Here is a 144,179-nt window from a genome sequence, read left to right as displayed (position 1 = left end):
GTGCTATCAAAATCTCTGCAGACTTTCCTTGGTCTTACTCTAGCCAACTATGTCCCGGTGTCATTTGAAGAGGAAAAATTAAATTGAATTTTGAACTACGATGGAATAAAAGTAGGTTTTAAATTCATGGGGACGAGTCCGACTTGCACTTCAGTGTACCTATTTAGTTTAAGAAAATTTTAGAGCGCATCGCCAACAAACTGTTTCACAATTTGGCGAACATTAGATTAAGGTACTTATGAATTTGTAATTCTTGTTAAATTTTCAATATAAAAAAAAACGTCGGTTTTGAGCTCTAATCAGATTTTTGTAGTTATTATAGTTCGTAAATTGTTTATTTCTATTATTTCAATTTAATTTCAATTTATTTATTTTGCTAATATACACAGATACAATATTGGTCATGTCAGTGTGGTACAAATTCATTAGTGCATATTACGCCACAATAGGCATGCAAAATATTAATCTTACACTAAAATTATAATTAGCCTATCTTCTTAGCTAACTAATAGGTATACATTTAAACTTATTACAAATCACAAATTAATATATTATATATTATACATTAATAATCGACACATTGTGAAACATATAAATAATAAAAAGTTCAAAATTACAATTAAAATAAATGAAACAGCCATGACGATCAATTATTATATTCATTCGTATATTTTTTCGAAAAATTCCGTTAAGGAATAGAAAGGTCTACTGATTAAAAATGATTTTAAATTCTGTTTAAATTTATCTAAATTACTGCATTCTGTGATGTCGTTATTTAAAGCATTGTATATTTTTATTCCATTATATTCTGGGCTTCTCTTAAAGTGTACGTAATTATTACATTTTGGTAACTCATTATATAGGTACTAGCAATTGTACCGTTTCACTCATATTCAGTAGGAAACCTGTGAACATTTCCATATTGTTTACGGGCAGTTAGGAATAAGCAATTTAGGAAACCCTCTCTAATCGAATCCTAACTTTTCCAATCAGAATTTACCGCCTATTAGCTCCAAGCTGCTGTTAGGTTCATTTGGGTAATACCTAGATTAAATTTAGGCTTTAAAAAAAACCGGCCAAGTGCGAGTCGGACTCGCACACCGGGGGTTCCGTACTTTTTAATATTTGTTGTTATAGCGGCAACAGTAATACATCATCTGTGAAAATTTCAACGGTTCGTGAGATACAGCCTGGTGACAGACGGACAGACAGACAGACAGCGGAGTCTTAGTAATAGAGGGTCCCGTTTTTACCCTTTGGGTACGGAACCCTAAAAATGGGGTCTCCTTGTACTGTCTTTTCTATTTAAGTAACTTGTGAATACATTATAATAGTTTTTACGTTGCTGAATTCGTCAATCTATGCGTCCAAAGTTAAAACGGCCGTTTTTGTTTTGAGTTCATAGAGAAACTAGTGTGATACATTCAAAAGGTACTTAAATACAAAATACAGTAGATAGCGGCCCCCTTTTTTAAATATATATCGTTAAATTTAAATAATCACAATTATTTAGCAGTAGCGCTAGTGAGCAGGTTGATGGGCTCTTTCAGTATAATAAATAAATAATTATAGGGACATTCTTACACAAATTGATTAAGTCCCACGGTAAGCTCAAGAAGGCTTGTGTTGTGGGTACTTAGACAACGATATATATAATACTTAAACAAATACTTAAATACATAGAAAACATCTATGACTCAGGAACAAATATATGTGCTCATCACACAAATAAATGCCCTTACCGGGATTCGATCCCAGGACCATCGGCTTCTCAGGCAGGGTCACTACCCACTAGTCCAGACCGGTCATCAGAGATAACAAAATCACCCTCGTTGTACGAAACACTGTATTACACTAAGCATGACCCGATATGCATCTGGCCGGTTAAAAAGTTAAAAAAAAAACCGGCCAAGCGCGAGTCGGACTCGTGCACCGAGGGTTCCGTACTTTTTAGTATTTGTAGTTATAGCGGCAACAGAAATACATAATCTGTGAAAATTTACTGTCTAGCTATCACGGTTCATGAGATACAGCCTGGTGACAGGCAGACAGACGGACTATGACACTGGGTATCACTAATTAAGACACCTGAACACTTTAAAACAAACAATCGTTTATTTTTATCAACAGTACAATGTGAATCTAATGTTAATCATCAAAACAATTCTAACAATCTATCTCTCTCCGTTCTGTCACTGTCACATCAAAATACCGCCAAAAGGAACTGACTTTTGACAGCTTAAACGTCAGATCAATGACAGTTGTTTCTTTTTAGGTCCAAATCAAACTGTCATATCTTTACAACAAAATTAGTCAGGTTAATATGAATTCTAATCGGTTAAAACAAACATACATTTTAAATAATTCTTTCGATCTTGGGATAGAACCTTACACTCGTCCATCCTGACGCGTGTGATGTCCTCACACACGCCACCTTACACTTGGCTAAAGGTACAAGTACAAAAATTTCAGGTTACAGTTTTCCTTTTTCAACAATTTTAAATGTATGCCGCAGTATCCGCAGCGCTATTATACCGCAGTATCCGCGCAGCTAACATGCCGCAGTGTCCGCAGCGTTAGCATGCCGCAGTTTCCGCAGCACTAACATGCCGCAGGATCCGCAGCTTGAAGTGTTTCACAATGTTTATAACTCAATCATGCCGCAGTATCCGCAGCCTAAATATACATACGCTGCAGTATCCGCAGCCTTAATATATATGCGCTGCAGTATCCGCAGCCCAAATATACATACGCTGCAGTATCCGCAGCTTAAACATGCCACAGTATCCGTAGCATAAACATATAGCCTATTTGTACCATCTGTTGACTTCTGCTTGTTATTACTAACTATTATTTTAAACCATTTATCACAATAACAGCTATTATTTTACTTTTAACGATATTCAACTTTAAAAGATCAGTCTCATATATTATGCAAAGAGGCCCTCAGGGAAGGACTCTTTCAGTCTTATTATCTCAAACATATTATCAACTTATAACATATAATCGCAACTTTAATATGCCTTTTTTTTGTGCAATCAAGTAACAAGTAATTTATAATATAACAAATTATATTTCTCCTAAATATTATTCAAGCAAAAAGTTTCTTAAATATCAACAATACTCTTCTTGACTCATATATTATTATTACTCCTTATGCAAGTCTAATGCAGCCAGATGTATCCATGGCTGCATTCTATCAGCGGAAATAGTAGTTTTATATTTTCTTTTATTCTTCCTTTTAAAACCCTCTATGTCAGATACTTGGTAACGATCATTTCCTAACACTCTTATAACTTTAAATGGTCCTATGTACTTATCTACCAACTTTTTACTCTTACCATCATTGTCATAACTAACTTTAGTTATCTTTACCAGGTCGCCTTCACTGTAAGAAGTTGCCGGTTTTCGACTACTATCATAATACTTCTTTTGTCGTAATTGACTGTTTTCAATATTTTCAGCAGCCTTTTCGCGAATCTCATCAACATTATCATTCGATTGAGTCACATCTAAAATAGAGTCGAATTGACTGCTTATCTCACAATTCATTGTAGTTCCAAACAAAACCTCAGCTGGAGTCTTGCCAATTGATTTCTGCAAGGTATTATTCATACCCCATTGGATTATTCCAACCGAGGAATCCCAAGTCCTTTCGTCTAATCCGTGGTTTTGAGTACTTAACGCCTTGAGAACCGTCCTGTTATAGCGTTCCGCCTGACCGTTGGACCTCGGACAAGCTACTGCATTATAGACGACCTTTATTTGTTTGCTTTGGCAAAACTCTTTGAAACCGTTCGATGTAAAACTACTGCCTCTATCGCATATTATTCGATTTGGGATCCGAAATGTATAAAATATGTCATCGAGGATTTTAATTGCATTCCGGGTTTTTGTATCTCTGACCGGTTTTACGAACGCATATTTAGTAAATGCATCGACAATGACCAAAAGATACGCGTTGCCACTTTTGCTTCTTACGAATGGACCAAGGTGGTCGATATGCAACGTGTGAAAGGGTTTTGTGACCTTTTCTATTGGATTTAAATATCCCTCTTTAGCATGGGCATTGTCATTATGGTATGCACAGTTTAGGCAAGCTTTTACATATTTTTTTATGAAATGCCTCATGTGTGGGAACCAGTAAGTTTTTTTAATACGATCGAATGTCTTATCGAAAGCGAAATGCCCTATGTCATCATGGTTTAGTTTGCATATCTGCCACCTTGCTCCCTTAGGTACTACCCAGCGCAACTCCTTCTTATCGTCATCAACATACCTATAGAGCTGATTATTTTTAATAACGTAATTACTTTTAATTGACTTTATTTCTTCTTCGCTGTCTTTCGTATTTAAAATCCTTCTAATGCGACACAACTCTTCGTCACCCAGCTGTAACGTCAGTAACCAGTTATCTACTTCTATGTGCATTACATTTGGAAAAAACTCATTACGTGAAGCACTATCTTCCACTGACAAAGGAGCGCCTATATTGCGACTCAGAGCATCTACGTGGTTCATCTGGGTACCAGGTCGGTACTCGATCTCATATTGAAACTCTTGCAGCTGTAACCACCACCGGGCAATTCTCGGAATAAGATCGCGTTTAACAAGCGTTGTTCTTAAAGCCCGACAGTCCGTAACAATTTTGAAAGGAGTTCCAAGGACATACACACGAAATTTCTTTAGGGACTCTACTACTGCTAAAGTTTCTAACTCGTATGCATGGAAATTTTTTTCTTCAGGTGCAGTCTGGCGACTGTAATATGCGACTACACGCAAGGGTTCTGAATCGTCTTTTTTTTGCATCAAAATTCCAGCAAGGCCATGCTTACTCGCGTCAGTGTGCACTTCTGTGAATTTTGCGTTAGGGTCATAAATTGTCAATATTGGTCTGTCACTTAATCTGTCCTTTAAAATAGTAAAAGCTTCCGCTTGCTTTTCTGTCCAAGCAAATGGGGTGTTTTTCTTTAGCAATAATGTAATAGGGTGAGCTATGCTTGCGAAGTTCTTTATAAATTTGCGGAAATAACTTACAAGCCCATAAAATTGCCGAACTTGGTGCTGGTTCTTCGGCTGGGGAAAATCTATTACCGATTGAATCTTCTTTTGGCCTGGACGTACACCCTGGGATGAGATCTCATACCCTAGATAATCTATTTTATCGGATAAGAATAGACACTTCTCTAAGTTAAGAGTTAACCCTGCATTCTTAAATATCTCTAGTATGTTGCTCAGTTTATCAAGGCCTTCATCAATGGTAGTTGATGCAATGAGTACGTCGTCCATGTAAGTGATGGCATCACTAAACCTGACAGGTCCCAACACACGATTAATCATTCGCTGGAATACCGCGGGAGCATTAGCCAGCCCGAACGGCATGCGAGTAAATTCATACTGACCGTCCGGGGTAACAAACGCACTAAGATGACGGCAATCTAGTGATATTGGGATCTGATAATACCCGCTTGCAAGATCCAAGGCTGTAAAATATTTCTTATCGGTAAGTCTACTAATTTGGTCCTCTATGATTGGCATTGGATAGCGCTCCTTAATGGTCTTATTATTCAAAGCCCTGTAATCTACACATAATCTATATTTTCCATTCTTCTTTTTTACTAATAGAACTGGGCTCGCATAGTCGGATACAGATTCTTGAACAATGCCTGCTTCAACCAACTCACCAACCATATCTCTTACCACTTGCCTTTCGGTGTGTGATAGTCGATATGGTGCATAAACTACTGGTCTTTTATCGCTTAGTTCAATTTTCATCTCTGTATCCTTGACACAACCCAGTTCAAGCAAATTCATAGCAAAACAATCCCTATATGTATTGAGGAGCGTTACTAGGCGACTCTTATGTTCTTCATCTAAAGTAGTTTCAATTTTAATATCATTAGTATTCAGAGGGATTACTGTATTACTTTGTGTAAGTCGCATGCAACTTCGCGCCTCTACATACTGTTTCGCTCGAGCTACCACAGTACCCTGTTCTAAATAACTTGGAATACTACCTCCCTGCAGCACTGGTAAACAACCTCCACCCTCATTGTCGAATGAGTAAATGCCCTCTTGTATAATAATTTCACTACCTATACTACCAATAGCCGCAGATGAAATGTACAGGTTACCCACATATTTTGGTTCGGTAAACACCTTAAGTAAACATTGACCAATTATCTTTTTATCTTCGCTTGCCTTTAACCGTATATTGTAGTCAGTGTTTTCACTACTTAGAGCAGGTAATACATTGTTAATTGAATAAAAGTTTAGTTGTTTATTATTTTTCACAATAATTATATGATTTTGCTCAGTAAAATCCTGCCCAACCAATATCGGCGCATTTGTGTACTTGTCTTCAACAACTAATGCTTCAACACTGCCCACAACATCATCAATTGAAATTTCCACCACCAGTGCACCTGCAACGGGAACTGTTGAGTATCCATAAGCATTGATCGCCTTAGTAGGGGTTGGCACCGGATTCCCTAATAATATTGCATCACTCAACCTAATTATGGTAACAGCGCTTCCAAGATCAACAAAAGCATTATAATTCTTATTATTAACCTTGATTTCTTTATAATACTTTTTATCACTACCCCCGTCACATATTACATTAACAGAATTAGGTTTTTCCTGTGCAACCTTAGTATAACAGTTTTCTGTTTTGTGCCCCACCCTGTTACACTTTGTACATTTTATGATAGGTTTGGGGCAGTTAGAAGAAATATGGCCCCTTTCACGGCAGTTAAAACACATTTGAGATGTTTTTGTTAAAGTGTCACTATTCAGCTTTGTCTTTAAATCACTTATTTTTACTGGGTTGGCATAAAAGTCTTTACTACTTGCTAAAAATTCTAATAGCTGATCTGGGTCTTTGCAGCGTAAAGACTGGGCTGCAGTTCTCAAAGTTCTATCTGTTAAGCCATATATAATGCAGTCAACTGCGTTTTTACCAGATATCTGACATTGATTGAGAAGAGAAACTTTTTCATAAAAGTAGTTTTCAACTGATTCTCCTAGCCTATATTTCCGCCTTAACATATCATCTAATAATTTACCATAATTTTGCTCAAATGGAAAAGCTGAAAGTAGTTTTTCCTGCCATTCACTCCATGTCGACAACATTGCTGGAAGGCTGTCATACCAGGTTTTCGCATTGCCTGCTAACTTTTGTAGAGAAAAGTGAATTGTTTGTAAATTGTCCCAACCATAGATAGATGCACACTGATTTACTTTACTTATCCACAGATCAATACGATGACCTGGTAGTGACGGGTCAAAAGTTGGTACAACATTGTTTTGAAAAGTTGGCTTTTTAGATGACCCAATAGTCTTAATAATTTCATGCAAATCTTTACTAGTATAAAAAGTTTCACATGACCTTGTTACAGCTGATTGTCCTGGCAGCGGCTCCGGCTGCGGAGAACTTGCCGCTCTCTGTGGCTCTGGACTGCGTTGCCTATGATTAGTTTTACCACCTCGATGTCTCTCCCTACTGCGCCGCTGCTCCTGATGTAGACTGTCATCTCGTTGCGGCTCTCTGCTACGCCGCCTCTCATACACTGGACTACTATTGCGACGCGGGTCCCTGCTGTGCCGCTTTTGGTCGTATAAGCTAACATCTTGCCGCGTTTCCCTGCTACTACTCCGCCTGTGCTCCGAGCTGTCATCTCGTCGTGACTGCCTCATGCGCCGCCGTTGGCCTTCATTATCTCGCCGTGGTTCTCTACTACGCGCGCGGTGGAGTGTCGGGGTGCCCTCGCTACTAAGCGACGCTTGCCGACGTTTCTTTCTCGCTTCATATGTTCGAACCGGTGATTGTGAAAGACTCTGCCTACTTTCTCTGTGTTTCCGATTGCCGTGCTTTGATCGACTACGAGTGTGGTCACGTCTCTTTGGCGTAGCTAGCCTCTTCGTAGGAGATCGTTTGCAATTATCAGCACCTACTCGTACCGCACGTGTTCCATTCTTGTTTGTACGGCGGTGGCTCCGTTTGCTTTTATGTTTACGTTTCACTTTCTTTGAAGAGGATGGTGAGCGTGAACGAAAAGGCGGCATTGCGTTCAAAAACAAGTCCCACTTACTGAATTATGACACTGGGTATCACTAATTAAGACACCTGAACACTTTAAAACAAACAATCGTTTATTTTTATCAACAGTACAATGTGAATCTAATGTTAATCATCAAAACAATTCTAACAATCTATCTCTCTCCGTTCTGTCACTGTCACATCAAAATACCGCCAAAAGGAACTGACTTTTGACAGCTTAAACGTCAGATCAATGACAGTTGTTTCTTTTTAGGTCCAAATCAAACTGTCATATCTTTACAACAAAATTAGTCAGGTTAATATGAATTCTAATCGGTTAAAACAAACATACATTTTAAATAATTCTTTCGATCTTGGGATAGAACCTTACAGGACAGCGGAGTCTTAGTAATAGGGTCCCGTTTTTACCCTTTGGGTACGGAATCTAATAGTGTTTGTTACCAAGTATTGTTTAGTATACAAACAAATGTGTATTTACTCGTACCAATTTGACCGAATAACTTTTTCAATCATGTTCTGTTTGTGTTCGTAATATTTTGCATTTCAGGTTCGGTCGATCGTTTTAACCGAAGTTTTACCAAATGTTCCAAATAAAAACCGACCAAGTGCGAGACGGACTCGCGCACGACGGGTTCCGTACCATTACGCAAAAAACGGCAAAAAATCACATTTGTATCGGAGCCCCACTTAATTATTCATTTTATTCTGTTTTTAGTATCTCTTGTTATAGCGGCAACAGAAATACATCATCTGTGAAAATTTCCTCTGTCTAGCTATCACGGTTCATGAGATACAGCCTGGTGACTGACAGACGAACAGACGGACAGCAGAGTCTTAGTAACAGGGTCCCGTTTTTACCCTTTGGGTACGGAACCCTAAAAATCGCGCTTCACGCTTAAACCGCTGAACCGATCTAGTTGAAATTTGGTATATATATATATAGTTTGAGCCCCAGGGAAGGACATAAGATGCTTTTTATCCCAGAACTCAGCCCTCCTGGGGTGAAAAGAGGGGTGGAAAGTTGTATGGGGAATCAATAACCGCTGAACCGATTTAGATGAAACTTGGTATGGGGATAGTTTGAGCTATTTATCAGTACGGTTTTTACTCACTATTATTTTTAGTCGCTTTTGGCGAAATGTTTCGGATTCTTTGGGAATCCATCCTCAGGCACGAGTGTCCGCGGCGGTTGTACGTCGTGCACTGCCCCCGCCCCCGCCCCATCAGCGCGTGCGCAACGAGCGACGAGGCGGGCGGCGACTTACAGTTTAAAACCAATTCACTTACATGCTAGGAGTACAGATATGAGTAGGAACATGGAAACTAATTAAAACTAACCTCAACATAAATACTTATAAAAACATGCGCATAAAAATGTCAAAACAAATTCTAATTTCCAATTTACTTACACGCTAGGAAACAAAAAAAAATCGGGTATAATATTAAACAATGTCAATAAAATATACAACATATAAAATAAAATGTCATGACAGTCAATTAAAATTATAAAAAATCAAAAATTGCCTAGCAGTTCTGCACAAATGTGCTAAACGATCGGCGAACATGTCAGCGTCTACATACTGAGTGAGCATTAAATGGGGCAATGATAAAGCACGCGTGGTAGGTGCGTGCCTCGCGTAACACGTGCGAGCGGCCGGCCGCAGCAACACACACGGCCGGCGACGCGGTGCGACCGCCCCGTCTACATCCCGCGGTACCCTCCTAGGCACTAACAACCCTATCCTCTCTAACACCTCTGGGCTATCAACTTGGTGATGAACGATTGAGAGATAGTGCACCAGGAGCAACAACTTCCGCCTTAATTCGAGCGTGTCTAGCCCAACCATCCCCGAGACAAACCATACATATGTGTCTATTGTATTTATAGTGTGTAATGTGTATGTATGTTTGTATTTATATAATATATGTAGTTTATAAGTATAATAGTTTGCTTTTCTAAACGAAATTCATTGTTTTTTTTTTTCTTTTTCTCCTTGCACCAATTATATAGGTACCTATAAATGTTTCTGTTTGGCCCTATGGTTGACTGGTAGAGAATGCCATTTGGCATTAAGTCCGCCATTTGTACATTGTTGTTAATATTTTATGCAATAAAGTTTAAATAAATAATACGGATAAGTGTCTGGGGGCTAAGTGTGACTGGGGACTAAGTGTGACTGGGGGCTAAGTGTGGCTGGGGACTAAGTGTGACTGGGGGCTAAGTGTGGCTGGCCTTCACTTATGGGCATGTTTACACATTGATTAGTCTTTACTGCTAGTTCAAAAATTTGCCACTAAACGCCAATTCCAATATTTTGAAATAAAACAATGAAAACGGAATATATCGCGTATATTGAATTTATAATACATCCCGACGTTTCGAACTCTTTACAGCGTTCGTGGTCAACAGGTGACTAAGGAAATATATATTTTTTTATCTTCAATATTTTATCTCCAGGCATCGTAAACTGCGAGCGAAATCCATTGAAGTACTAGGGTTGTTACGTAGTCAAGTCAAGTCAAAGTACGTCATTTCAATGGATTTCGCTCGAAGTTTACGATGCCTGTTTATCTCCTAGTGGGGGCCCCACTGGGGGGTGATCTGTGAAACAGATTTAGTACAAGTCTTTGTTATTTTAGCGTGCGTGGGCACACTTAAGAGGTCTGTAGGATTTAATCTAAGATGAGTGGTATTAAGCTGTCTGAAACCCTAGACGTACTAAGTAATTAAATTTAGTAGGTACATTACATTAGGTAGTACAAATAGAAACCGGGAAAGTACGCACGCATTAATTATAGTAGAAATATTATATTACTAATTATCAGATCAGTATCCTACGCATCTAGTTGGTAAATCTTATGTGGGGATCCTGTTTAGCATCTAATTTGTGTTGTGTGTTTCTCAAAGTATTGTCCAATGTTTATGATGTTAAATAAATATATTTTCTTTCTTTCTGTCTTTCATTCTTTCTTTCTTTCTTTCTTTATTTCTTTCTTTCTTACTTTCTTCTTTAATGCCCCAAAGTCCTCACGACACAGGCTCGACCTAGTGTGAAGTGGTTTGCTCTAATAAGCTGTTGTATTTACATATTCTATAGTTAATTTCAGTTTTATTACTAAGGTTTCATGTCATGACAATTTGGAAAATAAATATATTGTATTTATATATGTTCAAATTTAAAATGAAGAATAACTTAAACGTTTAATGCACGGCATTGGTAAAGCGACATGCGCGTGTTGGCCTAAGCCAGCAATGTTATATAAAAAATCATAAAAATACTTTTTTTTTTCGCGTTCTATTTTCACGAACATAATAATATGACACATTAAACTTTCGCGTTAATTTAATCACGTTAGACCCGGTAATGACATTAATTATGTTAATAATAAAATAATATCCCTAAGGCGTATATGAAGAATATGGTGGAAATATCGTTGACATCAGTTAGGTCTAGGTAGCTCAGTTGACAGGCGAGTATCCTAATAAAACATCCCGCTTGGTGCGCTGCTCAAAATCCTATACAAAAATAGACACGCAAACGCGAACGCTCGTCACGCTATCGAATTTAGGGGCTCTGATGAAATGTTCTATAATTTACGTGACATATTTACGTCATATGACCGCTGAATTGAATTAGAAGAATCAATAAAAGAAATCAAGTACAATGTAATAGGTATATCGGAAGTGAGAAGAGGCGGAATGTCAATAGAAGAACACAAAAATTTCATACACAAGACCGAACTATTTGGGCGTCTTTGGAGGAGGCCTTCACCCAACCTGGGGTTCTTGCAGAAGATTAAAAAAATAACAACAAATAAATAAACTTAATAATCTTAATATGAAATTATAAATACTAAAAATACTAACATTCTAGAAATTAAGATAGGTAAAAAAAACACAAAATATGTAAAAAACTAACTACTAACAACCAACTCCTTACACTTATAAACAACATTATTGTTCTCTTTTTTGTATGCAAGAAATAAAAAGGCTTTTTATTTTATTTTATTTTATTTATTATTTACGACGGAAATAACCAATTTACTGTAGGGCCATTAAGGTTATAATGACTTCAGGGTTTCGCATTAATTAAAAACTGGACAAGCTCGAGCAGGACTCATTAAGCGAGAGTTCAAGGTTAATTTGAAATCATTTGTGACAATTCCAACCAAAAGGTACCACGTTGTCGCTTGTCGATAAGGTTGATTTCTAATTGAAGATATATGGAAATAGCGCCTTACTAACAAGCGACAATAAGTACCCTTTTGGTTGAAAATGGCACATTCATTTCATGTAACTGTACATTGTACATACATTTGACCACGAACGCTGTAAAGGGTTCGAAACGTCGGGATGTATTATAAATTCAATATACTTACGCGATATAATCCGTTTTCCAAATTTTGTAAATAAAAAACAGTGTAAGTACAATGTGTTTTAAGGTTGCGTTCGCATTGCGACCGCAGCTGCATTAAGGTTCTTTTTACATTTAGACTGCACCAGCATTACTATAAATAAAAAAAATAAATAAAATTCGTTTATTTTCAGACAACTCATAGGTCCATAGCATTGTTAGTAAGTTCTTAACTAAAAATTAAAACTAAAATTGTTAATACTAAATACTAAAAAACTAAGATACTACAACTAAAATGAGTTAGTATTACTTAATAATATTTTAATTTGGACAATTCTAAAATTCAAAATTAAAATTAGCATTGCAAAATTAGGTACGTCAGACATAGGTAAAAATAAAATCAGTTAATAGAATCATGGATTAAAATAATAAAAATAGAAGTAAAAAACAATAATAATAAAACATGTCAATCCCAAATTAAATTTAAAGTTTACCAATTAAAATTTAAATTTACCAATTAAAATTTACAAACGTCGAGTGAAGTCCGATCCATCGTTTTTGCATGGGTGAATCCCACCTATCGGCAAACACCTTTAGAAGGCTGCTAGGGCTCCCGCGCATCCTTTCTAACAATGAGGCGCAGCGCTTCCTCATGATCGCATGAAAGCCATCAATTCCCGCCTCCGTAAACATGCCCGAAGCACTGCACCTCGGATGCAGCCCCAGCAACGCTCTAAATGCGTTATTATATTGCACACGGAGTGCGCTGTACGTCCTCTGGGCATAATTGACCCAGAGATTGCAGGTGTAAAAGCACTGGCAGTATGCCCTAAATAGCGTTAGCTTTACTTCTCTAGTACACTTTGCAAATCTCCGAGCCAACATGTTGCAGCGAACGGACAACGCCCTCCTCTCCCTCTCTATGTCCATATTGTCCGAGAGGTCCTCAGTGACCCAGTGGCCCAGATACTTAAAATGCTTCACTCGGTTCAAATGAGTGCCACATAGAGCAATTGGTGGCACAACCTCGTACGTCTTAGCACCTGCCTTAAAGATTAGGAATTCACTCTTCTTAGCATTGTATCTGAGCCCATGGTCCACTGCATACCTCTCACAGACACCGAGCAAGTTTTGCAATGCGCCGAGAGATGGCGTGAGCAGCACCATGTCGTCTGCATAGCTGATGTTGTTAAAACAAACTCCATCAACCGAACAGCCGACATTGGTGCCGCCCAACTCCTCTATCAGACCATTGATGTACAGGTTGAAAAGCCGGGGAGACGTACTGAGACGTACGTTACTGAGAATAAAGAATAAATAACCGGCCAAGTGCGAGTCGGACTCGCCCACCGAGGGTTCCGTACTTGTCAGTATTTGTTTTTATAGCGGCAACAGATATACATCATCTGTGAAAATTTCAACTGTCTAGCTATCACGGTTGATGAGATACAGCCTGGTGACAGACAGACGGACAGACGGACAGAAGGACAGTCGGACAGTCGGACAGACGGACAGAGGGCCAGAGGAGTCTTTGTAATATGGTCCCGTTTTTACCCTTTGGGTACGGAACCCTAAAAACCGGCCAAGTGCGAGTCAGACTCGCGCACGAAGGGTTCCGTACCATTACGCAAAAAACGGCAAAAAATCACGTTTGTTGTATGGGAGCCCCACTTAAATATTTAATTCTGTTTTTAGTATTTTGTTGTTATAGCGGCAACTGAAATACATCATCTGTAAAAATTTCAATTGTCTAGCTATCACGGTTCATGAGATACAGCCTGGTGACAGACGGACAGACAACGACAAGACAACCCGTTTTTGACAGTTCTAAAAAAGAAGCCTCTAAAGAAGAAGAAAGTAGCCTACTGACGCGCGCGAATTCCGTGCACGGCTGAGGAATGTTAGGAATGTTGGGCGTCATAAAGAATAAGAATAAGGAATAAAGATCATTTATTCATTTATTTACAGACATTCCAGGGGTCTCCGCACAAGGCAGTGCCTGTATCGCGGGGAACCAATTACAATTTAAATATCAGACTTTGTTACAATTAAAAACTATCATTTAGTAAGAAAATAAATACCAACTAAGGCTTAATCTAGACACAATATTGAAACAAAATTTTGTTAAATATGGCTTCTGTCTCGGCATAATTTTGTGAGTGCAGCACCGACCATGTGGTCATGACCTAGTAGTGTCATTTTGTACGTACGGGCGCACACCCTCCCACTTCCTCGACCTCCGAATGCACGGAATTGGCGCGCGGACAGTATTTGGTTTTGTGATATCATTGTACTGTAAATATCCACAACTGTGCTTGCTCTTAGTGAACTAACAACAGCAATAAGCAAATACGGCCGGTTCGTTATTAAAATGCACATTGTTTATGGCTGTGAAAACCACAGGGGACAGCGGGGAGGATAGGCTGAACAGTATGAAAAAAAAACGATCGTTTTTAGGGTCCCCTACTCAAAGGGTAAAAACGGGACCCTATTATTAGTAATATAATAGTAGTACCTATAGACAGCGGAGTCTTGGGATTACGCTGTCTGTCTGTCTGTCTGTCTGTCTGTCTGTCACCAGATTGTATAGCACGAACCGTGATAGCTAGAGTTGAAATGTTCACAGGTCATGTATTTTTGTTTCCTCTATAACAAATACTAAAATAGAATAAAATTTATATTTAAGTGGGGCTCCCATACAACAAACGTGATTTTGTGTCGTTTTATTGCGTAATGGTACGGAACCCTTCGTGCGCGAGCCCGACTCGCACTTCGCCGGTTTCTGAAGATTTTTTTATACAGTTTTATTGTAATTTACATTATTTTTTGCTCTGGAAGCCATAGGGGACAGCGGGGAGGATGGCGTAAGCAATATGAAAAAACGAGCTAATTTTAATAAAATGATTTGTTTTTGGCCTTGTTGAATAGGACCCAATTGTTGTTTATAGCCATGGTAACGAGCAGTTTAGAGAAAAAAAAAATGGCAACGCAGCGTACTATGTAGGCGGACAACACGCGAACGCGAAGCGAAGCGATGCGGTGCGTGATGAATCAATCCTTTCATACCTATAGCAGTGTCCTACGTGAGCGATCTCGTTGCGAACGCGAACGCCGTGGGCCCGCCGCACTGCGCCGCGCCGCTTCGCTTCGCGTTCGCGAGTTGTTCGCTTACGTAAGACGCAGCGTAACGCACTAAAAAGTAGTTTAAATTTTTCATCTTTTGGGATCGAAAGAGCTTATGATTCTGATTTGAAAAAATAAAAAATAGGTGTGTAACTGCAAATAAAATGGTACATATGCCGCGAGGTTTCTTTTTGGAGCGTTTCGAGGCCGAAGCGTCAGTGTCATAACCATTCAATGCAAAAATACACCAAATGACCAATCTAATATTATATTGTATATATATATTTACTATGAAACGCAGTACATACTTAATTAATGCAGAGGCTGATCGGCATCGAGCGTTCCGAGGTCTTTATGTAGAGGCTTCTAATGTGTAATGAAGAGGCTGACCTCTCTGCTGGCTGGACGCCAAGCGCGAACATTCCCCGTCTAGACGCAGATGCTTCAATAAACTGTTATTATATTAATCATAATGCAAGGTTTTTGCGTTTCTGATGATTTCATTATTGATGGATATGATTACAATAATTTTAAAGGGGTTACGCACGTATTTATCTTCCTCGCGTTTGTCCCGGCTCGGGAGAGTGATATCCGCTCGGCAGCTAATCCCAATTGGCGTAGGCACTATTTTACGAGAGCGACTACTGTAATATCTGTGGTAATAGTATCCGAAACAAATGTATCAGTATAGAACGTTTCACTATTGGACTTCCGAGTTTATAACACACACAATCACTTAAAACACACACGTACATATGTTGTGCAAGCCATATCTAGTTTGTATAGAATGCTCTTTTACTCCCTTCTTTTTTTTGTGTTTCCACTTAGTTATTGCATGTTAATTTTACTTTTGTGGACATCTGTTATTGGCTATATTTCTGTTCACTATGATTTGTATTAATTTTTGTATTGCTGTTGATGACCCAAATAAATAAAATAAAATAAAATAATGTGGAAATTATGGCTAACTGAACTGACTAAAACCTAACTAAAACTATTCGCAAAACTATCAAATCAGTATTAAATACGTTCCTGAACTTTTAAGGTCACATCGGCAATAGGTATTTAAACTATTCTTGTTTGAGATTGGTAGAAATAAAATAAATAAATAAATATTATAGGACATTCTTACACAGATTGACTAAGTCCCACGGTAAGCCCAAGGAGGCTTGTGTTATGGGTACTCAGACAACGATATACATAATATATAAATACTTAAATAAATAGAAAACACCCATGACTCTACGGCTGTGGAATGAGCTTCCTGCCGAGGTTTTCCCGAGGGGCTACAGTATGGGGTTCTTCAAAAAAGGAGTGTACAGGTTTTTAAAGGGTCGGCAACGCGAGTGTAATATCTCTGGTGTTGCAGGCGTCCATAGGCTACGGTAACTGCTTACCATCAGGCAGGCCGTATGCTTGATTGCCACCGACGTGGTATAAAAAAAAACTCAAAAGTCTTGTAGAAAAGTCCTAGAATTATATTTTAGAGAATATTTGAAGTGTTTCTTCAAGCGTTTAAGTCCCAGGCAAGCTCGGCTGAATTTCACCTTCCTTCGAACGGGGTTTCGTTCTCATTTTAAAACTACGTGTTGGATTGTAATGAAACTTTGCACATACAATAACATGAGGTATATCTAGGTCTGTAATTAGTTTATATAGCTCTAATATATAAAACAAACGAGATAAAGCAAAAACAAGTTTTGTATGACAATCTTAAATTAGCTGTTTTTTTTACTATTGTATCTGAAGCTACATAAACTAATTACAGACCTAGATATACCTTATCCGGGTCTCTATTATCAAAGATAGATATAACTCCGTAATAGATGGATACAGTCTAAGGAAAAAACGTGCCTCGAAAATCACGAAAATTTGATTCTCGATCAGAGGGCGCCACTAGTTTTGGCCTACACTCGTATAGAGGGCGTTAACGGTTTCGTTTGTTATTTATAATTTTAACGCACATCAGTGAAAGAACATGGGTCAAAATCATAAAAATAATTAATGCAAATAAAAAAAATCATTTATCCATATTTAAATACATTTTATCGTATTTTTATAAATATTTATTTTTAGTTTTAAAGTGTGTCGACAGATGGCAGTGAATTTACTGGGGTTACAAAATTTACTATGACAGTACCGCTCTAGTATAAGTTACTCTATGCTATTATTTGACATAATTATTGAAAGTCATAATGTAACGATTGTCATATTATCATATTGTCATATTGTAATAATTGAACCATAATTTACTTTCTGTTCATAGTGTTCGTTTGTCTATCTTGATCTGTTTATTGTTTCATTCTCAATTGCTCAAAGGTTGACTGGAAGAGATCCCTTATAGGGATAAGTCCGCCTTTGTACATTGTATATATTTATGTTCTTTTATTGTGTTTGTAATCTGTCTTATGTACAATAAAGTGTTTACATACATACATACATACATCATTAGTCATAATTTGGTTTTTCTCAGAAACGCGTAACTTTTCAGGATTGCCATAAAACAAACCTAACCTAACCTATCTATAGAATAACCCGAGGAAAATCCTGAAAAGTTAACGGTTTCAGAATTATGACTAATGATAATATGACAATCATTACATTATGACTTTCAATAATTATGTCAAATAAAGGGACCTCACCTTAATCCTATTGTAAGTAGGTACAAAGTTTCAGAGTAATATAAATAGCTAGTCCTTTTAAAATGAGAGCGTAACTACGTTTGTATAGAGAACCGAGCTTGCCGGGGACTCATTAGACATTTCTGAGTTCTGACTATTATAAATACGTAGTTAAGGGATGAGAGAATCTCTTTGAAATATGAATACAGCTCTATTTCATATTAAATGTAACGAAATTAGTTTCGCTCTATTTCTTGAAACTATATTATGATGAAATAGTAGATTGTTAAAAAAGGGATGAAAGGTACTCACTTCTGCAGAGGTATTTTTAGCTCGAGGCTAAAATGATGCCTTTCACCCGAGTTAAACACTACTTTTCATTTCGAATACGAGGAAAGTAAAATGAATGTGTTTTTTTAAAAACACTAAGAATACATTTTTATAGTATTTCTTGAGGGTATTTTCAATTAAAAATTTAGGCAAAAGTATCGTTATTTATGGAATGGAGAGTCAAATATCAGAATGAAAATTGTATAATAAATCCATTTAAACCCAAATTTCAATTACTTATAGTAAAAAATTAAAAAAAATCTTACTTGGAACGTAAAATGCGGAAACGAATCTTTTTCTGCACACCTTTTAGAACAACAATGACCCTCTTTCAGAGCATGAGAAATGAAAAGGTATAATTATGTTGTGGGAAATGTATAAGCACTAACATAAACCCTAGTGTTAATTTCATTCGATATCGTGACGTGACATACGCGTCATAAGTGTCATTTTGTATAGGATTTTGAGTTTCCAAAACGTTCCGCTTGGTGGCGCGTTGTTGGAAATCTCATACAAAAATAGACGTAACGTTTACGCAAACGCCGTCACAGTATCGAATAAAATGTACACTATAGGTACTGATGATATTACTTCTCAAGTATCTATACCAGTGGCACAGAATAAGTTATAGTATTATCATACAGAACGGCCACGCACTGCCCCGCCCCGAGTCGAATTACCTCGCCCCGCGACAGCAGATTGACGGCCGTTTGCCGGCCGCTCAGTACTATTTTTAAGCAACTTACACTATGACGCATGACGCGTGTACAGACGTGCCGTTCACACATAGAAACGCAAGTGATTTTTGATGTATAACGTGTCCGCCCTGTGACGTAACTGCATGGCGACCCACTTGCAGAACTTTAATTGAACTCGACTTTCCCCTTGCGTTTGTCGCATTCGTTATGTCAACGTTGCTTTTGTATTCCACTTGTAGTCAAAATGTTTATATATGTAAAGTCAAATATGCTAAATAAACAACAAAATCAACTCAGCGAGGAAATGCTGAAATAGAAACAGATTTTTAGTTTTTAATTAGTTTAAGTTTGTATTGTACTTATATTTACACTTTATTCATTTATTTCTTCTCTTCTTCTTTCTTTCTTTTTTATAGGACATTCTTACACAGATGGACTAAGTCCCACGGAAAGCCCAAGGAGGCTTGTGTTATGGGTACTCAGACAACGATATATATAATATATAAATACTTAAATACACCCATGGCTCAGGAACAAATACCTGTGCTCATCATACAAATAAAGGCCCTTACCGGGATTCGAACCCAGGACCATCGGCTTCACAGGCAGGGTCACTACCCACTAGGCCAGACCGGTCGTCATATTATATGCATTCTGTTCCAATAAAGACAAAGATAGCCAATAAAGAAAATATATCCCATGCAAGTCCAGAGAGAGTTAAATAACTTCTCAGCCATTTATCTTTAAATTATAAAAAAATATTCGCCATTCTCACCATGATAACTTGATAACTCTCTCTCATTCTCAGTCTCATTTACAGAAGTATGAGTGATCCTTTTCGAGTGTTTTCTTTTGAGTAACCCTAAAAAATAATAGCTGTACCAATTTTTCTCCATTGTTCGCTCTAAAAGAAAACGAAAGTAACCAAGAGAGAAAAATTTGATAATTTCCTTTGATGTTTTCAACTCGGTATTTTTATGAATCCCAAGTGAAATAAAAATTAATTACGATCCCTCACATTTACCAGTTTTTTCCGGGAAAAAGTAAATGTGCAAATTTCAGAGTTGTCAGACCTTAAATGTTTGAATTAAGTTAATTATATTATGTTATGTGAAAAATGTAATTTTCGGCAAACGGGGTTTTATATTTTATTACGTAATTAAGTGCTATAAGTATTTTGATTTCAACAAAAGTACATTAAGTTTTCTCGCCTAATTTATAAGTTTTGCTACTTGAACTATGCGTTATAATAGGTAAAAAACCTCTCCCTCTTCCATTCCTTCCATATTACGTACAGTTTACAAAATCTTATTAAATAAATTAGGTATATGTGGTATTTTTTATAAAAAGGGACCTTATTGTCGATGGCGCTTATATATAATTATATATCTTATACTAAAGAAAACGTCCCTCCAGGGACGGAAAGTCGCATGAACTAGAGACGCCAGTTTGGATCCGTCCTCCACTGAAAGGATTGGTCAGTTTTTCTTTAAAAAGTCTAAGCATAATATGGCATCTATTTTAGTTTATAATTTACTTAAAAACTAAAATCTGAATATACATTATTTCTTGAGCAATAAAGATTAAATAAAGAAAAAGTGGAAAAATTACTTTATTAAACATGATGTTAAATATTTTCATTAAGGAAACTGTAAGTCTAGCTTTAAGAAAATATCCAGTGCTATGTATAACTATAAAAGACTGTTTGTTTCTTAAATAAATAAATAAAATAAATAAATAAAATCACTGTCGAACTTGGGAGTACGAGTCTCGCCCGTGACAATATTTTTTAAACTTTTTCTTTATTTAAATGTTAATATATTTTTCCTTTTTTATTGTGGGACGTACGACATTATTACAATCTATAAATTGTATATACAGATGTCAATCACAATGAAAAAATCAACGATGATCAACTCTGGTCAACGTGGGACTCGAACCCACATCCTTGGATTGCCGGTCCAATGCGTTACCAAATTAAGTCCCGTCGTTGTGAATAATAATGTGTAAAAATCGGAAAAGTTTAAATCAGTGTTATTCTTTATTTCCAAGCATTAGAGCATTTAGGAAGTTTTAACCCACAATAAACTTCACCACTCTTGATTGTTCAACAACAGCTGATGAGAAAATTGCATTTTATCCACATGTGGGGCAAAGTAATCATATGCAAATTTTGAGTTGTACCATTGTGTTGGCTGGTAGAATTGTCTTTTAAATGATGATTCTGAATGATAAATATTTAATATCATTCATTTTGAATTGATTTGCTTTGATTTTGTTTGATATTTTACAGTTAGTATTTTCCTTGTGTTGGTGTGGTGAAAATGTTCACACGGTAGCAACATTTGTTAAACCCTCATGCCTTCAAACTCTCGCAACGCTCAAGATTCCATTATTCCATTAATATTAGCACGAGAGATTAAGCAACAACTTTGCCCCTTGTAAAACAAATAACTATTTTGAGCCAGTGAAAGTATTTTAACTATAAAACTCCCGTGAGACTTAAGCATATTTAATTATTTTCCCCTTACTAGCTCGGAAAGCCGTCTTTTATCCTTTAAAACAAGCGGGACAAAACGCATTTTATCCACTAGTGGGGCAAGTAATTTGACCTTGGATGGAACGTGTTTAAGTAGCTTGACAGATAACAAAACGTAAAACGCTCATAATAATGGTTCGTTCGATATTAATTATCATTAGATAAATGATTTGAAAATCTAATAAAAAATACCAGATTTAGCTTTATTTAATGATCTTAAGTCATAAACCTTAAAATTCCATAATAAACGTTTGTTTTTTAATAATTATGTTAAATATAATTCTGAACGCACAAGTTGAGTCGATGCAATTTCAAAACGCATCATTGACATTTCATACGTCAGAAATGTCAACATTGACAACAAAAATTTTGCTTTAAAACTTCTCACGTAAAAGTACAGAATTTCGAGAGTTTTTTGTTATAATATCGTAAAAAAATGAGTGATTCCAGTTGATGAAGATGATCTAACGCCTGTGGATGTTGCACTTTCCTCGCTATATTGAGGGGAAAAGTTTTGTGTTACACACGGGTGCAAATGTATTTTACTTCTCGTGTGTTAAAATACAATTTTGCACCCTTGTATAACAAATAACTATTTAAATTGGATCGAAACATGTCAAGCTATTTGACTTAATAATACGTGAGTGAGCCGCTTTAAAATAATTTAATATCAGTGAGAGTATATTTGTCTTTAAATTAAATTGAGATATTTAAATTCTTCGTCTTAACTCAGTCGGAGAGAATTCGAATGAGATAAATCCTTGGAGCAACGCCGCCTTTCGACATGTCGGAAGGGAGGAGCCCAAGCAATATTTTACCGTTCAAATCGTTCTACAATTTTTTCAGGGGAAACCGTGCACACAGGCGCACTTCTCACACTACATACAAAATGCAATCTGTAATAACGACGCAAATACATAGAAAATGACACATGTCAAGGACAAATCTTGCACAACTCAATCTATTTTTGTGTACGGACGAGTCACAACACGCATAGCTCTATAGCTATGCGTGTCACCAAATAATGCATGTTTACCCTATGGCCCTACTCGCATTATTTGGTGACATGCCTAATTCGGTGATGTACGCCAGCCATGATGTACGGTACCGAGTGCTGGGCCGTCAAAAAGCAGCACGAACAAAATATGCACACGACTGAAATGAAAATGCTACGGTGGGCAGCCGGAGTAACAAGATTGGACAGAGTGCGGAATGAATATATCCGAGGCTCTTTTAAAGTTGCTCCCATCGTGGATAAGATGGTGGAAAGTCGTATGCGATGGTACGGCCATGTAATGCGACGGGACGAGAACAACGCTGTAAAGAAGGCCCTAGCTATCCCGGATAAAAGAAGAGGTAGAGGACGACCGTGCGCCACGTGGTGGACAACCGTTGCTAACGATCTAGAACGAGCTCAACTAGACAAGCAGACAACCCAAGACCGACTGACTTGGCGCCGTAAAACGAGGAGGGCCGACCCCAAATAAAGGGATAAGGCACGGCAGAAGAAGAAGAAGAAGATGCCTAATTCGGTGATACAAGTTTTGAAGCATGACACCCAGGAAAGCTAGTGCATTAGGGCCTGTACAATGGGCTGTGCTCTGAAGAATTGTTTGACATGATGCCAACGGCCGCTTTCCATCACCACACCCTAGCACCTAAATTATCGCGTACTGTGCGGTTTAAGAGGAGTTTCCTCCCGCGGACGCTTCGGCTGTGGAATGAGCTCCCTGCCGAGGTTTTCCCGAGGGGCTACAGTATGGGGTTCTTCAAAAAAGAAGTGTACAGGTTTTTAAAGGGTCGGCAACGCGCATGTAATATCTCTGGTGTTGCAGGCGTCCATAGGCTACGGTGACTGTTTACCATCAGGCGGGCCGTATGCTTGTTTGCCACCGTCGTGGTATAAAAAAAATGGGACCTCACGGCTTCGGCGGCTTTGCCGTGAGGCCCATTTAAAAGGCCCTAATTCACTAGCTTTCCTGGGTGTCATGCTTCAAAACTTGTATCACTGAATTAGGCGTGTCACCAAATAATGCAAGTTAACCCTGGGTACAGTTGTAGCTATGCTTGGGCAGAGGGGAAATAGTACGGATGCCGTCTCCCAAGGATAAATCCGATTATAGGTTGACGTGAAATTTTAGGTACGAGCGATTTGGCACAGACAAACTAAAACAAATAGTAGTTTGTTTATTAAGGGGACCCCATGACCCAATGACCTTCGATCGGAAAGCCCTTAGTTTTCTAATGTTTTTTGTAGCTTATCATAATAATAGCAATCGCTTTAAGCAATATAGTATCCCATATTTAGTTCAAAGTTGATTGTTTTCGAGATATTTGGCATCAAAGTAGAACAATTTTAGGCCAAAAAACTGGTTTTCTGGCCATAACTTTTGGGTTAATTAGTTTAAAATTAAAACCTTAGACACATTTTTAGAGACGTCATAGACGAACCCAAATATGTAGATTTCGTATAAGTAAGATCCTTCACAGCAATCGAGATACGAAACAAGTGTTTTTTTAGACAATGTTTAAAAGAATCATAAATAAATAAGTATTAATTTCTTTCAAAATCCGGTAGACAAAAATTGAGATAAAAGATTGAAGAAACGATAGCCGTTTGTCTTATAATTCTATATGTAGTACAAAAGTAAGAGATACGATTCAAAGCTTGTCAAAAATCGAGTAAAACCTCGGGTAGCCCCTTAAACTAGTCTGTGAGCTGTATCTTATCTGTATCGACATTTGTCATCACAGAAATAAATCCCGGTAAGGGCATTTATTTCTGTAATGAGCACAAATATTTGTTCCTGAGTCATGGGTGCTTTCTATGTAGGTATATAAGTAAGTAAGTAAGTAAATATTCTTTATTGCACCAAAATTATACATTTTACATACATGTAAAACTACAAAGAAATATTTAAAGAAAAAATAGAACCAGGTAACAACAGGCGGTCTTATCGCTAAAAAGCGATCTCTTCCAGACAACCTTTGGGTAGCAGGAAAAGTAGAACTTATACAAAAGTCAACAGGTAGTGCAAAGAGCTAAATATGGAGACTATTAAACACAAACACACATACTACAATTACTAATTACTTATTTATATAAGTATGTAAATAACTTTCAACAACTCGCCTGTTCTGTCAAATTAATTTTTTCACATCACCTATTCGAAAAAGCGCTTTTTCTTCCCCGCTAGGAGGTATCAAAGTGGCACTTTTCTTCACTGCTAGGAGGAGTCAAAGTGGCACTTTTCTGTTCTAGAACACGATTTTTTTTTAATAAATATTTATTTTTTGCATTCTCTTCGTTCAGGATTCAATGTACGCCCTCGCCGTAAATATGTCATTTTGCTCCCTTGTGACACAATCTAATCGAGTTACAGAGGTAAAAATTGTACTGGATAACCGTGAAGAGAATTAATGACGTATCAATGAGGTTAAACATTTCGAGTTATTTAGGTTTTTGGCTTTGACGGGAAGGGTATGGCATTTTATTTCGTGTTAAGGATTTCGCCTTAACGAGGTACGAGTTATCGAGTTTCCACTGTATATCAAGATTACAAAAGGCAAGTTTCAAGTAAACAAAATTGTCTTTGAACTATTTGACTCTCGACGCAAAATTTAATAACATTTTCGTTTGAAGTATAATTATTGTGCTATCCTATTTCTGTTATTAATTTGATAGAAAGTTGGATAAATAGGCTCTCGTGGTCGAGTTAAATACTTATAAGCTTTTCAAGGTCAACGAGTAAAAAGTCTGCAGAAATCGCGAAGCGTCTGATTGACGTAACTGGTGACCGAAGAGCTGGCGGCTTCCTCGCACAACGTATCAGCATTGCGATACAGCGAGGAAATGCCGCCAGCATCCTTGGTACAATGCCTCAAGGGCCTATTTTAGATTTAAGCTAGTTTTTAATTTTGTTTACGTAGTACCACTGTATATATCTTGTACGTAAATAAATGGATTTTCAATTAAAAGTGGAAAAAATACTGTCTCGGGCGAAACTCGAAATCACGAGACTAGCCCATGCTCTGAATATGCGTAAAGGATGACTCACGTTAGACCGGGCCGTGTCCGGGCCGGAGGTTCCGGCGCTTACTTTTCTATGACATGACAGGTGATCATGATGCTTTCCATAAAAAACGAAGCGCCGGAAGCTCCGGCCCGGACACGGCCCGGTCTAACGTGAGTCATCCTTAATATTACCTAAATCAAAAACGTTTGTGGGTATAATAACTGACGCCATTTTCTCTAGTCAACTCGGTCTATTTAAAACACAATTAAAAATATTTAACACAATAATATCAATGTTTCCTTGTTGGTTAAGAATTTAAGATCGGATCTAAGGAGACATGTTTCTAACGTTATTAGCTTACTCTGAAATTTTGTACTTACAATAGCATAAAGGTATATCTATGTCTGTAATTAGTTTATGTAGCTTCAGATAACATAGTGTAAAAAAATACAGCGAATTTAAGTTTTTCATACAAAACTTGTTTTGCTCTATTTCGTTTGTTTTATAAACTGGAACTATATAAACTAATTACAGACCTAGATATACCTGTTGTGCAAAGTTTCATTACAATCCAACCATTAGTATTAAAATGAGAACGAAACTTCGTTTGTATGGGAAGGTGAAATTTGGCCGAGCTTGCCGGGGACTCTTAAGGCGTGGTTAGATCTGTTGAAATATTCACAGATGATGTATTTCTGTTGCCGCTATAACAACAAATACTAAAAACCGGCCAAGTGCGAGTCGGACTCGCACACCGAGGATTCCACACTTTTTAGAACCCATTACAAACAGAAATATCACGTTTTGTAACATCAAAGCCGAGTTGTCTCGGTTTTTTCTCAAAGACCATGTTTTCCCTAAACCGGAAATACCCTCGAATTCCCAAAGGCTTAAAACTTAAAGATGCTCAAAATATTTCGAATGCGAAAATTCCGGTAATTTTTCAATGAAAGAAATATTTGTTAAGCTCGGAAATCGCGCCTGACGAATTCTGTAAAGAGTATTTTTATTTTAAAGTAGGCGTTATTGGAACTGACAGCTTTAATATATATCGACAAAGTAAATAATAGTTATTAATCTTACAAGGGGGAAGAGTTGTTGTTTAACACATTCAGTGCCAGTGACTCGCCAGGGAGTTCTCTGTTCGTAGGCGCTTTTCGCTACATACGATTTTTATAGGCTACGCTCGTAGCGCGTAGCTTGGGCTGACACTGAATGTGTTAACCTCTCGTGCTAATATTTGGTTAACGCCGTAAGGCCTTGAAACCCTCGCAACGCTCAAGATTCCATTTTTCGAACCACTCGCTACGCTCATGTTTAAATTTTGGAATCTTTCGCTTGCTCGGGTATCAAGGCCTTACGGCGTTAACCAAATTTTGCCACCGAGTGAAACAAAAAAAATAGTTTTTTTTTTAATTGGTTGTCACTGTATATTATAAATTTCTTAACCGTGAGAGTACCTAACATCATATCAAATCAGTAATATAAATCCGAACACCGCTTACATTCAGTCCAAAAACAAAAACCGACCAAGTGCGAGTCGGACTCGCGCACGAAGGGTTCCGTACCATTACGCAAGAAACGGCTAAAAGTATGTTGTATGGGAGCCCCACTTAAATATTTATTTTATTCTGTTTTTAGTATTTATTGTTATAGCGGCAACAGAAATACATCATCTGTGAACTGTCTAGCTATCACGGTTCATGAGATACCTGGTGACAGACAGACGGACATCGGAGTCTTAGTAATAAGGTCCCGTTTTTACCCTTTGGGTACGGAACCCTAATAAAACGCGTTAAAACTCACGTCTAAAACGTTCATACCTACAAATAACCCGTCTAAAACTGTAATGGGCCCTTACGCGGAGTGCCCAGCAAGTGCCAAGTGCCAAGTGCCAACCGAGTGTCAAGTGATTTTAAAAGCTTTACGTTTCACATTTTTACTTTGATGTGTGTTGCGGGCAAAACGGGCTAATGGGTCATGCTTTAATAAAGAGAGAAATAATAATACAATACAATACAATACAATACCTATACCTGCTCTTTATTGCACACAGCATCATCATCATCTTAGCCGAAAGACGTCCACTGCTTGAAACAGGCCTCCTCCAAGAATCTCCACAACGAACGTGTATTAACGGACACCTCACATCCATACTAATATTATAAATGCGAAAGTCTGTCTGTCTGTCTGTGTGTTCCCTCTTCACGCTTAAACCGCTGAATGGATTTTGATGAAATTTGGCATAGAGATAGGTTGAGTCCCTGAGAAGGACATAGGATAGTTTTTATCCCGAAAATCATCCCTTAAGAAAGTAAAAAGCGCGGTGGAATTGAGATAATTAATGAAGTGCCTGCTAATTTGTGTGCATAATATGCTCAAATTGAATGATTGCTATGAGAATTTTTCAAGGCGCTACACTTACTTTAGCTGCTGTTACTAAGTCCACGCAGACGAAGTCGCGGGCAAAAGCTAGTAGTTTATAATAAACGTGCTAACGAATATGTTTATACGAAATAAAGAAGTTTTCATATATCGTCTTTTTATTTCTTTGTTAATTTAAACAACCTGTAGCTCGTAAAGTATTGATCGTAGAGTAAAAATGAATATGACCTAATTTGTAGAAAATTTTATGTAGAATCTTTTGGCCGAAGAAATTATAATGCTATTCGAGATATGAGCACAACCCGAGGACTTTTAGTACGTTCATCTGGACACCACAAGGTATAACTGTACTAATTTCCAAAACTACACGAATTATGATTGCCCATGTTCAGTTAAATTTGACGTTTGATTATTATCCTCGAGTTGTGCGAGAAGCGTTTGAAATCAAGAAGCACCCCAGAAATTTTAATAGGGAAGATGGTTTTAACTTATCGGCAACTTGGGGACCAGTGATCCAGAAGTTAAAGCCAAGGGATCTATCTTCGGATGTGTGCGCGGATGTTGTGAGTGTTGTGTGTCGGACTATTGACAATAATTAACTTTTATGTGTAGTGGGTGGTTTGAAAATGTGATGTCTACCTCGAACTTTAAATGCACTTTTCGTGGGGTAGTCACACAAATCTCTGTTTTGACATTTTGCTAGGACGTCAGTTAGCCGCGACCACGACCAGTGAAACCTGTGTCGAAACGTCGGTAAATAAAGGTAACAAAATAAATTCGCGATAGACCCGTTTCTAAATGTGATTTAATATGTGTTTAAACCGCGAAAGTTTTAAATGTTATAAATTTGACGTGGTTATATATAGACGGATTAAGAACTTGCATGCAATATTCCCCATATTTATATATTTTATTATATTGTATTATTGTTAAGAGTCCCCGGCAAGCTATTTGTTACTTTATGTCCATGGGCAGCGATGACTGCTTCCCATCAGGCGGATCGTCTACTCGTTTGCTTCCTATTACATAAAAAAAAGCTCGAATTGCACCTTTTCATACAAGCGTAGTTCCGCTCTCATTTTAAAACTACGTGTTGGATTGTAATGAAACTTTGCACATACAATAATATGAGGTATATCTAGGTCTGTAATTAGTTTATATAGCTCCAATTTATAAAACAAACGAAATAGAGCAAAAACAAGTTTTGTATGTAAAACTTAAATTCGCTGTATTTTTTTAACTATGGTATCTGAAGCTACAGACATATACCTTATCCTATTGTAAGTACAAAGTTTCAGAACAATCCAGCTAGTCGTTTTAAAATGAGAGCGGAACTACGTTTGTATGAAGAACCAAGCTTGCCGGGGATTAATTGAGCTTATTTAGTCCAAAGAAGTTATTCAAATAATCATTATTAAGTTGCAGGCACTTCGCAGGGCAATTATGAAAGTTTCCTGGCAAGCTATTTTCACGAAGCACAAAAATAAACATAAATTTAAACTCGTGACCAACTTGCACTGCTGCAAATTGGACATTTTGCATAATTTCCAGTATTCATTTCAAAAGCGAGATGCTTTTGTGATTCATTTAGCTTTTAATGCAACGTTGCAAGGAAAATAATTTATATTTTTTACTTTAGCTTGAAAATATGTCAGAAATCCTGTTTTGATTACTTTCGATAGGTAGGTACGTAGAGTCTGGTAACTAAAGATGACAACATACTGTATAAAATGTGACTACTTTGCTCCAAATTTGCTTCAAAATTCGAAATTTTATTACAGACGGACAGACTGACGGACAAACAGACAGACGGACAGTGGACGAGACCCTATTATTAAGACTCCTCTGTCAGTCTGTCCGTCTGACTGTCTGTCACCAGGCTGTATCTCATGAACCGTGATAGATGATGTATTTCTGTTGCCGCTGCGGCTGTAACAACAAATAATAAAAAGTATGGATCCCTCGGTGGGCGAGTCCGACTCGCACTTGTCCGGTATTTTTGTTTAGCTTGTTTGACTGAAAGATAATTTTAGGCATTAAGTCCGACATTTATACTTTTTTGATATAAAGTTTAAATAAACAAATCATTAATAATAGTTTTCTTTGTTTCAGATTTTAGATTGGATTGCTACAAAAAATCAACCAACAGTGAATCGTGAAAGGTGTTTAAATAATTTCAATTATTTAAAAGTGAAATTACATAAATTTATAAAAACTGTATCTACCATCTTCGTAAAAGAGTGAATAATTTTCAACCAATTTAAAGTGAAACAAAGTGTAAGTGTAAACATAAATATCCGCATTAAAAAAAATAACCAATAAAAATAGTGAAACTATAAAAGTACAAGTGTGAAAAATGTGTGAAAGAAATAAAATTCAAGTGTAAAGATAGTGACAGAAGTAGATGTGGCGCGCGTGGGGCTGTAGAGGCCCACGGGTCAATGGTACCACTGGCGGTGTTTCTGGCACTTGGTGAGTAATCGGCACTTTGGTTACAAAAGTGTTAAAATAGTGATAGAAGTAGATGTGGTACGTGTCGCAGCGGCCCACGGGTCAATGATACCACTCGCGGTGTTCCTGGCACTTGGTGAGTAATCGGCACTTTGGTTACAAAAGTTTTAAAATAGTGATAGAAGTAGATATGGTACGTGTCGCAGCGGCCCACGGGTCAATGATACCACTCGCGGTTTTCCTGGCACTTGGTGAGTAATCGGCACTTTGGTTACAAAAGTGTTAAAATAGTGATAGAAGTAGATGTGGTACGTGTGTGGCCGCAGCGGCCCACGGGTCAATCATACCACTCGCGGTGTTTCTGGCACTCGGTGCGTAATCGGCACTTTGGCACTTAAATAATGAGCCTAATAATATTAATAAAAAAATATATTTTTAAAATTACTACAAATGACATTTGCGATGGCCGGGTTGAGTTTTCCGTTTCTGGAAATATCAGAACATCGTTAAGAATACTTGAAATAAAATACTTTGTTTCGATATGCCAAAAAAATACATAATATGTTACATAATATTTTTACACTTAAATGCAACTAAATATGTCGATTGTGGAAGTAGATTTATTTTGATTGTAATAAGATACGGGAGCTGAGATTTAAATAAAAAAATATTTTAGGCGAATAGGTATATCCGTCTCGCTAACGGATATGGCTCCTAAAACTAGTGTGATAAGGACAAACGCCAGGTTAGGCGAGAAATCCTGCGTAAAAATCTCAAAAACCGAGGTTTCGTACTCGACTGTTTTCTCCTACCCTACCAAATTGATATAAAGAATCCTAAATGCAACATAATTGGTTATCTCTGTGGGAGGCGGAGTTTAGTTCGCTCGTAAGGATCGAAGCGAAGGACGTCGGTTAAAAATTCTTGTAAAGGCGTGGTATAAATATGTAGTGCAAAATTATACTGATTTAAACTAACACGATTTTGCACTCATAATTTTAAAACTACCACGGGACTTAATCGCGTACAAACTTACGTTTATTTATGGCCTGACGTTTCGAACGTGACGTTACGTTCGTGGTCACAGGCAGACTGGCGAGGAATTGTATCAACATCTTGCCGCGCGGATTTTGCGAACTACCCGCACTTGATCTTGATTATTAACTTGTACGTACTTAAACATAAGTTTGTACGCGATTAAGTCCCGTGTTCGTTTTAAAATTATGGTGCAAAATTGTTTTGAAACTCGTGTAATACAAGCACAGGTCCTATCAAAGTGCGTGTAACCACCGCAGCGGGAGTCAGTATGGCGACGGATACAAACGATCCCGGAGACGTGTCGCCATGATGATGGATGCAGTGTGACGTGTGACACAGTGGAGTACGACACAGAGCGCCTACCTCGAACCACATTCGACATGTGCCTATGTCACACTTACGTACGAATTTACAAGTGCGGCAGCCGGGGGACGTCGTGGTAGAACGTTTGCGACCCCATGGCGCCCCCATAAACGACAGTGCGGAGAATCAACGCAGGGGATGTTAGTGGGTATTCTCCTCCCCTCCCTCTGACTAACAGAGGGAGCAGGAGGAGCGAGTCCCACATACCACCCCCCCCCCCTTATGGGCTTCCCTTGCCCGGGGGTGAGATGCGTAAAGGCATTTACCCCAGCGACAACAAAAAATTGCGATATTGAGGCAACACGTCAAACGTGGTTCGCGGTAGGCCCTCAGGACAGCTTAGTTAACCTCATGAGGCCTTATGTCATAAATATAGTTGACTATTACTTTACAAATTACTTTTGAAAAAAAAACCGGCCAAGTGCGAGTCGGACTCGCGCACGAAGGGTTCCGTACCATTACGAAAAAAATACAGCAAAAAAAGTCACGTTTGGTGTATGGGAGCCCCATTTAAATATTTATATTATTCTGTTTTTAGTATTTGTTGTTATAGCGGCAACAGAAATACATCATCTGTGAAAATTTCAACTGTCTAGCTATCACGGTTCATGAGATACAGCCTGGTGACAGACGGACAGACAGACAGACGGACGGACAGACGGACAGCGGAGTCTTAGTAATAGGGTCCCGTTTTTACCCTTTGGGTACGGAACCCTAAAAAGTACTCATTCGGCAAACTTTATATTCCGCAAATACATCGCTTCGTAAATAGTCACTAGACAAAATAAAACGATTCGCAAATGTTTTAATTTGTATATGATTACAATTTTAAAATATTAAAAGGGTTTTTAAAATGTCGGCAACGCGCATGGAGCTGCAGGCGTCCATAGGCTACGGTGACTGCTCACCATCAGGCGGGCCGTATGCTTGTTTGCCACCGATGTGGTATTTAAAAAAAATATTTTAAAAAATGTTATGTTCGTTTAAATAATTTTAGAATATCGCCAAATAAAAGTGTAAGTCAGTAAGACATTCGATTGATAAGCATAAGTTTGAGTGGCGGTTCGAACTTGACTTAATTCCCAGGTAGCATTTATACGTCGTTATGACGTCCATTACGTCATTATGACGTATAATTGACGTCATTATGACGTCGCTGACGTCATTTTGCTACCTGGGTTTACTTTCATTGGAGCAGTTAGATTTCTTTTCTTTTTTACAAAAAATCTAGTTAGCACTTCATTTCATTGGCAGTCTTAACCTAACCTACTTTTCTGGCAGTATGTCTTTGTAAGGGTCCTAGTTCTAACCTAATCTAACCTACGATACAAATTTATGGAAAAAATGTACTCATATGACATAGCTGACCTACTGACCACCTTACTATTGTGTTCTTTAATGATACTAAATATTTTATGTTACTCTCATCGGAAGCTTAAAGAAATATTCCAAGGGATTACTTAGGTTAGTTTGTAAACTAGCAAAATAACTATAGTAGCTCATTCATAGTTTATTCTGAGGTTGTGCAATAAAGAGGATTTCTATTGTATTGTATTGTTTATTGTGCTGTAATAAATTTAAATCTCCACAGTAAACTAACATAACTTCGTAAAAAAAAACTTATTATTTTTTTACATTTGTTTTTCACTCACTTAATCATACTTAATGTACGAAATTCACCTAAACGTTCCTCGCTTAAACCTAAAAGAATCAAACCTATCTTTAATTCCTTTCAGAGTCAGACTTTCCTTTCAAAGTGTAACAGACTTTATAATACCTACTCGTAAATTCTGTTCAAGTACCCGGCACACCCAAGTGTACCCCAGCGCCGACCGTCTGCGGCACGCCCACTGCCGATTTATGTTGCCTACCGTACGCTGCGTCCGCGGTTTTTTGGTGGGGAAAAACAAAAGCCTTTTGTTTTTTCCCACCTCTTAGTGCCTACCGCGAACCTCGTTCGACGTGTTGCCTCCCTGTCACACTTACGAACGAATTTACAAGTGCGACTGAGAGAAAACACGTCGAACGTACCAGCCTACCGGTATAGATGTGGGTTTATATAGATGCGGTATTTATTGAGAAGAAATATCATTGTTATATTTGTAAAAATGCCGCCTTTAATTTTCCAGGTTTTCTTTATGTGTGATTTTCTTGTCTTCTTAGTATTTCTTGAGAAAAGCAATAGGTAGGTAGGTAATCATAATTTCACCCGGATCAAGGATTACCTGCCTCATGTTACTAAACAGAGTAGCTCATGTTCGTCCGCCTTATTTTATTAAAAAAACTTCACAAATTTCTTGAGAAATACAATAGTTACAATACAGTATTTCGACCGGATCAAAGATTGCCTACCTCTATTAGACTACCTCGGACTTTAAATCCAACTTTACTCGGTTATTTATTATGTAATACTATAAACAAAAAAATAAGAAAAAACAATCTTAACATAAATAGTAATTTCATAGCTTTAGAATTTCGATATTGTAAGGTAACGTTTTTAAAATAAATAAAAACCGACAAAATTCGATCAAAATTGACACTTGGCGCGTATGTTCTTTCCCGTTCTTTCTTGCGAGATGTGACAAAGACAGTGGCAAACCGATGGAACGGCCTTAAACGGTCTCGCTTACTCGTCCACCTAAATCAGACCTTTAAGGTGGGTTCCCACGGTCCGTGTTATTACAGGTCAGGCACGCCTGTGGATGCCTGTGCGGCTATCCGTCGGGAGTGGGTGACGACAGGCGACCACAGGCCTCATTGGATGCGACCGTTCCCACGATCTGAGGCGCGGTCTGATCTGTAAAACAACGGGCCGCGGGAACCCACCTTTACGCTATTTATTTCTGGAAAAAGATTAGGTGGTAATCTCTTTAACTCCTTTCTGTAAGTCTTAATAATGTCTGTTCAAGTACCCAGCGCACAGAAGTGTACCCCAGCGCCGGCAATTTATGTTACCTACCGTACGCTAAATCCTTTAAACTTTAAGGTTTATTTTTCCTATTTATTATTAGGTATGTGTGATTTTCTTTTCTTAGTATTTCTTTAGAAAAGTACTAGGTAGGTAATCATAATTTCATTTCATTTATTGCACCCGGATCAAGGATTACCTGCCTCATGTTACTAAACAGTCTAGCTTATGTTCGTCCGCCTGGTTAAAAAAGACTGGCTAGTTTCTCTTATTGTGTGCAATCTTCGCAGATTTCTTGCGAAAAACAATATATTATTTCGGCCGGATCAAGGATTGCCTACCTCTAATTATTAAATGATCTCGCTTACTCGTTCACCGAAACCACACCTTTACGTATTTATCTCTTGAAAAGGTGGTAATTTCTTTAACTCCTTCCTGTAAAAGTCTTAATAATTTCTGTTCAAGTACCCGGCGCACACAAGTATACCCCAGCGCCGGCCGCCTGCGGCACGCCCACTGCCGATTTATGTTGCTTCCTGTACGCTGCGTTCGCGGTTTTTTCTCACCTCCTCACCTCTGGTTTAGATGAAATTATAATTAGATGCGGTATTTTACTCGAACATGCGCGGACATATCATTGTTATGGTAGTATAAATGGAAAGTGTAACAATTTGGTTTGAGAAAAGACACCGGTAATGGATTTTTAGGGTTCCGTACCCAAAGCGTAAAAACGGGACCCTATTACTAAGTCTCCATTCTCCGTCTGTCCGTCTGTCTGCCACCCACAAGGCTGTATCTCATGAAACGTGATAGTTAGTTAAAATTTTCACGTTGCCGCTATAACAACAAATACTAAAAAGTACGGAACCCTCGGCTTCTAACCTTTAATTAATTCAAATAAACAATTGTAGAGTTGCTCGCTCCGCAAATGCTATTACGGTTCCAAATTTAACCTCTTGCGTCCACAAAAATCCCTAACTATATATAGTAGATATACCAGAAACTCAATTTTGAACCTTCGTGTCTTTGAAATAGAGTAGAATATTTAATAATTATTTACTGTCGGTTATGACGTTATTATTGTAACAAGTCGGACCCTTTGATGTTCTCTAAATAGCTTGAAATGTTTCTTTAGGGTTTTGCGTATTTAAACAGCCTCAAAACAATGTATTTTGAAGCTTTTGTTTCCGTAATGTCTAAGATTAATTTTTGCCTGAGTTCCACGGTCTTTTATATAAAAGTTGCAATATTTTGATTTGTGATGTTGATTTTTTGTTTAATTTAATCAAATTTTAAAGATTTCTACGTGTAGCTAGTATAAGTATCGGCAAGCATATCGGCAGCAATCGATGCGAAAGTAATTCTGTCTATCTGTTACCTGAGCTTTTTTTTGCCATTTTTATTTATGTGAACTTTTTTGCAACTTTTGTGTTATTTCTACTCAGAATCACGAGCTCTTTCCGATCCTAATGGGATATAAAAATGTGCCAAGGTTTTTTCTATTGTGTTACAATTTCCCTATATACTTTGTATGGCGGTAATAAAAAGGAAAGTTTGAAAAATGTATGGAAATTTTGGAACACTTTTTTTCTCCTATGAGGATAAAAAGGGCTCGTCATCCTGACTAGAAACACAAAAGTGGCAAAAAAGGTCACATAAATAAAAATGGCAAAAAAATAGAGAAACGCTCACCTATTCACGATACCAATGAACCGATTTTTAATGTGGTATGGTGATATAGTTTGGGACCCGGGGAAGGACATAGAATAGTTTTTAATTATCAATTATCATCATTGTAGTGTGTGTACGGAACCCTCCATTTATACGTGGTTTAACACGCACTTAGCCGTTTTTTTTTTTTGTTCCATAAATACTAGTATTTTTAAAGTTTATTAGGAAATTGTGTATGATTTAGGGACTCTTATTTTTATTGTATATTTACTTGTTTCTTAGGGTTCTGTACCCAAAGGGTAAAATGGGACCCTATTACTAAGACTCCGCTCTGTCTGTCTGTCTGTCTGTCTGTCTGTCTGTCCGTCTGTCCGTCTGTCACCAGGCTGTATCTCATGAACCGTGATAGCTAGACAGTTGAAATTTTCACAGATGATGTATTTCTTTTGCCGCTATAACAACAAATACTAAAAACAGAATAATATAAATATTTAAGTATTTTGCGTAATGGTACGGAACCCTTCATGCGCGAGTCCGACTCGTACTTGGCCGGTTTTTTAAATATATATACCGCCAGACAACATAGTGAAATAGTATTCACAAAAGAATGGCGGTTAAGGCGCTAACAAAAGCCAGGGTTGTATTTTATTTGTGTTAGCGGGTACCTCATTCATATGGTTTAATATCGTTCCCACTCGAGACTAGCAATATACTGAAACGCTACACCAGGTGCTGCCCCCTACCATAGAAATCTCTAAATAAAACAAAGTTCATGAAATAAAACTATGAAAACGGATTATATCGCGTATATTGAATAATACATCCCGACGTTTCGAACCCTTTACAGCGTTCGTGGTCAACGGGTGACTGAGGAAAAACTACAAACTTTAGTTAGTTACTATCATAAACTATAAACTTTAATAAGATGAAGATAAGACATAAGATAACACAGACAACATACACACATACAGTACCGGCCAATAATATATCACCTTTGAGTGTTTTTGTATGAGCTTGTATAGAGTAAACAATATAGGTTATAATTCTGTTTTTTTATTCCATAGACTAAAATGACATTTCATGTGGTACTATGAAATGTCATGTCTTAGATTGTAGATTGCATATTTTACTAGTCATTTTATACAAAGATATGATGAATATTGCAATGAAATAATGTGAATTACAGTAGGATACTCAGCATATTACTAAAAAACCTCTAGTAAAAAAATTAAGGTAACAATACATTTTTAAAAACCCTCTATGAAAAAACCATTGCATGAGACCAATTTTTCTCATCGGCCGTACAAAGGAATACTATTAGACTACCTAAAACAGTGAGGTGGAAGTTACTCACAAATATAAAAAAAGTTATACAGTAAAAACATGGAGGTGATATATTATTGGCCGGTACTGTACATACATAGGATAAGTTCGCCTTTGTATACATTTACTGTATTCTTTCTGTGTTATGTACTTGTTTTGTGCAATAAAGTGTTTACTACTACTACTACTACTACTACTACTATTACTGCAATTACCACCTATACGCAGATGACGTCCAACTTTACTGCTCAGCCCGACCAAGTGAGTTTGACGAAGCAATAGTTAAAATAAGTGAAGACCTGGAAAATATCTCCACTTGGGCAGATAATAACGGGCTACTATTGAATCCACTCAAATCAAAGTTTATGATATTGGGATCCAAGGTGCACATATCTAGGATTTTAAATAATGAGCCAAAGATCAGCATAAGGGGATCACTGATCGAACGCGTAGATGAGGCAAGAAACCTGGGGTTAGTGATGGACAGCCAGCTAAGGTTTGAGAAGCATATAGGAGAATTGGTGAAGTCGTGTTTTTATCGCTTGAAGGTTTTGTACCAAATTCGAAACCTTCTAAGCGAGGAAATACGTAAGTTGCTGTGCGAATCGCTGGTTCTCTCCAAGTTAAACTACGCAGATATTGTGTATGGGCCACGACTGCTGGAAAAAACTCGCCGTCTTATCCAAAGAGTCCAAAATGCTTGTTTCCGTTTTTGTTGTTCAATCTCGCCGAGAAGTCATATCACACCTTACTTAAACAAAGCGTCCATATTAAACATGTCCTCTCGTACCTACATCTTGCGAGTCTGCTATTTGGCGTTTTGAATGACAAAAAGCCCGAATACCTGTTTACCAAAATTCGTATATCCTCTTTCCATAAACGACACGGTACTCGTTCCACCAGACGATGTCTCCTAGAAGCACATCCTCACAAAACCGTTGCTTTTACAGGCTGCTTTCGGTATCTCGCAACCAGGTGTTGGAACAATATTCCTCCACCTATTCGTGTTATGAAAACTAAGCGTAGTTTCAAATTTCATTTCAAAAAATTCCTTTTAGAGAAGCAAAGTTTGGGAATTCCTCACGGTTACCTGGTTGCTGATTACCGAATTTAGTCTTAGTAATCCTGCTTAAAAATAAAAATAAAGATTTTCTCTAAATCACATTTGACACTACATACATGCTAACCACACTGACACTTCTATGTCACTGTTGAAGATGTGTAAACATGATCACAGTTTCCGAACGAACAATTACTTTACTTATATTGCCACTTGGTGTCGCTACTGTCAATGCGAAATTAAAAATTGCACTTATCATTGTTGTTAACTTCTATCTTACATTAAAACTGTTAATTAGCTATTCTATTCGGCGTATTATTTCCTCAGGTTATGGGCATAAACGCAATATAGAACTGAGGTTAATTATTTTAATCGTAGTAAAGTCAGTACAACAAGTAATTCGCGAAATAATTTGACCCGGGAACAATGGCTACGTCGTCGTCTAACCTGCAAATTGAAAAATTAGCCGGTCGCGAAAACTACTCGACGTGGAGGTTCGCAGTCAAATCGTATTTGGAGCACGAAGATTTATGGGAATGTGTTGATCCGGGAGTAGAAGTGGATGCTAAGAAAGACATTAAGGCCAAGTCCAAGATTATTTTGTTAGTAGAACCAATCAACTACGTTCATATTGAAAACGCAAAAACATCACGAGATGTGTGGTTAAATCTACAAAATGCATTTGAGGACTCCGGGTTGTCAAGAAAAGTGGGATTGTTACGTGATTTAATCAACACTTCGCTCGATAATTGCTCAAATATAGAAGATTATGTGAATAAAATTATGAGCTCTGCATACAAGTTAAGGAATATAGGCTTCGAAGTGGGAGATGAGTGGCTAGGCACACTCATGCTGGCGGGCCTACCAGAGAATTACAAACCAATGATCATGGGTCTCGAGAGTTCCGGCGTCAAGATATCATCAGATTTTATAAAGACTAAACTGTTACAAGAAGTGAAAAGTTCAGAGTCGTCTGCGTTCTTGACTAAAGGGAAGAGTACTTTTCACCAAAATACAAAGCCCAAAGGAAAAGGTCCACGTTGCTTCGGTTGCAATCGATATGGACATTTCAAGACTCAGTGTCCAGCGAAGAAAACTAGTAATGTTCAACATAGTTTTTCAGCAGTTTTTTCAGCATGCAATTCGTTAATAGATAAAGATGCTTGGTATGTAGACTCAGGTGCGACAATGCATATGACAAGATGTCCAGAATGGATGTACGATTTACAACCACCTCCGGTCCAGAAGATAATGGTGGCAAATAAAGCTTATGTCAAGGTTGAGAATATGGGTAAAGTAAATATTCAAACAGACACATGTAAAGATGGTTGTCCTATCCAGGTGAGAAAAGTTTTATTTATTCCTGAATTGGGTGCAAACTTGTTATCGGTCAGTCAATTAACAAAGAATGACTGCACAGTGGAGTTCACAAAACAAGGCTGTTATATTTTTGATGCCAACAAGAATCTCATAGCAACTGGACAAGCAATCAATGACTTGTATAAGCTTAATACTGTAACTGGCAGTGCATGTGCTGTCTTTTGTGCAAGTAAGGCAGATCTTGCCACCTGGCATAAACGGATGGCTCATCTGAATATGGCTGATGTGAAGAAGTTACAGGAGTGTGCTGAAGGCATAAATATTACTAATAAGCAGATTGATACTGTATGCAAACCCTGTTGTGAAGCAAAACAAACACGATTACCATTTCCGCATTCCGGTTCTAGAGCTACTGCATTGCTAGAAATAGTGCATTCAGATCTATGTGGTCCGATGGAGGTACCATCAGCCGGTGGTGCCAGATACTTCATAACTTTCATAGATGACTATTCCCGCAAAGTATATGTATATTTTCTAAAGAACAAAATGGATATTACAACGGTTTTCAAGACATTTAAAGAAGAGGTGGAAAATGAGTTAGAAAGAAAGATAAAAGTATTTAGGAGCGACAGAGGGACAGAATACTGTAACAAAGATTTTTCTGGATTTCTAGCAGCTTCCGGCATCAGACACCAGACCAGTGCTCCGTACACGCACGAGCAGAACGGATTGGCAGAGAGGATGATGAGAAGTCTGGTAGAGCGTGCAAGGTGCATGCTTTTTGATGCAAAGCTGAAGAAAAATCTATGGGCTGAAGCAGTTGCCTGTGCTGCTTATATCATCAACAGATCACCGTCACGAGTTTTGGATGAGGTAACACCATACGAGAAATGGACAGGTAAGAAACCTAACATTTCACACCTTAAGATATTTGGAACTAAGGCTATGGTACACATTCCAAAAGAAAAACGCCTAAAATGGGACCGTAAATCACAAGAATTAATTTTTGTAGGCTATTGTGATAATACAAAGGGCTACAGGTTGTTAAATCCTATTAATGGAAATATGGTGATTAGCAGGGATGTTATATTTATTGAGGATGGTAAAAGCACTGAAAATATGACACAGAAACCCATTTCAGGGCCACAGTTGACCACAGTCTCTCTTAGTTCCGATGAACAGACACAGGAGAGTGAAGATATAACAAATACTGATGATAGTACAGAGACAATACAGAATGAAACTACATCATCAGATTCTGAAACATCCTTTGACAGCTGTGTAATGAATACTAATGATGAGACATATTACCCCAGTGGTAGTGACAGCAATGAAAGTCTTGAAAGACAAATCACTTTGAGATCCCATCAGAAACATTTTGCTCCAGGTAATAATTTCATGTGTGTTCAGATTTCAGATCCGCTGACTGTAGAAGAAGCTTTGTCGAGTTCTAACGCTCAACACTGGAAAGATGCTATGGAAGAGGAGTATCGGTCCTTAATGGAGAATAATACATGGGAAATTACTACTCTACCACCGGGCAAGCGTCCAATACCATGTAAGTGGGTCTTCAAAACCAAGACAAATGAAAATGGAGCAATAGTGAAGTACAAGGCACGGCTCGTTGTCAAAGGATGTTCTCAAAAACCAGGCATAGACTACACTGAAGTATACTCACCAGTTGTCAGGTACGCTTCTTTAAGATATTTATTTGCCTTAGCGGTTAAATATGACCTAGATATATGTCAGATGGATGCCGTGTCAGCTTTTCTTCAAGGCGACATTGAGGAGGAGATCTACATGAAGCAACCGCCTATGTATGGCAACAACGGTGAGCAAGTATGCCGGTTAAATAAATCACTGTACGGTTTGAAACAGGCCAGCCGGCAGTGGAACAAGAAGATTGATATGACATTGAGAGAAATGGGACTCTCACGTTCAAAGTTAGATCCTTGTATCTATTATAAAATAGTAGATAGTAGCAACATGTTTTTTCTGGCCATTTATGTTGATGACCTTGTGTTTTTCACCAATAATCAGGAGACAAAACACTACTTTAAAGAAGAGTTACATAAAAAATTTAAAATTAAAGATTTAGGAGACATTAATTATTGTCTTGGCATACATGTAGAGAGAGATAGGACCAAAGGTATCTTGTATTTGGACCAAAGAAAATATATACAAGAAGTATTAAACAAATTTGGCATGTCTGATTGCAAAAGTGTACAAACACCAATGGATTTGAATAATAAGCTAATTGGAACTACTGAAAATGCCGAGATTTTAGATAATGTTCCTTATCAGGAAATAATTGGTTGTTTGTTGTACATCTCACAAGTTACTAGACCGGACATAAGTTTTGTCATAAATATGTTGAGCAAATATAACAAAAAACCAGAGATGCAGCACTGGGTTGCGCTGAAGCGTGTTATGCGCTATTTAAAAGGCACTCTTGATTACAGGCTGAGCTATAAGCAAGACTGTCAGGAAACCATGGCTCATGGATACTGCGATGCAGACTGGGCAAGTTCAGGAGATGACAGGCGTTCCTGTACTGGCTATACATTTCAGTTCCAGGGAGGAACAATCAGCTGGAACTCTAGACGTCAGCCTACCGTCGCGCTTTCTACAACAGAAGCGGAATATATGTCTCTATCGTCGTGCGTACAAGAGGCTTTGTGGCTTAAACAATTTCAAGAAAATTTGTGGCCACAACTGAAGAATGAAGCCTTAGTAATTTACAGCGATAATCAGAGCTCTATAAAACTTTCAGGTTCTGACGGATATCATTCCAGGACGAAGCACATCGATGTGAGGCACCATTTTGTCCGTGATAAGGTACTTGAAGGAGCCATTGAGGTGCGCTATGTACAGACAGACAAGATGATTGCAGACTCTCTTACTAAAGCAACGTCGCACACGAAATTAGCATATTGTTCTTCCAAGATGGGATTATGTTTAAGGGAGGATGTTGAAGATGTGTAAACATGATCACAGTTTCCGAACGAACAATTACTTTACTTATATTGCCACTTGGTGTCGCTACTGTCAATGCGAAATTAAAAATTGCACTTATCATTGTTGTTAACTTCTATCTTACATTAAAACTGTTAATTAGCTATTCTATTCGGCGTATTATTTCCTCAGTCACAACTATGTGCAAGCATTAAATGTCTCCATAGTTTAAACTGTGTCACTAGTTATTTATTAATAATTAATTAGGTAAGTACTAACTTTCGACTATTTCATTATTTTCCACTGTTTTTTGTTGACGTGATCAGGTCCTGGCAGAAAATCAGTGCTTTTCCTAATGGGTGAAGCGTAATACTGAGCCAGAACCTTTTTGTTTTGCTGCGACGCACACAGGATTTTTATTTGTATAAAACAGTATTTTTATGTATTTTTTTCCTTTTCCTCTACATATTATGTAAAAATCGGTGTGACTTATTTGTTGTTGTAATTTTTATTTATTTTCTGGATTGTTCTGTGTACCTATGTCATTTCTGTATTTGAATATTTTGTGTGTATTGTGGCAAACAAATAAACAGTTTATCTATCTATCTATCTATCTATCTATTACTACTACTACTATTACTACTACTACTACTACTACTACTACTACTACTACTACTACTACTACTACTACTACTACTACTACTACTACTACTACTACTACTGCTACTACTACTATTACTACTACTACTACTACTACTACTACTACTACTACTACTACTACTACTACTACTACTACTACTATTACTACTACTATTACTACTACTACTACTACTACTTTAAGGCTGGTTGTAGATGCAAAAATCGGTTCATAAGGCTAGTTGTACAATGCAACTATTTTCAAGTATAGATATAGTTGCCGGACCCATATTGGGATACCCTCCTACAATTTAGGAGGGAATTAAATCTTCTCGGGTCGGAGGTGTAGGGTTGGAGTAGCTTTATCGCGTATATATATATCGCGGAAGTTGCGCTCTCGTTTTTAAATCGACATTCTAAAATAACATAAAATTCGCCATGATTTATCTTACATTGGGCCAACTTTAACCTTTTGATTAGAATTTGCCCTTGCAAATTTACGTGACTCCATGTATCTCATGTACATTTATTTTTTTACATAAATAGGTACGTCGCAATCAAAAATGATTTTTGTAACCTGCTGTCTGTTTACTTTTCCTGGATTTTTATGGCATTTACTTTATCAAAAGCGATTTAAGGATGACTCACGTTAGACCGGGCCGTGTCCGGGCCGGTGCTTTCGGCGCTTAGTTTTCTATGACAAGACAGGTGATCACGTGATGCTTTCCATAGAAAACGAAGCGCCGAAAGCTAAGGCCCGGACAAGGCCTGGTCTAACGTGTATATAGGTATATTTGTTTCATTTAAAAAATTAACTTTTTTTTTATAAAATATTTTTTTTTTCACCTCAAATCTTTATATCTCAAAAGTGAATTCCAATAGTAACGCCGAGAGAAAGGAAATAGGAAACGCTCTATCCTTTGCGCTGACTTATAGCGGTTCACAGCCGTAGAACACCGCAGTTGCTCTGATAATTAGGTTGGGACTACTTGGGACCATCTTTACTCTCGGAACCGTTGCAATCTATACAGGATTTAATTCAATTAAATTCATTTTCCCCTCACTAGCTCGGAAAGCCGTCTATTATCCTTTAAAACAAGCGGGGAAAAACGCATTTTATCCACTAGTGGGGAAAGCAATTTGACCTTGGATGGAGCGTGTTTAAGTAGCTTGACAGATAACAAAACGTAAAACGCTCATAATAATGGTTCGTTCGATATTAATTATCATTAAATAAATGGTTTGAGAATCTAATAAAAAATACCAGATTTAGCTTTATTTAATGATTTTAAGTCATAAACCTTAAAATTCCATAAGAAACGTTTGATTTTTTATAATGATGTTAAATATAATCCTGATCGCACAAGTTGAGTCGATGCAATTTCAAAACGCATCGTTGACATTTCATACGTCAGAACAGAAATGTCAACATTGTCAACAAAATTTTTACTGTTCTTCTCACCGACTCACGTGAAAATCAGAATTTCTGGTGTTTTCTGTTATAATATCGTAAAAAAATTAGTGATTCCAGTGATGAAGATGATCTAACGCCTGTGGATGTTGCACTTTCCTCGCTATAGTGAGGGGAAAAGTTTTGTGTTACACACGGGTGCAAATGTATTTTACTTCTCGTGTGTTGAAACACTCGCTGCGCTCAGGATTCTTTTTTATATTACTATAGAATCCTTTCGCTTGCTCATGTTTCAATTCCACACTCGCGGGTAAAATACAATTTTGCACCCTTGTATAACAAATAACTATTATTTGTCGAAAAGCAGGTAGGTGTTACTTAACACTGATTAAAACTTTCACGATTTTTACTCATTATTATTCACAACGACGGGACTTAATCGCGTAAAGTAAGTAAATTTACCTTCCGACTTTAAACTTATTTTACACGATTAAGTCCCGTCGTTGTGAATAATAAGGTGTTATTCACATTACATATAATTAAGTGTTCCATTTTTGGCCATATGAAGCCATATATTTAACGTGGCGGTGTAGCTCATGAGATACAAATTAATGTTAAAATTCTAATTGTTAAATGTCAAATTAAAGCATATACCTAAATTATATAATTTAGAGAACATATCACATATTATACAATATATACATGCATCAAAACAGTTCGCTGTCATCTGTGCCATTTTCAATCAAAAGCGCATGTCAGTAATGCGCTATTTCCATATAGCTTCAATTAGAAATCAACCTTATTAAACAAGCGACAATGTGGTACCTTTTAGTTAATAACGTCACATTTACTTATTCGTATACAGGGTGGCTAAAAATAAGTAAATCGTTGCTAGGGAGGTTTTGGGATACTGAGCAACTTTTACTATGGGACCAACCACAAAATCGCGAAATTTTTTTTGAGAGGTATGTCAGGACGTAGCAAGTGGAAATCCGTGGTCTCTGCCTACCCCTCCGGGAAATAAAGTGATTATATGTATGTATGTATGTATGTATATAATATATGTTAATTTTAACTACTCGTAGTAATTCTTCTTCTCCTTGTCCTTTTCCCATTATTTGGGGTCGGCTCTCCTAGTTATATTTCGCCAGGCTTCTCGGTCCTGGGTCGTCTCAGGCGGGATTCGGGCTTCTTCCATATCCCTCTTTACTTTTGCCAGCCATGTCAGTCGGGGTCTTCCTCGTCGCGATTGTGTGGGGAACATATCTAGCACCTTGCGTGTCATGTGTTCGGGTTCTTGGCGCATGACGTGCCCAAACCATCGAAGTCTCCCTTCGGTTATTTTTTCTGGTAAAGGTCTCACTTTAAAACTACCACGGATGTAGGTGTTACGGATGCGGTCTAGTAAGGTGACACCACCGGCCCAGCGCAGCATTTTCATTTCGGCGGCGTGAAGTTTATCCTCTAGCTGTTTTTTGAGGGGCCAGCACTCGGCGCCGTACGCCATGGCCGGACGGACTGCCGCTTTGTAAACTTTTCCCTTAATGGTTACCGGCATTCTCTTGTCACATAAGACACCAGTTAGGTCTTTCCACTTCATCCAACCAGTGTTTATTCTGTGGGAGACATCGGCATTAATGGTACCATCGCTGGAAATGACCGAGCCTAGGTATTTAAAGCTGTTAACCTGATTTAATGGCGTTCCTTCCAAGGTGATGATATGGAGGTTTCGGTTACCGCTTCAGTTAATTGATATAAATAAAATATTAAAGTATATAAACTGTAGATAAAATCGTGGTTGCCCACGTAAAGTGCGAGATTACGAAGAAATGATGGCTTTAGACAGCGAGACAGAATATTTACCTCAAATCTAAGATTCACTAATTCTCTCCATTATAACTCGGACCATAAGTCTGGCATAAGAACCCTTTACCCGTACTTCCTTGACATATTAGGGTTGCTATTAATAGGCCCTTTATAATAACGACCCTATATTCAAAACTTTATTGAACCCTTCGAAGGGCTACGAACTTATATTAGTTGACCTATTGTTTAAGTCCTGCCCTTTTTTTTAGAAACTAAATATGATTTTCAATTGAAATAGATATATTTTACCTATATACAGGCAATTATTTTATTTGTTGATTTTTTTTCGTCATATTTTGATACAATTTGGTAAGTTTAAAGAACAAACAAGAAATCCCAAATCGGGACAGCAAAATTTATGTAGTTTTCTGGCGGCCTAGACTTTTACGATCGCTTGGGCTCGCCATCGAATCGCTTTGTGTCTCTCTATCACTCTTCCATATAAGTGCGACAGTGACAGTTGTGTTTTGTTCACTACGGAGCGTTAGCGATTGGTATGTTATTTATTTATTATTTTAAACTTTATTGCACAATATAACAAATAAAGTACAAATGGCGGACTTAATGCCTAAAGGCATTCTCTACCAGTCAACCACCAGGCTAAACAGAAACAGTGATAGGTGCAGGCATTGAACAAAAAAAAAAGCAGAATAGGTAACTTAAAACAAAAAATATAGCGATAAATAATACACACTACCGAAAATAAACTTACATATACATACTATACATACTATAATTAATATGTTGTCTATGTCTACACTCTACGGGGCCTGTTTACTTACGAAAATGCCATACGATTTCGTAACTGAGAAGATTTTGAACAACAAACGGTGATATTGGGCTCAATTCTCACTTAATATTAAAGTAAATTAAAAACTGTAATAGATGTCATATATTAAAGAAAAAGTGACGAAGCCTTCCAGTGGTGAAGGCCGGATTCGAACACAACGATTCGATTACAACGTAAATCCGTAAGGAGTTCGTTTAGGAGGTGCAAGCGCGCACTGCTTGCCCTTAGAGCTGGTCAAAGACGCCTAGTCTTACTAAGATGACATATAGTCGAGAAATTCGGACGGGCACCGCCGTGGCGGGGTGGCCTAGGGGTTCATGGCGTTAGCCGCGATAGCTAAAGACGCCGGTTCGAATCCGGCCTTCACCACTGGAAGGCTTCGTCACTTTTTCTTTAATATATGACATCTATTACAGTTTTTAATTTATATATAGTAGTGTGACTACTTAAAAAACACAAATCAAAATATTTAATAAAATAATTTGATTTGTTCCCAAACTTGTTCATAGATGGCAGCACCAGTCTCTCTCGCTACAACGTAAATCCGTAAGGAGTTCGTTTAGGAGGTGCAAGCGCGCACTGCTTGCCCTTAGAGCTGGTCAAAGACGCCTAGTCTTACTAAGATGACATATAGTCGAGAAATTCGGACGGGCACCGCCGTGGCGGGGTGGCCTAGGGGTTCATGGCGTTAGCCGCGATAGCTAAAGACGCCGGTTCGAATCCGGCCTTCACCACTGGAAGGCTTCGTCACTTTTTCTTTAATATATGACATCTATTACAGTTTTTAATTTATATATAGTAGTGTGACTACTTAAAAAACACAAATCAAAATATTTAATAAAATAATTTGATTTGTTCCCAAACTTGTTCATTAAAGTAAATGTTTACATAAATCCTGACTTATCTATTCTATTGTTAGTAGAAAAAAACGAACAATTGCAAGTCGGACTCGCCCACCGAGGGTTCCGCACTTTTTAGTATTTGTTGTTATAGCGGCAACAAAAATACATCATCTGTGAAAATTTCAACTGTTAATAGCTAACACAGTTCACGAGATACAGCCTGGTGACAGATAGAAAGACGGACAGGCAGATGGACAGTCTTTATAATAGGGTCCCGGTTTTACCCTTTGGGTACGGAACCCTAAAAAGGAAAGCGTGCATTTATGTCTAACATACATTTAATCCATATGCTACATTGGTTATGTGAAAGATCTTTGCGAATAGCCAAGGCCTTAATTAGAGATCGGTCGGCAGATACCACGTAAAAAAGAATTGGTTCCAGATTAGAAAGGGTTCCGCAGTCGAAGCACTGTGTAGAATTTATTGGCCATTAGTATATGGGTGGTTAATTTATTGGAAACTTGGTTGGATTGCTAATTTAGTTGCTAAGACGTTAGTAGAAAAGCTTGTAAGAGCAAAAAAGAAGTTTAAATAAATTTTAGAATCCTAAGTAATTGAAAACTAAGTTTTAATAATGTATAATCTAGATAAAGTCAGAAGAAATCCCTTATAGGGATAAGTCCGCCTTTGTACATTGTATATATTTTTGTTCTTTTATTGTATTTGTAATCTGTCTTATGTACAATAAAGTGTTTACATGCATACATACATACTAACTGTAAAATATGACAAATTATATCCAAATGAATCATCACTTAAAATCGATTCTACCAGCAAGCATGAGGAAACTACTTACTTACTCAAAATTTGCATCAAATTATTTTGCCACTTTTGTGGATAAAATAATATTTTCTCATAATTTTTTTTTTAAATCGTTTATTTCAGATCTGCATTGATCCATAACGGTGTTAGTATAAAAAAAAAACTAAAAACTATGGATCATAAGTACATAAGTTATGGATCATAAGTTATGGATAAGTAGGGATCATAAGTTTATGATCCCTATTTAGAGAGCGTGTACGCAAAAACGGCATAAAAACCACTTTTGTTGTATGGGAGCCCTACTTAAATATTTATTTGATTCTGTTTTTAGTATTTGTTGATAACAACATTTACAGCATTTAAAAATACATCATTTGTGAAAATTTCAACTATCTAGCTATCACGGTTCATGAGATACAGCCTGGTGACAGACGGACAGACAGACAGACAGCGGAGTCTTAGTAATAGGGTCCCGTTTTTACTCTTTGGGTACGGAGCACTAAAAACATTCTAGAACAATTAAATCATTTTACGGTTTAGACTCACTTGTTTTAGTCACTCGCGCGACATGTTTCGGAGAGCCTAGGTCTCCTTTCTCAAGCACTAATAGTGCGAGCAGCGTTCACGACGACCGTGTATTGCGTACACGGTAAATGATTTAATGTTAGTATGGCTCACAACAGTTTAAACTCGATTCTAGAACAAGCTAAAAATGCCAACTTTCACAAAGTTTGCTAAAAAGAAAATTTTGCAAAAAACTTTCGAGCGTGCTGTTAAAAAATACGACAGTGAAACTAGTTTGCACCTTATTATAAATTTAAAAAGTTTGCTTGAATCTGTTTTTTTGTAACTGAGGTTTATTTGTGGCTACGTTTTTCAAGATTTTTTTTATTGTTTACATGAACCGTGATAGCTAGTTGAAATTTTCACAGATGACGTATTTCTGTTGCCGCTATAACGAAGCATTGTGGTATCATTTGCAGACGATTGTATTCTGTGTACTACGCAGGCGAACAAGACGCGAACGCCAAGCGACGCGGCGCGACGCGGCGCGGGGTGAATCCATCCTTTGATACCTATATAAGAATCGAATTGAGAAGGTACAGAGACGCTTTTTAACACATTTAGGATATTCCTCTTCCAAACGCCGTAAACTCACATCATATAGTAAACGAATGAAATTCTTTAGATTTATTTCACTAAGTAACAGGAGAAAAGTGCTAGATTTAATGTTCCTCTACAAATTAGTTAATAGTAAGGGGCTGGATTGCCCAGAATTGTTAAGTAAGATTAAAATAACTATTCCTGCTAGGCTACCTCGTCCTGGTTTGTATAAACTGTTTAGCATTCCATTTGGAAAAACAAATTTAGGTCGTAATTCTGCCCTTTTAAGAATGGCAAAATCATACAATCACGTCCCAGGCTCTGCGGGAGTTGACATATTCAACGACAAACTTGAACAGTTTAAAAGAAAGGTAACGAAATATGTTGGCTCACTGGATGTCCCAAAGTAGTTAGTTAGTCATAGTTTCTTAAAAATTCTAAAGTAATACTTAATAAAATATTAATAAAATATTTTTATAGTAAATATTTTAGTTAATGTAATGTACTAATTTCATATAGCCATAAGTTTACTGCATGTTCACTATTGTTCACAGGTACAAGACACTTATATAAGTTGTGGTTACCTATAATTAGATAAGCATCAGTCATGATTGTTATATAGATTTAAGAGCATGTAAGATGTATTATCTGTTGGTAATCCTAAATAAAGAAAAAAAATATATATATATATCTCGTTGCGAACGCGAACGCCGTGGCGTGGGCCCGCCGCGCCGCGCCGCACCGCACCGCTTCGCTTCGCTTCGCGTTCGCGATTGACACTGACCTGACACTGACATGCTAGAGTTTGCGTTACTTACTTTCTGTGCATCTCGCCCGTACTCGCATATTAGTGCGAGCGAGATGTATAGAAAGTATGTTGCGCACACGTTAGCGAATATGTCAGTGCCAAACTCGTGGTAAGGCTACTGAAGAGCAAAATCGTTCATCGCACGTTTGTAATTCGGAATTTAAAGACTCCTTTTAATATGCATCGGGGTGATTTCGAAAACGTAGTTCAATAACCGCAAATGTTTACGTAACGAACCACAAGAGCAAAATCCCTCTTTCATTAAGAACGTAGCAAATTGAAACGAGATCAAATGTGTATTTGTTTTAAGCAGTGTGGAAAATCTTCTAGCTAACGCAAAGGCTAGCTTTTGCAGCTAGTTCATCAGAATGTATACGGAGACCGATTGTTTTAATAACTTGATATGGTTTTGATACGTCTTTACCGCGTCTGTGTCCTTGGTCGTGAGCACCAATCATCGTTAGGTTAGAAGCTCACGACGATTGGTGCTACTAATAATAGTAGTAGTAGTAGTAGTAGTAGTAGTAGTAGTAGTAGTAGTAGTAGTAGTAGTAGTAATAGTAGTAGTAGTAGTAGTAGTAGTAGTAGTAATAATAGTTTAGTAGTGTGCAAATAAATGATTGATTGATTGATTGAGTTCAAAGATTGCTGCTGATGAAATGCAATCAGGAGTCTCAAAAATTCTCTCTCACTTAAGTGTCCCACTGACAATCGAACTAATAGTGAATAGTGTCATGCTTCAAAACTTGTATCATCGAATTAGGCATTTCACAAAATAATACGAGGTTACCCAGGTTACCCTACGTAGGCCTTCGACATGTTTATTGACGGTAACATCAAAATAGTCAATGAAAATAGTCCGTGTTTAATATTTTGCGTCTCCTCGCCACTAATGGGATAGGTAGCACGGTCGCATTTTTATCGCTTGTCACCATGCCTGTCACGTTCTAACAAGTAAGTGTGAAAGCGACGGGCATAGTGATAGGCTATAACAATGGAACCATGCTGCCCCCGCTGGATCAGGACACTGAGAAATGAAGATAAATAATGCAGTAGGTACGGAGTGAATATTATCCAAGTTTTCAAAATGAGATTTAAAGTATTTAAAACCCTATCAAATTGTTAAAACAGAATCATCCCCACAGGCATTTTGCAAGATAACACCCGGATTAAAACTCAAAGTATTTAAATGGAGATTCTTAAAGCTATTGTTGAACCAAACTTTACACACAAGCCGCTAAAAGGTCCTATTTTATTTTATTTCTCTAAGGTAGAAACGCTTTTTAATTTTCTATTTTTCTCATTGGTATCGTTTTATTTTGCTCTTGTTTATAAGTTAGACACAATTTTATCTCGGAATTTATTCCCTTAGGGCTCTTTCCCAATGAACATCCCGTTTTGCGGATACGGTTTTCTGCAGGATCCCGTTTAAGTAACCGTTCGGGACCAGCTACGAATCGAACGACTATAACTTTCACACGAGCATTCTGTTTGCACGCATACTACTAAAAAACCGGCCAAGTGCTCGTCGCGGGCACAAAGGATTCCGTACCATTATCTATAAAAACGGCAAAAAAATCACAGTTGTTGTATGGGAGCCCCCCTAAAAATGTATTTTATTATTTTTTTTGTATTTGTCGTTATAGCGGCAACAGAAATACATCATCTGTGAAAATTTGCAACTGTAGCTATCACGATTCACGGGCATGTGATGCGGAGGGATGAAAGTCATGTGACAAGAAAGGTATTAAGAATGAATGTGGAGGGAAGTACGAGGAGAGGAAAACCGAGGAAAAGGTGGATGGACTGTGTGAAAGATGATATGAAACTAACGCAAGTGAATGATGAGATGACGGGTGACAGAGATGTATGGAAGAAAAAGACATGCTGCGCCGACCCCAAGTGAATGGGACAAGGGCAAGCGAATGATGAGCTATCACGATTCATGAGATACAGCCTGGTGACAGACGGACAGACAGACGGACGGGCAGCGGAGTCTTAGTAATAGGGTCCCGTTTTTACCCTTTGGGTACCAGCGATTGATAATAAACATAGATGACTATAAAGAAAATATCAGCTTATAAAAGGCTACAAAATTAAAATACGCATGCTCACCAACGAACCAACTGCAAAATCAAAGTTTAGGTATGGGTTTTCTTCGACCAAGATTATGATTAGTCAATTTCACCGACCCGAAATACTATTGGTCTATTTTAAAATTAGTCGCTCTGATTGGCCGTAATCATGCCGTAACACTGTCACTTGAAAATGCATCAAAACTGTCTCTTAGTAGACGGTTTCATTTCATGCATAGACATAGTATACAAGTAGTTATAGACGGAATACGGAATCCTAAAAATGCTTATATCTCGGATACAAAGTGAAGCTAATAGAAGTGTGTTACAAAGGTACATAACTCCAATTTGTTATATTTCATAAACGTTGCCGCCATTTGCGTATTTCTGTATTACCCTCATATTCGGAATTTCGGCACAATGCGGCTGCTCGTAAATTCACTGCTCGGCCGAACGAAAGACTGTAACTAAAGTTGTACCGTTCTCGAGAATGTTCTCAGTTTTGTATGGAGAATGTTCTCGTTCTAGAATATTTCCCTTAGTAAACGGAGAACGTTCTCAAGAACGGCACAACTGTAACTGTAACTCTGGAAATATATTAAGAGCTCGGCCGAATTTCACCTCATACAAACGGAGTTTCGTTCTCATTTTAAAACTACGTGTTTGATTGTAATGAAACTTTACACATACAATGACATGTGTTATCTAGGTCTGTAATTAGTTTATATAGCTCCAGTTGCAAAACAAACGGAATAGAGCAAAAGCAAGCTTTGTTTGAAAAATTTAAATTCGCTGTATTTTTTTTACTATGGTATCTGAAGCTACATAGACTAATTACAGACATAGATATACCTCATCCTATTGTAAGTACAAAGTTTCAGAGCAAACTAACTGAGCTTGCCAGGGACCCTTATTCACCGCAACCTTACTCACCGGCAGGAACACAATACTATGAGTAGGGTCTAGTGTTATTTGGCTGCGGTTTTCTGTAAGGTGAAGGTACTTCCCCAGTCGGGCTCTGCTCTTTAGTAGTAGTATTTTCAATGAGCAAAAGTAAAAACATACATTAGTAAACTTTAATAATAAACATCACTTAAGTATTCGTGTCCCGAATAAGCACTAGAACTTGATTTAGATTTTAACTTATGGTCCAGAAGTGTCTCTTGATCCTTAACCATTTGGGGCATTTTCTATGAAAACGGACCATATTGTCGATGGCGCTTACGCCGCACAGCGTCGCGCGGCATTGTATTTATAGCTGGTCAAGTAAAGCTTGTCAGTACAAAAGGCGGCAAATTAAAAAAAATTAGGCGCGAAGGCATATCGTCCCATAGAAAATTTGAATTTCACGCCTTTTTCTACTGACAAGATTTGCTTGACCAGCTATATATCGCAGCATCGTTAATAATGGCGTAAGCGCCATCGACAATAAGGTCCCTTTTTATAGAAAATACCACATTTTATAACCGGCGGACGCTGCAGGACACCACCGCTAACGCGGACTTCTGCGGCGGTAGCACGGTCGCATTTTTATCGCTTATCACCATGCCTGTTACGTTCTAACAAGTATGTGAGTGCGAAAGTGACGGGCATAGTGACAGGCGATAAAAATGGAACCATGCTACGCCCGCTGGCCAAAGAGTGTGGTGTTTCGGCGGTTCCGGGGCAAATTACCGAATCCTACACCAAATCAGACGACATAACGGACGCTGTTATGTCGTCGCCCAAATCTACTTAAATTGTATTTTATTATTTGTGTTTTTTCGTATCTTTGTATTTTTATTTGTAGTTCGCAGTGCCTTAGTAGTAATATTGTAATGCTGTGTAACTAATTTGAATAATAAAAAAACAAAAAAAACAAGAAAATTAACTCTTAGGGCCACCCCACACTAGTCATTTGAGCGACGGCGTCTAATCAGCGCTATGGAAAATGGCGTCACTGCGCAGTTGCGCCAACGTTGCGTCGAGCAGCAGACAGTTGACTAGCCAACGCTCGGAAGACGCTATAGTGTGGGGTGTGTCTCTTAATTAGGCTAGTAGGTTAGGTACTGATTTCTCACTTCAGCCGTTTTTCTTTGATTGCTAGTATACAACGTTTACCATAGCATTTTGATTGTTATACAAACGAGTTCTACAAATTATTTATTATAAATATTATAATGCACCCCACTAAACTTATACGCTGCCACAGAATAAGTAATAGTATTATCATACAGAACGGCCACGCACCGCCCCGCCCCGACTCGTATTACCTCGCCCCGCGACAGACATCTAGCGGACTTCTGGCGTACTCTCAGTACTATTTTTAAGCAACTTATTGACGCATGACGCGTGTACAGATGAGCCGTTCACACATGGAAACTCAAGTGATTTTTGATAGATTAAATTAGATTAGATATGTTTATTTCACAACATATGATTACAGTACAAATATATATAGCGTGTCCGCCCTGTGACGCTGCTACGAAATTGCACTGTCACAATAATCTAAATAGCGAAATAAAAATCCTATAAAAAATCACAAAGATTGGCAAAACAGAATTACCTACTTTTGGCTTTGTGCCGCCGCGCACAATAGAATATAGGTAGTGTAATATATTGTGTTAAGTATTAGGTACTAAAAGCTGTTTGGAACTTAGGCTGTACATTAGTTGAAAGTGTCGATACATTTAGATTATTTGGGAACGGCGTAATATTATGCAAATCCGATGGTAATACCAAAGATAGATATAACTCCGTAATAGATGGATACAGTCTAAGGAAAAAACGTGCCTCGAAAATCACGAAAATTTGATTCTCGATCAGGTGGCGCTACTAGCTTTGGCCTACTGGCGTATAGATGGCGTTGACGGTTTCGTTTGTTATTTAACAATTTTAACGCATATCAGTGAAAGAAAATGGGTCAAAATCATAAAAATAATTAATGCAAATAAAAAAAATCAGTTATCTATATTTAAATACATTCTAATCGTATTTTTATAAATCTTCATTTTTAGTTCTAAAGTGTGTCGACAGATGGCAGTGAATTTACTGGGGTTACAAAATTTACTATGACAGTACCGCTCTAGTATAAGTTACTCTATGTTAATACTTAACACCTGCGAGGCTACGAGGCCTGTTGCGGATATTATCATTATTGGTATTTTTGGGACGAAGCATGACGCTGATTTGCATTTGTAGCAAAGAGGATATAATAAGATAGCGGTACTGTCATAGTAGATTTTGTAACCACAGTAAATTCACTGCCATCTATCGACACACTTTAAAACTAAAAATGAAGATTTATAAAAATACGATAAAAGTATTTAAATATGGATAAATGTTTTTTTTATTTGCATTAATTATTTTTATGATTTTGACCCATGCTCTTTCACTGATATGCGTTAAAATTGTTAGATAACAAACGAAACCATCAACGCCATCTATACGACAGTAGGCCAAAGCTAGTAACGCCCTCTGATCGAGAATCAAATTTTCTTGATTTTCGAGGCACGTTTTTTCCTTAGACTGTATCCATGTATTACGGAGTTATATCTATATTTGTTTGTAGCCACCAGACGAAGCCTGCGTTGCGGATTACGTACATCCGCGTACATGTAACTAGATTATTTTCTAAGATTTTCTCAATGAGGGCTATCGTTTTTTTGCTCACCAGTTGGCGCCTCTGTTGACGGTGGTCCAAAAGACTAAAGAACAGCTGTCAGTCATTGAAGTGACAAGTGACATTTGACATTTCGAACTATGGAAAGACCACCATCTACACTAGCGCCCCTAGCGGCGAATTCATACGCGTTAGCCCTCATTTTTGTATACTTAATACCATATTGCTTTTGATTTAATAGGAAGGTTTACGATTTTAGCAGTAACTGTATAATACCTACTATAATGTAGTAATACTTAATACCACATGTAATTATCATCTTCCTCACGTTATCCCGCCATTTTGCTAGGGCTCATGGGAGCCTGGGGTCTTGACAACTAATCCTAAGAACTGACGTAGGCACTACTTTTTACAAAAGCGACTGCCATCTGATCTTTCAACCCAGAGGGAGAACTAGGCTGTTAGGATTAGTCCGGTTTCCTCACGATGTTTTCCTCGAAAAGCGACAGGTAAGTATCAAATGATATTTCGTACATAAGTTCCGAAAAACTCATTGATACGAGCCGGGGTAAAACCCGCGACCTCCGGATTGAAAGTCGCACGCTCTTACCGCTAGGACACCAGCGCTTCTCGATTTCACATGTAATATTTACGCCAACTGGTCCCTGCAACTTAACTAATTATAATACAATACAATACTCTTTATTGCACACCTCCCCAGGTAGCATTTATACGTCATTATGACGTCTGTTACGTCATTATGACGTATTAATGACGCCATTATGACGTCTCTGACGTCACTTTGCTACCTGGGTCACATGTACAATCATTTTCCCGCGTCTATTTGCATTAATGTTCAGAATAGCTCTTCTTTCACTTACTCTTCTTAGCACCTCCTCATTCGTTATCCTGTCTCTCAAACTAACAATTTTAGCGCAAGTACTAAAAATATACAAAAATTGATCGAACTTATCAATATCTTCACACTGGCACCATCCCACCTCCAACGGACTAATGTAAAAGCGGGCGGAGCGGCGGAAAGCGCCGAAATTTTAAAACGTAATAAATATAAGAGCCTCGGTAGAGAGTATCATTTCGTTCCATTTGGAGTTGAAACTCTAGGTCCATGGGGTCCCAGCGCGCATAAGTTGTTTGCAGAAATCGCGAAGCGTCTGGTTGACGTAACTGGTGACCGAAGAGCTGGCGGCTTTCTCGCACAACGTATCAGCATTGCGATACAGCGGGGAAATGCCACCAGCATCCTTGGTACAATGCCTCAAGGGCCTATTTTAGATTTAAGCTAGTTATTAATTTCGTTTACGTAGTACCACTGTATATATCTTGTATGTAAATGAATAAAGTTAATGATATCTTTACAACTGCTTAAAAAATATCAAGTTGATATCACGGCGCCATAAGCGCTACAATTATGGCACTCCTATAACCTATCTGGAGTTATAATATCATTGCTTACAACTTGTACTAAATGCTGCATGCATACCGCACATGCATAATAGATGACACCATAATTTTCCAACTAATTAATTTGTAACACTAGGATAATGCTTGGCAGAGGAAACAGTCTGAAAATCAACGCTGGGCGTCACCAGCTGACCTAGCATATGTTGAGACTGGTATCCTTTTACCAAACACTAAAAATAATTATAGTTTAAGTTACCTACACCATAATGCTTCTATATTGTGTCTTTTTTTCCATCGCTGTACCATTTTAAATTGTGTCTGGTATTTTTATTTTATTTTTTATTTATATCCTCGTATTATACCTCATACTTTACCTCAACTCGCCTACCTCAGAGCTAAATTAGTCAGAATTTCCTCCTAATTAGCGAAACTCGTAGAAATGCGTTTGAATGGCGGATATCCCTACAGGTTTGTATGCACGTAGAACTTTTTGTGAGCAGTAGGTTCTAAGTGGGTCGTTCACCTTTGGAGGCGAGGTATTCTATGAGAATGTCGCTTAAGACATGGCATTCTTTTAGTACTTCTAAAAATACTGAGAAAGCATTTGGTCTGGTAATGTTTTAAGACTTGGTTAACAAATTGGCAGTATATTTTTGAGCTTTACGCTTTTGATTGAGGTACATACAATAAAATAAACTGTGAGATTATGGCGCGATTCTGATTAGCTGGTGCTTACTGATTGATCATTTAGAATCAAAAATATGAAATATGAATAAATTTCTCTGATAATTAGCTAAATATGATTTATTTGTAAGACTTTTCAAGTGCTTGTTGCTAGGTTTACTTAAATAAATAATATTTTAAATATTAAATCTTTATTTAAAATATAGAGGGGAGGCAGCTTTGGTGTCCCAGCTGTGGGACACCAAAGTACGCTTGTTTTTTGGATTTATCAAAAGCTTTTGACATGGTGTCCTACGAGCTTTTATGGAAAAAGCTTGAGAGCATTAATTTGCCTCAGGAACTAGTAAACATTTTCAAGCACTGGTACGGACACCAAGTCAACAGCGTCAGATGGGCAGGAGAGATGTCGGAAGAGTACAGGCTGGAGTGTGGGGTGAGACAGGGAGGTCTAACATCTCCCTCACTCTTCAACTTGTACATGAATGCACTTATAGGTATTGTCGAGCTCAGCAGTCGACATATCGGCTGTCATGTGGACGGTGTTTGCGTAAATAACTTGAGTTATGCAGACGATATGGTCCTGCTGAGCGCGTCAATATGTGGCCTTCGTACCTTACTTAAATCCTGTGAGGAGTACGTTCGTGACCACGGTTTAATGTACAATGCCGTTAAAAGCCAGTATATGGTCTTTGAGGTTGGGCCTAAACGAGTAATGGACGTGCCCCCTATCTATCTTAATGGCGTACCTCTGGAAAGAGTACAACAATTTAAATATCTTGGCCATATCGCTACGACCGACCTCAAGGACAGTGCTGACATCGAGCGTGAGCGGAGGTCTTTATGTGTTAGAGCTAACATGATCGCCCGGAGGTTTGCAAAGTGTTCCTGGGACGTGAAAGTAACGCTTTTTAGAGCGTACTGCACGTCTCTATATACATGCAGCCTGTGGGCGAACTACACTCAAAGAGCCTACAACACCCTCCGTGTGCAGTTCAACAATGCGTTTAGGGCGGTGATGGGGCTGCCTCGCTACTGCAGCGCGTCGGGCATGTTCGCGGAGGCGCGCACGGCGTGTTTCTTCGCGAGCATGCGCGCGCGCGGGGCCGCATTGGTGCGTAGGGTGCGAGCTAGCCCCAATGCCGTCCTGGCCATGATTGCCGACAGAGTCGACTGTCCCTACATACGACATTGCTGCAACAGGCATGTTTTAAAATGATTCTTTTTTTGTTGTGTTGTGTTGTGAATTGTATTTTAGAATAGTGTGTAGATATTATTTATTCTGTTTAATCTTATTTTTAAAATTGTAATATAATATTATTGTAATTATGAGTCCATGTTACTCGAAATAAATGAATTTTAATTTAATTTTTTAATTTGATAAAAAAAAAGGTACGAAAAATGGTTGTTATAATCACTTTTCGGTGTAAATATCGTGCTTTCTGTATATTTTACAAAAAAAATCGAACGGTTTTTTATCAGAAGGTAGATAAAGTACCGTAAAATGGGGTGAGTTGGAGCAAAACTGACATTCTAACCTCGATAATATTTTATTTTTTACATGTGAAAACTGAATGGTGTACATAATAAGTGTTCCGGATGTTTTTATTTTATTTTTGGTAGTTTCATTTCATAACTTAGACGATAAACAGGAAAAACCACCTCACCCCGTAGTCCCTCGTAATTGGGGTGAGATGGGATTTCATACAAAGGTGATTTTGGAAGATTGTTGGATCGTTTTTTTTTATTATGAGTATTACCATAGGTACATTTTAAATTAGAATACATTATTTTTGTAGCAGTAGCCCTAAAAACATCTCACCCCCGTTTCAAACCTTCTCTCCCCATTTATATAACCCAACTCTCCCCGCGAAACCTACTCACCCCATTTTACGGTATGTAACTGTACAGAATTATGCAATAAAACACTCGTGTGATGTCTTTTTGAAACTCGCTTTCTGCTCATTTCATAAAGTAATATGTAGCAGTCACATAAACTACTATTGTTAGAACAAAAAAATCCGTGAAAATTTTCGTCTTGCATGATAAGATATATTATGTTAATAACGTGTTATGTAGGTATATGATAATGTTATTATTTATTATTACATAATAAGGTATGTTACTTATAAGTCTTATAAAAATAAGTCCATGACCTGAACGCACAGACACACTAACCTGAAATATTCAGACATAGACATCGAGTTCAAGGCATTTTTTTAATAGAACATATTAGACAGCCGGCGCGCTGGCGCACCGCCAACCGGGTTCGAGACGCGGTGTTTGACTAGGCTGGTTTGACAATATCTAGTATAACTTGATCTCTTGACTCGTTTAGTCATCAAAGTATCTTATTAGATTGTGTCAAAAATATCTACAATTAACTAGATAAAATAAATAAATAAATATTAAAGGACATTCTTACACAGATTGACTAAGTCCCACGGTAAGCCTAAAGAGGCTTGTGTTATGGGTACTCAGACAACGGTATACCAGTGAAGGTCTGGTAGGGCGGCTGTATCGACCGAACTCAAGCACAATGCACTCGCTGTGTTCCCGCTTGACTACGTATTATAGGCTCCGTCCCGATTGAAGTTAGGGCGGCGTCCAATCTATATCGCCTCGCGACTGAGTGAGTGTAACCGTAGTGATCTAAATATTTTCAATTAAATGAATAAAACATCAGGCGGGTATGATTGTTTGCCACTAATAATCGAGGGTGGCAGATATTTTTGGTGCGTTTCATATGCTAACATTAATGCCGATAGCTTGTCACTGAAAACTGTAGTCTCAAATCTTTTCAACACTTCTCTGCAACAAAATTGCTACAATCGATTTTAAACTGTCGTGAGAGTTGTGCTGTACCCAAAAACGTTCCCCATTTCCCACTCGGGGAATTTCCCCATGCAAAACGGGGAACGTTCCCGGGAATGGCACAACTGTGAGACATAGTAACAGCTAATTTTACGGTTTAACTCAGGTGTTTTTTTAGTCACTCGCGCGGAAGTTTCGGAGAGCCAACGCGCGCATCGTAAACACTATTCGCTCATGTCATGTACTGTTTGTGCTTGTTAGTTATAAAAAGTGCTTGAAAATTGGTACCAAATAGAATTGGCTCTGTAATTTGCTTAAAATTGCTACAAGATTCACGATGTTTGATAGCAGGGGCGTAGCTAGAGGGCAGTCACCAAATTTGCGCCCCCTGACGACTGACAAAAGTTTCCCCGCTGCTGCCTTTTGCAAATTTTGGCGCCCCCCCTTAGATGGCGCCCGGGGCACTTGCCGCTCTGCCCCCCCCCCCCTCTAGTTACGCCACTGTTTGATAGTAATAACAATATCTAACATAGTTCACAGTGTTCACACACTGGTCCCCTAGTCGCTTTGTGAATAGCCTGGATGTTTTATTAAAATCAAGTTAGACATTAATCTAATACAGAGTGCATTTTGAGTCAACGTTAAATATCATTTTTAGATCAGGGCCTTCGCTTGATCGGCTTACTTACGGGTAAATACAATCCCATCAAAAACATTACATGTAAAAAGATGCAAGTCTCGCAACGCAATTCTTCTACTACAATAAAGTTTTGAGATGTAATGTGAAACCAAGTCGGTATTTTAGTCAGTGCCAGGGGGTGTTAAAATCGTATCAATATTAGATATCTTTATTTTGTAGCGTGTGCCATTGTAGCTAAAATCCGTCTCACGCGTCCACGCCAAGCCATTGCATTGCAGGTACTATTTTTCATTGACCCGCGTACCCGCTCCGCGTACCCACTCCGTGCAACCGCGCCAACTAGCGGACGGGACGCCTTTAACAAATATAGAATTGCCGCTTAAAGTTTAATGAATTCTCTAGGAAACTCGAACTTTCAATTCAGTTTCCTTGCACTGAATCCCGATTGTTTTTTTTTTAATTCTCGCACAAAAGACGGCAGACATAACGTCCTAAAGCAGCCCGCTTTGAGCTGCTAACTAGTGACGCGCTCACCGGAAAATTACCGGTACATTTCTTTGACACGGGTCGGGAAATTGGCGTGAAATTTATGTTTGAGAAATAAATTGGCTTTCTTTTGTTTCGAGAAGTTCCTTTTATAAATCACTAACAACCTCTTTTGCTTTATTGATATGTCTTGAGTTGACACTAGGGAGGTTAAGTGAACTAAAACATTTTTCCTTTTGTTTGTACCTACGAGTACCTGGTACTCAAAAAATAAAAGGAGTACTTATTCAACTTTTTACTTCCAATATACAAGACTTCTTTTGATATTTAATCGATCGTGATTTCGTATAATTTCTTTGGTATATATTCAAACTCAAACCCGTGATTTGCTTTGAGCATGTATATCTACTTATTAACAGAAAGTTACCGCGGGACCGACTTATTCTGCACTAACACTCGCCGGGAACGGAACTTTGCGCTCGGCGACTTGAGTATATCCGACATTGACTGAAAACTTGTGCAATCGATTTTAAAGGGCTTGAAAATTATCATTAATTATGGCTTATAAGCTCACGAAATACCGGTAAATATTATAAAAACTGGTAACTGGTGCGGGTCTGACTCAGGTCGTGCTAATTTGTTCATACTGTTCATAGCTCATTCTGCAATAGCTTAATAGGTACCGGTAACTCTAAATATTAGGTACCGATAATTTTAATAACAAAACTTCCGTGAGACACAGACATATTAAATATATTAATAACGGGTCACTCACGTATTTTATGTCGAAAAACGCTCGACATGTTTCACTCCGTACCGAGGAGCTTGCGTTGACGGTGACAGACCGGCGCAGACTGCGGACCGCAGCCGCTGCAGCCGCAGTAGGTACCGGTAACTTCAAAAACCGGTATTTCAAAAACCGGTACACCTTGCCATCCCTGACACAGTCTGGGCCGGCTCCCGCGGGGCCGCCTCAGGCCGCGCTAATTTATTCATTGCTTATTCTGCACTAACACTCGCCGAGAACCGAACTTTTCGCGCGGCGACTTAAGTGTGTTCGAAAAATTGACTTTGAAAACTTGTGCTTATCGATGTTAATGGAGGTATTTAGAAAAGGTTTAAAAGTATCATTAATAGGGTTTTTTACTATATTTAAAATAAATTATTTTTCACCATCCATGAAATAAAGCACAAAAAGATTAATAGAGAAACGTAGACAGCAGTTACTTTTGAACACAATTCCTATTTTAAAACCCGTATTAAATTATAAAGAGTAGGTAATTTGATTGTGACGTCACATGCTAGTGTTTCATATATATTCGAAGTAGCAAAATCGTTTTGAAAGTTCGAAAAAAGAAACTGATTTGACTAGTAGTTAAATACCCTATTGTGACGCTTTCAACTAAAAAAGGTACCACATTGTCGGTTGTCAATAAAGTTATTTCAAATATATGAAATAGCGTCTTATTGACAACCGACAATAAGTACCGTAAAATCAGGTAACTTTAGTCCACAACTTACCTACAACTATGTTCCAAATTCAAGTTCTAATATATTTTATAAGTAAAACACTGATTTAACCTTTCACGTCGGAGGTAAATTTAAAACCAATGTTACGCGACTAGGTCCCGTCGTTGTGAATAATAATATGTATAAGTATTTTTCAAATTATGTTGAGTATAATAATAATAATAAATAAATATTATAGGGACATTCTTACACAAATTGACTAAGTCCCACGGTAAGCTCAAGAAGGCTTGTGTTGTGGGTACTCAAACAACGGTATATATAATACTTATACAAATACTTAAATACATATAAAACATCCATGACTCCGGAACAAATATCTGTGCTCTTCACACAAATAAATGCCCTTACCGGGATTCGAACCCAGGACAATCGGCTTCACAGGCAGGATCACTACCCACTAGGCCAGACGGTCGTCTATAACATAGAAAGAGCATTAGTGTATCTAAGCTACAAAATAAATGTAGCGAGTGAAAGTCATAAAAGCTCGTTAAGAATCAACGTTAAAAACTGGACCATAGTTGTACTTAAGGACTAAAGTTACCTGCTTTTACGGTACCCTTTACGATAACTCGAAAAGAATAATCTTTGTATCCGTAGATATTTTTACACGGAACCTTAAGAGCCCAGGGCCCTCGCCTAATGAAGTGCTATCTCATTAAAGTTTCACCGTAAAGAATTCCGACTCCCAAGTGTACCTAATATAACTTTGGTGTAATTAAGAAGACTAGAAACTTCAATTACCTCGATGGTAGGTAATATACTTTCGTAAAAGCGGATTATAGAGATGATGACGGATGTTGAATTTTTATAACAAAATCTAGTAAAATAAAATGAGCAATTTATCACAATAATGGGGATATTAATAGTATTTTATACAATCGTGATATAGAGAGCTTTTCAGTCGAGTACCGTGTTTAAGCAACGAAGCTTGCTGAGTTGCTTAAGTTAAGGTACGAGATTGAAAAGCTTATCACTATTGTATACAATACTTTTTCTACGAGACAAAAAAATTATACTTTCAACTAGTAGAATCATATAGGTAAACAAACCAAAAGTATACAGCTATACGCGAGCTGCCGCAGCCCGCGATACCTTCATACTCGTACGCGCCCCGGCCGCCGGGCCCCGTGCCCCCGGCGGGTTGGTCAACGACACCTCCTCATAACTCATAAGGCCCTGGTACCTGCTCCTTGCTAAATTCAATTTTAAAACAGTTTTTTCTCGATTTTGGCCACCGTAGCCTATGGAGACTAACAAGCAACGCTAAGCGGTTATCGTAGGGTATGGATGTTGCTACATGAAGGGTGTCACATGCGCGTTTCTGACTTATGAAGCAATTGTTTCTACTACAACATAAAATAAAATGTTTTTGTTAGCCAACCAATCACAAAGCAGATGCGACGCAGCAGCGTGTTTAAGTAGGCTAATTTGCATTGAATCGAGTCTCCTTAAACAAGAAATATTTTATCGAAATGTATGAAGTTCTATTTTCAAAATTTTTATAATTGACTAAGCCGTATCGATAAAATTCTTATGCTTGAGTCGGAAGTGCCATAGACTATCCAACGTTGAAAAGAGTAAGGTTGTAGTGTTGCATGTGAAGTTGTAATACACAGATTGTACTCGACGAGTAGAAAAAACAATATATAGAAATAATACAAAAATACAGGACCTGAAAGTTTCAAAATTTAAGTTTTTTTTTAACTTCCAAAAAGGAAAACAGTAAGGGTACCATTCGATTCCTTACATTTTATCCAAAAAAATATTGTATGGCAACTATATACATAAACGCAATATTTCACCGACAAAAACGCAATTTTCTTGTTTTGTCCTCACTTCAAGATGGGCCTCAGTGACCTTGACGTCACGTTCACTTATCGTTTTGTTAGGAGCGTTTCGCGAGTGAGGTACGACTGTCGGAATTTGTCTATCATTTCTGACTTTTGTATTGCTTTAATGCAATGGGTCCTATATAGACATTTGATCCTAAAACAAATCTGATCGATACCGTTAATGAAAATTTGTTTTCGAAAATAACAATTTTCATTACTTTAAGCCAACCCGTTACGTAATTGTATCTACGATATTTACAAATTGTTTCTTAAATGTTCCGCTTATTATGATATTAATATCTTAAGATATCCGCTCAATTATTCAAAGGAAGGAATTAAGGATATAATTAACTGGATAAAGGATTAAAAGGTTAAAAGATTTATATTTCCTTGAAGTCAGCTTTGATCAACCGACTTAAAAAGAAGAGTTAATGTTTTTACGTCTTTCATGTACGCGTTATTTGGTTATTATTCAATAATATATTAATGATCCAGTTTAATCAAACGTTTACTCCTTGGAGGATATAACCAGGAGACCCCTTGTCTGTAATTCGCTGTACAAAAAAGTCTGCCAATTTTTGCGGGGGAGGGGAACATCAAATGTATACGTAACGTCAAAATAGCCATGTCAGATAAACGTCAGTCCATACATTGTGTATGACCATTGGCCGACTATTTTCGACAGAGGGGAACGCCTGTTAATGGCTACTCCGTTTGGTTATATCCTCTGTTTACTCCGTAACTTTCAGGGACTGCAACCCTTCCGGTATGTGGTCACCACAAGAGAATCTTTCTGCCCCATCGGCCATCGGTTCTGCGAGCAATGCGGCCCGCCCACTGCCACTGTCACTGAAATTATTTGTGAATTCCTTTTATTTTTGAATATGTTATAAGCTCAGAAAGATAACTGATTCTAACCGCGATAACTAACCCATAAATAATATTAAGTAAACGTTAAAAATCAACTAAAATCCCCAGATAACTCTTTGCAGGACATAAGCAGCATTTGACTCCTATAAATTGATTGACATATCAATTGATGTCATAATGGGATCAAATTGAGATCAATTTCTACTCGAACGAACGTCACTCTACCTGCATCCGTAAAATGAAATAAAAAACTTTTAAAACCAATAACTTACTTAAATGAAATATCCACAGATACAATACACTTTTATTGTAAAGCTCTCCTGAGTTTTCTAAACAAATATTGAAACGATACTCTTTCAATCACAGAGTACTATTTCAGTTGGTTCTATCATATTGATTGGTGCTCTTCCGTTGCAATATCGAAATATACACTTTACCAACACTCCCTGATGCATAACAGCCGTAAGATCCATTAGAATACTCAATTGTTAACTGTATCCTTATTGGAGCTATAATTTTATTTCATTAGTATTGTTATTATTTTCATTTTTAATTTATATTGACGATGATAGAAATTCTTATATCTTTGACATCAATGCAATGCAAACTTATTATGTAATTGTATTTCATGAAATAAATAATCTAATCTATTCTATTCTCGTGAAAGAAATACAAATTCTAACTAATTTTCAAATTGGAATGAAAGAACTTTTGTTTGGAGACTCCTTGCATCTCTTTCGACCACAGAAACATACCCCTAGCTAAGTTTTTGAAGTTTCAATAGATTCATATTAGTGAACGAACCCATGTAACATTTACAGAAAACTCACTTCAAATAGGAGACATAAAATAACTCTCTTTTCTTTGTTTCAGCTTCCATAATCGGCACAACCGCACCAGCTGATCATGGTCGCAATCTGAGCCCTGACCACGAGTACAGGACCAATACTAGGCTAGCACACTTACTGTATAGTAAACACGCCATGACACATTATAGGTAAGCGGTTGGAGATATAAAAGATCCCTAAAGACAATAAAGGTAAGAAAATCTGACTCCTGACCATGAGCACTGGACTAATACTAGGCTAGCACACTTACTTTATAGTAAACACGCCATGACACATTATAGGTAAGCGGTTGGAGATATAAAAGATCCCTAAAGACAATAAAGGTAAGAAAATCTGACTCCTGACCATGAGCACGGGACCAATACTAGGCTAGCACACTTACTGTATAGTAAACACGCCATGACACATTATAGGTAAGCGGTTGGAGATATAAAAGATCCCTAAAGACAATAAAGGTAAGAAAATCTGACTCCTGACCATGAGCACTGGACTAATACTAGACTAGCACAGTTACTGTATAGTAAACACGCCATGACACATTATAGGTAAGAGGTTGGAGATATAAAAGATCCCTAAAAACAATGTAGGTAAGACAATCTGACCCCTGACCATGAGCACTGGACTAATAGTAGGCTAGCACACTTACTGTATACTGTATAGTAAACACGCCATGACACATTATAGGTAAGCGGTTGGAGATATAAAAGATCCCTAAAGACAGTATAGGTAAGAAAATCTGACTCCAGCCGGGCTATAGACATAGACTACCCGTCCCTCTTAAATTCATACAGTTAGTAAAAGACGGGTAGTCTATCTCGCGGCGAGATACTGTCGCGTCAATCATGTGCTCGGCGTACTGACCATGAGCACGGGACCAATACTAGGCTTGCACACTTACTGTATAGTAAACACGTCGTGACACATCATAGGTAAGCGGCTGGACATATAAAAGATCCCTAAAGACAACATAGTTAACACAATCTGAGCCCTGCGGTAATATGTTACCAATACCAGATAGTATTCACAACGTGTACCACGCGACCGAAACGTCGTAAGCGCCGTAAAATTCATGGCGCTAACGCGTTTAGGTCGCGAGATTCACGCACCGCTTCTACGGTTTGTTTTCAAAATAGCATCAACTCATGCCGCAAAATACTGGTTCTCTCTGCCGATTCTATACGTTTGTAATAATAAATAAATAAAATAAAAAAATAAAAATGTTATTTATTTAGGTATCTACCCATTAAATTAAAATAATAATTATTGTAATTTATACATGCTAATCTATATTAAATTTAACTATTCTAAACTAAACTAAACTAAAATTAAATAATCTAACACTAATTTTATTAGCAGCAGCAGCGGCAGCGGAGGCCTTGCTCATACAGTAGCAGGTTGCGTACACTACGTTAACAATGCTGTTCGTCGATTCGCTCACTCTCCCGACAAACGAGCAGTGCCTTTTACGCATTTAGCGTAAAAGTCATCTACTCTGTTTTCGGCGAACATGCCAGATGCACTACACTACACCGCCACGGTAGCCGTAACATTGCACGAAACGCGTTGTTGTACTGTACTCGAAGCCTATTGAACGGTCGTTTCGTTTGAATAATAGTTCAATGATGAAATTTTTGTTTCTAGAAAAAAGCGGGACTCGTCAGACGACCCCCGATGCGCCCCGTTCATGTATGAACCCGGCAAGCGGGCGCTGACCAACCCTATGAATCCTGAGGACCAGGGCAAGCCGAGTGACAAACTGACATACTCAAACCATACCACGTGCATTACGACTATAGATGGTGAGTTTGTCATGATTTTATTTTTGTTTACATTAAAGATGGCAGTTGAATAATAATCTTAATGTGGGGTCCCTTTGTTTGACATAATTATTGAGACATAATGTAAAGATTGTCGTATTTCTGAAACCGTTAACTTTTCAGGATTTTCCTCAGGTTATCCTACAGATAAGTTAGGTTAGGAGCATCGTGATAGAATACTCGTGACCTCACAATGCTCCCCAATAACGGCAGAGAGGGTAACGCCGCAGGGGAAGTTAGTGGGTATTCTCCTCCCCTCCGTCTGAGTAACAGAGGGAGTACCGGAGGAGCGAGTCCCACATACCACCCCATCCCCAACGGGCCTTCGCAGTTCGGAGGTGCGATACGTAAATGTATTTGCCCCTGCGAAAAAAAAAGGTTAGGTTAGGTTTGTTTTATGGCAATCCTGAAAAGTTACGCGTTTCTGAGAAAAAACAAATTATGACTAACGAAAATTTGGACGAAAAATACATTATGACTTAAAATTATATGGGAAACAATAGAGACCCCAACATTATTTCGTTACCCCGGTTAATACAGGGGTTGTTGGGAAAATAACATTCTATTACTGGCAACATGGTAGATAGTGGGGACACGGAGCAAGTTGGGCACGCTCGTTCACTTGGGTCGAGGCAGTCAAAGAGAACACATCGTGAAGGATCGGTCAGATCAGATCATGGTACCTGCAAGAGAGTAATCTTCACAAATTCATGTTAAAATGCCATGAAAAAATTCGCACGGTAACTAATAGACTGTTTGCAAAGGCAGACTCCAACAAACGGCCCGATTCGAACAATGCTTTAAGAACTCACAGTGATACGATACCGATCTGTCAGTGTCAAAAGTGTCATTACTTCAGGTTTTATATCTAATTATTTACCATAACTTTAAGGTAGAAGTCTTAGTAAGACTATCCTGAAAAACCCCTATTACTAAGACTCCGCTGTCTGTCTGTCTGTCCGTCTGTCACCAGGCTGTATCTCATCAACCGTGATAGCTGGACAGTTGAAATTTTCAGATCATGTATTTCTGTTGCCGCTATAACAACAAATACTAAAAAATAATAAATATTTAAGTGCTCCCATACAACAAACGTGATTTTTTTTGCCGTTTTTTGCGTAGTGGTACGGAACCGTTCGTGCGCGAGTTCGACACACACGTGGCCGGTTTTTTGAATAACTGTAAATAATGGTAGGGTTTACTTTTCAGCCGGTGGTGGTGGACAAGTGATAGTCCTGTCATTCGTCGACAAATTTCACATGGAAGATCGTCCGCCGAAGTGCGAATATGACTTTTTAGAGGTAAAATACCTTAGTTTTTAATTACCTATTCTATTTATATTCATTACATCATAATAAATACATAAATATTGTATTTGGGTCATACACAGCAGTTTAGTAACTACTTTGTTTGTCATGGGCGGCTATCATTTAGAGCCTCAAGCAAACAAAGAAAACCATTTGGTCAAAAATCAACAAAAAAGTCCGAATGATGGACTACTTGTACACTCTCGAAGATCGTCTTATATAGGTAGAAAAGTTTATTTTTTTCTGGATAATATGGGTTTATTTCGAAGCATCGTTTATAATGGTGTAAGCGCCATCGACAATAAGGTCCCTTTTTATAGAAAATACCACATATTTTCTATGAAACCTCTGACATGACCTACTGTATACACCTGTATCTTCCATAAATGTTTAGTAAAAGGTCACTAATTTCAATATTTTTCTTTATGTGAAGCTTTGATTGGAAATAATAGACAAGATACTAAATTACAATTATAGTACACAATAGTATTTTTTTTCGTAGGTTTTTACGTTTTTATAAGTATTTCCGCGAGGTAGTAAAAAGACGATTTTCATGATATTTTTTTTATACTTACAATATTATTTAAGTGAAGGTTACAGTTAATTTTGAAACAATGTTAAGTAATGCAGAAGAATTATAGAAAAAGATACAATATAATTGCTCTAAAGTTATTGTTTTCCTCTAATTTTCATTTTCCTATTGACTGCTATTTTATTGCACACAACTGTATATGATATATAATTGTCACATGGTGGCTGTGACTTATTTTTCGTGTTTAAAAAAAAGATACACGTATATAGGTAGATTGTGTAGGTAGTCTTTTTCTAATGCTAACTAAAAACTAAGTACAGTTCCGATAAACAAGCCTTTACTTTTGAAATTGCAAGTTTTCATGAACAAAACATACTCTGTCTTTAGCCTTTTTAAAATATTACAGATAAGAGACGGCAAATTTGGCTACGCGCTGCCAGCGTACAAGTTCTGTGGAAACAGCTTCCCCCCCACCATCACCTCCGCCGGCCCTTATTTGTGGCTCAAGTTCCAATCAGACGACAGCATCGAGTACTCCGGTTTCAAGATTAATATCGAGTTCCAGCCCAACAGCATGAGTCGTGAGTAATATTTTACTACACACTGTGGGAACAGCTTCCCTTCACCATCATCTCCCCCCTACTTGTGGCTCAAGTTCCAATCGGACTACAGTATCGAGTACTCCGGTTTCAAGATTAATATCGAGTTCCAGCCCAACAGCATGAGTCGTGAGTAATATATTACTATACACTGAGGGAACAGCTTCCCTCCACCATCACCTCCCCCTACTTGTGGCTAAAGTTCCAGTCGGACGACAGCATCGAGTACTCCGGTTTCAAGATTAATATCGAGTTCCAGCCTAACAGCATGAGTCGTGAGTAATATATTACTATACACTGAGGGAACAGCTTCCCTCCACCATCACCTCCCCCTACTTGTGGCTAAAGTTCCAGTCGGACGACAGCATCGAGTACTCCGGTTTCAAGATTAATATCGAGTTCCAGCCCAACAGCATGAGTCGTGAGTAATATATTACTATACACTGAGGGAACAGCTTCCCTCCACCATCACCTCCCCCTACTTGTGACTAAAGTTCCAGTCGGACGACAGCATCGAGTACTCCGGTTTCAAGATTAATATCGAGTTCCAGCCTAACAGCATGAGTCGTGAGTAATATTAGCTTAAGGCAGAGACTACGGATTTCCACTTGCTACGATCCTGACATACCTCTTTCGCTTCCTTCACTTTCATAACATACCTGGCCTTTCTTCAGGATTTCCCCGATTTGATCAGAGAAAGTCCGCCGAGGTCTACCCCTTCCAGCTCCCACTTCTACTTCTCCCTCTCTCTTTGTTAGCCTTCTTTCACTCATTCTTATATACACTGTGGGAACAGCTTCCCCCCCCCCCCCCACCATCACCTCCCCTACCTGTGGATAAAGTTCCAGTCAGACGACAGCATCAAGTACTCAGGTTTCCAGATTAATATCGAGTTCCAGCAAGCAGCATGTAGTGCCCCTGCATGCTCTTTTACTTGGCTCATATAACTTTTTCTTGGTATTCCCCACCCTCTCCTTCCATTTATTTCCCTTTCTTTGATGTTTCTGATGAAGTGGTCGTGTCATAGCAGGTGGCCGTTATTTTTTCCTCTTCTGTTTTTAATAATGCTCATTAAATTTTTATTGTTCTTATCGTTTTATTAATAGGTACCAATTTTGTCAATTTCAATTTTATATTTATTTTTTAATGATTTTTTATTATTTTTTATGACATGTGTAAGAACTGATTATGAGCCTTGCAGCTTGAAATAAATGAATTTTATTTTATTTTTATTTTATTAAGCTTCTCTTTTCATTCACTATTTAGGACGACTTCAGAGGTTACTCTTTCTATCCAACTTATTCCTTCCATCCCTCGCCAACACCACATCTCCAATGCTTGTAGATATTTTTCAACTCTCTAATTTAGCGATGCGATGGACCATATGTTTACATACTGTATTTTCTCGTTCTCAGGAGAAATACCAGAATCGTGTATAATTAATAAGAAAGACGACAAATTTGGCTGGATAGCGTCTGAGGATGAAGATGCCGAAGCTTGCCGCAAAGAGAGCCCCACCACACTGGACATTCAGTGGAGGATAGAGACCCCTGCCAACACGAGGGTGAGTTTTTTATGCGGGCTTTACAGAGAGACAGGCCGAAAACGAGTGTGTACATGCTGTTCCCTTCTCACCTCGCTCTTTATTGTCTCGTCTCCCGCTTCTCCTCGGATGGGAGCGGTGCCAAGATTCTCGGCGAGAGGCTCTCCACGAGTGTGTATAGCCAGGCGTGTCTCTGCAATTTCATCGCGTCGCTACAAGTACCTGCGGCCGCCTCAATTTCGAGGTTTTGCCATAGTAATTGCCGCACACCGCTATGGAACGGACGCCTGCACGCGCTTGCGCCGCCTTGCGCGTAGTAGTCGCGTTTTGTTAGGGAGTGAATCTTCTGTACCTAGTACTATTATATTTTACTTTTATATACATATTATAAAAATCCTAACTTAAGAAGAAAGATTCTCAAACCATTTATTTAATGATAATTAATATCGAACAAAAATTAATTATTTATTGTGTAAAATGTGGATTATTATTCAATTAAAAGTAAAACTAAAACTAACTAAGAATAACAACTTATAAATAATAAAAATTAAAAAACAAAACTACTCTTAATTAAAAAAAAGAAGAAAGATAATAAAATGCTTTATTGTGCACACTACATGAAAAAAGATACAGACATATTTTGTGGTATAGCCGACATTATTACAATATATTATTTAACTTGCCCTGTTAGTTATTTTGTTAGTGTGGTTCAAATCTTGGAAAATAAATTTGACCCACTTCCCGATTTCCGATTGAACTGAAAATTTTCAAATAATAAATAATATTAAGGGACATTCTTACACAAATTGACTAAGTCCCACGGTAAACGATATATATAATATACAAATACTTAAATACATAGAAAACATCCATGACTCAGAAACAAATATCTGTGCTCATCACACAAATAAATCCCCTTACCGGGATTCGAACCCAGGACCATCGGCTTCATAGGCAGGCTCACTACCCACTAGGCCAGACCGGTAAATATAAAATGCAATAATATATGACATGGAACTGATCTGATGATGGAGACAGGAGCTGGCCATGGGAACCTAATTGTGTCTGGGCTTGTTAGAATTGAATCTATGATTATTAGATGACCGTTGAAAGAAAACTAGTCAGTGATAAAAACTAGTATCAAATTTCTCATTTATTTCAGATCTATTTAAACTTCACTGAATACAAATTGTCGTTTCCTAATGAGTGCGAGGATAACCTGGTGCAAGTTTTTGGTGCGGAACCTAATTTCGACCACAAGTAAGTATATTTATTTTATTTTATTATTTATTTCCCACATAGGTATACAAGATACACTTGTGTCCGTCGTTTACATTTTATTATTGTTACATACTATTAGTAGTAATAATTAACACTTATACAGACTTAGTATCTACTCTTTACGCTACAATATCACAATCAGCCCAAACATTTTTATCTATTAAATAATCTGATATATTATAAAAGGCTTTCTTAATCAAAGTGGTTTTTACAACTCTTTTAAATTGATGATATGGTAAATCTGTTATGTGACTAGGTATTTTGTTGTAAAAATGGATCGATTGCCCTATCGTATCGGATCGGATGCCATTTTAACGTAGCATGTTATTTGTGCAATAAAGGAGCAAAGTATTTTTTCTGCGACTGCTAAAGCCTGACAAGATTCTATTTGATCCTAAGATAGTGTTGCTACAAGTAACACAGTACAACACAGACACACACAGCACACAGTACACAGTACGGTTGCTACAAGTAAGTGTGTAAGCACACACAGCAACTCAGTTAATCGACTAAGTTTTTATACAATTTTAACTAGTAGGGTTAAGGTTTTTCAAACCTGTTCCTCCACAGGCTGGCGTTCTACTGCGGTTCCGTGGCCAACCCGGTGACCACAAAGGTGGAAGACGAAGGGCTAGGTCCCAGCAACGTCATGTACGTCAGGATGTTCGCCACCAACAAGGCCAAGGCCTCACATTTCCAGGCCCATTTCACCTCTTTTCGGACTCTGAAGGGGGATGGTAAGATCCTTTTACTAGGTTAATTTTAGTCATAAGCTTCAGGGGAGTATACTATAGAAGCCGCGTCAGGTACGTCAGGATGTTCCCCACCAACAAAGCCATGGCCTCACATTTTCAGGCCCATTTCACCTCTTTTCGGACTCTGAAGGGGAATGGTAAGTTCTTTTACTAGGTCCATTTTCGTCATAAGCTTCAGGGAAGTCTTCTATGTATAGAAGCCACAATATCATGTACGTCAGGAATTCGCCACAAACAAGGCCAAGGCGTCGCATTTCCAGGCCTATTTCACCTCTTTTCGGACTGAAGGGAAAGTAAGTGGTAAGTTTATGTTACTAGGTTTTCAATTTTCGACATACGCTTCAGGGAAGTCTTCTATAGAAGCCGCGTCATGTAGTACGTCAGGATGTTCGCCACCAACAAGGCCAAGGCCTCACATATCTTTAAAAAAAAACCGCATCAAAATCCGTTGCGTAGTTTAAAAGATCTAAGCATACATAGGGACAGACAGCAGGAAGCGACTTTGTTTTATACTATGTAGTGATGAAGGTACAGAACCTTGTATTATGCTAAGACCGACACGCACTTGGCCGGCTTTTTATTAACCTTAATCCACTTCACTGATTTAAACTTTCACGATTTTTACTCATTATTAGTCACAACGACGGGACTAAGGGTCGGTTGCACCGTTGCACCAAACCGTTTGTCATCGTTAAAGAGTTTGCTAAATTTTATAATAATAATAATAATAATAAAGTGTTTTATTGCAGGCATAAAAAAAAACCCATACACTTCTTAATAACTAACTATAAACTAGCTAAACTAACGAAAATAAAAATAAAAATATTGAGTATTAAATATAATTCAATACTCAATATTGTTATTTCCGGTTCTCATTCTGATGAACAGATAGCCAGTGCCTAAAAACATGACTATTTAAGTTCTCACTTATCGTCCTCAGAATTTCGTTCTTGGAACTTCTAATAGCTTCCCAAAAGGAGGCTACTCTTGCTCTGAGAATCGCGAAGAAGTCAGGTACTCTGGCCGTCGCAAACATGTCTGATGCACTACAGTATCTAGGCTTTTGCATCAGGATACGATATGCATCATTATACTGTACCCTGATGCTACTATACGCCCGCCTCGTGTACCTAGTCCATAACTGGCACGTGTAAAAGCTTTGGCAATATGCTTTAAATAGCGTGATTTTGACCTCGTCTGAGCAACGACCGAATTTACGTGCCAGCATATTGCAACGAACGGACAGAGCCCTTCTCTCTCTTTCAATATCTGCGTCATCGTGTAAGGTCTCCGTCACAATATGACCAAGATATTTGACCGACGTTGCAATCCGAACTGGTTGTCCATTCAAGAACACTCGTGGGACCCTGTCCGGACCCTTTCCACACCTAAAAACCAGCAGGTCAGATTTGTTCACGTTATATACCAATCCGTGATTAGCTGCATATCGCTCACAAATCGCTAGTAGGTCACTGATACCATGGATCGAGGGGCTTAGAAGCACCATATCGTCTGCATAGCTAAGGTTATTTAAGCAAACATTACCTATGTGACAGCCTATTCTGGTACTTCTCAGCTCCTCGATCAGGCCATTGACATAGATGTTGAACAGGTCCGGAGAGGTTAGCCCTCCTTGGCGCACGCCACATTCTAACCTATAATCATTAGAAAGTACGTCTCCCCATCTTACATTGTTTGTTTGGTTCTCGTACCAAAATCTCAACAGACTCACGACATCCGACGCTACCCCAGACCCAAGCAGTTTCTTCCAAAGTAGGTTATAATTAACCAGGTCGAAAGCCCTGCTTAGGTCCAGGAAGCACGCGTACACCGATGTGCCTCTTTGGGTGTAATAGTTTACACAGTGTTTAAGCGAAAATATGGCGGAATCTGTCGAGAGTTGGGGCCGAAAACCAAATTGTGCATCACTTACTTTAACATTCCTCATCAGTTCGGGCTGCAACAATCTCTCCAAGATCTTACCGACTACGGTACCAAGAGATATTGGCCTATAGTTTTTAAGGCTGGATAAATCACCAGTCTTGTTTTTAGGCACCGGCGTCACAACAGTACGCATTAAGTCACTGGGCAAGTAGTTATACTTAAGGCAAAAATAAATTGGCTAAATTTTATTGTATGGAAAGTTTCATAGTAAACCGCCGCGGCGCGCCGGTTGACGTTGATCAGTCTGTCAAGTGCGGTGCAACTGGCACTTAATCGCGTAAAGTAAGTTTTAAATTCACCTCCGACGTTTCGAGGACGGCGTTGTCCCCTTGGTCTCGGAGAAGACTGGCTCAAGTTGACATCAACATCTAGGCGCGCGAGTTTTTCGAACTACCCGCACTTGGTCTTGTTTATTAACTTGAACGTTTTGCGCACTAGGGATGTCACCGGGTCGATACACAACACAATATTCGATTTTAATCCACTTGTTGACAGAGTCATGTGATGGCACGACGGAGCTGGACTGCCAAGATGGTACGTGCATCGACTCAAGTCTAGGGTGCAACGGCATCGCCGACTGCAGGCTCAAGTCGGACGAAGACCCTGAGAGCTGCAAGGTAACATCAAAAGTTCCTTTTTTTATACTATATCGGTGGCAAACAAGCATACGTCCCGCCTGATGGTAAGCAGTCTCCGTAGCCTATAGACGCCTGCAACACCAGAGGTGTTAAACATATACATTATTTGTGCCTCACGGAAATGTTGTATAACTTAAAATACATATTAGATGAAGAATCTGAAATGGCCATGATTGTGTATAAAATACCATGCTTTCAGGAAGCGGCGCAGTCCCTGGTAAAGGAGCCCCACATCCTGGTGATCCTGGTGATCTTCTCCCTGATCCTGTCCGGGATGAGCCTGGTGTTCCTCTTCAAGTGCATCCGGAAGCTGCATCAGGACCACAAGTACATCAAAGTGAGCGCCGGTGGCATTCGAACTAAATTCATTTTACGAATATTTGTTCCTGGTTACTGAAATTTTTGTACCATTATTTTATACCTACTATTTTTTACTGTAAACTATTTTTTTTCTTAGGAGCACCTAGCTAAATCCTGTGAAGACAGACTAGACAAGCTAGCGGAGACCCAACTGACCCTGGATCCAAACCTCTTAGACCCTGAGCCCCGCGCCAGCCTGGAGCGCGAGAACCACACCAACGAGATGTACAAGCAGCAGAGGAACAAACGGAAAGTATGTAGATGATAAGCTAGCGGGACCATACTGATCCTGGATCCAAACCTCTTAGACCCTGAGCCCCGCGCCAGCCTGGAGCGCGAGAACCACACCAACGAGATGTACAAGCAGCAGAGAAACAAACGGAAAGTAAGTAGATGACAAGCTAGCGGAGACCCTATTGACCCTGGATCCAAACCTCTTGGACCCTGAGCCCCGCGCCAGCCTGGAGCGCGAGAACCACACCAACGAGATGTACAAGCAGCAGAGGAACAAACGGAAAGTATGTAGATGATAAGCTAGCGGGACCATACTGATCCTGGATCCAAACCTCTTAGACCCTGAGCCCCGCGCCAGCCTGGAGCGCGAGAACCACACCAACGAGATCTACAAGCAGCAGAGGAACAAACGGAAAGTAAGTCGATGACAAGCTAGCGGAGACCCTGCTGACCCTGGATACAAACCTCTTAGACCCTGAGCCCCGTGCCAGCCTGGAGCGCGAAAACCACACCAACGAGATGTACAAGCAGCAGAGGAACAAACGGAAAGTGAGTAGATGTTTCATTACAATCCAACACGTAGTATTAAAATGAGAACGAAATTCCGTTTGTATGGGAAGGTGAAATTAGGCCGAGCTTGCCAGACGCCGACTTCATTCAAACATAAATTTCAAGCCTGTTTGGCTGTAAATTGCGCTGATATATTGAAAACCCTTATTCGAATCCATTAAATGCAAACGGCATGTCAAACCACAAATAGGATGTTTTTGAAACGGGGCATAAATGTAACCAAAAATATTTCTCATTAGATCCTATAGCGTGAAAAGGTCATCTTATTTCAAAAAGGGATAAACGTCGCCATAGAATTATTTTCCTCATGTTAAAGTTATTGGAAAAGCGACCTTCTATCTTTGACATAAGATTCAATATGAGGCTATGTGTGTTGAAAAGGGTTAGAATTGGGGATCTGACCGAAATGTGACGCTGACGAGGCAACGCTAATTCGATTTTACTTTAGAAGCTTTAAATATAATTAAAGTTTGATTGATGGATTGATGGGAATCAAAACATGTAGATATACCTCTGTATGTCTACAGTGTACCCTGATAAGAGTTTTATTTAGCCTTCGCCATGTTGCGGATTTTCAATGGTACTAATTGATTTTAATGGCAAGGACACCCTTCAAAGCAAAGGCTTCAAAAAAAATCATGTCTCCATTTCTTCCAGTCAAGCAGCATCGAATCCGACTTTCTCCACCGCGACACCTCCCTGGACCACCACCACGACTGGCCGGAGAGCGTCCCCGTCCCAGCCGAGGACATCAGGATAGAGTACAAGGGGAGACCGAGGCGGAGCGATACCAGTAAAAAAGAAGAGTCACTGAGGTAAATACCTTCTTCTGGACCTCTACGACTGAGAGGGCGTACCCGTTTCTAACACTCTACTGAAGCTAGAGGACGAGGCGGAGCGATACCAATAACAAAGAAGAGTCACACAGGGAAATCTTTAAAAACCTTGAAATAAGAAATTACTACAACTAAAATTTTACATAACCTCGTAAGGCTAAATGTACATTAAAATGTACATATTGTAAACACTGCAAATGTTTTTTTAATTTTCCTTGTAATCAAAAATCATTCAAACTTTCAAAAATCAGCTAAAACTATACTTTCTATCTCTGCCTTAAGTTGCCATTTTATATATTGTATATATGCTTGTATAAATATATTATATATATATATATATATATATATTGTATTGTATATTTATTTGTGTGTTAGGTTTTGTTTTAATACTTATATGTATAAGTAGTAATTGTAGTATGTGTGTTTGTGTTTAATAGTCTCCATATTTAGCTCTTTGCACTACCTGTTGATTTTTGTATGAGTTCTACATTTCCTGCTACCCAAAGGTTGTCTGGAAGAGATCGCTTTTTAGCGATAAGACCGCCGGTTGTTACCTGGTTCTATTTTTTCTTTAAATATTTCTTTGTAGTTTTACATGTATGTAAAATGTATAATTTTGGTGCAATAAAGAATATTTACTTACTTACTTACTTAATGCTAGTATGTAAGGTTTATCACGAAAATAAATGATTTATTATATTCATTGTAATCTAATTTGAACCTTTTGATGAAACAAATAGAGTAGCATTTCTTTTGTTTCACTGCGTTGTAAAACAAACGAAATTCGTTAGAATTTACTTATAGAATAAGGTTCAAATTAAAAATTAAAAAACTTTATATGGTAGGTCTTACGAGGATAAACAACCCAGTCGTTCCCGATGTAAAGATGCCCATGATATTTGGGACGGACATTTCGACGCCGGATACCAATGAACAGCTTTTTAACTAAATATAACGCTCATTCGTCTATGGTATGTAATATACCACACATTTATGAAAGGAAAGCCATCCCAAATAAATACATAACCATTCCGTTGCATTGTTGGGTAATAAGAATAAGAATAAGAATGATTTATTGCAGTACTGTGTACATTTGTAGGTGGTAATCATGATACAATTTCAATTTGTTTCAACAGTTACCCATTTCGGGTATGCAATACTTAAGTAACTTATGAACTAAACTTAAAATAACATGCAAAGATATTTACAAATTAATTACATTCCAATTAATATTCAAAATATTCTTTTAAACTATAAAATGTTTATAAATGTGTAATAAAAGTGAATAAAATGGTCTTGTTAAAAAAACAGCATGAATTTACCATTTTGTCTTTATTACCAATTTAGACGTGTAATTCAATTCAATTCAATACTTTATTCATAAAATACAATTTTACAAGTCAGGTACATGCTAAATACTTAGTTTTAAGTCTTATTAATTATAAATATTTACATAGTTCAAGAGGTAAGGCTGAGCCAGCGAACCAGTTTTTTTTTAAATATATTTTTCGATAATAATAATAAGTTTTACCCACTTAGTACAGTGCTAGTTCTCGTAAAAGGCATCGACTGTGTCGTATGCATCAGACGCCTATTTAGATTTGAGTTTTTTATAAAAACATAGGTCGCTAGTTATTTGTTTCAGCTCTAGCGCGATTTTGTTATAAACTTTAGGTCCTACCGTTTGTATACACTTTCTAGACTTGGCAATATGCTTATTATGTCTTCTTTTTATCGACTTTTTCAGGAGTAAAGGTTCCAAGGAGGAAGAAAGGAAGGAAAACAGAGACGTGTCAGTCGGAGCTCCTGACACCAAGGAGTCTGGATGTCAGACGAGAGAAAGTTTATTCCAAGTGGATACCGCTCCTAGTTCTGATGGTAAGTTTGAAGGGATATCAGGAGTCTTCACTCCTTATATCTTTCGTATCCGGCCTCTGCCACTATTTTCATTTTATAATCATTTTTCTGTCTTGTAGGAACCAACTCGTCGAACAGCCGTGGGTTCTCGACGTTCGGCTACTCGGGCGCCACCGTCGTCCGGCCTTCACCCGCGCCCGCTAACACTTCAGAGATAACTATAGAACTGCTTAGGCAGGTCACCCCGCAGGAGTCTATCAAACGTGAGTCTTATTGCCTTCCTCTTAAGGTACGAACTCGTATATCAGCCCGCCAACACCTCGGAAATAACTGTAGAACTGCTGGGGTAGGTCACGCCGCAAGTCGTGAGTCTTATTGCCTTCCTCTTAAGGTACAAACACGTCTATCAGCCCGCCAACACGTATAAAATCAGGTATTCACCCACTGCAGCAGTCATATTCACGCTTGGTAATAATGGTCTAAAATAGTAGGTTTAAAAGAAAAAAATCTAAACAAGGCGATCACTGATCTGACATTCAGAACAAGTCAGAATAAAAATGTAGCATTTCTTGGTCCTCCCATCCGTAATTTTGCTGCTTTTCTTACCTAAATCTCATGATATAACACGTTAAATACTCGCGCTTTGTACACATAAACGGTTCTTACGCGTATAAATTTAATTGTGCGTATTAGGTCTCCCGTGACCACATCTAGTTCAACCTGGCTGAAACGTCGGAAGAAAGGTCAAATAATGAAATTTAATCGCGTTAATGACATAAATCAAATCTCATGATAATTACAACTGCATACATTCATCCAAGTCTTCATTATAACGTTTTTCAAATCCCACAGAAAAGAAATTCGACCGTCGCCCCATGAGCTCGGAAACCACCCGCTCAGCCCCTGACGTCATCATCGTCTCCAAGCCGATTCGCTGAGGATGACCCTCGGGGCCCCCGCCTTGGGCCCCGACCCCACCCCCCTCCTGGGTGCTGCCCCCGCGGCACCGCCCCGAGGGCTCCCACTACAACCACACGAAAAGCGTATCATTTGAAGATTACGACGGTTATTATAGTCAGTACTTCGACGAAGGACCAAAGTTGATTTATGACTATTGTTTAAAAAGTGACTATTACAAGAAAGCCAAGACACTGCCAAGGAATCTCGGGTCGTCCGTGGACAAAGTGTATCCGCAGAGGTGTTTCTGTGAAACAGACTATAGGAAGAGAATGGTGGTTAAAGCTGATGTGGAGCCAAATAGATAGCATTCGATGAGGTTCTAGACTGAGAATATTAAAGCCTAGACAACTAAAGCATACCTGTTAAAAGTGGAGCCAAAAACACGACTATAGTCAGACCAAGTTAACGTTGCACTGACTTTTAATGTTCGAGTGTGGGAATAAACATCCACCGTAAACATCACTACACTATGTAAAATAAAGTCTCCCGCGTCTGTCTGTTTGTGTTTGACATTATTTTTATTAATCATTTTTATATTAAACCCATACATGACGACTTCTTCAAGGCGACATATTCAGATGGTGGTGTGTATGTACGTTCGCGGTATACTCAAAAACTACTGAACGGATTTTCAAGCGGTTTTCACTTATTGATTATAGAGTGATTCTTGAGGCATGCGGGTTTAGGTGTTTAATTTGTTAAGGTTTTGTGTAACACGTGCGAAGCCGGGCGGGTCGCTAGTTCCTATAAAAAATGACGGTTAATAATGGCCCTTTCACATCCTGTCTGTCAGCTATAAGCTTAGAAGGACTCTGTGATACTGCAATGTACAGAAACTATGTCAGAATGACACAAAAAGACTTCACTACGGTTGCCAGCCTTCTAGGCTTTAATATTCTTCGGGTCTAGACTTGTGTCTGCTTGAATGCTTGGTTTAAAGCTTGTTTAGTTTCTTATTTCACCAACGCCACTATTCTTTGGCACCGGCACGTTTTTGTGGCATTTTATTGGACTTTGTTTGTCCATTTAGTGATGGGATTGATAAGGACTAAAAATAACTGTTTTTTTGGGTTCCGTACCCAAAGGGTAAAAACGGGGCCCTATTACTAAGACTCCGCTGTCCGTCTGTCCGTCTGTCTGTCCGTCACCAGGCTGTACCTATCTGATGAACCGTGACAACTATACAGTTGAAATTTTCACAGATGATGTATTTCTGTTGCCGCTACAACAACAAATACTTAAAAGTACGGAACCCTCGGTGGGCGAGTCCGACTCGCACTTGTCCGCTTTTTTATTATTTCACAAGACTTCGTGCCAAAGATTTTGAGTCTTTATGAGCCGAGGCTTTTTCGAAACTTTCCGAAAGTATCAATAAAAAAATCACTACACAATCTTAGTTTCAGAGCCATTAAAGAGCGTGTCATATATATTTTGCACGCTTCGTTGTGCAGATATTCATCATCATCATAACTCTTAAGAGCCTTGTCGGTGTCGGTGGATTATTGCACAGAAAATAATCTGTTGTCGCGATGGTGAAATAAGAACTTCGGTGTGCCAAAAATGTAGTAATTGTTGGACAATACACTTTCTAGAATTAATAAGAACCAAGTTTAAACTAATCCAAACACTAGAATATTTTACTATGTAAAAAATGCATTAATTTTGAAGTAACATTATTTTGAAAATATTTCTAAACAAAAAAAGTTTTTTTTTAGGTGCTTTATAAAATATGCCTTAGGGATTTTTAATTCAATATTCAAAAATGTGCACGGAAAAATTAATTCGTTTCGATTTGTAGAAGTTACGAGTGCTGTAAATAAGAAAAGTCTTTATGCGTTATTTAACTTATGGAAAGTAGTGAGAAGATCTAGAGAGAGTACTCTCAACTCCAGGCGGGTGTTGTGTCAGAACCCTAACAGCATTTATACGTCATTATGACGTCAGCGACGTCATTGTGACGCCATAATTACGTCATTATTACGTCATTATGACATCGCTGACGTCATTTTGCTACCTGGGAAGATGTATAAGTATATAGCAACTGACTTTTGAAACTCCGTAAGCGCGATGTAGATTTCTAACTAATTGCGTTCTAGCTCGCTAACGCCATCTATTAGAACATTGTGGCATGACGTGAGTGACAGAGGAGACGCCACAAACTGTTTTACACAAACAGTGTTTTGAAAACAGTGTTTTGAGAAGCAGTGTTTTGACAAACAGTGTTTTGACAAGCAGTATTTTGACAAACAGTATTTGTGTATCTGTCAGATTTGAGTTCCACAATATCGTCTATTTTACTATTCGCGGCAGATATGAGGCAACGAACATCACTAAATCAAGGAAATTAACAGTGACGTCGCCCGTATTAACCCCTCAACAGTCCAAATTATCCGAATGTCACCTTTAATTACTTTTCACATCACCAATTCGGAAAGGAGCTTTTTCTTCCCTGCTAGGAGGTATCAAAGTTGCACTTTTCTTCCCTGCTAGGAGGGATCAAAGTAACACTTTTCAGTTCTAGGACACTATTTTTACATTTTATTGCGTATTATTTTTTTAGCTTAAACAATATTTTTAAACATTATAATTACCTCATAGGTGATGTGAAAAGCAATATGTGTCACATGGTAGCAAAATTATATCCATCTTGGGCGTTAAACACTTGAATCCCTCACTACGCTCAGGATTCTACTTTCGAATCCCGCGCTACTCTCGGGATTCTATTATAGAATCCTTCGCTTCGTTTAGGATTCCATTGTACGCCCTCGCCGTAAATATGTCATTTTGCTCCCTTGTGACACAATCTACTATTTCATCACACGCTCTAAAAAGTTCGTATTTCATGCAGGTGTACTGAAGGACAAATGCCTATATTGTTCCCGCGGGAGTTATGGATTGTTATGTAAAATTGCAATAAGCTTAAGAATCGAATGTAACAACGTAACCTAACGATGTATAATTTATTGTAACCGCTGTTGGCAGACCTTTTAAATAAATAAAAATAAAAAAGATAATAATAGCTTTTTTCATTGACGAATTTGAAATTCAAGTAGTACCTTTACCGGTTTATTATAAAGATTTGTCAAAGAATTTGTCAAAGAAACATTACATATTTGGGGCATTTTTTATGAAAAGGGACCTTATTGTAGATGGCGCTTACGCTGCACGGCGTCGCGCGGCATTGTATTTATATCAGAGCATCGTTAATAATGGCGTAAGCGCCATCGATAATAATTCATATTCATATATTTTATTGGTAATAAATAATTACATGTCATTAATGTAAATACAATTGTAAATAACATTCTTAGTTTAAGGTACTATTGCAAAAAAATAATTCTTTATGGTCATAGAACGCCTGTTCTATAAGCCATTTTTTAAGTTTAGCTTTAAATATTGCTGCACTAAGTGCAGCGATGATTTCACCCGGGAGGTGGTTATAGATCTTGCGACCCATGACGTGTGAGCCTTCCTGACTTCGCGAGTCGGTGTGGCACGCAAGGTAGCTTACCAGCGCGCGCTGTCCCTTTTTATAGAACATACCACATTTTATGTTTGAAACGAGTGTCCTGGGTCCAATTCAAAGTTATTTGACCTTCAAGAGGTTGGAAACTTACCCTAAGTCAATTTTATAGCGTCATAATCAGATTTAGATTCTTAATTTTATTAATAAGTTGTAGGTACATACAGTGGCGTAACTAGAGGGGGGGGGGCAGGGCAGAGGGGGGGAAGTGCCCCGGGCGCCATCCAAGGGGGGCGCCAAAATGGGCAAAAGGCAGCAGCAGGGAAACTTTTGTCAGTCGTCAGGGGGCGCAAATTTGGTGACTGCCCCGGGCGCCATATCCTCTAGCTACTACGCCCATAGGTACATAAAGTGTTATCATTGAATTAATAAACTATTACATTAAAAAAAAACCTTATGTACCAAAAAATCCATTTTATACCAGAAATACTATGCATTATTTTGGAAAAAGCTGATACTTTAAACTGCTGGATCAATTTTTATCAAACATCTAAGAAGCACCGCAAGGAAATTCGCTTTCACGTAAAAAAACCGCATAGAAATCGATTTATCCGTTTGAGAGCTACGATGCCGCAGACACACAGACAGACAATGGCGTCAAACATTTTTGAAATACCGAAAACCGGGGTGAATAGGGATGGCGGGGGTGAATAGGGACAAAACTTAAAATGTGATTTACCTGACAATTTCTTAAAAAATACCCACAAAATTGTATAATTCGATTGAAAATGATATTAACATTATGTATGATACAATTTGGGTGGGTAGTTATTAAGGAATTGTCAAGTAAATCACATTTTACGTTTTGTCCCTATTCTTTGACGACCGGTCTGGCCTAGTGGGTAGTGACCCTGCCTGCGAAGCCGATGGTCCTGGGTTCGAATCCCGGTAAGGGCATTTATTTGTTTGATCATGAGCACAGATATTTGTTCCTGAGTCATGGACGTTTCTATGTATTTATAAGTATTTGTATAAGTATTATAATTTATATATCGTTGTCTGAGTACAAACAACACAAGCCTTCTTGAGCTTACCTTGGGACTTAGTCAATTTGTGTAAGAATGTCCTATATATTTTTTTATCCCAATCATCCCTATTTACCCCGTTTGACGGTACTGAGTTATGGATGTTTTCTATGTATTTATATATTATGCATATCGCCATTTAACGTGGGGTAAGATCGATTTGTTTAATATTGTCACATATTAAATATTTATACAAAAAACTAAATCTTTAGTCCTTTATAAAACTGAATATTCATATAATTGTTAATTTGTGACATCACAGTTGTGAATAATAATTTATAAACAGTTTTCATATTGTTAATAATATAAATATTATTGTATAAAGTTTTATGACGATTCGTTAATTGTAAAATATTAGGCTTAAGAATTGAATTATGGATAAAGAATTGAATTGTTATTAGATTGCTTTAGTTGCATTTTCATGTTTGAGTTTTATATTAAAATGTTTATAACGAATAACAAATGTTTGAATTGGTTACCCGTTATGGTTACGAAACATCCTACTTTTTCGTAACTCAGTGGAAGGATTTTTTAGGACACTTTGAAATTGTGCTTATATTGTACATGTTGCGAACGCAACCTCCTTATTTGTACTGCAGTAGCTAAACGCAGCCGTCGGGCTCGCTTACTATGCGGATGCTTATTTAAATGCACCAATAGGAGCGCTCCACATAACCTGTATCGCGGCCAATTAGAGGCACCTAAATTTAGACTACATTTTACCATTCAAAATTAGCTAAATCACTTTCGCATCAGCCTCCATACTATTACCACCACTTCTACACCTTTAACCGTTTACGTCAACTGTACCTCGTAACCAGCACCTATGTTATTACACGTTTACTTCAAATCGAAGTCTCTTTATTTGTCGTCGAGACCTGCACGGCGGCTACAGTACAGAACAGGAAACTATCTTTCCACCACATTTTATCGAAAAAAAAAACATCAATCAAATAAAAATATGCCCATCTATGGCTCACGGAACAGAACAACAGCAAAAAAAAACCAGACAAGTTGACAAGTGCGAGTCGGACTCTCCCACCGAGGGTTCCGTATTTTAGTATTTGTTGTTATAGCGGCAACAGAAATACATCATCTGTGAACATTTCAACTGTCTAGCTATCACGGTTCATGAGATACAGCCTGGTGACAGACAGATAGACAGACAGACAGACGGACAGTGGAGTCTTAGTAATAGGGTCCCTTTTTACCCTTTGGGTACGGAACACTAAAACGATAAATAACGCAAAAAGGCGGACTTAATAATGCCAATGGCACTCTGTAGCTGGTTTTCTCGTAGGCGCCTTCTGACATCCGATATCGGAAAGGCGCCTCCGATAAAGTCAGCCATGTCGGAGCCCCCCGTCATCTATTAGGTGTATTATTAGGGCAGGTAAAAAAATCTAACCAACAGTGAAAGGTTAAATTATAAAAAAAATAAAAAAAAAAATAAAAAAAATTTAATTCGGACGATAATACAATCCATATTTTGTTAGTTACAAATATACTTAAATTACTATGTTAGTACCTAAACTAAGATGTTGGGAGGTCCAGTGCCTAATAAGTGCACTGTCCCATCTCCCTGCCACGACGGCCAGGAGACTGTGGCGGCTGTCGCGCACCCTTCGGAGCGTCGCGGCGCAGCGCTTGCGCAGCGTCGAGTGGGAACCATCCACATGCGCGTCGGCGAACATGCCCGACGCGCTGCAGAATCGCGGCAGCCGCAACAGTACCCTGAACGCGTCGTTGTACTGTACACGCATGGCATTCATAGAACGCTGCGTGTACCTCGTCCACAGGCTGCAGGCGTACAGCGAAGTACAGTACGCTCGAAAATGTGTTATTTTAACTTGCGCTGTACACCTGCTGAACCTACGGGCGACCATATTAGCCCTAATAGCTAATGCCCTACGTTCGCGTTCAATGTCCGCGTCGTCACGCAAATCGTCAGTGAACAAGTGCCCAAGATATTTGAATGAATATACCCTCCTCCTAATTATCATAAGGCAAAATTATCCAAGTGAAGATTAAACTGTACTGGCAAATAAGTGAAATAAGTAAAAAACTCTAAGGTTCATTATGTGGAGGAATACCGTTTCATTTAAGCTCCACTTTTCTCTGAATCACCGACTGGATAAGCGACACAAAAGTCGTCAGATAGGTACGAAACCTAATCCATTCGATGCAGAAAAAACTGGCGATTCCAACGATTGATATAACTCAATATCTCTAAAATTGTCGCTTATCCCATTTCTCCTTTCCAGCGTCGATTTGTTTGTGTGCGTATGTGCAGGCATAATGCTTGTTGCAGTGTGCGTGACCGCTAAAGATGGCGCCCGGGCGCCCCCGCGGCCTTACTACGCGGATGTGGGATCCTACATCCGATATCGGATCCATCCGACAATGTGAAAACGCTCTTAGGGCTGTCGACTTCCGAACTTCAACTAAAGTATTTCAGCAATTTCACTTTGATGTCTCCATAAACGCTAAAACACTGTAAAGGATGAAGAAATTATAAGTTAAGAAACTTTTCAATTTTACGATTAAATTTTGGAGGAAATCTTTAATAAAGGGATACTAACTTAAGAAATTATGTGGAATTTGAGTAAGACTAAAGTTTAGTAAAGAGGAAAATGGTCGACCGGTGACGTTTTAACGGAGAAGCGATTGTCCACTTTTTCTCTTACAACATGTTTTTTTAGTTCAATTTACAAGAAAACTTACGGCGCGATTCGGGAAATGAATTAGAGATTCACTAGATATGAAATAGTAAAGATATGTGACGTCCCACGGGTAAAGGTACCTTATGGCTGTTGGCGCTTACGCTATTATTAACGCCGCTCCAATTAATATTTGCGACGTAAACGCCAGCCGCCATAAGGTACCTTTTGTCGTGGGACGTCACATATCTTTACTATTTCATAGTGAATCTCTAATTCATTTCCCGAATCGCGCCGTTAGTCTCAAAACGAGAAAACTTCAGTTCAGACGTTTTATTTAAAATGACGAACGCAGAAATCGTGATAAATGAGTTATGTGTACTTGTGTAGGTGACCCCCGAAATATTGAACTAGGCCTCCCTAACAGCATTTATACGTCATTATGACGTCAGTGACGTCATTATGACGCCATAATTACGTCATTATTACGTCATTATGACATCGCTGACGTCATTTTGCTACCTGGGCTATGACACAGTATCGCCATAAATCAAATCGTATGGAGCAAGTATGGAGTCTAACTATTTGTCATTTTGACACGGTTTCATGGCCCTTGTCGAGTGTACTTAGATACCCACCGAGTTGTCACAAACAAAAGACCTTAATTCTATTTGAGCAATTTTTAAAACCGAGCATGTTCATACATACCTACTTATAGTAAAACCTAAATAAAATATATAATCCAGTAGGTAGTTGATATTGTTTTGAAAATTAATTGCTAAATAATTTCTTAGTTTTTAGCTATTTACAAAGATAGATATAACTCCGTAATAGATGGATACAGTCTAAGGAAAAAACGTGCCTCGAAAATCAAGAAAATTTGATTCTCGTTCAGAGGGCGCTACTAGCTTTGGCCTACTGTCGTATAGATGGCGTTGACGGTTTCGTTTGTTATTTAACAATTTTAACGCATATCAGTGAAAGAACATGGGTCAAAATCATAAAACTAATTAATGCAAATAAAAAAAATCATTTATCCATATTTTAAGACATTTTATCGTATTTTTATAAACCTTCATTTTTAGTTTTAATGTGTGTCGACAGATGGCAGTGAATTTACTGGGGTTACAAAATTTACTATGACAGTACCGCTCTAGTATAAGTTACTCTATGGTATTTATTAATGGATGCTTTTTAGAGTTCCGTACCCAAAGGATAAAAACCGGCCAAGTGCGAGTCGGACTCGCGCACGAAGGGTTCCGTACCATTACGCAAAAAAACGGCAAAAAAATCACGTTTGTTGTATGGCCCCACTTAAATATTTATTTTATTCTGCTTTTAGTAGACTGCTGAAGACTGCTGTCCGTCCGCCTGTCTGTCCGTCTGTCTGTCACCAGGCTGTACGACATGACTCATTTTGTTAAGAGTGTAATCTCATTTTAAATGAGATCACTTGTTGTCTTGAAATAGTTAGAATTTGTGCAACAAGAGAGGAAAGTTGGTTTTTCTTGCGAGTGTTTATTTTGAATCTCGAGAAAGCGAAAGATATTGAATCACTCGCTTCGCTCGTGATTCTAAGTTACATTCTTGAGCGTAGCGAGGGACTCAAAAATACCTGATGTAAAAAGGAGTGAGGAAAGCCGCACTTTCCTCACTCCAGGGAGTAACGAAAGTAGGCTTGTTCGAGCTGCTGAGGTGAAAAGTTAATAAACTAATTGAATTGAATTAAACTATTAGCTTAGAATATAATAGAATAGAAATAATTTATTCGTTAGCACACACAAATGGAGAATTATACAAAACAGAGAAACATAAAAAAGAAAAAGTGCCACGAAATGCTTAGCACCCTTGCATACATATTTGTACATCTAGAACAGATACCGAATTTCTAAAACAAAATCCTAATTCATCAGGATTTTCCATTCTCAAATCTCAATTTTCTATTTTTAGGAATAGGTGCTTTTACCACAACACCGTACCAGCACTGATATATCGTCCTTGGCGAAGCACCTAATGTGAGTTATAGTCGTCCGTACGTCTCCGAGTTAGTAATTGGACGTAGTTATCAGTAATGGGACCTACCTGTCCTTTGCCTTTACTATGTAGGTATATCTCTCCTCGTTTTAGGTTGGATGTACACCAAGTTCCCAAAGGGTAAAAACGGGACCCTATTTAATAATATATGACTGCCCAATCCTTATTTACTGGATTGGACAAATCAAACAGGTAGCACTCAGCGCCCCCATTTAAGAATGTGTAAATTTGTATGTAAACTAACGTAGCTTTTAAGCACACTTATAACTAACACATATGTCTTAGTGCTTCGAAATAAAGAATCATCCTTAGGCCTTTTCGTCTATTGCAGATGATTTATGCATTGCTATTTAGACAGCGGGTTTGGTGACTGTGGAGGCCAATGCGTGAGCGGCACGACCTCTCACATTTTTGAGCTTTCTCTGCCAAAAATGTGGGAAATAAAGAATAATTATGAACTAAGACTACAAAAACACTACTTGCTTACATCCACAAAGACACGCCGAGAACCAATTTAAGGCACGACACGTTGGGGTGCTCAAGTAGGGCAAGGAGAATTTCATGGTCGACAGTGTCGAAAGCATTTGATAAGTCAACGGCAAGCGGCTGTCGTGGATATATAAACTAAACCCGAGCAGACCGTACACCACACGGTATTTGACTGTCCTCTAACCAAATACCACGGGTAAGTGGAGGATTTCACCACCTTAACCAAGGAAGCGGTACAATATTTAAAAACTGTAAATCTCTGAAGTAGAGTAACACAAAAAGCCATAAAAAAAACGTGCTATATTTCACTTGCACAACGTGGGTACTATACATTTCTTACTTGAAACCCTCGCAGCGCCCAGCTTTTAATACAAAGCACAAACAACTTTAGCCTACCATATCTATTTCGACCGAGTTATGAAAATAACAACAATAGTTAAAACTTTTATCTAGATTTAGAGCCTGTGACATTTCACAAAACTGTGCTAGCAAATGCAGAATATAATCTGTTCACATTTGTAACAGAGTATTCATAATAAAGTAGTGCACCTCGTGACTAGCTCAGGCCACAGATTATATCCATACTAATATTATAAATGCGAAAGTCTGTCTGTCTTTCTGTCTGTGTGTTCCCTCTTCACGCTTAAACCGCTGAATCGATTTAAATGAAATTTGGCATAGAGATAGGTTGAGTCCCTGAGAAGGACATAGGATAGTTTTTATCCCGAAAATCATCCCTTAAGAAAGTAAAAAGTGGGGTGGAATTGAGATAATTAATGAAGTGCCTGCTAATTTGTGTGCATAATATGCTCAAATTGAATGATTGCTATGAGAATTTTTCCAGGCGCTATACTTAATTTAGCTGCTGTTACTAAGTCCACGCAGACGAAGTCGCGACAAAAGCTAGTATATTATAATCTGAGGCCGAACAGCGGTGGCACCATGGGACTGGAAATAGATATAGAAATGTTTATTTGCAAGAATACGTTACAATTAGCTCTTAATACAGTTTTAGAGTCAGTATTCAGTCGACATAAAGCCAATATGCAAAAACGTTTGTAAATTACATTTACTAGTACCTAGGGTACATCAGGTACATGCATAAAATTTAAATAATCCTAATAAAACAACGTCAATTCATTACAAATAAAATTAAATATACAAATACAAATACTTGTGCAGAAGGTGAGGCGAGGTTCGACAGGGGTATGGGGGAGGGCGGCAGCTGGTAGCCAAGAACCTCACCAAATATCACCAAGGGCCTCCCCCTTTGGGGGACAAAACTAGCCGAAAAAACCTGGCGTGATTTGAAAAGGCCATGGTTGCATTTTTATTGATAGATAGATAGATAGATAAACCATCTATTCGCTTGCCACAATACACACTTACAGACAAAAAATAGAAACAATAACAATACGAAAATAAAAATAAAATAAAGAACAAGAAGCATCAATAAAAGCTAGGTAGGTAGGGTTGCTGTGTGCGTTGCAGCAAAACAAAAGGGTTCTGGCTCAGTAATACGCTCTACTCTTTCGGGTGAAGCACTGATAATTCTGCCAGAATAGATCACGAACAGATTACCGATGTACAAAAATAATAATATAAATATACAAAAATTATTAGAAGCTTGCCTATATCGCCTGTCACTATGCCTGTCACTTTCGCACTTACATACTTACAACTGTAAACGTCGAGATACTCGTAAATATCCAGAGATAACTTACTGTAACTAGTCCTTACACTATGCAATATGCATGAATTGTTTAGAAATGCAACGCAGCGTGCTAAGGACCGCTGACGTCGTCGCTTTGACTACTGTCGCGTGTATCTCGTTTGTCAGTAGCTTTATCACGTCGATAAAATGATATAAATGCAATTGTTGACTTGGAACAACCGCGAAAATGGAATTAACTGGAGAATACGCTCTTTACCTGTTTATTTTTAGGGTTCCGTACCGAAAAGGTAAAAACGGAACCCTATTATTATGGCTCCGCTGTCCTTCTGTCCGTCTGTCCGTCTTTCCGTCTGCCCGTCTGTCTGTCTGTTACCAGGCTGTATCTCATGAACCGTGATAGCTAGACAGTTGAAATTTTCACAGATGATGTATTTCTGTTGCCGCTATAACAACAAATACTAAAAAGTACGGAACCCTCGGTGGGCGAGTCCGACTCGCACTTGGCCGGTTTTTATTTTTATTTATTCACTTTAATTTTTAAACCTCAAATATCTGGATCAATATCTTATATTTATACATATCGGCACTTCTTTTCTTCAACCTAGCGTTTTCCCGGCCTAGCGTCAGGGTCCGTTTGTTATAGTTATTACAGCTTAATGCATATGAATATCACATAGTTATTAGATTATTAATGCGCATAAAAAATACTATAGATTAAAAAATCGCGAATTTACTCGGCGTGACGTCGGTGACATACGTTAAACCTTACTCATTTAGCTTCACGCGTTTCACCGGCGTCAACCGTCGTTATGTCGTCAACAGGGGAATTTTTGTATTGCTTGCGACGGTGACAGGCGTGCGAGCAGCGGCGGGCTACGAGCAAAATTTCAAACATGTCAGATCGCCAAAGAACTGATGTGGTGTAGTATAGCGTATAGCGATAGCATAGAGCATAGAGCATATAGATATACTTAAATGTAGTATGTGAGTGATTCTCAAAATAGTGGCATCGACAGGTTAAAGTGAAACCCTTTTTTTTATTTTTACTTTTTTCACATTTTAAGGATGGAAAAATATTATTAAAGTATCACTTTTAGCATTTTTACTAAAGGCCACGAAAAAATCATACAAATGTAAAAGTTATAGCCTGTTAAAGATTTGAAGGTACAGGTGAGAGTGACATTAGACAGGTTAAAGAGAGTTGTATGGAAAATAAAATAAAAGTGTTATCAATTAATCAATATATTTTTGAAATATTTTTACAACCAACGTTATGATCGTAGCTAAGCCGAATCTGAAAGTGCTCTGATTTTAATTAGTTTATACCAAAAATATGTGCGGTCGAGTTATGGTAACAATACCAATTATGTTTAAGAAATTTGTTAATTTTTATTATGCTTATTTCTACGAACAATAACTAAATGGCAGTAACTATATAATTATTTCACAACCTCAGTATAATCATTCACAATCACCATGGACATAGAAAAATAAGTAAGCTTATAGTCGTCCTCACTCCATACATTAGTTTCCTTACTTAATATTACGTTGTATGGTTTGGGAGGTATGATAAAAAGTTTTATTAATAAGTTCAAAACTCGCTTAAAACTTAATAGCAAAGTACTTATTATCAACTCTAAAAGTGTTACAAACATAATAAAACTATGAAAACGGATTATATTGCGTATATTCGGTATATTGAATTTATAATACATCCCGACGTTTCGAACTCTTTACAGCGTTCGTGGTCAACGGGTGACTGAGGAAACACTACAAAGTGCAAAAATACCCACATACTAAAAATAATGAACCATCATAGATCATAAACTTTAAGGCTGGTTGTACATGCAAAATCGGTTCATAAGACTAGTTATAAAACACAACTATTTTCAAGTAAAGATATATATAGGTATACGCGATAAAAACTACGCCGAGTTTTGAATGATTCACGGTTAGTTTCACTAGACTTATATTGATCCCGGTCTATATCCCGGTCAATATAAGTCTAGGAAAACTACGTCGGCTCCAACCCTACACCTCGAACCCGAGAATATTTAATTCCCTCCTAAATTGTAGGAGGGTATCCCAATATGAGTATAATATGTTTTGAAAAGATGTGTCCCGCCGAGTTTGTTGCCGGTCCCATATTGGCGTATTTCAAATGACTACAATTTAGGAGGGAATTAAATCTTCTCGGGTCCGAGGTGTAGGGTTGGAGCAGGCGTAGTTTTGAAGTTATATATATATTATTTAATTTTGCCCTCTATTTAACATATCAAATTTAAGACATAACACACTCAAATCCAAACAAAATAAACAAAGGTAAGCACTCATATTCATCGTGTTCGAAATTCAAATTACTTTTGCACGCTAGCGGATAAAATAGACTTTTGCACGCAGATTTCGCGCTATAAACTGAGGTTTTCCGAGCGAGTGAGGTGAAAAAATATTTTTCCCCTGGCAAGCGTCCCATTAACATCCATCCATTGTACATGGGGCTCTTTAACCTGTCTATGATCACTTTAACTTGTACATTGATTACAGGTTAAAGTTACACAGGTTAGAGTGAAAAGTGTTGTTTATTTATTTTATCTCTAAAACCGTTAATCATACGCATTGCTCATTTTTAGTATCAATCAGTATTACTTATTACAACATTAAAATGGTATAAGCAAAAAAGGCTCCATACCAAAATGATAAAATAATTAAGGTAAGTTAAAGTCAACAAACCTGTTACAAACTCCGGATTCTTTCCTTCAATTAGTTTTATCCAGAAAACTACGACACCCCAGGCACGAAAGTTTACTACGACGGGTAGTTCGATACTGGCGGCATGTTTTGCAGGGATTATGATCTTAATATGTTTTTCTATGTGTGAGTCAGGTGCATAACCACGGATGTACAGGTTACAGTGAAAATATCGCTGGACAAACTTCGTGCGCAAATATTGTTGTATAAAAAATATATAAAAAACCAGTGCTATAAAAAAAACTAAAGGTATTATTCTTGTTGTTATATAGCATGATATTTTTGTGACATTAATTGGTGCTTATAAAATCTAAAGAACTAAAACTAGAACAGCGATGCGTTTGGACAAGACAGGTTACAGTGAAAACTGGTACTCTTTATTTTTTTTAAATATAAGTATTAAATAAAAATAAAAATAAAGACTTGGCCTCGATAAACATTGTTTTTGTTTATCTATACATATTTTTGTTTCATATGAAAAAGAGAAAATAAGCATACATTCCATTCAAAAACTCGATGACAGGTTAAGATGCCACTATTTTGAGAATCACTCATGTAGCGGAGAGAGGAGACAGTATAGTAGTAATAAACGTTACGTCGAACAGACTGGTTGTTTCCATTAAGATAGCTCCGCCGTACCACCTCACATGGCGACCGTGACAGGACATCACGACAACAGCACATTACGGTATCTATTTATGCTCTATGCTATCGCTACACCACACTGACTCGGCGGTGTTAAATGGCTAAAACCAACCCAATACCAATGGCTAAAAGCCTGAAATAAACGATATTTTCAATGTTTTTTTTTTAAGTACGCGTACTTAGGGTGACGCACACGAGCGAAAAAGGTCGTCGAGCCACTAGTTCGCGAACTTACTCGCATGTCTATCACCCACTTAAAACACAAACAATCGACACTTCGAGACTAATTAGGGCCCACTGACTATCAGTACGCCGGACGATATCGGCCTGTCAGTTAGAATAAAAATTTGACAGTTCCGAACAATTGACAGGCCGATATTGTCCGGCAGACTGATAGTCAGTGGGTCTTTTCATTATTATTTCATCACTTTCTTACAATTCCCAAAACAGTTCTTACAATTTAATATGCCCATTCTTTAAAAACCTTTTCTCCAAATAACTCTATTTTATTATGCGTGGCAAGCACAGCCATTTATCCGTGTGCAGAAAAATAGCAAGCCCTAACTCCACCACGAATAACAGCAGTAATGGAAATCCATTTGAATTTAGACTTTGTCGATCAAGAATACGGTACTAAGTTGAATGAGTTTTGCAATGGCTGTTACGGCTATTATGCGTGACGGCAGCTAACACGTCTTCTTCATACCCCGATTTACACACTAATGTAATTTGACCTTCAAATACATAACAACTGTTTACATTCGAAGGCCAATCTTATACTGGACTTTAAAACCTTTGTGAACGATATAACATTTCTGCTATTTTATAAAACGCACCTCGTTTACCATAGGGCTCTCTCTCGCTTGCAGCGTTCTTTAGCCCAAAAGGCATCCCGAAAAATTCATAATGACCTTTTTATACCGCAAAAGCAGTTTTCCAGTTATTACGCCGTTTTATTCATGAAAATTTTCTTCAGAAAATGAAGCAGTTTGCAATTTATTTTTTCTACTCGTCGACTGTAATGGTTGAATTAAGATTTCGTATACCAAACTACAGTTGCGTACTTTTCATAACTATAATATTCATTTTGATACGCTGTAGTCAACTATAAAAGAATCTGACCAATCACGTGTCGCTCCTATATTCAATTCAATATTTTTATTTCGAATAAAAAATCCATATTATTGTTAGTACAAGGCACAGCAAAACTTATAAATCTATGTTAGTGATAAAAATAAAATAAAATAAAAACAAACAAAAATATAGCAAACTATAGCAAAGACAAACGCGCGACTATTTTCGTCTACTGAGATACTTACCAATTTTCATTAATTATTTACCTTTTATAATATTAAAAAAATATTATTTTAGATGACGAGTCATATTATATATTGTGGATAGATGGCGTTAGTATAGTAATGTAACAGATAGGTATTCAATTCTAATTTTAAATCTATGCTAAAATTTCGCTCCATAACACCACCCAGTAAAACACCCACCCGTCAGTCACCCCTTGACCACGAATGCTGTAAAGGGTTCGAAACCCAAGGATGGGACCCTAGTTCGTGCTGTCAGGTTTTGGCATGTGTGCAGGTAAGATAAAATTGAACAAATGGACACATAAGTCAAACGGTCAGGTCTGATTTATATTGTGAAAGTAGACTCATTTATTTGGTTTCTTTTACGTCGGGATTTTCTTTTGGCTTAGTAATTCCTTGCACTGCTATATATAAATTACTAGCTTTTGCCCGCGACTTCGTCTGCATGGACTTAGTAACAGCAGCTAAAGTAAGTATAGCGCCTGGAAAAATTCTCATAACAATCATTCAATTTGAGCATATTATGCACACAAATTAGCAGGCACTTCATTAATTATCTCAATTCCACCCCGCTTTTTACTTTCTTAAGGGATGGTTTTCGGGATAGAAACTATCCTGTCCTTCTTAGGGACTCAACCTATCTCTATGCCAAATTTCATTTAAATCGATTCAGCGGTTTAAGCGTGAAGAGGGAACACACAGACAGGAAGACAGACAGACAGACTTTCGCATTTGTAATATTAGTATGGATAAACTGAAATAGATATCTTACACCAAAGAAAAAGCGACCAATGCCACCGGTGGTCGAGGCGGGAATCGAACCCGCGTCTTCAGCTTACGCGGCTAGCAGCGGCGGCGCCGGCGGCGGGCGGTGGTATTGGTCACTTTTTCTTTGGTGTATGATATTTATTTATTTCAGTTCAGCTTTAGCACCTAAGATAGTTATTTAAGTTTATTTTTAAGTTAACCGTAGTTATAAGTTTTAATTAACAACTAACAAAAATATTATGGACCATGTTTGTCTGAAATAAATGAATTTTATTTTATTTTTTTTTATTTTTTTTTATTTGATGTTCTTGTTCTGATACGATCTTGAATCTTGACCCAACTCGGACAGTAATAGTAAGCACCAATAAGAGTATTCATATAAATATTTTTTTAAACCTCAATACGACTGCAAAGCGTACTCCACCGAAACACCAAGTCGAGTCCTCTTGTAATTTAATGTAATGCAAATAAATCAATCATTCAATCAATCAATCAATGTAAATTAATGTAATGTAATTTTTGTAGTTTTTGTTTAATGTTATCGTGTTAATGTTTGTATTTTTGTTTTTTAATTTTTTTAAGAATAGCAAGAACTTGCCTGCAGTTTTCATTACATTTGATTTGATTTAATTTATTGTTAAAAAATACATAAGCATTACAGATCATGTTACAAAATAAAAAATAAAATAAAAAATCTATAGAATAAACATTCAAATACTATTAAAATACTTTTTTTTTTTTTTTTTTTTTTTTTTTTTTTTATATAAACAATATACAAATCAAAATTTAAACAGAATAATTATGAATAATTAAAAACAAATTTAATTCAAAACATAACTATTTAAAAACAACATACAACTGATAAACATTTTGAATGCAGTTTACCTTAGTAGTCAGCAATGTAACGTCCCAGGTAGCAAAATGACGTAAAATGACGTCAGCGACGTCATAATGACGGCATTATTACGTCATTATGACGTCGCTGACGTCATTTGACGTCATTTTGCTACCTGGGGTAAATTGCATGCAAGTTCTTGCTAGTCTAAACCTCGCTTTAGATATTGAACTATTATTACTAACGTATAGAACCGGTACATAGAACTAGTTTTTTGCGCCATGAGTTGCTGCCGTTTTGACAACAAACCATAGAAGCGCAGCGTGAATCTCGCGACCTAAACGCTTAAGCGCCGTAAATTTTACGGCGCTTACGAAGTTTTGGCCGCCTGGTACAAGTTGTGATTGCGACAATTTGAAGAAGAAGAAATACATTTATTCCATAAAACACACAAACACAGGACAATACGATGAAAGAAATAAGATGCTTAAAAAAGGATATACAAAAATAATAGCAAAAACAAAAATAATAGTTATTTGTTATACAAGGGTGCAAAGTTGTATTTTACCCGCGAGTGTAGAATTGAAACACGAGCAAGCGAAAGGATTCTATAGTCGCTTCGCTCGTGGTTCTAAAATAGAATCCTGAGCGTAGCGAGTGTTTCAACACACGAGAAGTAAAATACATTTGCGCCTGTGTATAACACAAAACTTTTCACCTCACTATAGCGAGGAAAATGCAACATCCACAGGCGTTAGATCATCTTCATCACTGGAATCGCTCATTTCTTTACGATATTATAACAGAAACTCTGGAAGTTGTGTATTTTTACGCGAGTCGGTGTGAAAAGTTTTTTAGTAAAAAAATTGTTGACAATGTTGACATTTCTGACGTATGAAATGTCAACGATGCGTTTTGAAATTGCATCGACTCAACTTGTGCGTTCAGAATTATATTTAACATCATTATAAAAAACAAACGTTTCTTATGGAATTTTAAGGTTTATGACTTAAAATCATTAAATAAAGCTAAATTTGGTATTTTTCATTAGATTCTCAAACCATTTATTTAATGATAATTAATATCGAACGAATCATTATCATAAACGATTTACGTTTTGTTATCTGTCAAGCTACTTAAACACGCTCCATCCAAGGTCAAATTACTTTCCCCACTAGTGGATAAAACGCGTTTTTCCCCGCTTGTATTGAAGGATAAAAGACAACTTTCCGAGCTAGTGATGGGAAAAATTATTTACACATTGTTTAATTTCATTGTTTATTATGACTTCTCTATAGTAATAATAACTCAATGCTGTAAAATTATTTTGTTGGTCTATAATTTGCGAACGATTTTCCGGGCTACCTCTCTGTTTCAATTTACAATACTGGAAAAATTGCGCAATCCATTACTAGTGTTTTACCAGCGAGTGGATATTGGCCGAATATTCGGTATTCGGCAAGTGGAATGTTCGTATTCGGTCGAATTAAGGATGACTCACGTTAGACCGGGCCGTGTCCGGACCGGAGCTTCCGGCGCTTTCTTTTCTATGACATGACAGATGATCACGTGATGCCCTCCATAGAAAACGAAGCGCCGGAAGCTCCGGCCCGGACACGTCCCGGTCTAACGTGAGTCATCCTTTATTCGGCACTTTAACCGGCATGTAGAAAGAACCGGTCAAGTCACAAGTGCCGGTTATTTCTGCACATATTTTGCCATTGAGTGATAATCCTTACTCTGAACGGCCACTTTTTAAGTGGAAACTTGCATGAAGATTTTTTCAATTAAAGTTTCCAGAAATTTTGGAAACTTGAGAATGTTCTACAATTTGCACAGTACTAATTCGGTAAGATCTGAACCGAATTTTCTGCCGAATATTAGTATTCGGCGAACTCCATATTCGGCCCATCTCTACTAGCGAGTTAACAGGCCATAAACAGGTGATGAGCGTAAATCAACGTTTAATCGTAAATACAGTTAACGTAACGTCGTCGTGACGTTATGACGTCATTTGTCGCAATATGGCGCCGGTATGCTGGAGCTGGTAGCATTCTTGTTGCTTCACAAGCATTTGCTGTTTTTAAAGATTTCGTACCCAAAGGGTAAAAACGGGACCCTGTTACTAAAACTCAACTGTCCGTCCGTCTGTCTGTCTGTTCGTCTGTCACCAGGCTATATCTCATGAACCGTGATAGCTACACAGCGTATATATTTTCTATACTCGTAATATAATTTTTACAAATAAATTAGAGAGACTATTAGAAAATTTACCTACATACAAATTACTAAGACTACTCTGTCCGTCTGTCTGTCCGTCAGTCTGTCCGTCTGTCACCAGGCTGCATCTCATGAACCGTGACAGCTACAGTTGAAATTTTTACAGATGATGGACCTTGCAATTTTTTAAAATTCTAATTTTGAAATATCAATTTTTTATGGTTCTTCCGGTACACGTAGTGAATTTCCATTAAAAAAGAAAACCGGCCAAGTGTGAGTCGGACTCGCGTTCCAAGGGTTCCGTATATTACACAATTTAAACAATGTATTTTTTATGTGAAATGTAAGTGAAATGTCTTTAAAAAACCCGTAGGGGTCGGATCAAAAACTTAGTAATTAAGTCCGACTCACGCTTGAGCGCTTGACTACACATTTCTAACAGGTTTTTCTATAATCTATAAGTAAAGAACTATTTTGTGTATTTTTTTTTTTCAAAATTTTGGACACAGTAGTTTTGTATATTTTCTTGAATAACTTCTAAACTGTTTATGCTAAAATTATAAAAAAGAATATATTTGAGTTTCTCACAATGAGCTATTTCATTTGATATGTAACACGATAAAGTTTGAAAAACTTAATTCTCTAATTTTCTCATTTACCCCCCAAAAGTGGTTGGTGGTGGTGGTGTTTAAATTTTATTTGTTTACGTTACATGTCCATCTTTGGGTCACAAACTTACATATATGTATACCAAATTTCAACTTAATTGGTTATAGTAGTTTCGGAGAAAATAGGCTGTGACAGACGGACAGACAGACAGACAGACGCACGAGTAATCCTATAATACTTCCGTTTTTTCCTTTTGAGGTACGGAACCCTAAAAATCCCCTACCCCAAAAACAAAAACCCCATAGGGTCATATTTTTGACCCTAAGTCAAAAACATCCATTTTATGCCAAAAATGCCTTACATCATTTTGGAAAAAAGCTGAGACTCTTCAAACTGCTGGATCGATTTCTATTAAACATAGCTAAGTACCACCGCAAGGAAATCTGGTTTCACTTAGAAAAAACCGCATCGAAATCGGTCCATCCGTTGGAAAGCTACAATGCCACAGACAGACAGACATTCGCGTCAAACATATAACATCACTCTTTTTGTGTCGGGATCGGGAGTTATAAATAGGGTAAACTCTCATTATTTGGTGACACGCCTAATTCGGTGATACAAGTTTTGAAGCGTGACACCCAGGAAAGCTAGTGAATTTGGGCCTTTTAAATGGGTCTCACCGGCGGCCGTGAGGTCTCATTTAAAAGGCCCTAATTCACTAGCTTTCCTGGGTGTCACGCTTCAAAACTTGTATCACCGAATTAGGCGTGTCACCAAATAATGAGAGTTTACCCTACCACTCAAAAGATCAGATTGTATTGGTTAAGAGACGAAGACTAAAAGCTAAAGGAATCACAGCACATTAGGGCTTAATGGAAATCTGTTATTAAACTGAAAATAAATTGGCTGTGCTTTAAACTTTGCCCTTTTTATTAGGGTTCCTTACCCAAAGGGTAAAAACGGGACCCATTACTAAGACTCCTCTGGCCGTCTGTGCCGCACCGCACTTGGCCGGTTTTAAAAAACTGTGGCTTTAAAAAACCGGCCAAGTGCGATTAGGACTCGCGCACGATGGGTTCCGTACCATTACGCAAAAAACGGAAAAAAGAACACACTTGTTGTATGGGAGCCCCATTTAAATATTTATTTTATTCTGTTTTTAGTGTTTGTTGTTATAGCGGTAACAGAAATACATCACGGTTCATGAGATTCAGCATGGTGACAGATGGACAGACGGACACCCTGACACCCTGTATGCTACGTAAATTTTCAAAACGATTTCATGTAATTCAAACAAGTTGTTTTACAATGAGTGTAACTTCCACTGGTAGCGGCTTTTGGCGGCGAAGTTTGTCTCTTATAATTATTCGTCTTTGCATATATTTTATTCGATTCAAATACTTAAAACGCACAATGCTAGAAAAGTAACTTGTATTTACCAAGCTTTAAAACACACGTTCAAATACCTTATGACATACACAATAGAGTCCTTAATACCTTGAATCAGTGGTTTTCTAAGTTTGTGTTGTGACCGCATTAAACATTGCCTAATTATGAATTTTTCGCCACTCGATTTTAAACCTTAAATCTAGGTAAACAAAGTCGTTTCGACCTCGAAGATTATCGATTGTTCGGCGTATTTGAGAAACCTTACAAAGAGGGTGACAACTTGTAATTTTACTGAAACTGGAAAACTCGACTTAACAAAGTTTTGTTTCGTGGGAACTTTGGAAATAATATTTGTTGTTCTTTCCTTATTATACTGAAGTTACGTTTCAGTTTGCAATCATGAATTTTAATGCGAATATGAAACAAAAGAACTCGAGGAAAAAACTTTCTTCCGAACGATGTGCTTACGAGCATTGGTAGCTTATCGTTAATACATCAATCCGGAGGTCGTGGGATCAAACCCCGGCTGTTATAGTATGAATGTTCTCAAATGATTTTTACGCCTCCCACTCTAATCTGTTAAACAAAAGCCTTTGTTTCTTTTGTTCAGCGGTTACCAATGCTACCGCTACTGACTGAACGGGAACAAACTCTTAAAAAGAAATTTTACCGTCCTATTTATATGGTTCAAATTTATGTAGCAGCTCTATATTCCGAGGCCACACAGGCAATCCATCGTTCTTCATTACCCAAACTCGTTATCACAGAAGGAGCTGTTACATTTTGAACCTTAATACTATCACGATAGTTGCTTTTTAACGACATGGTTGCTTTGGCACGCGCTTGGCACGTGACAAAGGCGCCTCTTCATAAAAGAAACAAAAGGCTTTTGTTTAACGGATTAGGGACTGATGCCTAAAAATCATTTGAGAAAATTCATACTTTACCATTGAGCTTTTCAGCCGGCCTAGCCAAGGTGACAATCGCTATCGCTTCGACAACGAAACGCTTTGTGTCTCTCTATCACTCTTCCATATTAGTGCGACAGTGACAGTTGAGTTTCGATCGCTACGGAGCGTTAACGATACTCACCCTGATCTTATGTACGAAACGAAACATCATTCGGTTACCAGTCGCTTTTCGGTGAATGAAAACATCACTGGAATTGCAGGCGTCCATTGGCCACGGTGACCGCTTACCATAAGACGAGCTGTATGCCTGTTTGCCAGTGACGTGATGAAAAAATATGCAAAAATGTTTTCATCACCTACGAAATATGTCATACGCACAACTCAGTGAAAATAGTGTAAACGTGATGTCAAGCTTAATTCAATATGGCGGATACTACAGAGCGTCACTTGTCAAAGTTGTCAACGACACAATGTGCGATAACATGCCCACAATATTATTTATGGTTAAAGGCGGGAACACACGCGATGTGCGCAGCGCGGTTCAAGCTCGCCGCGTTAACACGCGGGACGGGTGTAAATGTTGGAGGATGGAGAGACTTGATATGGATGAGATAAAAACTTTAACTTCACTTTTTTACTGCATTTATTATTTATATTGAAAATTCTTACATTTTTGATGTGAGCGCTAAGAATGGCGGCTAGGAAGAGAGAGAGCAGTGTTGCCACGCAGGAGGCGATTCAAACTATAAAGTAGGTTCTACACCACTGGACACTTACTTAGGTGTGTTTCACACAACGGTCTTATATTGTTTCAAATTTAATATGTACTTTCAACTAGTTTTCAAAACTTAAAAAAGAGTGAAATTTTTGCAGTTTTTCGCTGCGTGCGCATATGTTATTTTCTCTCATTTTCTATTACGCGATTACGTCCGATTTTACCCGAAAAACGAATGTCATTCCGAGAGTTAACGGACTGTACATATTTTTGTAGTGCATTATTAATTTTCCATCGTATTTTCACGGAAACGTACGAACGTGTATTACTATTTCAGTCAGTCTCGGTACAAAAAGCACAGGTGGAAAATACTAACGTTTCCGAGAGAAAACAATATGCACTACCTACATTTGTATTTCCAACAGACCCTGTTTCGCCGTAACTCCGACGAGATTGCTGGGAGATTGCACATGAAATATAAACGTTCTCTCCTCGCACAATACACCGTGATGTCTGATATGGAGTGTACTAAGCAGCCATATCAGCCTCAGGTCAAAACTTGACTAATAAAACTTGTAACAAATTTATTCAACTCGTTTTGGGTAAGTGGATGCGTTCGGCAGGGGCGTAGCTAGAGGATATGGCGCCCGGGGCAGTCACCAAATTTGCGCCCCCTGACGACAACCAAAAGTTTCCCCCCCCCTAGTTAGTTCGATGATAGATAAGGCCGTGTTGTACGGTTGCGTTCGTGGCCCACAAATGGTCTCGCCGGAAGACTTTAGGGTAAGCATTATGCTGAGGCGGGACCATTTCGTGGTAAACTAGGTATATTAGAGTTTTGAATTATTCACGGTTAGTTTCACTAGAAATCACGGTCTAACTAGGTATATACTTTTTATTTTATATATAATTTTTCTTTATAATACATTTGTATGAAATGTAGTTTACCATGACCATAGAGTAACTTATACTAGAGCGGTACTGTCATAGTAAATTTTGTAACCCCAGTAAATTCACTGTCATCTGTCGACACACTTTAAAACTAAAATTGAAGATTTGTAAAAATACGATAAAATGTATTTAAATTTATTTATTTTATTTTTATTTATACTTTATTGCACATAAAATAAGTACAAATGGTGGACTTAATGCCTTAAGGCATTCTCTACCAGTTAAATATAGATAAATGATTTTTTTTATTTGCATTAATTATTATTTTGTTGATTTTGACCCATGTTCTTTCACTGATATGCGTTAAAATTGTTAAATAACAAACGAAACCGTCAACGCCATCTATACGACTGTAGGCCAAAACTAGTAGCGCCCTCTGAACGAGAATCAAATTTTCTTGATTTTCGAGGCACGTTTTTTCCTTAGACTGTATCCATCTATTACGGAGTTATATCTATCTTTGCCATGACTAAATGAATTCTATTCTATTCTAAGTGGCCATGTCGCTAAGATGCATAGTTTCCGAGTTATAATCGAAAAACCGAAAACGGGACATTCAAACCCCCCTCTCCCTCCCGGCTCAAGGGCTACGGCCGGGGACTTTTGATATGTTTCCCTTCCTGTCCAAACAAAGTTACGAAGTCAAAAATTGCTGGAGCATTTCCCTCTACAACTGTTTTTGAGCATTCGTTGCCTGACCTAATGATTGTATCTGTACGTAATATTAAATGGCAAATATAGTGTAGTTGAAATGAATTAAAAGTATATATCCATACATTTTCAGAACTTATCACTGTTTAGAACTGAGAGATATAACGAATAGCCTCTGGCGGTGTTAAATGTATCGATGGCTTCTTATATATCACTCGCAGGCTATAGATAGAATATATGGTAGACGGATCGATTTTTACAAGCTTTTATTTAACTTGCAATGTACCTATGTAAGTATGTATGTAATATGTATGTAACATGTTTGTAAGGGTCAAATCTTGCAAGTTAAATTTGACCCACTTCCCGGTTTCCGATGAAGCTGAAAATTGGCATACATATGTAAGTCGGGTGACAATGCAATATTATAGTACCATCGAGCTGATCTGATGATGGAGACAGGATGTCATAGGAACTCTGTGATAAAACAACGCAACCTAATTGTGTTTGGAGTTTTTAGAATTGTCTCGATGAGTATTAGGTGCCTGTGGAAAGAAAAGTACAGTCAGCGATAAAAGCTTGTACCAAAAATGAAATTTTTGACAAAAACTTATTATTTTTGTGTCGATTTTTTTAATTAGATTTAGACAAATCAAAGATAGATATAACTCCGTAATAGATGGATACAGTCTAAGGAAAAAACGTGCCTCGAAAATCACGAAAATTTGACACTCGATCAGATGGCGCCACTAGTTTTGGCCTACACTCGTATAGAGGGCGTTGACTGTTTCGTTTGTTATTTATAATTTTACCGCATACCAGTGAAAGAACATGGCTCAAAATCATATAAAAATAATTAATGCAAATAAAAGAATAATTTATCCATATTTAAATACATTTTAACGTATTTTTTTAAATCTTCATTTTTAGTTTTAAAGTATGTCGATAGATGGCAGTGAATTTACAGTGGTTACAAAATTTACTATGACAGTACCGCTCTATCTTATTATATCCTCGTTGGACAAATAGAGTTCGTTATTCTGTACAATTTCGATAAGAAAATGCATTTTAACCACAAGTGATGCAAAATATTGAGTAATGTTGTTTGTTCATGTTAGCATTGTTAGCTGGTGGAATTGATTTTTAAGTGATAATACCTCGGACACTGGGTCTCCGAGTCCATGCGTGATGACCTGGACATAGAACCACAGATTAATAAATAGTTACTACGTAACAGATACATCATTCCCATACAAAAGCGAAAATACCTACGCTATAATAGCCTACAAAATCTTAATAATAATACCTGCTGCTCAGGACGAGAAGAAATGTACCATAAGTACGCGAACAAAGAGTCGAGACTGCCTTGCTCGCCGTGCGAGCCACGTGCCAACGCGTCATCGTAAGAATGCGCTAGGGTTGTACTGTTACTTATGTTATTATTGTAATAAACCAAATTTTGCGAATCAACCATATTTTTATTAGTCAATCAAATATAGATAGATAGATTTAAAATACTACTCGGTAAATACGACAAATTTTCCTTTGTTTTTTGACTTTTACACCCATCTACTGCACAATAATTTCGTGGTTTCGGCATTTCGAAGCGTAGGCGCGGGAAACGCGCGGTGCGAGCGTTCAGGCGGGCGTTCGGCGGCCCTCTGTCGGTTGAATCGTCGACGATACGCCGAGCGGTAGGCATATAGCGCGTGGCCTTGAGCGAGTGAAGGAGGCCTGATAGAACGGGAGCGTAGGGCCCTGGCAGTCAGATGCAATATGGTGGCTCGCAGGTTTGCAAGGTGTTCTGATAATGTTAAAATTACGCTTTTTAAAGCATATTGTCAGACCTTTTACACCTGCAGCCTGTGGGTTAACTACACGCAAAAGGCTCTCAGGGCCCTTAGAGTCCAGTATAACAATGGTTTCAGGGTGCTGTTGGGGCTGCCGCGTTTTTGTAGTGCATCGCAGATGTTTACCGATGCACACACGGTCAGCTTTGCAGCTATTTTGCGCAAAAGAGTGGCATCCTTAGTGAAGAGGTTGCGGGGCAGCCCAAACAGCATACTGAACACCATTGCAGAACGATGTGAGGGGCGCTTCCAGAAGCACTGGAACCTTTTGCATTGCTCGCTAGGTTATGTATGATTGTTCTTGAGTGTGTTATTATGTATATATTAATTTAAGGTGCCTACTAATACTAGCTCTAAGTAAACTTTTGTTACTAACAACAATGGACATTGTTTCCGAAATAAATTATATTTGAATTTGAATTTGAATTTAGAATGATACATATTTAATAACATTCATTTGTAATGTTTTATACTTAGTTAGTGTTTTCCTCGCGTTGTAAAACTCTGTTTCACTCAATAGCAAAGTCTGATTAACCCTCGTGCCTTGAAACCCTCGCAAAGTAGTTAAAAATAGTTATTTGTTATACAATGATGCAAAGTTGTATTATACCCGCGAATGTGGAATTGAAACACGAGCAAGCGAAAGGATTCTATAGTTGAGACACGAGCGAAGCGAGTGGTTTTAAAATAGAATCCTGAGCGTAGCGAGTGTTTCAACACACGAGAAGTAAAATACATTTGCGCCCGTGTGTAACACAAAACTTTTCGCCTCACTATAGCGAGGAAAGTGCAACATCCACAGGCGTTAGATCATCTTCATCACTGGAATCACAATTTTTTTACTATATTATAACAGAAAACACTAGAAATTCTGATTTTTACGTGAGTCGGTGAGAAGAACAATAAAAATTTTGTTGACAATGTTGACATTTCTGTTCTGACGTATGAAATGTCAACGATGCGTTTTGAAATTGCATCGACTTAACTTGTGCGTTCAGAATTATATTTAACATCATTATAAAAAATCCAACGTTTCTTATGGAATTTTAAGGTTTATGACTTAAAATTATTAAATAAAGCTAAATTTGGTATTTTTTACTAGATTCTCAAACCATTTATTTAATGATAATTAATATCGAACGAACCATTATTATGAGCGTTTTACGTTTTGTTATCTGTCAAGCTACTTAAACACGCTCCATCCAAGGTCAAATTACTTTCCCCACTAGTGGATAAAATTCGTTTCTCCCCGCTTGTTTTAAATGATAATAGACGGCTTTCCGAGCTAGTGAGGGGAAAACTACTTTTCCTCCTTATCAAATAACTATTACCCTTATACTATATGTTGTCGTAATACTAGTTAGTTAGTTAATGTGGGTTACTTGTCTCATAAAGTACGAGAATAAAATAAATTTGTAGATTACAGAGTCCTCTTCTGGGCGTTTTCTAAAATAAATATTGAAAACCTAGCTGATTCTTTCAAATCTGGACATTCTTGGGCTCATTCTACTAAGAATCGAGAGCAATCTCCATCCTGCCATAAAAAAATATGTCCCAAAATGTCCATTCTATTACGTCACGTTTTTGTGTGAAAATTTTCACTTGTATGCGCGTGACGTAGTGGAAACTTTGGAATGTACAATTTCCATACAAATTTTTGGGAAATCTTTTATCATCAGGATGAAAGATATATACAGTGGTACTACGTAAACGAAATTAATAACTAGCTTAAATCTAAAATTGGCCCTTGAGGCATTCTACCTAGGATGCTGGCTGCATGATGCTGGATGCATTGTATCAGGATTGTATATGCTAGTGATTCTGAGTTGAAAGAACCCAGAAACACCAGGATCAGTGAGAATCAGGTTTTTAATATTAATTTTAGAAAACGCCTTTCTACGCTGTAATGCATCTAAAACCATTTCAACATCGATTCCTCGTTCCGTGATAGTTTCTTGATTCCTCTTTATCACACTTCCGGTTGTTTACGCCGGTTTCCGCCATTTCGATTAGCTACTTCCGGTGGCGAGGCGCAACGAAAATAACTGTAAGTATGCCAATTTGTTATGTAAATACAGGACATGAAATAAAATGTGGTATTTTCTATAAAAAGGGACCTTATTCAATTTGTTAAGTAAATAGAGGGTCTCATGAATGAAATAAAATATCAAATATATTAATAACGGGTCACGCACGTATTTTAAGTCGAAAAACGCTCGACATGTTTCACTCCGTACCGAGGAGTGTCATCAGGACAGGAGCTTGCGTTGCGTTGCGTTTTTCGACTTAAAATACGTGAGTGACCCGTTATTAATATGTGACGTTTTCAATCAAAAGGTACCACATTGTCGCTTGTCGATAAGGTTGATTTCTAATTGAAGCTATATGGAAATAGCGCCTTACTGACAAGCGACAATAAGTACCCTTTTGGTTGAAAATCGCACATATATTTAATATGTCTGTGTCTCACGGAAGTTTTGTTATTAAAATAAAATATCACTCGTGATTTAATTCTCAAAATTGCAGATAGCCCAAAAAAATATTTTATTAGGGTTCCGTACCCTATTACTAGGCCTCCTCTCTCCGTCTGTCTATCACCAGGCTGTATCTCTTGAACCGTGATAACTAGACAGTTGAAATTTTTACAGATGATGTATTTTTGTTGCCGCTATAACAACATACTACTACACTTTCGAATTGACCTGGGTGCCTAGCCAAGGTGACAGTCGCTTGCGCTACGATAACGAAACGCTTTGTGTCTCTATCACTCTTCCGTATTAGCACAGAATAAGTAATAGTATTATCATACAGAACGGCCACGCACCGCCCCGCCCCGACTCGAATGACCTCGCCCCGCGACAGCAGATTGACGGCCGTTTGCCGGCCGCTCAGTACCATTTTTAAACAACTTACACTATGACGCACGATGCGTGTACAGACGTGCCGTTCACACATAGAAACGCAAGTGATTTTTAATGTATAGCGTGTCCGCCCTGTGGTATTAGTGCGACAGTGACAGTTGCGTGTCGTTCGCTACGGAGCACGATTGACATCTATCTACCCACGCCAGGTAGCAAAGTGACGTCAGCGTCGTCATAATGACGTAATTATGGCGTTCATAATGACGTCGCTGACGTCATAATGACTTATAAATGCTGTTAGAGACCCTATCGTCAAAAGATGCCGCGACAACGCGAAGATTATGAGCTTACGTAACCGTTTGAGACAATAGTTGGAGCACTAAGCGCTCCATTGTCCCCGTATGATAAACGGGGTGATTCGCGACATGGGGCTAATGTGCACTGTTTCAGTAAAAGGACCCAACACCCGATAAGTTACGCAGTCCACGGGTCCTTCTCTAGCGGTCACTTCCGTTTGGTTAGCGTAAGTAAGTTGTAGAGTTGTAAATAGATTTGTTGTGTGTTGAGTTGTGTGGTTGTTGTTGTTGTTGTTGTTGATATATGATCTCGCGCCATGTTGCGGAATTTCATTGAAACTAAATTTTTCATACTAAACTGAACTGTCACCACATACATGAGAATAACAGCGCCCTCTTGACAATGATCATATATTTCTGGTCAGGCTTTAATAGCATCGTTCGCAGACGTTTCTTTATGAATTTAAAACCGGCCAAGTGCGAGTTGGACTCGCGTTTCAAGGGTTTCGTACATTACACAATTTAAACAACTTATTTTTTATGTGAAATGTCGCTTGATTGCACATTTTTAATAGGCTTCCTGTAATATATAGGTAAAGATCTATTTTGTGTATTTTTTTCAAAATTTTTGACCCTGTAGTTTCGGAAATAAAGGGGGAATGATCATTTTTTGCCTATTTTCTTGAATAACTTCTAAATTATTTATCCTAAATTATAAAAAAAATTATTAGAGATTCTCACAATGAGCTCTTTCATTTGATATATAACACGATATAGTTTAAAATACTTTATTTTTAATTTTCTCATTTACCCCCCAAAAGTGGCCCCCATGTTTAAAATTCATTTGTTTACGTTACATATCCGTCTTTGGGTCACAAACTTACATATGTATACCAAATTTCAACTTAATTGGTCCAGTAGTTTCGGAGAAAATACCCTGTGACAGACGGACAGACAGACAGACGCACGAGTGATCCTATAAGGATTCAGTTTTTTCCTTTTAAGGTACGGAACCCTAAAAATAGACAATGCAAAAGCACGTCACGCTATCGAATAAAATTTTACGGGTTCTGTGCCCAATCGGTCAACTGCCGGACGGAGATCGGCCGTTCCCTTGGCGCAGTGCCAAAAGCTGCGGCACTATTTACGGCTTAGGGGTTTTGCCTGAGGGCCTACCGCGAACCACGTTCGAGGTGTTCCCTCTCTGTCGCACTTGTAAATTCCTACGTAAGTGTGACAGGGAGGCAACACGTCGAACTAGGTTTGCGGTAGACCCTCTGCCCGTTTAGCGGCAGCTCGGCAACCTACGCATAGATGGATTGATCGTTTTACAAGCTACGGTTGCCCGATTAGTTAAACCTGCGTATTGTCAGAAAATTAGTTTAGGGTAGCCCAAAATTACGTTGACAAAGATTTTTTACAATGCATGTGCTCGAAAAGTGCGTTTCCTACGGAGCCATATCATGCGGAAAGTACTACTTTGCCGCACTAGTGCTTTTTGTTCTCAATTTTTTTTTACAATACATATGGGGCATTTTATACGAAAAGGGACCTTATTGTCGATGGCGCTTACGCCGCACAGCGTCGCGCGGCATTGTATTTATATCTGAGCATCGTTTATAATGGCGTAAGCGCCATCGACGATAAGGTCCCTTTTATAGAAAATACCACATATGGTGCTTTTTTCTCGCACCAGTGCGTAAAAAGCATTTTTCGTGCATATGTCGAAAGTTTAAAGGGCCATATGTACTGTAAAACGTTGTAAGATACACGTGCGAATAGGTAATTCGCAACTCGTGTCGATTTAAAACACTCCTTTTAATAATTAAACTTATTTGCGATGATATGTTTTTTTATTTACTCGCACAATGCATAGTAAAACATTGTATGATACACGTGCGTAAAGATGATCTCTGACGAGTGGAATTTTATTCACGAGCGAGCAAAGCGAGCGAGTGTATAAAGGAATACGAGTACACACACTTTCCGCACTTGTTGCATAAATAGCTATTACAATTTACAGTACATATGGAGGTATTTTACCGCACTAGTGCGATAATTAGCATATTACGCAACTATGTCTAAAATTCGAAGGGCCATATGTAAATACAAACGTAGTTACGCTCTCATTTTAAAACGACTAGCTAGATTGCTCTGAAACTTTGTACTTAGGATAAGGTATATCTATGTCTGTAATTAGTTTAAGTAGCTTCAGATATTATAGTTAAGTTAAGTTAAATACAGCGAATCTAAGTTTTTCTCTTCTGGGTTCTGTAACACAACCAATGGAATTAATGAATAAGCTCATATTTCATTGCTCAATTTACAAACGGAAATAACTTAATGTGCATTATCGGATAGCAAATTTTGATTGCATTGATACATTTCAGTAATTGCATAAAATAAATTATTACAGGTTAAAATTAATAATTGTGATTTATCTTGTATAGATTAAGCTTTTATTTTTATTTAATACTGTAAGCTATATGTATTACTTAGTACAATGCCAAAACTTCAGAGAGTAGGAAAATGTAAATTATAAATTGGAATAGTCCCCAGGTAGCAAAATGACGTCAGGGACGTCATAATGACGGCATTATTACGTCATAATGACGTCGCTGACGTATAAATGCTACTGGGGTCTCAACTGACTCCATAATACAGGCCTAGCCTAGTGTGGAGATCATAGGTTAATAAAACAATATGTATTATTTTTGGTAAATAAACTATTTTTGTTTTTTTAAGCTTTAAATAAGTCGAGTATTTTTTACGACTAATGAGAAAATTAATTTATTTTATTATTTTAAGTGAAAACTGAACTTTATAACGTACGACTTTGATTTGCCTTGAAGTTTCGAACGTGCCATTTCGTTGTTGATTTAAGATCGTGTTAGTTTATATTAATGTATAATAATATATAATATTATAATATAATAGTACATTACGATACAAGTGCGAAAAATAGGAAATTTGCAACGAGTGGCTATAAATTAAAACACGATAGAAGGGAGTGTTTTAAATCGACAAGAGTTGCGAATTACTTACTCTCACATGTATCGTACAAAGTTTTACAGTAAATGGTTCTTTAAATTTTCGACATAGTTACGTAATGTGCTAATTATCGCACTAGTACGATAAAGCAGCACCGTATGTACTGTAAATAAACATTAGTACATTCTGATAATTTTTGTCATGATATTAAAAATGCACAAGAACGATTAAAGAGTGTCAAATATATCTAATCTAATCGACAAATTTATTATATTTAATGGAATTTTGAACGTTCAGAAATATTTATTTTATTATTGTACTGTATTAAAATTAGATAAGATAATATTAATTTCATTTAAAAATTTCCAAAATTATAACAATCATAATACGTACGTAAATACTGTTAATAGACTTATATGGTTTTCAAAAGTAAACAAAGTTTACTTAACATTGAATATAAAATCTTGTCAGCATTAATTGCAACTGTGGTTCTAACATATTTTACATCAATACCTAAACTAAGTAACTTAATACTTGTATCTAAAATTGTAGGTTTATTAAAAAATAATAAATATTTATAATTATATGTAAAATCAGTTATTCCTGAAAGCGTGCCTGGAAAACCTTTTAGTAAAATTCACATTATTTCCTCTGGCAAAAATCTTACGTAAAAAATACCACAAAATGAAAATAAATTAATAATTCGATTATCTACAGCAATATTAGCGGATGAAAAGAAAAATTCTTCATTTCATTTTTGCCGTCGTATTTTTGCAACAGCGTGTCTGGAAAAGCTTTTAGTATAATTCAAATTATTTCATCTGGCAAAAATCTAACGTAAAAAAATACCACAAACTGAAAATTAAATATTTCGATTATTTACAACAACATGAAAAGAAAAATTATTTTCATCTTTGCCGTCGTATTTTTGCAACAGTGCAAAGTATACTAGTAATTTAAACCCTATATCTACTAATACAAGGTTGATATTCCTTTAACACAGTATTGTTCTTGTTACCTTTTTATTGCTAAGGTTGGGTATAGTGCTGGTGGGTTGCCAGTCGTGCATTTTTCACGACTTGTCTGCACCCCTGCATGCGTTTAAACAATAAGTAACGCGACGCAGTCTGCGAATACCATTCTGCGAAGCAAGTATGTGAAATAACAGCTTTTTACCCGACTATGATGAGGAAAAACAGATATTTTCTCCTCTTAAAAACCTTTATTTGCTAGAACGTAATTTGATTTACATTATATTGTTAAGATAACGAAGATAACGAAATCCTCTCGGCCGTGGGTTGCCAACAAGGCGATCCTCTGGGCCCCGCCATATTTAGTCTGGCTATAAACCCGATAATCCATAGTCTTACGTCCAAGTTGAACGTATGGTACTTGGATGACGGCACCCTCGGTGGAGATTCACAAACAGTCCTGGCAGATTTATCCATGATTATTCAAAAATTTCGTGACATTGGTCTCAAACTTAATCTTGATAAATGTGAATTATTTATTTCTGAAAATCTAGAACCATCGTTGGCACACCAGGTACTTAAAAATTTCACGAATTTGGCCTTAAACATTAAAGTTTTGTCTAAGGATAATCTTCATTTACTCGGCTCACCAATCTTTGATGAGGCCATTCCATCTATTTTGGCTAAATCTCTTTCAAAATTTCGTGATAACTCGCAACGCTTAGCCAAAATTAGTAGCCACTCCGCCCTATTTATTTTAAAATTTTGTTTACTGGTTCCCAAATTTACATACTTACTACGTTGTTGCCCGATTTGGAAATGCACTAATTTGGTCCAACCACTCGACGTTCTTTTAAAATCACAACTTCAATCAATCCTTAATGTCCGTTTTAGTGATCAGGGTTGGGCCCAAGCCTCTCTACCAATAAGATTTGGTGGCATTGGTACTCGGAAAATCTCGAGTGTGGCTCTGCCGGCATTCTTGTCTTCAATCCATGGCACGTCTGTTCTCGCAGGTAAAATCCTCAAAGCCCCATCGGCAACAAACTGCGAGATCGCGTGCCTGATTGAAGCCAGGAATAGCTGCTGAATTGCCGGATGTGCCATCTAGACCCGAGAGGCAAAGGGCCTGGGACAACTTAGCCTCCACTGCCGTTTTGAAAGGTTTAATTGACACGTCGTCGGGAAGAGACCGCGCAAGGCTCCTAGCTGTGTCCAGGCCAGAGTCGGGACAATGGCTACACGCCTATCCTTCACCCAACACCGGCACATTTATCGACCCAACTACTCTTAGAATTGCCATCGGTCTCCGGGTCGGGGCTGATGTATGTGTGGACCACAGCTGCGCCTCTTGTGGAGCCTCCGTTGATCGCCTCGGCCATCACGGACTAGCCTGCTCCTCGGGCGCCGGCCGCCTATCCCGTCATGCCGCGCTCAACGACATCCTGAGGAGAACGCTCGTCAGCGCCAACGTCCCTGCGGCTCTGAAGCCCCAGATCGCAAGGGATGACGGCAAGCGGCCCGACGGGATGTCGTTGATCCCCTGGCGGATGAGTCGCGCGCTGGTGTGGGACGCCACCTGCGCAGACACTTTGGCGGCGTCCTACATTTCAGCCACCAGCAAACAGGCCGAGCCGGCGGCTGACGTCCGAGAACGCTTCAAGGCGAATAAATATAGTTGTCTCGGCGCACACTACGAGTTTGTGGCTTTTGGCGTCGAGACACTAGGCCCTTGGGGTAAGGGGGCACGGGGGCTCCACAAAGCGCTTAGCAAACGCCTGAGGGAGGCCACAGGTGACCCTCGCGCGGGCGGCTTTCTCGCGCAAAGATTGGCTATAGCAATCCAGCGCGGGAATGCCGCCTGCGTGATGGGCACCTTGCCTAGGGGGCAAAATTTAGAAGGGCCTTTTATGTAAGTATTTTTAAGTTTATTTTTACTTTAGTATTATTTAGTATTATTATTTAGTTTGTAATTTGTTTATTGTTTAAGTATCTTTTAGTTTTTTCTTAATTCTTTCTGTAATTTATTTTAGTTAAATAAATAAATAAACTTATATTGTTTGCAACATGTAAATTATTCAAGCTTTACTAAGTTTATAATTATCAATATTTGTTAACTATTTAACTATTTTATATTTATTTGTGCCATTTTCAACCAAAAGGGTACTTATTGTCGCTTATCAGTAAGGCTCTATTTCCATATAGCTTCAATTAGAAATCAAACTTATCAACAAGCGACAATGTGGTACCTTTTGGTTGAAAACGTCACATATATGTATATATGTTTATATATGTTTATATGTGTGTGTGTGTGTGTGTGTGTGTGTGTGTGTATATGTTTTATGTTGTTTCGTTTATATACTACAACTAAGTATTAAGTATCCAATACACTAGATATTTTAGCTATTATAAATTATTTCCATAGAACTCCCTAATAATATAACTAATAAAATAATAATAATAATAATATAGCTTTTTATTCACAATCCATAACTCCCGCGGGAACAATCACGAGGGACTACGGGGTGAAGTGGGATTTCCTGTTTATCGTCAAAGTTATGAAATGGAACTACCCAAAATAAAAAAACATGACCCTCCTCCTTTGGCAGTCGGGTAATAAAAACTAAAATACAAACATCCGGAACACTTATTATATACACCAATTAGTTTGCATAAGTATGTAAAAATGAAATGTTATCGAGATTTGAATGTCAGTTTTGTCCCTACTCTCCCCATTTTACGGTACCCAGGAGGCATAGTGCCGAAAATGCTGGCAGCATTTCCTCGCTGAATCGCAATGCTCGTTGAGCGAAGAACCTGCCAGCTCTTTTGTCCGCAGTGCCATCAAATAAATAAATAACAGTTTATAAATAATTGTTGTTCTGAGTTTTGTAGACAAAAAAGAATATGAAAAGCTAATCTTGTTCCGAATCTAATACATCAATCGAAAGAAACATTAAAATCGAACACCAAAACTCTATGCACTAATACAAATCCCCTATTCCTTGGACTACACATAAATACTCCGCCTCAATGCCTTTCTATTTCCCAGTGGGCCCATGTGGTTCCACAGTAGTGTGAAATTGTGTCGAATCTTAGGACCTTAAGTGTATGGGGATAGAGTTCCAAATTGAAGTGTAAGTGTGGGATTGGACGGTTGCTCTCGGATTTAAAAACTTATTGGATTTTTTCGTGTTCTGGTTTACCCTGAGGGTAGCGTTTGTCAGATATATATATATTCCTTTAACCAAACATTATCAATCTTTAAAAAAAAGGAAAAATACTGAAAATAAAATTTTCTTCTCGGTTACTCTTTGCCAGCAAAAACAACGCAAAACGAATGCGAACGCAAGACGGGGTCGCCGAAATAAAATTTACGAACGTAATTTTCACGTTACTGAACCTATCTAAATCTAAATTACAAAGCTGAATAATTAATACATTAAGAAGTAAATAGATTAATTAACTGGAGAACCTCTTCGGTCCTGATTTTTACAGTAATAAGTTGTAACTAATTAATTTTATTAATTAATTAAAGTTCGTAGCTATCACTAGCCCTAACAAATTAGTAATAAAGGATTTTAGTACCGTGAAAATACTGAAATCTGTTTTGACTTTATTCGTATTTATTTTTAGTTAGCTCCCAAGCAACTTTTTAATATAAGGCGTAATAAAATTAAAGGATTCGTTTTGAAGTAGATATAATTGGTATTGTATTTCGAATAAAACTGGGAAGAATTATTTGACGTGGTTTTTTTGACCGAGCGTTCACTCGAGCAAAAATTTTGTCTGATGTCCGGATATTCTCATCTCCACTAATCTCCAGGTCGCAATTCTCAACAGATTGACGTGAAATTTTGTGAGCAGATTTGATGATTAAATAGTTCTTTTTTTATCAGTTTTTGGAAAAAATTCAAGATCAAACATCAAACATTTATTCAGCATATAGGCCACAGGGGCACTTTTACATGTCAATTATTACAAACAATAAAATTAATCCAAAATTACAAAAAACAATTACATAAATATAAATGTTAAAGTACCTATACACAAGAAAAAAAAACTAATAAAAACTATACAAATAACAGAAGTACTAAAATTGTTTAGAGATGTAAAAGTCTCTAGGTGTCTGTGATAAAATGTATATAATAATAAAAAAGATCATCAAATTATCCAGAGATGTAAAGGGTCTCCAAGACTTGAATTGTTATATAATTAATAAAATGACAAGATATTAAATCAGACAAACAGACAAGAACCGAATGAAGTGCCTCACGTTAATGCCACTCAAAAGTAAAGTTACATAGGTAAAAATGATCATTTATTAAGTTCTAAATTGGTTCTAAGTTATGCTCGCGAGGTCTACAGCTCACAGAGCATATTAGCATATACGTGGTATTTTCTATAAAAAGGGACCTTATTGTCGATGGCGCCACTACAAACGATGCTCAGATATAAATACAATGCCGCGTGACGCTGTGCGGCGTAAGCGCCATCGACAATAAGGTCCCTTTTCATAGAAAATGCCCCATATACGCACGTCGTCCACGGTTAGGCGGAACTTCCATACAATAATTTCGCATGTCGAAATGTGGTTAATATACTTAGAGGATATAACCAAACGGAGACGCCTTATCTGTAATTTTCTGTACAAAACAGTCTGCCCATTTTTGCGGGGGAGGGGAACGTCAAATGTATACGTAACGTAAAAATAGCCATGTCAGATAAACGTCAGTCCATTGTGTATTGGCCGACTATGGGGTTGGCAACTGTCAAAGGTTTGCAGAGATCGCGCCATCATAGCTTGCCCCAGTTTCTGTGAGATTTGGCTTAAAGGGCTAGCATCCAGGGTATTAAAAAAACAAAAATTTGACACAATTCTAGGGATTGACAGGGCAAGCTATGCTGGCGCCATCTGCTAATTATTTCGATCGGCCAACCCCATTTTCGACAGGAGAACGCCTGTTAATGGCTATTCCGTTTGGTTATATCCTCTAAGTTAATATATGTACATTAGGTACCTACATAAAATTGCATGAAAATAGTAATGTTCTATAATCCAGGAACATAAGGACTAAGTTTGCATGGAGAATCGTTCGCGTGACTTGGGCCTCTGTCGTCTAAACCTGCTCTCTCTGGCACATCCATACTAATATTATAAATGCGTTCTGTGTGTTACCTCTTCACGCTTAAACCGCTGAACCGATTTAGATGAAATTTGGCATAGAGATAGGTTGAGTCCCTGAGAAGGACATAGGATAGTTTTTATCCCGAAAATTATCCCTTAAGAAAGTGAAAAGTGGGGTGGAATTGAGATAATTAATGAAGTGCCTGCTAATTTGTGCGCATATGCTCAAATTGAATGATAGCTATGAGATTTTTTCCAGGCGCTATACTTACTTTAGCTGATGTTACTAAGTCCACGCCGACGAAGTCGCGGGCAAAAGTTAGTACGTAATAATAATGCATTATACAATCTGTATCAACTTCAACCACAAAATCTACATGCCTAACATTCCAATATCGCTAAGTACGCCTCCATTCACATTTCTACGAAACAATCTCGGTTCTTCGTATTTGTTTCTCTTTCGCAACCTCACCTCTCAACGTAAACTTTATTTCAAAATAAACTGTATAGTAATACAAATAAGGTTGGTATTAGATGAGATATTGGTGGGGATTTATGAGGTTTAGGAAATATGGGTCAGATTTATTATACTGCAAGGAAACGAGCGTGTAGTTTGTTTTGGGAGCGCACGAATACAATACGTAACGTAGATCCTTGAATTAAAAAATATTGCGGAGACAGGACTTAGAAACCGATTGCGATAGTTATAAATTCATATACATTCATTCTTTGAAAATTAAATGGCTTCAGACCAGACTACTTTATTACACACACAAAACATAAAAATAATGTACAAATGGCCTAATACCTAATAACATTCTCTACCAGTCAACCATATATGTATTTTATTTTTATTTGTTTAGTATATTGTTTTATTTTGTGTACTAGACTTCTTTGTTACACACTTCCAGACATGACATTAATTGATTTATATCCGCTACCTGAAGGTTGTCTGGAAGAGATCGCTTTTTGATAAGACCGCCTGTTGTTTACCTATTCTTGATTTTTTGTATTATTTGTAGTTTTCTGTATTGAGGTGTAATAAGGAGTACATATTTGTATTGTATTTATAACACATTGTAAAATTTGAACCGGGCCCCAGTAATATGTAGGGAATGCAATTTCGGTTATTAACTGGTTTATTCATACGATTAAAAACCGGTTTTTTAAACGAAATTCCGGTTATTAACCTGTTTTTTCATACAATTAAAAACCTGTTTGCATTCCCTAGTAGTAATATGTGCTCAGTCTGTTACATCCACGACCCGAACAATACGAATTTCAGTGCGGCTTGTTCAAACTATAGAGGGCAGTTTTGGAACAATTTAATACAAAACTTTGTTATAACAATGCTTGTTCCAAGCACTTTGGCATAGTTACATAGTTTATTGTTTTGTATGAGTTGGAGTTAGTGTATGTAACTACATAATATGCATTTGCCTCCGTTGTTCCTCGTCGCGGCTACAATTGAATTTAAACTATTAACTTAAGAGTCCCCGGCAAGCTCCTTACGGTACGGAACCCTAAAAATTATGCGGGATGACAGTGTTACGAAAAGTCACGTGACTATCTCCATACATAAGTTTCAATTGGAGTCTCCTATACGAATGTCATATTGGCTAGGCCCCCTTTTCCTTGAAAACGTCACAAATGGGGTGTACCGCGGGTGCAGACTTGCAGAGCTCCGAGCCGCTCTCGAGAGACAAAGGCACACACGGAGCTCACGCGAGACACGAACATCTAGTTTATAGATGCGACATCATTTGTTAAGTAACTTTAGTTAGGTTATTTATTCATTTACATTGAATACAAATCCCATAGACTATTAGATACCTACTAAATGTATTGCAACCTCTAAGGCAACGCCGATAAATCACCTTTTCCTAGAAAAAGTCCCAAATGGGTGCAGACTTGCAGAGCTCCGAGCCGCTCTCGAGACAAAGGCACACACGGAGCTCACGCGAGACACGAACATCTAGTTTATAGATGCGACATCATTTGTCAAGTAACTTTAGTTAGGTTATTTATTCATTTACATTGAATACAAATCCCATAGACTATTAGATACCTACTAAATGTATTGCACCTCTAAGGCAACGCCGATAAATCACCTTTTCCTAGAAAAAGTCCCTAATGGGGTGTACCGCGGGTGCAGACTTGCAGAGCTCCGAGCCGCTCACGAGAGACAAAGGCACACACGGAGCTCACGCGAGACACGAACATCTAGAGTTTATAGATGCGACATAATTTTTAAGTAACTTAGGTTATTTATTCATTTACATTAAATACAAATCCCAGACTATTGGATACCTACTAAACGTATTGCACCTCTAAGGCAACACCGATAAATAAACTTTTCCTAGAAAAAGTCCCAAATGGTGCAGACTTGCAGAGCTCCGAGCCGCAACACTCGATAAACAATGGCGCACACTAAGCTTACGCGAAACACCAACATCTAGTTTATGGATGCGAAATCATTTGTCAAGTAACTTTATTTAGGTTATTTATTCATTTACATCAATTAGGATATAATAAGATAGAGCGGTACTACCATAGCAAATTTTAACCACTGTAAATTCACTGCCATCTATCGACATACTTTAAAACTAAAAATGAAGATTTATAAAAATACGTTAAAATGTATTTAAATATGGATAAATGATTTTTTCATTTCCATTAATGATTTTTATATGATTTTGACCCATGTTCTTTCACTGATATGCGTTGAAATTATTAAATAACAAACGAAACAGTCAACGCCCTCTATACGAGAGCAGGCCAAAACTAGTAGCGCCCTCTGAACGAGAATCAAATTTTCGTGATTTTCGAGGCACGTTTTTTCCTTAGACTGTATCCATCTATTACGGAGTTATATCTATCTTAGATAATTAGAAAAATACTGTAAGTAATAGTTAGTTGTAATATGATGGAAAACAATACATCTGTACCTATTTATAACAATTTTTAGTAAACAAAAACTAATAAGTACTAGACATATTTTCTGCGCTTTTAAGCGCTGGTGGCCTAGCGGTAAGAGCGTGCGACTTGCAATCCGAAGGTCGCAGGTTCAAACCCCGGCTCGTACCAATGAGTTTTTCGGAACTTATGTACGAAATATCGTTTGATATTTACCAGTCGCTTTTCGGTGAAGGAAAACATCGTGAGGAAACCGGACTAATCCCAACAAGGCCTAGTTTTCTCTCTGGGTTGGAAGGTCAGATGGCAGTCGCTTTCGTAAAAACTAGTGCCTACGCCAAATCTTGGGATTAGTTGCCAAGCGGACCCCAGGCTCCCATGAGCCGTGGCAAAATGCCGGGACAACGCGAGGAAGAAGAAGAATCTATCTTTGATTTACATTAAATACAAATCACATAGACTAATGTCATGTAATTTTTAATGTGTATATTTGTACAATAAAGAGTTTACTACTACTACTACTACTACTACTACTATTATTAGATACTATTTAAGGGGCTACCTGAGGTTTTCATCGATTTTTGACAAGTTTTGAATCGTATCTCCTACTTTTGCACTACTATATTATATTACATAATTATAAGACAAGCGGCTATCGGTTCTTCAATCTTTTATCTCCATTTTTGTCTACCGGATTGTGAAAAAAATGAATACTTATTTATTTATGATTGTTTTAAACTTTGTCTATAAAAACACTTTTTTCGTATCTTGATTGCTGTGAAAGATCTTACTTATACGAAATCTACATATTTGGGTTCGTCTTAGACGTCTCTAAAAATTTGTCTAAGGTTTTAATTTTAAACTAATTAGCACAAAAGTTATGGACAGAAAACCAGTTTTTTGGCCTAAAATTGTTCAACTTTGATGCCAAATATTTCGAAAACAATGAACTTTGAAGTAAATATGGGATACTATATTACTAAAATTCGTTGCTGTTAATATGATAAGCTACAAAAAACATTAGAAAACTAAGGGATTCAAATCGAAGGTCATTGGGGCATGGGATCCCCTTAAGGTATTGCACCTCTACGGCAACGCCGATAAAATAAATCACCTTTTCCTAGAAATAGTGACCGCGAATCGAAAAGAGGAATCTTGAGCGCTACATAAGTAAGCGTCATGCTAGATCTGTGGTTAAGTGTTAAAACGTTAGACCCTTCTGTTCCACTCTATCTATATCCACGGAAAATCCTTAAGTCCTCACGTGGAACTGGCTCAAGTGTCTGCGATGTAACGATGAAGAGTCAAAGAGTCAAAATATTATTTTCACATCACCAATTCGAAAAAGGGTTTTTTCTTCCCTGCTAGGAGGGATCAAAGTGGCACTTTTCTTTCCTGCTAGGAGGGAACAAAGTAACACTTTTCTGTTTTAGGACACTATTTTTAAATTTTTTGCGCATTATTTTTTTTGCTTAAATAACATTTTTAAACATTATAATTACCTCATAGGTGATGTGAAAAGTAATATGTGTCACATGGTAGCAAAATTATTTCCATCTTGGGCGTCAAACACCAAAATTGAGTAAAAAGTATTAGTCTAGAAACTTTCTGGAATAAAAATCTAAATGTCAAAAAATATGGATTACCAAATAGGTATTAATTGAATTATCAATTTCATCATTATTAAATAATTAATTATTTTCAATTACACTTAATCCCAGAGAAGATTGTGCTAAGGGAATTACTGAAATATGTACAGTCGCCATCAGATATATCTGAGCGGCCGAGGCGCTCACAATATCTGAACACGCCTCTATTGTCAGGGCGTTAGAGTGCGTGTTCAGATATTGTGAACACCTCGGCCGCTCAGATATATCTGATGGCGACTGTACCAGTGCAACCAGTGGCGGAGCTCGATTCTCACCGGCTTACCTTCTTGCAATATTTGTGAAGGAAGATACCTAGTGAAGTTCCCAATCCGTAAATCGACCAGTGAGATACCCAGTGGGGCGACACCTACTTTCGGGCATTAGCTAGCCATACACGCACGGATTTGGCCGTCGGATCTGCCTGAAAGATGTGTCTGGCGGACACATCCGTCAATGTGTGGCGAGAAATAGACACAAATTTGTCCGCCGGATGCCCATGCCCGTCCGCTGCCCATTTCTGTCTATTTCTCGCCACACATTGATGGATGTGTCCGCCAGACACATCTTTCAGGCAGATCCGACAGACAAATCCGTGCGGGTATGGCTAGCTATTACGGTTGACACAACTTGACGTCCCTTTGCGTGCACGACCACAGATAAGATAATGACTTGAAATTTGACAACCCTAAATAGCCTAAAAGGATAGTGTCATTAGAAAGGGACAGTATGATTCGTCCCAGAATCGCCGTCAAACTTCGGTTTCGTAGGAAGTGTCATTTCTGTACGGTACTAGTAATATCATACAGAACGGCCACGCACCGCCCCGCCCCGACTCGAATTACCTCGCCCCGCGACACCAGATTGACGCCCGTTTGCCGGCTGTAGTACTATAATTTATTCTGTGCATAATTTATTGTGTGCTGTGTGTATTTACTCTCGTGAAACAGCGCATTAATTAGGGCTTTCTCGGTTGCATACTAAAGCTCACAGTCAGTTTGGTAACCTAGACGGAATAATTGGCGTAGGCACTAGTTTGAAGAGGGGGTTAACGCATAGCGCATTTTAGTTTTAGTTTGTACATTGAATTGTTACACTACACGTTCTTACAAAGGCAAAGAACATAAAAACACACTGCTACCATAAAGGCAAAGAATAAATAATAATACTACCGTATAGAGAGAACACTTCCTACAAAACCGAAGTTTGACAGCGATTCAGGGACGAATCACGCTGTCCCTTTCTAATGTATGGCACTATCCTTTTCAGCTATTTAGGGTTGTCAAAATTTAAGTCATTATCTTATCTGTGGTCGTGCACGCAAAGGGACGTCAAGTTGTGTCAACCCTAATATTTGCTCGAAGCAATGCTGAGCCGAACGGAGCCGAGATTGCTCGAAAGGAGGAGTGTCCCCCTGTGACTACTTAAAAACACAATCAAAATATTTCATTAAATAATTTGATTTGTTCCCTAGTTAAAAGTCAAAGATTACTCAATAGAAAAAAAAATCACGAAAACATATTTAATTTTCATTTTTTCAGTTGTATATCGTTACCCTGCATACAACAGTAGAATAATTTAAGTATAAAATAGCTAGTGATTTAGCAGAGGCATCTGACGAGCAAAATTTTAAAACAGAAGTATATTTTGAAAGTAAGGTAAAAAGTTTCGCGCAGTAGGGCATATATTTTATCCTCTTCTAATTTGCTGACTTTATGCACTCTTCTTCCCTGGCTACGTAGCCAACGTGACAATCGTTAACGCAACTGTCACTGTCACACTAATATGGAAGAGTGATAGAGAGAGGCTTCTACGATACGTTGCGCAGCGTTAACGATTGGCACGTTGGCTACGCAGCCAGGCAGAAGATTGGCCTGTATACCGAAATTGCTTCCGAATCTACATATAATTTAGTTGCACCAACGACCAAACAGACAAATGTCCGTAAGTATGTATTTTATTGCACAAAGTACGAATCACTAAATATTAAGCTCCAAACAAGCTTTCAATATAAAATTCATTTCAATTCGAAAAATCTAAACCAACGCAACCGCGTTACACAATTTGTGTCACTGCGGCACTCCGCGACACTTCGCGACACTCCATGTTACTCCACGACACTTCGCGACACTCGACGACACTGCGAGAGCTTCTAATTACGACGTCCGCCATCTTTTTTTGTGGTTCAATTTGCTGTTATTTTGCAAATGGAATATGAATTCTATTCAGTTACTTGTACAAGCATAAAATTGTCAACGTTTTATATATTTTTATTTATAATCATCACAAAGGTTTTCAAACTTGTTTTTTAGGGTTCCGTACCCAAAGGGTAAAACCGGTACCCTATTACTAAGACTCCGCTGTCCGTCTGTCTGTCCATCTGTCCGTCTGTCTGTCACCAGGCTGTATCTCATGAACCGTGATAGCTAGACAGTTAAAATTTTCACAGATGATGATGTATTTCTGTTGCCGCTATAACAACAAATACTAAAAAAAAACGGAACCCTCGGTGGGCGAGTCCGACTGGCACTTGTCCGTTTTTAGGGTTCCGTACCCAAAGGGTAAAAACGGGACCCTATTACTAAGACTCCGCCAGTCTGTCACCAGGCTGTTGTATCTCATGAACCGTGATAGCTAGACAGTTGAAATTTTCACATACATCAGTATTTCTGTTGCCACTATAACAACAAATACTAAAAACAGAATAATATAAATATTTAAATGGGGCTCCCATACAACAAACGTGATTTTTTTTGGTGTTATTTTCCGTAATCCGATAATTTGAGCATAAATTTCATTGCTTGACATCAATTATCAGGCAATTAATTAAATCTCTCAATTTCACTCCTTATCACTCTCTTTAGGGATGATTTCCGACATAAAAACTATCCTATGTCCTTCCCCGGGACTCAAACGATCTCTACGCCAAATTTAAACTAAATCAGTTCAGCAGCTTAAGCGTGAAGAGGTAACACACAGACAGACAGACAGATTTTCGCATTTACATATTATTTAGTACTAGCATTTGCCCGCGACTACGTCTGCGTGGACTTAGTAACAGCAGCTAAAGTAAGTATAGCGCCTGGAAAAATTCTCATAGCTATCTTTCAATTTGAGCATATTATGCACACAAATTAGCAGGCACTTCATTAATTATCTCAATTCCACCCCGCTTTTTACTTTCTTAAGGGATGATTTTCGGGATAAAAACTATCCTATGTCCTTCTCAGGGACTCAACCTATCTCTATGCCAAGTTTCATCTAAATCGATTCAGCGGTTTAAACGTGAAGAGGGAACACACAGACAGACAGACAGACAGACAGACTTTCGCATTTATAATATTAGTATGGAGTATGGATGGATGGATAAGACACACGAGATCGCGGGAGGAGGATAGTTTACTAACGAACTGTTCGCAGCTGACTGTCGGGCCAATTAGAATGATCTAGATATAAACTAGATATCCACTAGATATGAAACAGAAACGATAACGAGATATTTAAGAAAGTCATGCCAAATTTTAAATTTCTGCGATTCCGAATGTCCTCTTGAACGATATCTTTAAGATTTGCTTAAGATATTACTTAGACATCCAATGGATATCTAATGGATATCCCAGAACGTCACAATAATTGTAGCGAGAAATGACAATTGGTTTCTCGAATCGAACTGCAAAAGATAACTAGTTGAGAACTAAACTATAACGTATCTATTAGATCTCGTATTGTTCTCGTATCTAGTAATTATCACGTTGTTCGAATTGACCGGTTTACCCCAATCTAATGCTCATTTCAGCACTAAGCGAGTTCTCGACTTAATTCAGACTTGATTTGCACAACAGACGCGGGAAAATGGTGACTAGGTCTTGGCATAATGCCTGTTGATGTAACTTGGAGACCGATTCAGACATATATGGTCCTGAACTGGTTTTGACACGACCTTACACAGGGACAGGGACCGGAGCCGCTTACCGTAATCGAGGTTTTTAATCGAGTTATTAAAACGCTTGTTTTGAGATACCTCATAATTCGGATTAATTGTATCACCGGTTAAGCTTGTAAAAGATTAACCAAATATAGAATTAATTGCGAATAAAGGTTAATAACTAAATTAATCTTAACAGTCGTAGTTATTAAATGTTAAAGATGTTACAATGACAACCGACACAATTAAGCTCTTAGTTTCAGAATTAACCCTAACTAAAACCCTATCAAAGCGCTTACACAATACCTGTCAGTTAAACAATTAATTCATCATATAAGCTTAATTTAGTAATGAGATTAACTTCATATAAAGCGCTGGTGGCCTAGCGGTAAGAGCGTGCGACTTTCAATCCGGAGGTCGCGGGTTCAAACCCCCGGCTCGTACCAATGAGTTTTTCGGAACTTACGTACGGAATATCATTTGATATTTATACCAGTCGCTTTTCGGTGAAGGAAAACATCGTGAGGAAACCGGACTAATCCTAACAAGGCCTAGTTTCCCCCTCTGGGTTGGAAGGTCAGATGGCAATCACTTTCGTAAAAACTAGAGCTACGCCAATTCTTAGGATTAGTTGTCAAGCGGACCCGAGGCTCCCATGAGCCGTGGCAAAATGCCGGGATAACGCGAGGAAGATGATGATTAACTTCATATAAAATTAACAGAATAAGATGTCAACCTAAACCAACGATTAATTATGGCGATAGGCCTAATCCACATGAATGACTTAATTTTAAAGAGGGGTTTTCCGGTCCCTGTTAGGTCATTGACGCGCATCTCACCCACGACTTTCAATTTTTCATATTGATTGCACCAATCAGCGTAAGCGATTTTAAAGTTCGTATCAGATGCCGCGTAGCCAACACGCTAACGCTCCGTAGCGATCGAAACGCAACTGTCACTGTCGCACTAATATGGAAGAGTGATAGAGAGACACAAAGCGTCAAATAAAAGCTCTCGAAGGCAATGAATTTAAGCAAACCTTAAGAAATTGGCTTCTTGCTCGGTGCTTCTATAGTACACAAGATTTTTTAAATAACGTAGAGTAACAGTTTGTCTAAAATTGTAAATAATTGTTATCTTAATGGTTATGGTTATAACTACCATATATGAATGGCTGTTATTATATAATATTTAAAAATATTAATAAGATATTAATAAGATGTTGTTAGTTATTAAGTTGTTGTTAGTTATGAATTTTTCAAATGTAATTACATATTTTTAAGATGCCTTCGTGGATTTGCATGCTGTTGTACACAGCTGAAAAGGTGAAACAGACCACTGTTTACTTACATTAACACCTGTAAACGTTACCCTTTTTTTGCAAATAAAAATTATTGTATTGTATTGTATTGTTGTCGAAGCGATAGCGATTGTCAGTATTGTCACCTTGGCTAGGCCGGCAGAACCGTGATAAGTTTTTAAATCTGAATTCCGAATCTGAACCCCCATGGCTTCGCCATTTTGAAAATGTATCCAAGACTGAATTGACAAAACTGTTATCGAACATGCTCGACTTGAAATATAAGAAATTTCCGAAATTTTTCAGTGTGAAAATGTCGCAAATTTTGAAACTTTCCAACGGCACATCAGTACTCATCATCATCATCATCATCATGTCAGCTGATAGACGTCCACTGCTGGACATAAGCCTCCCCTCCTCCTCCTCCTCTCCTCCTCCATCAGTACTCGCCTATTAGTAAATCCGATCAAAAAGTAATCTGATATTCGGACAATCAGCTAACTGTACGATTCTGATTGCTGCTCATTTCAGTATTGCAGTTCAGTTCAAAGCATAATCCCGCTTTGATTAGTCTCAATTTGCTCCAATGTGCTTATCTGATTTGGCGAGCATAGACGAAGTCGCGTAATATAATTTTCCCCTCACTAGCTCGGAAAGTTGTCTTTTATCCTTCAATACAAGCGGGGAAAAACGCGTTTTATCCACTAGTGGGGAAAGTAATTTGACCTTGGATGGAGCGTGTTTAAGTAGCTTGACAGATAACAAAACGTAAATCGTTTATGATAATGATTCGTTCGATATTAATTATCATTAAATAAATGGTTTGAGAATCTAATGAAAAATACCAAATTTAGCTTTATTTAATGATTTTAAGTCATAAACCTTAAAATTCCATAAGAAACGTTTGTTTTTTTATAGTGATGTTAAATATAATTCTGAACGCACAAGTTGAGTCGATGCAATTTCAAAACGCATCGTTGACATTTCATACGTCAGAAATGCCAACATTGTCAACAATTTTTTTACTAAAAAACTTTTCTCACCGACTCGCGTAAAAATACACAACTTCCAGAGTTTTCTGTTATAATATCGTAAAGAAATGAGTGATTCCAGTGATGAAGATGATCTAACGCCTGTGGATGTTGCATTTTCCTCGCTATAGTGAGGTGAAAAGTTTTGTGTTGTACACGGGCGCAAATGTATTTTACTTCTCGTGTGTTGAAACACTCGCTACGCTCAGGATTCTATTTTAGAACCACTCGCTTCGCTCGTGGTTCACCTATAGAATCCTTTCGCTTACTCGTGTTTCAATTCTACACTCGCGGGTAAAATACAACTTTGCACCCTTGTATAACAAATAACTATTTCATTTCTCATTCTCTAAAAGAGGGTCATTGTTGTTCTAAAAGGTGTGCAGACAAGATACGTGTCAGCCCTAGAGCATTTAACGTTCGTAGTACGATTTCTTTAATTTTTTTGCGATAAAAAGATAAATTTTGAGTTTAAATGGATTTGTTATACATTTTCCATTCTGATATTTGACTCCCCATTGCATAAATAACGATACTTTTGCCTAAATTGTTAATAGAAAGTACCCTCAAGAAATACTGTAAAATTTATACTTAGTCATGTTTTTAAAAAACACGCATTTTACTTTCCTCGTATTCGAAATGAAAAGTAGAGTGTTTAACTCGGGTGAAAGGCATCATTTTAGCCTCGGACTATTGGCGCTCTCACTGCGTTCGAGCGCCAAAATATCTCGCCGGGACTGAGTGCCTTTCATCCTTTGGTCATAGAGTAACTTATACTAGAGCGGTACTGTCATAGTAAATTTTGTAACCCCAGTAAATTCACTGCCATCTGTCGACACACTTTAAAACTAAAAATGAAGATTTATAAAAATACGATAAAATGTATTTAAATATGGATAAATGATTTTTTTTATTTGCATTAATTATTTTTATGATTTTGACCCATGTTCTTTTACTGATATGCGTTAAAATTGTTAAATAACAAACGTAACCGTCAACGCCATCTATTCGACAGTAGGCCAAAGCTAGTAGCGCCCTCTGAACGAGAATCAAATTCTTGATTTTCGAGGCACGTTTTTTCCTTAGACTGTATCCATCTATTACGGAGTTATATCTATCTTTGCTTTGGTTAACAATCTACTATTTTCATGACGATTGCTCAGATGGTTTTGATGACGATCAGACGGTGACGGTAATTGGTTGCTTTATGGCTAATGTAGAAGCCGCTTTGGTTTTCAGTTGTTGTGTGTAGCTTGCTCGTGGTTTTCCGCGGCCTCTTCTCGCTTCTATCTTGCCTTCTAATATAGTGTTAAAGAAAGTGTCGTGTCTTATCAAGTGACCTATCATTCTGCCTCGTCTATTTTCTATGGTTCTCAGCAGGTTTCTCTTCTCTCCCACAATTCGCAGCACTTCTGAAAGCGAAAGCAAATATCGTGTCTTACAGGGACCTAAAGAACCTGGCCGAGGACCGAGAAAACTGGCGCATACTCCACCGACAAGAGCCATGCTTTTAAATTATGATGATGAGAAACCACTAGTAATGCCACGGCATTACAGAGAGCCTTCGTTTGACGTGTTGCCTCCCTGTCACACTTACGTAAGAATATACAAGTGCGACAGAGGCAACACGTCGGACGTGGAAGGCCCTCTGATGTAGCGTTGACACGGGTGCTGTTACTCTAATTTCCCCTGATGTTGCCTTGATTCCTTGAAAATGAGCTATCGATTTCCATCAACCCAAGATTGTGTAGAGCTTAGTGATTCGATGGAAACGTTTTGCAATTAAGGGGAAAGGGGAAGACCGTTTCTCTATACAAACGTAGTGCCCATTTTCCTTTCTGCGTTCAATACTCCATTATGGATTAATTTGTCATAATTTGATGTACCGTAAAATGGGGTGAGTAGGAGCAAAACTGACATTCAAACCTCGATAACATTTTTTTACATATGCAAACTGAATGGTGTATATAATAAGTGTGCCGGAAGTTTGTATTTTAGTTTTTATTTTATTTTGGGTAGTTCCATTTCATAACTTTATATAAGTACCTCGTAATTGGGGTGATGAGGTTTTCATACAAAGGTGATTTTGGAAGATTGTTGGATCTTTTTTAGGGTTCCGTACCCAAAGGACCCTATTACTAAGACTCCGCTGTCCGTCTGTCCTTCCGTCTGTCTGTCTGTCACCAGGCTGTATCTCATGAACCGTGATAGCTAGACAGTTAAAATTTTCACAGATGATGTATTTCTGTTGCCGCTATAACAACAAATATTAAAAACAGAATAATATAAATATTTAAATGGGGGTCCCATACAACAAACGTGATTTTTTTGCTGGTTTTTCCGTAATGGTACGGAACCCTACGTGCGCGATTCCGACTCGCACTTGGCCGGTTTTTTTATTATTATGAGTATTACTATAGCTCCATTCTTAATTGGAATACATTATTTTTGTAGCAGTAGCCCTAAAAACCCATCTCACCCCCCTTTCAAACCTTCTCTCACCATTCATAACCCAACTCTCCCCGTGAACCCTACTCACCCCATTTTACGGTATATTAACCATACCATTTGACGACCGGTCGACGGTCTAGCCTAGTGGGTAGTCACCCTGCCTGTAAAGCCGATGATCCTGGGTTCGAATCCCGTTAAGGGCATTTATTTGTGTGATAAGCACAGATTTGTTCACGTGTGTTTTTTTATGTATTTAAGTATTTGTATATTATATATATCAAACATATTAAAAACGGGTCACTCACGTATTTTAAGTCGAAAACGCTCGACATGTGAGCGTTTTTGACTTAAAATACGTGAGTGACCCGTTTTTTATATGTCTGTGTCTCACGGAAGTTTTGTTATTAAAATTATATATATCGTCTAAATATCCACAACACAAGCCTTCTTGAGCTTACTATGGGGTTTAGTCAATTTGTGTAAGAATGTCCTATAGTATTTATTATTATTTATAGCATTAAAATTAGCCTTAGTATTAAAATTAGGAGAGAGCACATTGTGTCAAAATATCACACACGCAGCGAAACGGCATTTCGCTGTAGTCAGCTGCAGAGAAAAGGCACCACCCCCCCCCCCCCCCCCTCCCCCCGCATACAAAGTTCTGTAAATTGGTATGGACGTGGGTTACCTACGTCTGGGTCTGTACTACGTAGGCGAACAACACGCGAACGCGAAGCGAAGCGATGCGGCGTGGGGTGAATCAATACCTTGATACATATAGAAGTGTCTACGTCACAAAATAAGTAATAGTACTACCGTACAGAAAGGTCACATCCTACAAACGATTCACACACTTGTTTTTAGTACTGCGCGCCGCAGTAGGTACGCGATACACGGCCGTCGTGAACGCTGCTCGCACTGATAGTGCTTGAGAAAGGAGACCTAGGCTCTCCGAAACATGTCGCGAGTGACTAAAACAAGTGAGTCTAAACCGTAAAATTATTTAATGTTAGTATGTCGCGCAACAGTTTAAATTCAGAAAGTTTTTGTCAATTCAGTTTTCGGATATTCAAAATGGCGGATCCATGAGGGCTCGCGAGGTCTAAGCTCACAGAGCCGTGTATCCAGAGAGGAAAATGGGGACTACGTTTGTGTGGATAGGCGGTTTCTTGCGGTCGTTCAATTTGTCTTAAGCTGCGACACACGTGTCTCTACCCGCCATCTTGGATCAAAGCGAGCTTGTAAATTAATTCCTTCGAATTAATTCTGGCTTAAGCTTGCCTCGAGTATTTGCTTAACAATGAACTTAAATAAATAAACAGGTTAGAGTAAATAGTTATTTGTTTTATATGGGGGCAAAGTTGTTGTTTAACCTTTCGTGCTACTATTGATACCCGAGTAAGCGAAAGATCCCAAAATAGAACCATGAACGTAGCGAGGGTTTCAAGGCACGGGGGACATATCTTGCCACCGAGTGAAACACAAAGATTTTCACCACACCAACAAGGAAAATACTAACTGTAATGTGGTATTTTCTATAAAAAGGGACCTTATTGTCGATGGCGCTTACGCCATTATAAACGATGCTCCGAAATAAATACAATGCCGCGCGACGCTTTGCGGCATAAGCGATATCGACAATTAGGTCCCTTTTCATAGAAAATGCCCCAAATATCAAACAAAATCAATTCAAAATGTGTTCCGACTATTCGGCAGAAATGAGTGCCTTTCATCCCTTGGTTAACAATCTACTACTTATTATGATTCACACTTTCATTGCAGGTTATAATTTCTTTCATTGCCGGCTGTAATTTCTTTCCTTTGCATGTCTCTAATGAGTCTAAACTGAATGGGGTTTTTCCATCGAGGAGTTCCAATAATTTAATCTGCAGGATTTGAAGCTCAGTAAAATATATTTATATATATACAATAAATATACGGAGAAGGTAAATAAAAGTGTGTAATAATTAATTATAAATACAAATGAATTTATTTCAGGCGGTTCCCTGAGCCAGAAGGCGATAAATATCCTTATATGATCATGTTTTTCTAAGAGGCGTTGATATTCGTAGACTTGGAAAAAATATACGTAGTTCTTGACTATATTATCTTTAACAACATAGCTTCCGATACACGAATTATGATACTTTGCTCGATACAATTAATTCCCAAAGTAACCTCTAACTCGGACTTTTAATCCTACTTTACTCGGTTATTTAATATGTGATACTATAAACAAAAAAAAGAAGAAAAAACAATCTTAACGTAAATAGTAATTTCATAGCTTTAGAATTTCGATATTGTAAGGTAACGTTTTTAAAATAAATAAAAACCGACAAAATTCGATCAAAATTGACACTTGACGCGTATGTTCTTTCCCGTTCTTTATTGCGAAATGTGACAAAGACAGCGGCAAACCAATGGAACGGCCTTCATTACTTTTTACAGCAGTTCTTAGTTATAGTACAAGGGTAAAATTAGGGTTAGTTAGGTAATTAGGTATAAAGAGCAAGTATTAGGTAAGTATTTATCTATACATTGTGCAACAATTTATTGGTGTAAGTAATGAAAAAGGTGCGGGTACAGCTTGCTGGATTTAAAGCCGCCCTTGGTCAGCTAATTGGAAAGGTATTAAGATTATATTAGAAACTATGCAATTAACATAAACAAAAGAACTGTAAAAAGTAATGAAATAAATTCATTTGTATTTATATTTGTATTATAAATCATGCGACTTAAACAAATCATTCTATCACAATAAACACGATTTCAATGAAATCTAATAACTCAATTATTTTCCATTCAAACCCACAACCTTCAAACTACCTTTTATTCTCATTTCCATTTCGAAACGAAAACTGGACAGGCGTAGGCAACGTTTTATTAAAATTATAAATAAAAACCGGCCAAGTACGAGTCGGATTCGCACACGAAGGGTTCCGTACCATTATCTATAAAAACGGTCACCCATCCAAGTACTGACCCCGCCCGACGTTGCTTAACTTCGGTCAAAAATCACGTTTCTTGTATGGGAGCCCCACTTAAATCTCTATTTTATTCTGTTTTTAGTATTTGTTGTTATAGCGGCAACCGAAATACATCATCTGTGAAAATTTCAGCTGTCTAGCTATCACAGATCACGAGATACAGTCTGGTGACAGACGGCGAAGTCTTAGTAATAGGGTCCCGTTTTTACCCTTTGGGCACGGAACCCTAATAAAAAGCGTAAATCTGTTCCGCGTGATTGATGAGGCATTCTGCGCGTTTATCGTTTTAAATTTTTCGCAAAACACTTTTTGAATTCGTGTTTTTGTTAAATTTTTGAGGTAATCTCGCAAAAATGGCTGGTGAAATGGGTGTTTGAATGGCTTGTTTTGTATTGTTGCTCGCTAAGCGTTTCAGAAAGGTTAGTAATGGAAGTTAAGGTGGAGATAAGAAAGTCATCAGCTGAGGTAATGTAATCGGGACTTTGTCTGCCGTTTAAAGGATGACTCACGTTAGACCGGGCCGTGTCCGGGCCGGAGCTTCCGGCGCTTATTTTTCTATGACATGACAGGCGATCACGTGATGCCTTCCATAGAAAACGAAGTGCCGGAAGCTCCGGCCCGGACACGGCACGGTCTAACGTGAGTCATCCTTAAACTGTTTAAAAGAAATTGTGCGATAATGTAAATAGCACAGTAATGTACTATTTATTAAATACGTCCTTCAACAGCTTGAATGTGCATTGTATGTTGTATCTTAGTGGTAATTGTACATAATATTATTAGTTTACCTGTTTTTGTTTTTAATCTGTAGTTTTGCAGTGACTTTGTGCTTTGTATATTTCATACTGTTATGCTGTACAACTGCTGAATCACTAGTACATGCTGATGATGATGCTGGATCACTAGTACAGGGCTCTACCATCTGAGCCACCAAGACCGTACCTAATGCAGCGAATATTTCCACCATATATTAGTCATTTGTGAGGCTCTAGCGATATCTTCTGTAAGATTTTTACACTTCTTAAACGACTACCGGAAACCTTTGTTGGTCGTGGGTTCAAGTCCCACCCGAGACAGTGAATTTCTCCACTTTTAATTTATTTGGGCCTATCTTTACCTAGGAGGATATAACCAAACGGAGCCGCCACGTCTGTAATTTGCTGTACAAAAAAGTCTGCCAATTTTTGCGGAGGAGGGGAACGTCAAATGTATACGTAACGTCAAAATAGCCATGTCGGATAAACGTCATACATTGGCCGACTAATATCGACAGAGAAATACCTGTTATTGGCTACTCCGTTTGGTCATATCCTCCTAGATCTTTACATTTGAACTCGTTGATCATCAGTAACTGTCATTCGCGCTTTCATTTCAATTGTCTTCACAAAGTCTTAGTTCGTATTAGTTCGAATACAATATATAAAAAAAAATTGTAAATTCAGTAGTTCATCCCACAGTCATGATTTCTGTTCCTACACGTACTTACATAAAATAATGTATTTGTCGAATCTTTCAACTGTTGGCGAACCCTGCCTTAACTTGTTATTTTATCGGAAAAGTTGAAGAGCCCTGGACTAGATGCACCGTATATTCGATTACTATCCGGTATCCGGCCTCTCCGGCCCTAATTTTAGTATCCGGCCGGATACCGGATAGTAACTTTGCTTAATTTTGGGGTGAACAAATGGAATCTAAAAAACAGTCATACTCGAAGTCGTTGGTTATAATTGAAAAGTTCAGACATTTGCGTTATAAATACATATACATCCAACGTATTTATTCATTTTTAGGGTTCCGTGACTCCGCTATCTATCTGTTCGTCTGTTGCCAGGCTGTATCTCATGAACCGTGATAGCTAGACAGTAGAAATTTTCACAGATGATGTATTTCTGTTGCCGCTATAAAAACAAATACTGAAAACAGAATAATAGTTATTTGTTATACAAGGGTGCAAAGTTGTATTTTTCCCGCGAGTGTAGAATTGAAACACGAACAAGTGAAAGGACTCTATAGGTGAACCACGAGCGAAGCGAGTGGTTCTAAAATAGAATCCTGAGCGTAGCGAGTGTTTCAACACACGAGAAGTAAAATACATTTACGCCCGTGTGTAGCACAAAACTTTTCACCTCACTATAGCGAGGAAAGTGCAACATCCACAGGCGTTAGATGATCTTCATCGCTGGAATCACTTATTTCTTTACGATATTATAACAGAAAACTGGAAGTTGTGTATTTTTACGCGAGTCGATGAGAAAAGGTTTTAAGTAAAAAAATTGTTGACAATGTTGACATTTCTGATGTATGAAATGTCAACGATGCGTTTTGAAATTGCATCGATTCAACTTGTGCGTTCAGAATTATATTTAACATCATTATAAAAAAACAAACGTTTCTTATGGAATTTTAAGGTTTATGACTTAAAATCATTAAATAAAGCTAAATTTGGTATTTTTTATTAGATTCACAAACCATTTATTTAATGATAATTAATATCGAACAAACCATTATCATGAGCGTTTTACGTTTAGTTATCTGTCAAGCTACTTAAGCACGCTCCATCCAAGGTCAAATTACTTTCCCCACTAGCGGATAAAACGCGTTTTTCCCCGCTTGTATTGAAGGATAAACGACAACTTTCCGAGCTAGTGAGGGGAAAAATAAATATTTAAATGGGGTTCCCATAGAACAAACGTTATATTTATTTTGCCGGTTAATGCGTAATGGTACGGAACCCTTCGTGCGCGAGTCCGACTAGCACTTGGCCGGTTTTTAACATAATACGCGAGCGCAAAAAACAGGTCAAAACCCTGCGACGAGCACCTGCAAAACTTAAAATGTTCAGCCGGCCGAATATTCGGCAGATCGTCGGCCGAATATCCGGTATCCGGCCAAACAACTATCCGTTGCATCTCTACCTGGACTGAGCGGAAACTAGGCAGGAAGTGAGTTGTTTCCTCATTTTTTAACGACGTATATTCATCGACTGGCAACAGCTGGAGACAAATTGTTTATTTTGTAAAATACTTTCAATAATGTTAATATCCAGGAAAATGACGACTACGTTTTTTTAATACCACGCCGGTACGGTAATAAGTAGTTACCGTAGCCTATGGACGCCTGCAACACCAGAGATATAACATGCGCGTTGCTGACCCTTTAAAAACCTGTACGCTCCTTTTTTGAAGAACCCCCATACTCATTATTATTCACAACGACGAGACTAAATCGCGTAAAATAAGTTTTATATTTACCTCCGACGTTTCGAGGACGGCGTTGTCCCCGTGGTCTCGGAGAAGACTGTCTAAAGTTGACATCAACATCTTCTAGGCGCGCGAGTTTTTCGAAATACCCGCACCCGATACTGTAGCCCCTCGGGAAAGCCTATGAAAAGGCGATTTCGCGCGGGTCCTCCACTTTCGTCTTCTATTCTATTATATTCAGAGCCCACTGCTGGGCAAAGGCCTCCCCCTCTTTTTCCACTCGTCTCTGTTTAGTGCTATATCTGGCCTCTAAAAAAGGAGTCCAAGTTATCCCGCCATCGCCGACGAGGTCTGCCGGGCCACTTTCGTCTTTAAGCTTATAAAATTCTACACAAATGTTTAGTAGTCCGAAACCTCATACACTGTGACAATACTCACTTACTCCGTTGTCTTAGCGACCCAAAATGAGACTTGGCCTCCGACACAAGACAGCGCCACTTTTCTCGATCCTGTGCGACCTCTCGCCAATTGGTGACTCGAAGTTCGCGCAGATCCGCCTCCACCCTGTCGCACCAGCCTGTCGCGTTCCGATCCTCATCCGTTCTCTCAAGATGGCAATACTCATAACATTTAATATGTTGGAAGTGTCGGAACTACTGCCAGCACGTTTTAAATTATTGGAGAGGCGTTCGTGACCCGAAAAACTGTTTCACGAGAGCACTTACGGTTTTTTCATTTATCGTGGCCAAAGCGCTTCAGTGGCAAACAAGGGTACTATGCGTTTGATGGAAAACGTTTAAGAATGATGGCTAGTGAGTTTGTTATGTTATTGAAGAGCGCTGGTGGCCTAGCGTCGCGGTAACGCTGCATCTTACGTAAGCGAACAACTCGCGAACGCGAAGCAAAGCAGCGCGGCGCGGCGCGACGGGCCCACGAGATCGCCCACGTAGGACACTTCTATAGGTATCAAAGGATTGTTTCACCCCGCGCCGCTCGCATTCGCGTTCGCGTTGTTCGCCTACGTAGTACCAAAGATAGATATAACTCCGTAATAGATGGATACAGTCTAAGGAAAAAACGTGCCTCGAAAATCAAGAAAATTTGATTCTCATTCAGAGGGCGCTACTAGCTTTGGCATACTGTCGTATAGATGGCGTTGACGGTTTCGTTTGTTATTTAACAATTTTAACGCATATCAGTGAAAGAACATGGGTCAAAATCATAAAAATAATTAATACAAATAAAAAAAATCATTTATCCATATTTAAATAAATCTTCATTTTTAGTTTTAAAGTGTGTCGACAGATGGCAGTGAATTTACTGGGGTTACAAAATTGACTATGACAGTACCGCTCTAGTATAAGTTACTCTATGGTAGTACGCTGCGTAAGAGCGTGCGACTTTCAATCCGGAGGTCGCGGGTTGAAACCCCGGCTCGTACCAATGAGTTGCTCGGAACTTATGTACGAAATACCATTTCATATTTAATATTGTCTTCGGTTACCGCGATAGTTACTAATGAAATATTTTTTTTTTTAATAATTTTAATCAGGCAACAAGGCCTACCTAACAAGGCCTACGGCTACCTTACAGACTAACATATATATGCATATTATTACAATAACTTAAATTAAACTAAAACTACTACTTAAATAACTAACTTAGCCCAACAGCACTCCTGTTATGTAAATTCCCAGGTAGCAAAATTACGTAAAATGACGTCAGCGACGTCATAATGACGGCATTATTACGTCATTATGACGTCGCTGACGTCATTTTACGTCATTTTGCTACCTGGGTTATGAAATCGTTATTTACGCAAAAATACGTGCACTCAAAATATAACCATAGTTTTCCTAATCAGTCGGTCAAGTAAAACTCCTAAAACTCTTACGAATTTATACATCGTTTTGTGAAAGATAAAACCTCTAGA

General features: G+C 38.0%; 3 protein-coding genes across 3 annotated transcripts; 2 read left to right on the top strand and 1 right to left on the bottom strand.

The window, feature by feature from the left end:
• Positions 1 to 12,927: 12,927 nt before the first annotated feature.
• On the bottom strand, positions 12,928 to 13,584 carry LOC134751293 (uncharacterized). Its single transcript, XM_063686678.1, has one exon. It carries the CDS (start codon positions 13,582 to 13,584, stop codon positions 12,928 to 12,930), a length of 657 nt encoding a protein of 218 aa, XP_063542748.1.
• Positions 13,585 to 22,825: 9,241 nt separating this feature from the next.
• LOC134751292 (uncharacterized) lies at positions 22,826 to 23,215 on the top strand. Its single transcript, XM_063686677.1, has one exon. It carries the CDS (start codon positions 22,826 to 22,828, stop codon positions 23,213 to 23,215), a length of 390 nt encoding a protein of 129 aa, XP_063542747.1.
• Positions 23,216 to 30,455: 7,240 nt separating this feature from the next.
• On the top strand, positions 30,456 to 84,104 carry LOC134751291 (uncharacterized). Its single transcript, XM_063686675.1, has 16 exons — positions 30,456 to 30,601; positions 68,322 to 68,445; positions 69,938 to 70,095; positions 71,323 to 71,414; positions 72,359 to 72,533; positions 73,967 to 74,115; positions 75,257 to 75,354; positions 75,946 to 76,112; positions 78,570 to 78,691; positions 78,912 to 79,049; positions 79,170 to 79,332; positions 79,466 to 79,590; positions 80,534 to 80,691; positions 82,460 to 82,590; positions 82,689 to 82,832; positions 83,422 to 84,104. Exons 1-16 carry the CDS (start codon positions 30,571 to 30,573, stop codon positions 83,505 to 83,507), a joined length of 2,061 nt encoding a protein of 686 aa, XP_063542745.1. The 5' UTR covers positions 30,456 to 30,570; the 3' UTR covers positions 83,508 to 84,104.
• The last annotated feature ends 60,075 nt before the right edge of the window (positions 84,105 to 144,179 follow it).

The sequence above is a fragment of the Cydia strobilella genome, chromosome 21 (assembly GCF_947568885.1).
Source record: "Cydia strobilella chromosome 21, ilCydStro3.1, whole genome shotgun sequence".
In the NCBI taxonomy this organism is placed as follows: domain Eukaryota; kingdom Metazoa; phylum Arthropoda; class Insecta; order Lepidoptera; family Tortricidae; genus Cydia; species Cydia strobilella.
Note: the sequence above shows the minus strand (reverse complement) of the source record. Positions and strands in the feature narration are given on the sequence as shown.

Excerpts from the sequence above, each read along its gene's own strand:
- LOC134751292 (XM_063686677.1), top strand. The coding sequence starts at position 22,826 with ATGTACGGTACCGAGTGCTGGGCCGTCAAAAAGCAGCACGAACAAAAT.
- LOC134751291 (XM_063686675.1), top strand. The coding sequence starts at position 30,571 with ATGGTACCACTGGCGGTGTTTCTGGCACTTG. Across the intron at positions 68,446-69,937 it reads CACGCCATGACACATTATAG|AAAAAAGCGGGACTCGTCAG; the intron begins GTAAGCGGTTGG and ends TTTTGTTTCTAG. Across the intron at positions 75,355-75,945 it reads GAACCTAATTTCGACCACAA|GCTGGCGTTCTACTGCGGTT; the intron begins GTAAGTATATTT and ends GTTCCTCCACAG.
- LOC134751293 (XM_063686678.1), bottom strand. The coding sequence starts at position 13,584 with ATGGTGCTGCTCACGCCATCTCTCGGCGCATTGCAAAACTTGCTCGGT.